Here is a 121,896-nt window from a genome sequence, read left to right as displayed (position 1 = left end):
AAACCGGTTTGGCTGGTTTAGCAGCCTCTTCTATTGGATTCTAAGCAGGTCTCAAAAGGACCTGGGTGTCATCTGGACTGACTCCCCAAACTCAGGAGATGGAGGGAGGATAGTAAAGCAAAGAAAGAGGTGGGTGAGGAGGGGAAGGAAGAGAAAGGAAAGAAAGATTCTCTCTGTGAAGAATAGCCCATGGAGTACAATGAGATATTCCCCACTTCCACAGCCATTATCTTAAGCATTATCTTAAGCTCCACCTCCTGCTCCGATTTGAATTCCAGACTTTTGTACTGTGTACATTTCCCCCTCCCTGTTGAATATCCCTTCCTTTAAAAGCTGCCGCTTTTAAGACAGGCTTCAGCCCCTGGACCTCTCTTTACATTAGCTGCTGCAGTTCAACAGGATTAGTCCCTTCTCTGGAAAGAGGACTCTATATGTTTCTTGGAGTGCTTCCAATCAAACTGTTTTCTCCTGTGTATACTCCATAGATGTAAAGCACACATACCCACCCCAAGAATCTTGGGAACTTTAGTTTATCTATCACAAGCCTACAATTCCTATCACCCTTAATATGACAGAATTTGTTCATTTTTAAAACAACAACAACAACAACAGCAACATGTGCTTTAAATGTATGCTGTGTATGCAGAATACTGACTATTTCATGAGTTTTAATTGCACTTGAATTTGCCAGTATGCGATTGAATCCCACCCAAAAAAGGGACTGTCTGGAAAGCAGTATCAGCAGTCTGTTGTTGTTGTTGTTGTTGTTGTTGTTGTTGTTGTTGTTGTTGTTGTTGTACCCCGTCCATCTGACTGGGTTGCCCCAGCCACTTTGGGCAACTTCCAACAGATATAAAAATACAAAATACCAAACATTAAAAACTTCCTGATACAGTGCTGTCTTCAGATGTCTTTTAAAAGTTGTGTATTTATCTTAGATTCACAAAATGTTTAGGGGTATGCATACCCCTGCGTCCTCCCAGGAAAAAGCACTGCCTAGGTACTGTATAATAATTTGTGCAGCTGTCAATAAATTTGTGAGCAAGTCCTTCATAGCCTGCGAACCTTCCACCCCATCGTAAATTGATAATAATGCTACCTCTGGACTTTCAGACAGCTTTAACCCAGTGATTTCTGTTACCTCCATCTCCTTTACATCTGATGGGAAGGTGTTCCATAATGCGGGTGCCACTACCGAAAGGCTGTCTGCCAAACCACCCATGCAACATCTGCATGTTGTGTGTGTGTGTGTGTGTGTGTGTGTTTAGCCAGAGGCCATGCAATATGCTACAGACAACTGAGGTGCTAGCTACCGGTAGGTCACACCACTCCTTTCTGGCCAACCATCTATAGACCATTATTCCTTCCTCGCTAAACAAGTACAGTGGTACCTCAAGTTACAGACACTTCAGGTTACAGACACTTCAGGTTACAGACTCCGCTAACCCAGAAATAGTACCTCGGGCTAAGAACTTTGCTTCAGGATGAGAACAGAAATTGTGCTTCGGTGGTGCGGCGGCAGCGGGAGGCCTCATTAGCTGAAGTTGTACCTCAGGTTAAGAACAGTTTCAGGTTAAGAACGGACCTCCAGAACGAAGTTCTTAACCTGAGGTACCACTGTAAGCGGATGAATTTTAGCCAATGGAAACTGAAGCTCATGGTTCAAAACAAAGGGGCTGATTTAAATCTCTCCCATCCCTATCTGGAGATACGAGAATTGAAGCTGAGACCTTTTGTGGACAAAGTAGGCACTCTGCCACTAAGCCTCAGCCCTTTCCCAAACCACAGCCCTAGAGAGACTCACCTGGCATCTGCTTCAGTAGCACCTTCATTATAGGTAGGGAGGGGAAAGAAATTTGATTCAGTTAACACTTAAAGCTAAATCTATTAAGCAAAACACAGTGATTCCTTGAAAGGGGCACTTATCAGAATTTGGTGGTGCGGTTTTCCTAACAAACAAGGTTTACAAAAATGTATGTATGGGTACCTTCCAATATATTGAGTCCCCAAACTGGAACTCGCATCTTCCTACTCGACCTGCACAAGATCACAGAGCCTCAAACACGTGCTTTTTTTTCCAGGCTGTGCTCACACGGTGCACAAAAATGCATGTTTTGGGGTGCCTCATGAGATCGCGGCCCCGAAAGAGTGCTTTTTCAATTCAAAATCTTGGGGTGAAATCACGTGAGATCGCAGCACTCAAAATGGAGATACAGTACAGGCATCCCACTCACCTCTAATACCGGGGTTACATTCCAGGCTCTAGTGTGCATAAGTGAAATCTTGAAAAGTGGAGAGCACCCTCTTAAAAGCCTCTGAATGCTTATTCTTCCCTGCTCTTCAGCTCTATCAACAATCCAGACCAGAATATCTAGTGTTGAAGCTCTGGGGCTGGTTGGAGGCTGGGGGACGTGCAGGACAGTGGCTGCTGCGCTACCCCAGGCGCCGGCTATTAGGCAGGGAGGCTGAGCAGCATAAACAAAGCCTGAGCCTATGGTCTCTTCGGGGCTTCGTCTACCCTCACTGACATCCTTTTCGGTCTCCAGGGAGGGTCTCTATGTGAGCCACAAGGACTCTCCAGCTCTCCCCCACCATTTCCTAGTATGATTCTATTTATTCATTACTTTCCCATTCTCACGTATATACACGATCACGCATGAATAGAACAGCTGTAGGGGGTGGGGGTGGGGAATGCCTGTTCTCTAATGCAGGGATGAAGGATCATGTGTCTGTCTAGACACTGTTGGAGTCTTACTCCCCAGCCAGCATAGCCAATGCTCAGGGATGATATGGGGTGGCCTCCCACCTGTGGGGCCGCAGGATGGCTGCTTTTCAGTTTGCTCCTTGTTCCAAAAAGTGCCGGTTAAACAGGCTTGCATTTAGGGGTGAACTGACATCAATTGCTGCCCCATTCCCTGCCCTTGACCCTGAGTGCTATATTTAGGCCACATTTCAAGGCTGCTTACAAAATACCCTCGCATCACTCCACCTGCAGGGTTCCCAAAAGGTGACAAGAGTTCCTTGATAGTTTCTGTTTCGTTGCTGAGCTCTGCAAGGTCGTGGCACACCTCCCCTTTTCTTGTAGATAGGAAAGTCCCGTCATGTGTTATGTTTCCCCTGACCCTCTGCCAGTGGCGTAGCGTGGGGTGCCAGCACCCGGGGAAAGGCAAGAAAGGGATGGGAGTGTCACCATGGGGAAGGGGGATAGCATGTTGCCATGGGTCCTCCTCCTCCATTTTTAGTGCAACCTACGAGATGCAGGTTTTCTCGGGAGGTGCAGGATTCTCAACCGTAGCCCCTCTGGTGCCGGCCTTCCCCTGCCCAGGCTCCCGAATGCACAACGGACACACACACCCAATCTTCAGTACACACCAAAGCTGTGACTTGGGTGGGAGAACAAGCAGCTGTGGGGATATTTTGGCACGGCCTTTGGGAGGAAGGCAATGGAAACTTTCTGACTGCCACGTCTCCCAGTGGCACACAACCAATGCAGACCTTTCCATGCCACTGATAGCATTATCAGCTGGACCTGCCACTGATAAACCTGCCCAGAATATAAGACCATTGGATGGAGAGCAAGACTCTTCTCAACAGAGATGTCCTCCGCCATGATTGGAGTCCTCTTCGCTGCTCTGGCATTGGCCTACGGGGGTATGGTTTGGACTCAGGATGAATAAGAGGGTGCCTTTCTTCAGGCAATGTGTAATTGCCCGGTTCATAGCCACAGGGCGTGGAGGTGGCCTCCACTCCTTTAGACGACTTTCAGAAAAAGAGTATCTAGATTATGAATGAAGGAGAGCTCAGCCAACCATTTACTGGCCAGGATAGCAAACATAATAACAGAACTTCCACATGCAGAGGCATTCTCTCTCAGAGGCTCTGATACCAGGGGCAAACCATGGGTTCGTCTCATTCATTCAGGCTCCTCAGGGGCATCTCTCTGTCTTCTTCTGGAGACGCATCACTGGGCAGATGGACCTCTAGTCTGAATCTGGGAAGCAAGTGGTGTGTTTGAATGGGAAGCCTGGAGAGCAGGTCAGACACTAGACCGTCCTTCGCAGGCTGGGGAGGTGCTCTCAAAATGCAGCGCAGAGAGGTGGCAACTCAAAATCCAGCAGGAGCGATTATGGTCTAGCAATGAAGAATGAGCACCATGGTGTTACATGGCTGCAAAGACCACGTAACTCCGGTCTTGAAAGACGTGGATTGGCTCCCAGTACGTTTCCGAGCACAATTCAAAGTGTTGGTGCTGACCTTTAAAGCCCTAAATGGCCTCGGTCCAGTATACCTGAAGGTGCATCTCCACCCCCATTGTTCTGCCCAGACACTGGGGTCCAGTGCCAAGGGCCTTCTGGCGGTTCCCTCGCTGTGAGAAGCCAAGTTACAGGGAACCACGCAGAGGGCCTTCTCGGTAGTGACACCCGCCCTGTGGAACGCCCTCCCACCAGATGTCAAAGAGAAAAACAACTACCAGACTTTTAGGAGACATCTGAAGGCAGCCCTGTTTAGGGAAGCTTTTAATGTTTAATAGATTATTGTATTTTAATGTTCTGTTGGAAGCCGCCCAGAGTGGCTGGGGAAACCCAGCCAGATGGGCAGGGTATAAATAATAAGTTGTTGTTGTTGTTGTTGTTGTTGTTGTTGTTGTTGTTAACAGCAGCAGAGTAGGATTTTTTTTTACAGGCTGCTTATATGTTGCTTGAAACTGCTCTGCACGTGTCAAGCAGATAAGCAGCGAAGTGGTTTTTTAAAAAAGACATCTGAAGGAAGCCCTGTTCAGGGAAGTTTTTAGTTTGTGAGGTTGTATTGTGCTATTATTACATTTTGTTGGGAGCTGCCCAGAGTGCCTGGGACAACCCAGTCCGATGGGCTGCATATAAATTATTACCGTGTTTCCCCTTTTTTAAGTCGTAGTCATAAAGTAAGCCAGGGCAGCAATTTTAAGCATTTGAGAAATATAAGACATACCCTGAAAATAAGACATACCTCCATGTCTGCCAGCTCGGGGCCTGAAACTGGCTGCTGCAGCATGGAGCGCTCAGAGCGCCCAGGCGCGGGCAAAGCAAGAACATGGAGGTGCTGATCAGCTGGAGCGCGGGAATTAGTTGTTCCTGGCTCAGCTGGAGCGCACGCGTAGGAGGAACGCAGCAAAGTCAGCCCTGAGGAGGGAAAATGGCGTTTAAAAATGCCGTTTGAAGCGCCCACCTCGCGAAGGAAAAGCGCCCCGCCGGCCACCGCCCTGCCCAAACCAGGGCTCTCTCCCCTCAGTCACCCCCAGATGCCCCGCCGCTGCTCTCCCCTCCCTCAACTGCCCCTTCTTCCCCAGCCGGCTGCCCGCGTTCCTCCAGCCGGGGCACGCAGCGGGGAAAGGGTGTGCGACGGCTGAGGCAAACAGAGGTGGCCGGTTGCCCAGGGGTGGGATGGTCAAAAAGGTGGGTGAGAAGGGAAGGAAGCTCCTTGCTCGCCGCCTCCTCTCTCCCTCTCCCTCTCTCCCGCTGGGCGCCTTGGCCCCGGGGAGGTGCAAGGAGCCGCAGCAAACGCGGAGGAACAGGCGGCCAGGGGTGGGTCGCTTTCTCCGCCTCCTTGGAGTTTGGGCTCCGTATACAGGAAGGAGCGAGCCCGGAACTGCCTCCCAGCCAGCAGCCCCTGAGGAGCCGCCTCCGCCGCCGCCCTCGAGCTTCTTTTCCCTCAGGCGGCTGCAGCGTGGAGCAGATCATGAAGTCGGGCAGATCATACCGTAATAAAAACCGTACCGGTAATAAAAAAAATACAGGTAATACACCCCACCGAAAATAAGACACCCTGTGGTTTTGGGGGGTGGAAAAGTTATAAGACGGTGTCTTAAAAAAGGGGAAACACGGTATTATTAAGCTCAGGCAAGCCTCGAAATAAGATGCACAATTGATTCTACTAGGATATGTGGAAAACCTCTCTGGATGCTTTTCTGATATGTTTCAGGCACTGAAAGCCATTTTGTGGGCTCTGTGTGTAGATATGGTGGGATGGGGAGGGGTCTGCATTTCCAACTCACCCAGGCTGCATACGCAAAATAGTTTTGAAGCACGTTCAGAGCTCATTTCTCTCCCTCAAAGAGTTACGGGCACTGTCATTTGTTAAGATTTGCTGGGAATTGTAATTCCTTGAGGAGTGAACTGCCATGCCTAGAATTCTTTGAGAGCTCTGAAGGTCTAGTATTATGTACACAGCCTGTACAGACTCAGCAAAAACTCATTTCTTTCACACACACTCCAATTTCCAGTTGCTCAGCCACCACCAACTCCTGAAAGGAGTGGTATTGCGTAGAGTGAAAGAGAGTTCTTACGACAATATAGGCATGCTAATTTGTAGCCTGAGCATTTTGCTCCCTTGACCATCCTCCATCTGTTGTGCTGAACCTTCCAAGAGCGTCTGCATTGTGTCCTTTTTGCAGCCTTCAGTTGTGGGGTCCCAACCTACAAGCCCAATGTAAGCAGAGTTGTCGGAGGGGAGGATGCCCGGCAGAACAGCTGGCCCTGGCAGGTAAGATTCAGCTTTGCAGTCTTTTTGTCCAACTAATTGTCTGTCTCTCAGCATTGAAAGCTGAGGCTCCAATACTTTGGCCACCTCATGAGAAGAGAAGAATCCTTGGAAAAGACCCTGATGTTGGGAAAGATTGAGGGCACTAGGAGAAGGGGACGACAGAGGACAAGATGGTTGGACAGTGTTCTCGAAGCTACGAACATGAGTTTGACCAAATTGCGGGAGGCGGTGCAAGACAGGAGTGCCTGGCGTGCTGTGGTCCATGGGGTCACGAAGAGTCGGACACGACTAAACGACTAAACAACAACAACAGCATTGAAAAATATTCCTTCCCTTGGCTTTCCATCATGGACTCTTTCCCTGAGGACTGGGGGTGGGGTGGGGGTTGACATGTCCCATCCATCCCAGCTGTGCCATGTTCCGCTGTGTGCTCAATTTCCAAGACTCAGAAAAACAGGACCATCTCTGTTTTTTGTGGTGCCTCCAGACAAGGGCTGGTTGTGGGGTGGGAGCTCCCATGCATGCCAGAGAAACAGGATTCCACCACAAATTTGAGACATTGACCCTGTAATGAGAGAGGAAACAGTTCCAGGAAGTTGCCCCATCTCCGGTTTGTCAGCTATGAAAATGTACCAGATATCAAAGTCAACCTGTCAAAGTCCTAGTAATGAAAGGAGGGGGGGAAATCAGATTCAAATGTCATTTATAACAAAATGCACACTTTGAGCATCTGGAAAAGGGATAATTTCAGGAGCAAACTTGTTTCGGCTCTGATTTAGGTAGCGTGAAGGGAGGTCCAGGATTGGGCATCCTTCAAGCTCATCCTGAGACTTGTCTATCATTCTCAGGCTTCCCTTCAATATTCGTCCAGTGGAAAGTGGCATCACACATGTGGCGGGTCCCTAATTGCCACCAACTGGGTCATGACAGCCGCTCACTGTATCAGGTACGTCAACACCCCTTTAAATAGCTGCTTCCATTTAAGACTCTGGGGTTCTTGGCATTCTGGAAAATTTGGCCACTCCTGGTGGTCTGTGACCAGTTATGAGCACCACAGTTGGAGAAGGCTATTGACAAGGTGGGGCGTGAGCAGAGGAGGGTGACCAAGATGTTCAAAGGTCTGGAAACCAAGCCTTATGAAGAACAGTTGAGGGAGTTGGGTATGTTTAGCGTGGATAAGAGGAGACTGAGAGGGAATATGACAGCCATCTTCCGATATCTGAAGAGCTGTCACATGGAAAATTTAGCAAGTTTGTATATGCTGCTGTTCCAGAGGGTGGGACCCGAACCAATGGATTCAAATGACAATGGACTAAACTTCAAGAAGGATTCTCTGATGTTAAGAGCTGTTCAACAGTGGAACAGACTATCATGCAGTGTGGTGGACTCCCCTTCATTGGGTTCTTTAAAGCAGATGTTCGATGTCCATCTGTCAGGGATTCTTTATTTGTGATTCCGAAACCACCATCCAGGGCCCTCTCCAAGGTGCTGATTCTTGCCTTCCAATCTGCCTGGAATGCTGAGACTCTGACCTCCCACTTGCTTGGACCATCACATATTGGTCACTGAGAGAAGATACTGGACTAGTTGGGTCTTTGGCCTGATGCAACGAGGCTCTTCTTGCAGTTGGCAAAATGAACGGTAGCCCATGAAAGTGTTTGACATGCAAAAAATACTGGATTGTATTCATAATAATAAGAGCTTCTGGCCCATCTAGTCCAGCACCCTGTTTTCACAGTCGCTAGCCTGTGAGAAGCCAGCAAGCAGGACCCTCAAGTGTTAGTCGTACTCAGAGAAAGACCCACTGAAATCAAGGCAGATGACTCGTTCAGGTCCACTAATTTCAATGCGTCTATTCTGAGTAGAATGTAGTTGGATACAACCCAACTCATTTGATTTTTCTTCTCCGTTATGCAAAGAAACACTCTCATCCCTCACGCTTTTTCTCCATTTCTTCAGTTCTGGTCGGACTTATCGTGTCTACCTTGGAAAGCACAGTCTCTCAGCCAGCGAGAGAGGATCAGTTGCCATTTCCCCATCAAAAATCATTGTTCACCCAAAGTGGGACGCAAGTAGACTTACCAATGGGTAATATAATAGCTTTTCATAAAGCAAGAAGAGAAGAAATTATTGTGGCCAACAGTGGTGGTGGTGGTGGAGGGGAGATAAAGTTAGTTTTCTATATTATTATTTTTCAAATCAATGCTAGTATTTGTCATGCCATCAAAGTCATGCATTTATTTTTTCTGAGTAAATCTTACATTTTTCATGTGACAGCCAGCAGCAGCATTGACAAACTGTGTGGCTGAATTACATTTTCTAACCAAGAAAAATGGAACCCCCTACTTGTCAGTGGATGCATGGTTTAATCCTGCTTTCTAGCTGCAGGATCATCCCATGTCTTTACATGTCCCAGGTCTGGCATCACATGCAATATCAGGTGTGAGGTAAGTGGGTGTGGTTTGAGGGGGGAACAGCCTCACCAGCAAAATTTGTGGTGTGGGTCACATTTAGCCTCGGGGCCAAAGGTGCTCCACCTGTTGGCCTAGGGGCTTGTCAGTTAATCCAGAGTCTTTGCATTCATTTGCCCCAACCCTAGGAAATGTGGAAAAAACCCTGGGCAATTTATCTGGAATCCCCTCGGTGCGGTTTTCTAGTTTCCATGCGCACTATAAGCCACATTCTCACCTTACATTTTAAACCATTATAAGACTTTACCAGTCATGGCTTCCCCCAAAGAATCCTGGGAACTATAGTTAGTAAACCCTTGTTCTCCTCACAGAGCTACAATTTACAGAGTGGTTTAACAACCAGTCCCTCTTCCCAGTAAACTCTGGGAACTGTAGCTCTGTGAGGGGAATAATGACACCCAGCACCCTTAGCAAATTACAGCTCCCAGAATGCTTAGGGGGGAAGCCATGACTGTCTAAAGAGGTGTAATAATGCTTTAAATAAACGGATGGATGTGGCCTGCTCTTCATGCCCATTTTTCCTCTTTCCCCATCAAAACCAGGAACGATATTGCACTCATCAAACTTTCTCAGCATGTTACCTTGAGCAACAGCATCCAGACAGCTTGCCTCCCAAAAGCCAACAGTATCTTAGCTGCCAACTATCCTTGTTACGTAACTGGATGGGGAAGGCTGAGAAGTAAGTGTTGTGATGGATTTTTTTTAATTAAAAAAATATTATTATACTTAATTGCAAGCAGTTTGCGACTCATTTCCCTTTTGAGGCGCATAAAGTGCAGCAGTGCAGTGATGCGCTCAGAAGTGCAGGGTCCCTTTATAAGAGTCACAGCCATGTCCCCATCTAAGATTGTACAGCAATCTTTATAAATATAGAACAATAATAGTTATGGATGCATTGCAATAACAAAAGTCTCCATGTGCTACATTTCAGCTAGATCTACTATTTTATGGGCACATTCTGGGCACACTTCTCCTTGATGTTTCTCCCATGTGATTTCTCCAGACTGACCCTAAGAGCCAATCTTCAGTGGCTGATTCACCACCTGGATAGCTCAGTTGGTTAGAGCATGGTGCTGATAACACCAAGGTTTCAGGTTCGATCCCCGTAAGGGACAGCTGCATATTCCTGCATTGCAGGGAGCTGGGATCTACAATTCTATGAGTCGATTCCTTTCACTCTGATTGGCTCCAATCAGCACCAAGAGTGAGAAGACTTCTTCTCAGGTGCTAAAATTCTCCCCTTTCTTGCCCATTGGGCATCTCTAGGTGAAATTCTCGTGCGCGAGGAGCAGGGTTTTTGTCACACTCACTTGACTTTTGAGGTAACTAGGTTTGAGATGTTTGTTCTGCAAATTATCTCCCTCTGCAGCTTTCCCCAGCTCCCCATGTTTCTATTAGAAGTCCACTGGGAACATCAGGAGGCAACACTTCTCATGGGGCTTTGCTCAGATCAGCAAGCATGGGCAGCTGGGGGCAGTGGGCAGGGGTGCCAACTTAAACAAAATATAGGGGAGGCCCAGGTAAGCCCCACCCCACATAATCAATCATGTGATGCATTGCATGCACATCATTTGAATGGCAATGCCTATCAACTGTGGGGGCTCCCGGCCCCCTCAAATATTTTATTGGGGGGGCTGACGGCCCCTCAGCCCCTAGACGTTGGCTCCTATGGCAGCGGGTGGGGCTGGAAAATCCTGCAGAAATGTTTCCTGGAAAGAAAAGCACTTCCAACACTCCCTGCCATCTCGCAACAACGAGGTTACAATAGAAGCTTCTTCCTATAGTGCTAGGGGGATGAAGACAGGGGAACTACCAAGCAGTTTATAAATCTTTTAAATAAATATGAAATAAATAAACACTGCACGCACCAGCTTTCTAAAGTTCCCTGAGAATGAGGCAGAAAACTGGAAGTCTCTTTCACAGGGGAAGAGCACATTCAAAGGATGGGTGAGCTTTTTTTAAAAAAAAAAAAGCGAAGTGCTAGGACGCCTATCGTGGGACACGGGTGGCACTGTGGTCTAAACCACTGGGCCTCTTGGGCTTGCCGATCAGAAGATCGGCGGTTTGCGATGGGGTGAGCTCCTCTTGCTCAGTCCCAGCTCCTGCCAACCTAGCAGTTCAAAAACATGCCAGTGCAAGTAGATAAATAGGTACCGCTGCGGCGGGAAGGTAAACGGCATTTCCATGTACTGCTCTGGTTTCGCCAGACGCGGCTTAGTCATGCTGGCCACATGACCTGGAAAAACTGTCTGTGGACAAACGCTGGCTCCCTCAGCCTGTAAAGAGAAATGAGCACCGCAACCCCAGAGTCGTCTTTGACGACTTAACTGTCAGGGGTCCTTTATATTCACCTTTTTAGGACGCCTATTACTTCCTTGCTTGACATTGCTCAATCTCATAAGTCTCTTGCTTTGGTCTCTTCTAGCAAACGGTCCGTTGCCAGATATCCTGCAGCAGGGACGCTTGCTTGTGGTGAATCATGCCACCTGCTCCCAGGCCAGCTGGTGGGGCAGCTCGGTGAAAACCAACATGGTCTGTGCAGGTGGTGACGGCGTGATCTCCAGCTGCAACGTGAGTGCGTGCATGCATGCAGGTGTCAGGGTAGGGGCAGCCCAATCCAGTGGCCAGAAACAACACGCCTTGCAATTGGAAAATGTACCAAGAAACCAGATTTGCAATGCACAACTCATTCTGGCATTCACAAGGGATGGAGGTGAAATTTAGCTGGGTTTGCATTTGAGTCACACTCCCCGAAACAATATATGAACCATCCTTCCAGCTCAAGATAGCCTGCACTGCCTGGCAGCAACTTCCCAAGCCAGAGGGGCAGGGCTGGATTTAGCTTTGATGAGGCCCTAAGCTACTGAAGGCAATGGGGCCCTTTATATGCCCAGCTGTCCTTTGGCAACAACAAATTGTCACTGTTTTTTTTTGTGTTGAATATATGCTATGTGGTAATTTATGGACCTAATAGGTATCTAAAGCCACTTGCACATAACAAAGTATGTATTTTATCAAATTGTTGAACTGAAATACAATTAAGAAAAAGTATATTAATAGTGAAATACAATTAAGAAGTATATTAATAGTGAAATAATTATTAAGCTCTAACTTAAAATGATTTTTATTCACAACAAACTTAATAATGCAAACACAATGGCATTTGGCAATAACAAAAGTTCCTATAGAAACAGTTTACAAAGACTCATAATCTAGTCTCTAGAAACTTGCTATAACATGAAATAATAACTGTAGGTTTTATTTTATTTCTTTTTTATCTTATATTTGGGAAATGTGCATCCAATGTTTCCCCCTTTAAATTTTTTTGGGGGCCCCCAAGAGAGTGGAGCCCTAAGCCATGCTTCCTCAATCTCGGCCCTCCAGATGTTTGGAGACTGCAATTCCCAGCATCCCTGACCACTGGTCCTGCTAGCTAGGGATCATGGGAGTTGTAGGCCAAAAACATCTGGAGGGCCGAGGTGGAGGAAGCCTGCCCTAAGCTATAGCTTGTTTAGCTTATACGTAAATCCGGCACGAAGAGAAGAAGAATGGGGTCACGAAGAGTCGGACATGACTAAACGACTAAACAACAACAACAAAATCCGGCACTGCAGAGGGGTCTTTCCCAGCCCTTCTGGAGCAGCCAGAGGTTGAACCTTCTGCATTCAAAGCAGGTGCTCTAAGCACTGAGCCCCAGCCCTTCCCCCAATCAGTTATGCCCCTGTACTTTCCCATTCCCTATTCCTCAACAGAGAGCATTTGTGGTGACCCAGGGCATCTCCATCAAATTCTGTTTGGCTTGTTTACAGGGGGACTCCGGTGGCCCACTCAACTGCCAAAACTCTAGTGGGAAATGGGAGGTGCACGGAGTGGTCAGTTTCGGTTCCGCTCTTGGGTGCAACTACTACCGCAAGCCATCTGTCTTCACACGGGTCTCTGCCTTCAACGACTGGATCGCGCAGGTGAGCAGCACACCTTGAGGCTGGCCTGCCATCCTTGCCGCTTAATATGGATGCTTTGCCAAGAGTGGGCTTCAATAGAGACAGAACACATTTGGGATGAAAGGCGGCAGGAAAAGGTCTGCCTTTCGACTGAGGCAACACCCACATTTTCCTCTGGATTTCTGAAGCGTCCAATTCCCCAGCTCTGTTTCCGATGTGAATTTGTTGCATTAGGAACACACACACACACACACACACACACACACACACACACACACACACACACCCCTTCCTCCCCCCTTCATTTCTGTATTTGATTTCTGCATAGTGCTGCCACAGGCATGCAATTCGAATTCATTCCCCCCGAAATCATTTACAGTACAAAATATTTTGCCCCTTTGAGCCCTCCCCAAAGTAAGCACCACATTCAGACTGGAAACGGCCCTCAAGATTCAGCTGCCAGTCTGGGCAGGTTTCGTACATGGAATTGGAAGTGTGTGGTTTCTGCAGAGGGAGGAGATCATCTTTGCCTCAGGTGACAAGATGTCTCTGGGCAACCTAGCAGGCATCTCTAATGCCTCTTATCTGCCCATCCTGCTTTTAGAACACAAAGCAAGGGTGGATATGGGCGAAAGACGGCTGCAGAGATTTTGGTTTCGAAAGGAGGGTCTTTGGCAGCCAATCCAGGTCCCCAGTCATAGCCATTATATGCATCTCGAGCCCCTATCCCACCATTGCCATCTGCAATAACCAGCTCATGTGAGACAAATGGGGTGAAGGGAGTGGGGGGGGGGGACATGCCACAAAAATGCAATTTACAAGTTTTATACAATGCTTGTTTTTTTAAAAACAACAAAAAACGCCCTCTAAGTGGCTTATGTAAGAGATGATAAAATATGCATACGAAAAGGCAGATGAAATCAGCAAACATCATAAAATGATAAAAATACAGATGAAACCTTTAAAAAAACGAATATATGCAAAGGCAAATGAGCCAATGCTTCTTGCTTTTTGAGACGAATGCTCACATTTCCTCTTTCTTTTGCATTGTCTGTAGGTAATGGCACAGTATTAAGGGAAGGAGTGTTGGAGCCCAGAGAGAATCGGCCAGGAACACCATCTTAAGAATAATAGGGTACCAGTTGCACAATAAAACAAAAGCAAACATTGCAATAATCCATGCAAGAGTGTCCAGTCCCAGATGCTGGGAGCACTTTTTTTTTTTGTATCTATGATCTCCTCTTTTCAATTCACCGCCACTTTGCCCAATGCAACATGCTAAATAGCATTTTCCAGTTCTTCCGATGAGGGGTTACAAAATTCAACATGTGCTGCTCAGGTACATGGTGGCATCTCCTCGCCGGCTGATTTAGGGTGCTTTATTCAGTTCTTATTAACACTGGTTTATTACTGGCCTTCTCAGCCACCGCCTCAAGGTGATTTAATGCACGAGAGAATTAAAAACAGTCAAAAACACAAAAGTAGCAAATACAAAAGTAAAACCTTTGGCGGAACCAAAGGTTGCTTTTCACTCTGCATGCATCCGATTCACCCACACACCAGCAGAAATTTCTCCAATACATGCAAAGGCAATGACCACATTGTCTCAATAGAGACAACCAAGGTAACTTGTCAGGAAGGGATGCATTTGCCAAAATGCAAGGACTCTCCAAGCAGCTGTTAAGTAAAAAACATCATGTTTTTTTATTTTTCATTTCATAAAATTAATATACAGTCTCATTGTAAAAATAAAAAATAAAAAAGCAACCCTCAATGCAATTTACAAAAGAAAAATGCCATAAAATCATCAGTAAAAACAGTTGAAAATTGAATTAAAAACAGATTAAAACACCTGTCCACATTCTACATATCTGGGTAGACTAGCCTAAACAAAGACGTTTTTTAGCAGGTGTCGAAAAGAGTACAGTGAACACACCAGCCCGATGTCAATAGGCAGGGAGTTCCAAAGTTTTTAATATATTTTATTGATTTTATAACAAATACAAAAGGTATAAAAAAGGGGGGGGAATACAAAAAACAAAAACAAAAACATAAAAAAGAGGAAACATAGAAAAGTACTTATTCACACTTGAGCAACCATATTGTCAAACTTTTATTTCCTTAACAATGTAGTGCTCCAATATAATTTCTTACTCTATCGACTTCCTCTATCCCCCCCTTCCACGTTTCTATTTATAACAAATATAGCACTCTCTAATTCTTAAATCCATTCTTCTTCTAAATTACTCATTGTAGATATTATTCTTGATCCATTTTAACCACAAATTTCCCATATTTCAAAATATCATTTGGATCTAGAAATCGTAATGATTATTTTACATTTAATCTTATTTCCTCCTTACTACAGTGGAACCTCGGTTTATGAACACCTCGGTTTATGAATTTTCGGTTTATGAACGCCGTGGACCCATCTGGAACGGATTAATTCACTTTCCATTACTTTTAATGGGAAAGTTCGCTTCAGTTTATGAACGCTTCAGTTTATGAACAGACTTCCGGAACCAATTACACCCATGTTTCAGTTTATGAACGCTTCAGTTTAAGTACTTTGCGGACCCGTCTGGAACGGATTAATCCACTTTCCATTACTTTCAATGGAAAAGTTCGCTTCAGTTTATGAACGGTTACTCCGCGGACCGTCTGGAACGGATTAATCCACTTTCCATTACTTTCAATGGGAAAGTTCGCTTCAGTTTATGAACGCTTCAGTTTATGAACAGACTTCCGGAACCAATTGTGTTCATAAACCGAGGTACCACTGTATATCTAATTGCTTCTTCAGCCTCTTTATACTTCCACTTCCCTTATTGTCCATTTTTAATCTTATATTTCTTCTCTAAATAAGTCTTAAATTTCTTCCAGTCTTCTTCCACCGTCTCCTCTCCCTGATCTCGGATTCTCCCAGTCAGTTGAGATAGTTCCATAAATTCTATCAGCTTCATCTGCCAGTCGTCCACAGTAGGTAGATCTTTGGATTTCCAATTCCTTGCTAATACAATCCTAGCTGCTGCTGTGGCATACAGAAAAAAGTAACATCTTTCTTTGGCAATTCTTTCCTTGTTATTCCGAGTAAAAAGGCAGCTCCAATCCCCCCCACTCTCAGGGGCTCCAAATTGCAGCCTTGCCGGGGGGGGGGGGAGAGCTCGCTCTTGAGGTCCGCCAAGCGATCTGCCTCCAAAACGCACTATTTGGAGTTCTTCACGGGGGTCCGTCTCGCTGGGACGGTGGCCCCCTCCTTTGAAGCGCCGAGATCCTCTCCGATGAGAGAATATCCGACTTCAATGGCGCTGTGACCAACCGGAAGTCGCTGGGAGTTCCAAAGTTGCAGGCGCAGCCACACTAAAAGATTTATTTCTTACAAATGCAGAATGAATATTATGTGGCACCTGTAACAGTACCACTTCCACAGAACTAAGCAGTTGAGTGGGCATATTTGGTAAATTTGTCAGACAAGCACCCTAAAGATGGCTCAAGTTTCAGGTAAAGCAGACTCTTAAAAGTTTCAGCAGACATTGCAAAGAAAAACTGAAACAGGCATGAACAGACGCCACAAGGGCATGGAACTGTCAAAATTATCAGGATGTGGGATGCTCTTCAGATCATGCTCTATCCTTGCTCCTGCCACTGAGCAGATTCATAGACATCCATACAGGCAACAGAGTTTAAATAAGGAACGAAGACGGACTGCGCAGAAATAAAGATTTAATCGTGCACACACACAACGTACGCATCCTCTTCCCCCAGCGAAGTGCTTTTTTAAATTATGGGGTTGTAGCTGACCAAGTCCTACTCAGAGTAGATATGCTGAAAACAATGGCTCTAAGTGAGTCATTTCCATTCCTTTCAATGGGTCCACTCTGAGTAGGGCTAACTTTGGGGACAACCCTCAATTATTCATCTGCGGCCTGTTTACACCTCCAACATTAGCTGGCTTAACAGCTGCGGCTTCTTCTCAAGCACTTTTGCAAAGGAGAACGAGCAACTGAAAGAAGCAATTTGGAATGCCCTCAATATAGACACAGAAAAAAGTAAGAGAGGGGGGATCTTAAATAGCTGGAGGACACGGTGAAATGAGGCAGGCTTTTGATGCAAACTGGTTTCCCTGGCCATTTTCTTCAAGGATCAATGGGCGATTCGGAAACCAGAAAAAGAAGAGAGGAGTCTTTGTAGAGTGATGAAATTTGCTGCTCTCAAGGCTTCAAGACAAAGGAAACAAATCCGTAAGATCTGGAGATACCGCAGCTCTCTAGATATTGTTGGGACTGCAATTCTAGTCATCCCAGACCATTGGCCACGCTAGCTGGGCATGATGGGAATTGTAGTCCAATAACATCTGGAGGGACACAGGCTCCCTTTCCCAGCCACAAGACAGCTGCTTCAGCAGCATCTGACTGCTTGACATCTTCTGCGAAGGGGCTGGTATCTTCCCTTGGGTTTGGTAAAGGCAAAGCTTTGCCGAGGCTTCATTTGGCCATGAAGAAGAATCGCTTCCGGAGGAAGTTGAAACAGCCAGGCATCTGCTTATATTCCCCTTTTGCAGAAACAGCATTTGCTACCTGGGTGAGAGAAGGGAGAAACCATTTGCTCCACCTGTTCTTACACACAAGCATCACATCAACAAAAGGGATGTTTCAAGCATCAGATGACAGATGGCTAGGTGGAGCAAGAGACTGGAAATTTGGTGGAAGGTCCACAGCTCAGCTTTGGTCCGACTTTGTCCAAATTTATTTAGAATCATAGCATTGTAGAGTAGGAAGAGACCCCAAGGGTCATCTAGTCCAACTCCCTGCAAGGCAGGAATCTCAGCTAAAGCATCCATGACAGATGACCAAACAACCTCTGCTTAAAAACCTCCAAGGAAGGAGATTCCACAAACTCCTAAGGGAGACAATTCCACTGCCGAACAGCTCTTCCTGTCAGAAAGTTACTCCTGATGTTTAGCTGCAATCTCCTTTCTTGTAACTCGAAGCCATTGCCTCAAGTCCTACCCTCCAGAGCAGGAAAAAACAAGCTCGCTCCCTCTTCCGTGTGACAGCCCTTGAGATATTTGAAGTTGGCTATTATACCTCCTCTCAGTCTCCTCTTTTCCAGACTGAAAGTACCCAGCTTCTTCAACCATTCCTCAAAAGGGTTGGCTTCTAGACCTTAAATTAATTCTGACATTAAGCCACAATATTTTGTTCTTTTTGCTTCACAGCACACATATAATTCCACAGCTTAGAAGACTTCTGAGCCCACACACAACCAAGTTCTTACTTTTTTCAACATAATTAGTAAACAAGCTTTGAATCCAATACATAGATAGTAAGAAGCCTCATTTCCATAGGGATAAAATTATCCAGTTATGAATCCCTGCTCTGACATTCTACTTCAGCCAACTGTGAGTAACGCTGAGGTTGCATCCTGCACTGCAGATCCTGTACTAAGAAGGAGGCTAGGGGAGATTGTAGAGTTCTTTCCAACTCCTAAGCCAGGCCTCCCAGCTCAAGCACGCAGAACTTACCCTCAGAAGCATGTTGAGCAGGTCTTCGGAATGGGCATACTGTTCCAACACGTGGTCCAGGGTTTCGACATACCAGGAGCCTGTGCGCTTATTCCTCCAGGACACAAAACCTGCAAGAAAGGAATCAGGGGAAAACCAGTGAGAAGTTGTGCGGATCCCACGATCTCACAGAAACACAGAAAAGGCTTGCAGAAAGCGGAACTGGGTGCAAAAAGCCAGCTTCCTAAGAATCTCAGCAATATTTTTTTTTTAAAAAAACAAGTGTCTAGTCCTTATGACTGACAATACATGCTTGAAAGTTGTCCGGGCAGCAGGGCTGATCCGTGGTGGTGAGGAACAGCAGAGCTGTTTGGCCTCGGGCCTCAACATTAGACACTTGTTAAATTTTTGCCATTTGGGAAGTATCACAGGCCAACACCCCTTTCACCCCTCATAGCATGCAAAGGTGCATCAAATGGATAGGGGGCTCCTTCTGTGAGGCCCATACCGTCCAAAAGTTCTGGGAAAGCACCTGCTTTTTTTGGGGGGGACAGCTTCAGCCTACCATGTGCTGATCAACTCTGAATCTATCAGTGAGGGGAGGGAGCAAGGCAGAATCCTTACCACTGCCACCCAAAAGCAAAATCTGAAAGAAGGAAACTCTGCAAGCACCTGCAGATTTTTGCCTCCCTTCACTGCTGCTGCTGCTCACCTGGAAAAGTAGAGTAAGACACCAGGATGTCACTAGGGGTGGGCAAACTTGCAACAGCATCTGTCTGATCAGTGTCTCTTGCAGGCACCTGGAAGGGAGATGCATCCGACTCTACAGCAGAAGGGTCAGAATCCACTTCAAACCCCCGGTCCTTCTTCTCTAGAAAACCCAAGCACATAGACCTCTCAAAAAACATCTACAATACATGAACCATACAACAGCGTGTTTAAATATTTTTTTAAAAAACATTAGTATGGAAAATAATGGCCGTGAGGAAATAGGATCGGAAGATACAGAACCGGATGTGAATTAACTATTCTACAATAAGCAAATAAATATGGAGTGTTGTTTTAATATATGGCTACAGGGTAGACAGTGTTAACAAAGACGAAAAGGATTTGTTGTTTCCCAATGTGAAGGAACGGTGGTTGATGTTATTGGAGGTAAAGTTGCTATGTCGGAGTGGAGGAAGAGGATTGCTGACATTTATCAATAATACTAATTGGAGAACCCCTTTTAGACTTTTTGTGTGGAAGGAGAAATGAATGAATTTGAGACATTTGGGTCTGAAGATTGGGAAAATATCACTTAGCAGGAGCAGTAATAGCTGGACGTCATCCTAGAGTGAATACTTTGAATAATCTTTTTACCTGTAAAGGACAGGTGGAGAATCAGAAGCCCTTTTTATTTATCACCTTTTTTTCATTCTTCTATTATTTTCGATGTCCTCTGGGTCACGCTGGGGATTTTACACACCTGATGGTGATGGGTAGTTGACAAAGGACCCTGGTGTGAGAGGCAGGGAAGGGAAGATCTCCCAGGTGGGAGGCTGGGAGAAGAAAGGGAACCTCTCAGGTGAGAGCTTAAGAGGGTCCACCCCTTTCTGTGGAGACAAGGGTTAAGATCTACCTTGGAGAGAGCACTTTATATTCCCCCCTTTCCTTTTTTTGGGGGGGGGGTCATTTAGATTAGTTTGTTTTTCATTGTATGGCATGATGAAAAAGTTTCACTAAAAGTTTTTTTTAGTGGGGGAGAGGGTTAGACAAATTCATAGAGGAGAGGGCTATCAGTGACCTCTAGACATGATGGCTATTACGCTGCCTCCACAGATGGAGTCGGTAAAGCTTCTAAATAGCATTTGCTGGAAACCACAGAAGGGGAGAGGGCTCTTGTGCTTGGGTCCTGCTTGAGTTTTCCCCTTTGGGGCATCTCGTTGGCCACTGTGAGAACAGGATGCTGGACTAGATGGGCCATTGGCCTAATCCTACCAGCTCCTCTTAAGCTATTAACTCACTCCTCATTCTGAAAACACCTTGAATCTTGAACGCTACCTAGTTTCGGTGACACACTAGCCCAGGCATCCCCAAACTGCAGCCCTCCAGATGTTTTGGCCTACAACTCCCATGATCCCTAGCTAACAGGACCAGTGGACAGGGATGATGGGAATTGTAGTCCAAAACATCTGGAGGGCCGGAGTTTGGGGAAGCCTGCACTAGCCCCTGGCCTCCTTTGGCCTGGTTCTGGTCCTCTCAGAACAATGGACAACTCCCTCCAGGTCCTGGACTCTGAGTTCCCAGAGCCCTGTCAACACACTCACCTCCTCCACAAGCTTGAATGAAGAAGAGCTTGGGTTTCCCTCTCAGGCTGGGGCAATGAGTTCCATTGAAGTAGCTGACCATCTTTTCCACAGCGATGGACCGCCCATCTGTGCCATAGATTCCACCGGGAAACTGAATGTGGCTTGCCTGCAAGGAGAGAACCGGTGGCTGGCAACGGTATCCAAATAAATTCCCATTTCCAGGTACCAAGCCATCTCTGATGTCTCTTTCCTTGTAGGTGGCCTTAAAAGCTGCCATATATTTAAAGGGCTAGCAATTCCTAGACCTTCCACCATGGCTACTGCCATGCACCCTACATGGGGGTGCCCTTGAAGATGGTCCAGAGCAGGGGTCAGCAAACTTTTTCAGCAGGGGGCCGGTCCACTGTCCCTCAGCCCCTGTGGGGGGCTGGACTATATTTTGAAAAAAATATATGAATGAATTCCTATGCCCCACAAATAACCCAGAGATGCATTTTAAATAAAAAGAACACATTCTACTCATGTAAAAACATGCTGATTCATGGACCGTCCGCGGGCCGGATTTAGAAGGCAATTGGGCCACATCTGGTCCCCAGGCCTTAGTTTGGGGATCCCTGGTCCAGAGGCTACAACTAGTGCAAAAAACATTGTGCTGTCACCAATGTTTCTCCTACTCAGAGTAGACCTATTGAAATTGATGGACGTGGCTACTTGGGTCTATAAATTTCAACAGGCCTATTCTAAGTAGCATTTAGGTGGATAAAACCATTTACTTAGCTAGAGAACTGCACTGCAAAATTTGGAGAAGTGTGAATTTCAAAGGATAGCATATTGTTTTGGAAAGTGCCTGTTATGTATTAAATTCCTTAGTGCTCCTGTTCAGGGTTGCAGCCAGCCGCACCCTTTTCCAAACTATGCCATTCCATCTTTTTTTCCTCCCTTCCTCAAACAATAAGCATTTAGGGGTCTCCCCTGAACCCTGCCAACAGTGCCCTCATGTGGGTGAATGTTGCCATCTTGGCTACGAGAAGGATCAATTTATGAATTGCTTTCCACGGAACATGCTAAAGCAACTTAATAGTAAAATTATAAAAGCATCGACCATAAAAACAAATTTAAAAATTTGGGGTGCAAACTAGCTTTTTCCTAATATGGAAATATATGCAGACTCATTCAATTATATAAAAATGGATCAACTAGCGATTTTAGATTTCTTTTCAAAAGAATTTTGAAGAGCACCATTATCCAAAGAGACAGCTCTCTGCCCCAAGGATCTTACAATCCTAGGATGTGAATGGAGCACCAGCCTCTCCTACCTGACAGCCGTGGGAAAGGAGGACAACCAGGCAACAATCAAGAGAGCTGTGATCTCGCGTGGCCAGGCCCTGCAGCTCCGCGACAATTTCCTGCAGATATTTCCAAAGGTCTCACATTAAGGACACCCACATCAACACAGCTTGCAACCTCAGCTTTACCCCCTCTAGAAACCCCACCCTGCTGTCAAAACTGCTGAAAGAAAGCATCAAGTCGAAGCCTACGGGAAGGAATGCACTCCTTAATCATGCAGGTTCCCACACTGTCGGCTGGAGATGATGGATGAGGGGGTAAGTGCCACCATCCCCTTTCCAGCTCCTGTTCCTTATTTGGGTTCCCCGTTTGGCTGTGGGGCTGGAATTCTCACTGCAAGGAAACATTCCTTGGGGGCTTGTGATAGTCAAGACTAGTGATCGCTAAGGAAATAAAGCAGAAAAAGAGACATACTAGATCAGGCCAAAGGGACCCTATCTAGTCCAGCATCCTGTCTTTCTAGGGGCCAATATTTTTTTAAAAAAATCTGAATCATGAAATCATTGTAACCTGCCCTGGGACATGCTGGTGAAGGGCAGGTAAATAATACTGTAATAATAATAATAATAATAATAATAATAATAATAATAATAATAATAATAATACAGTGGTACCTTGGAAGTCGAACAGAATCCGTTCCGGAAGTCCGTTCGACTTCCAAAACATTTGTAAACAAAAGCGTGGCTTCTGATTGGCTGCAGGAAGCCGCGGAAGTCCCGTTTCAGGTTCTAAAGAATGTTCGCAAACCGGAACAGTCACTTCCGGGTTTGCGGCGTTCGGGAGCCAAAACGTTCGACTCACAAGGCATTCGGGATCCAAGGTACGACTGTAATAATAATAATAACAGGAGTCCTGAATGTGAGAAACAGCAGCCCAATGCAGTACTGCTCAAGGCTGTGTTGTTTTCTGCGATGGTTCTGAAATTCTCACCTGAGCTTTAAGATCCCGTCGGGTCAAGACCTCAAAGCGTAAGGATCTGAAGCGGTTCTCCAGCTTCTCGCAGTCCACATCAGACCCAGCCCGGGAGGATAAGCCAGAGGAGCTGCTGAAGTTCACATTGTTGATGATAAGGCAGTAGCCGCAGGGGTCCGTTCTCAGGACGTAAACCTGTCACGCAACACAGGAGGTGGGAGCGAGAACCAGCTTGTTTGCCATCAAAAGCGTCCGGGAGAGAAAGGTGAGCATGAAAGTGCTGTCAATCGATGGGCCCGCCCACCAAAAAGGCTCCCCACCCCAGAGCCTAGGGAGAGAGCTGCAAGGGCCGGTGAGAGAGGCCAGGAGACACGTATTTGGGCCCTGCGACTGAGGTTGCCCACTGCTGGTTTAGCTGGAGGTGGGAGAAGACCAAGTTTCCATATATTAAACAACCCACAGGGGCAAGGCCCAAGGGTATGTCTCAAAGGGAGAGGACAACAGGTCAGGCTCTGTGAGCAGGAGGCCCCAGAAGGCAGAGGGCCTTCTTGGTAGTGGCACCCACGTCCTGTGGAACGCCCTCCCACCAGATGTCAAGGAAATAAACAATTATCTGACTTTTAGAAGACCTCTGAAGGCAGCCCTGTTTAATGAAGTTTTTAATGTTTGATGTTTTATTGTGTTTTTAATATGCCCAGAGTGGCTGGAGAGCCCCAGCTAGATGGGTGGGGTATAAGTTAATAATAATAATAATAATAATAATAATAATAATAATAATAATAATAATAGATCCCGAGCATCCCCATTAGAAAGGATTTCAAGAAGCAGTGCCAGGATTCGATTCCTGCATTGCAAGGGGTTGAATTAGATGAAACCCCCCCCCCCAAGGGCTGCTGTTTCTCACATTCAAGTCCCTTCCAACTCTACAATTCTTTGGTTTTAGGAAAGGGCCCTTCTTGAGGTATGTTAGGCAGTATTGTGCCATCATGGGATAAAGGCAACCTTGTTCATATGTTTGCAAAGGTTTTTATAAGTGTGTTCTAACAGACAAATGGAATACAATTTTAAAAAAAATTCACCCAGTTCACCACCACCACCATCATAATTTATTTCTACCCTGCCCATATGGCTGGGTTTCCCAGAAGGTTAAAAATACATTAAAACATCAGTCATTAAAAACTTCCCTAAACATGCTCACTGGTGATTCTGGCCAACATATCACACTAGTCTAAGCACTGTGTGTGGAACACTTCTGAGCTGCCACAGAAAAAATTAAGGTGGACAAAAATTAAGGGGGCTACCAATCCCCACCCACCCGCAAGCAAACCCTAAATATGTTGATTGCAGAAATGGTAATAAGCTAACCGTTTCAGAGGTCCTTCTGGTATTTTCTTCTACAGAGCCTAGAGAATGAGGCAAAGGTCAAAATATAAATATTTAGAAATATATTTAATGTATATAAGGCAGTGGAGCCCCCGTTTTTCAAAAGCCAACCCATGGACACCCTACTTTTGAAAATTTTGATATCTCCATGGTAGTTTTTGTTATGTGAATGTTGCCACAGACCCACCGGGTGAGTTGCACACCATCAACTGGGAAATCTGATTTGAAAGAAATCAAAATCTGACATAAGAAATCTGATTTCTCCTTACCCCGAGTAGCCGTGATGTCATGGGACAGTATCTGGCGTCTCTCATTTAGTTCTTGAACAGGAAGAGGCAAATTTCCAGAAGTCGTAATACCTGCAAGGATAGGGACTGCTGTGTTTCTGCACAAGTTTCATGTGGTGCCAAGATTCGGGATGTGCACGCATGCACTCCAAGTAACTGCTCTGTCATTATGGGCTTGATGCTTTTGGGATGCATTCACACTGCAACAACTGCAGGCCAACCACAGTACAATTAAACCTGACCCTTAATGATTAAACTGGTATAAAGTTTCATATGAGCAATGCAATACAAGAAGCCAACTTTCTTTCCTTGTAAACACTGCACAGATGCGGCATAGCAGCAAGAATCATCTAGGGCAGGGGGTGGGAAAGCTGGTGCCCTGCAAATGTTGATCAACTACAACTCCCATCTTCCATGACTGTTGGCTGTGTTAGCTGGAGCTGATGGGAGCTGGAGTCACAGGTGAGCCACTCTTGCTTTAGGACAACCCCCGGGTCCCAGTACCATAGTGTAACTGAGCAAAAATTTGCTCAATGGAAATAACAGGATTTTCTCCCCCTCTCTAGTCCCATCTTCATCCTCCTTTTGACATTTCCTTGCATCTGTTTTAAACTGCAACCCCCCTCACATAGGGAACATGTCAAGCCTGCTCTTCATAAAGCATAATGCACATAGATGGTTCTACAATAGCCTCCCTCTAATAGCTTCCCATCCTAGCCAAATAAGAGGGATGTATCAGCATGCTCAAAATAATCTCACGGTTTGCTGAAGTTAAAAAAAAAATCACTGTTTTGGGAAAAGGTACGGCTGGTTGTTAGCTTGAACAGGAACGCTCTACACCGCAACACTGGGTTGCAGTATTAACAACAAATGACCTCTGTTTGTTTTTCGCCCTGATTTCTATAGATATAGTTTCAGGACCATGGAGGCATGCTAAAATGAGGTTATAAAATTCCCCAACTGAAACAAGATCAGAGAAGAAATCATACGTGGATCCCTCAGTTCAGAATGTGGATGGATTTCAACTGGCTTTAGATCAGCTGGCTGCAACTGTGGCTGGTCACCTCCTGCACTCAGCAAAGCGGCCAGGTCATTCTGTCCAGTTTCTTGGAGACACCAGATGAAAGCAGGGAACGCTCGCTTCCCACGAGTCTGCAGGTCAATAACCAGCTGCCTGGCCTGGTCTCGGCGTGTACCTGCTTTCTGAAGACAAATGAAGGTTATTCCTGCTGGAATTTGTAAACAAAAAAATTCACAAACAGCGCATGCATACTGGAGAAGATGAAAACGGAGGGCAGAGGGCTAGGCAGCAATATTGAAATCTAGAGCAGCCTTGCAGACAGCAACCAGTCAGCAAGCCAGGCCTTTGTTGGGCGCGGTGTTGTTCAATAACTTTATACTGTATATTAATTGGATGAAGGAATTGAGGGGATGCTCATCAAATTTGAAGATGACACCAAACTGGGATGGGTAGATAGTCCCGCAGAAGGTAGAATCAGGATTCAGAATAACCTTAGCAGATTAGAGAACTGAGCCAAATCTAACACAACAAATTGCAATAGGGAGAAGTGTACGGTTCTACAAATTAGACAGGAATAAAATGCACAGATATAAGATGGGGGATACCTGACCTGACATATGAAATGGATTGAGATATCTTAGTAGACCACAAGCTTGACATGAATCAACAGTGTGATGCAGCAGTACCTTCACCCCACCCCCACCCTATCTTGCTGGACTACATATCCCATTATCCCTGGAGTCCGAGTCCAACAACACCTGGAGAGCCACAACTTCCACATCCCTGGCTTAAGTCACACTTTCAAAATGATGTCCATTTTCTGCGTCATAGTCTCAGTAATGTTCTCTCAGTTCTGTTGAAAACAGAGTTATGTTTTCAGAATTTTAAATTCTGGACTATTTGTATCTTCTGCTTTTTTTTTTTTAACTGAATGCCACTCTGGACAGGCACTGCCCCAGAAAAGCAGCCTAAAATATTTAAAGGCACCCCTGAAACTTCTCCCAGCTGCACATTCCTATCTGTGTTTACTAGAAAGTAAATACTATAACAATGGATGGCGCTCACCACCAGATAAATGAAAGCAATCCAAGAGCCAAAATAGACATAAGGCAGAGTTCAACGGGCTTACTCTCCTGTAAATGCACATACAGGATCACAGCCTCAAATACTCCCAAGCTGTGGGATCAGCCTTTTAAGAAGTGAAACTTGGGGAAGGCTGGAAGAGATCCCTTGAGAACAAAGGGGCCGCTTGTACGGGGGAAGAGAGCAAAAGGCACACCTGGATCTCCTCGATCATATCCGGGGTGAAGATCTCTTGGTGCAGCAACAGCTCCCAGAGGGGTTCCACTTGCAACTCCTTCACTAGGCGCAGCCGAGCCCGCCGCAGCAACTGCCTATGATCCTCCTCCATGGCACCTGCTGGGCCGCTTCTTCCGGGAAGGGAGATCCTCCCTTCGACGCGTCAGGCGGCTCCGCCCCCTCTGACGTCTCAATCCAAATAAGGACATCAGAGGGTGACTTGCTCTCGCTTGCTCGGCGTCCTGTGCGACGCCCCTTTAACCCTCCCACTCCCGGAGCCTTTCCACTCCTCGTTATGGGAACAGCCCCTTTTTGCATTTCGAACGCATGTCAACATTCTACCTAACTAGATAGGCTCGCCTAAGCAAAGATGCTTATCGCAGGCACCGGAAAGCGTATAGCGAAGGCAACTTGGATTTCGTGTTGGAGGAAAGGTTGGATATAAATGAAAGACTGAAATAAATAATAATGGCCCATAGTCGGGGGCAATGGCAGAGGTACCGGTAGTATGCCAGCAGCACAGACAGGTTAGCCAGGCCTGTTATATAGCTTTATTTACACTGGCACAGCTGCACAAGCAGGGCAATCCTATAAGTGTGTTTACTTCGGCCCAGATTTCAATGAGGCATCTTTCTCATTGGAGGCAAAGGCAGGGAGCCTTAATAAACTGCAGTTCATATTAATATTTAGACTGCTGTCCTATATCTACTTACTTGGGATTAAGCCTCATTGAATTCAATCGGGATTACATATGCACTGACTTGTACAGGATAGAATCATAGAATCATAGAGTTGGAAGAGGCCACAAGGACCATCTAGTCCAACCCCCTGCCAAGCAGGAAACACCATCAAAACATTCCTGACATATGGCTGTCAAGCCTCTGCTTAAAGACCTCCAAAGAAGGAGACTCTACCACACTCCTTGGCAGCAAATTCCACTGCCGAACAGCTCTTACTGTCAGGAAGTTCTTCCTAATGTTTAGGTGGAATCTTCTTTCTTGTAGTTCAGGAATCCCCAAACTTCGGCCCTCCAGATGTTTTGGACTACAATCTCCATCATCCCCGACCACTGGTCCTGTTAGCTAGGGATCATGGGAGTTGTAGGCCAAAACATCTGGAGGGCCGCAGTTTGTACATCATGCAACAAAACTATAATAAAATAAAATAAAAGAATTTAAAAGAACCAATATATTACATTTGAAGTTAGTAGTTTAAAAACTTTATGAAATGATTGACCTAAAGCCTGGATTTTTCTTTTCTTTTTAAGTTTTTATGTTTTCTGAATGCAGATAAAGAGGTAACTACCTGATTTTGCTAGGGAGTTCAAGTTGGGATGCTGCTACTTATTATATAATACACATAATTTTGTATTTATTTATAAAATATTTATATACCTTCAACTCAGTTGAACTACACACCCAAGGTGCAACTATACAATTAAAACATAAAACACAATTAAAACATAAAACACAATAAAACTAAATAATCATTAAAATGACTGGCTAATTAAGAAAATTTAAACCACTGCATTTACAGTATATGTTTGTAATATGTGGCAAATGTGATTCATTAATTTCCACCAAAGTAATTATTTTCATATTTTATTGACCTGCTAATATAATCTTGAGATAAAATAATTACTTAACTTCCATGAAAATCGCGTCCCTCTCCCCCATTAACGTTTTTATAGGAAGTGCACAGAAATCAAATTCTTAAGCAACAATATTCCAACAGTTATGAAATACAGTAATTATACAGTACACAGTATTAGGTTCCCATAACAAGGTTTAGGAGGGGAGGGAGCGGCGGCGGCGGCTTGCTGCGCATGCGCAAGTTCTCACGCCTGGTCCCGAGTGTTCAACCTTCTTTCCCACCATGCACCGCGGCGACACTACCAGCGCCCCACCTCTCGTCCTTTACCTCCTTCTCTTCCGCCCGTCTGTCAAGGGAGGCGGGCCTTCGCCACGCCGGAAGTGAGCGCTCGCTGCGCCATCTCTATGGTAACGGCGGCCAGAGGCGGGGCCACCGAGCCGGAAGTTGGGACCGGGGAGACAGGAGCCTAGGGTGGGTATTTGCGATCGCCCTTCCTGCCCACTCCGCCCCACAGAGGCGCCCCCTCCTCTCCGCCCACCCGGCGGCGGCGGCGGCGGCGGCTGCCCTAAGTAGCCACGTGACTTGGGGAGGTTGCGAGGGAGGGATGACTCTCTAGCCCTCCCAGGCCCTTCTCTCTGGTATGGAGCACTAAAGGTGTGGGGATAATTGGGGGGGGGCAGACGAGACCATGGGGAGGGTCCTATGTGGGGGGGGGCAGGGTCGAGTGTCGTGGCGGGTGACTGCGGGAAGCGCATAATGGGGGGCTTAGCGGCTTAGCCCTGGTGCAATATTGCGTGGTGACAGTTGCAGGGCGGGGGGGGAGGGTCCCCTCTTTGAGGGCAGAGGCCTATGGGGGGGGCATACCTGTCTTGCATATGTCCTTTTCGATACCGCCTCCTGCTGCATTCCCGTCCCAGCGTTTCTCGGAGGAGCTTAAGCTAAGGCGGCATTCGTGTTTCTTTCCCTCCCCGTTTTTTCCTTCACACAACAACCCTGCGAGGTAGGTTAGGCTAAGAGACAGTGGCAGGCCTAATATCACTCAGCGGGCTTCATGACTTGAGTGGGGATTTGGACCTGGGTTATCCCAGGTCTCCCCTCAACACTCTTTGACCATTGAAGTGTGATGGGGGTGCATCTGTCTTATGTGTGGGGTGGGGGTGGGTGCTTGTTGCGTTTAGATCCTTGGTGAGGACTGTCCCACCATGATCGTTAATGGAAACCTCCGCTCTCACCCTAATTTTATTATTTCTGTTGATGTACTTTGGGGAGGCTAACAGCCTAGTTGACAAAGCGCGCACACAGTTATAAAACCCAATACAAATGTTTTATGCAATTATTTCAGTTTTACAGAGCTATGAGTTATAGCCATAGAATACAAAATGCCATTATGAAGTGGGCAAAAATACAAATGGTCAAGAGTAGCAGGATTTCTGCAAGTCGGGATTCTCACCAAACGAAAGGGGATGGGATTCTCCCGTGTCCTGCTTGCGTGTGGGAAGCTGTCTTGTTCACAGTCTGCATTGGTTTATGTAACTCAGTCTTGCCTACGCCAGTGTTTTTCAACCTTAGGTTGCCAAATGTGACCATTGGCTAAGCTGGCCTAGGATAATGGGAGTTGTAGTCCAACCTAGCCTAGGCTGGTGAATAAACCTGAACCTTTCTCCACACAAAACATGTGCAACAGATGCTCCTAACACAGGCATAGGCAACCCTGGCTCTCCAGATGTTTTGGAACTACAACTCCCATGATCCCTAGCTAACAGGGCCAGTGGTCAGGGATCATGGGAATTGTAGTTCCAAAACATCTGGAGAGCCAAGGTTGCCTTTGCCTGTCCTAACACATGTAAGAAGTTCCCTTTCACTGTACCAGTTCACTGGGACATCTCACTCAGTGCTGGCTACATGCTGGTGGGGAGTTGCTTTGCAAAGTTTCAGGCAGGGGTCTTCCCCATGCCCCCATCACACAATCACACACACACCTCCCCATTGGTTGAACCTGGGATCTTTTGCATACAAAGGTTATTCTCTTGAGCTACAGCTCTTATGTATTTTGTGATTAACCATCAATTTTTGATTAATCAGGAGGGGAACCTCCACAGTCAGAGGCAGTGTTTCTCTGAGTATTGGATGCTGCTGGGGACAGCAACAAGGGAAGGGTCATGCCTTTGTGCTCTGCTTGTGAGCTTTCCAGAGGTAACTGGCTGGCCTGGAAATGGAAATCTGGATGAGTTTCTACCATGATAGTTTAATAAAACAGCAGGTATACTTCTTAGGACTGGGTGCTGAAGACTGTTTGTACAAGAAAACAGTTGCCTTCATGGGCTTTTTTGTGAGACTTCTAGAACCTGCTGGAAGTCAGAATGCTGGAATACATTTGTCTCTGCATGAAAAAAATATTCTACCAATACTCCTACTGTTTTCTGTTTCCAGTGTATTCTGTGGCATAAAGTACCAAAACTATATCCAGGCTTTTGAAACCTGTTTTGGTGGTATGGACATTCCGTAAAAATTTCCTATGCAGATTAGAGTATTTTCTAGCTCAGCATGTTTGTTTTTAGGGATTTTTTTGGGTAGAAAAATGAAGGCCAGTGTATTTTGCTGACATCTCAAAATGTGAAAACCCCCCACCTCAATTTGAAAAGATTATTTTCTCATACATCTATATATTTGAGTAGGAATAATAACTTAGATGCAATTTCCCGTATTTGAGGACTAGTCCATAAAATCTTATGCTGTATAAAATTTGTTAGTCTATATAAGATGCCAAAATATTATTTGTTATTTTTGCTGCAACATAGCTGCCACTCTATAAATCTCTTCTACGGTACGTTACACTAGCCAAACATTATTCTTCTTTGGGTTTGGGATGAATGTTTTGCCATTTCGTCTCCTGCTTGTAGTTCCTGGCCTTATGTATATTTGGAGAGTGAAATCTGTTTTAGGATCATTCTTAGAGGCAAGTCTCATTGAGTTCAATAGGAATCATTCTGGGTAAATGTGCATAGGATTGACACTTTAGCCTTCAGGTGAAATAAGTTATTTTTCAGTGTTGTCGTTTTCCTAGAAAGTTTTGAACTGAAACATTTTCCAGTGTCCTGAATTAATTAGGATAAGATCTGGCATATGTTACTTACATGTGGTAAACAAAAATAATACACATGCCATATTTATTTTTCACACCGTTTAAGTATTTCAAAAGTTTTTTCAGTGCCTCAGATTAGCTGACCTCAAATATTTGTGTTTTCTTGATGGGGAGGAGAAATCAGCAAAGGACTTTTTTAATGTGGTTTTATATGTTCAAACAAATTCAGAGCTTGGGTTGGATATTATTATTAGTGGATTGTTTGTCACCGTTTTAAGGCATGACAACTCCTAACTTCCTTTACATTGGTTACATTTTAAGGAGACATTGGAAATGGTTAATGTTCTCCTTTTAGCAAAAGAGGTGAGAGGCTATTTATACATGCTTCCTAGGGATAGTCACCTGAAAAATGTTAATTACAACTTTTGAAAGTGCCTGGTTTGATTGCTGTTGGCTGAGTTCACAAGCAGCCTTAAAATTATGGCTTACCAATCATGGATTTGTTCAACCTAAATCAGTCACAACTCTAGCTTTAGATATAATGCAAAGCTACTCCTTTCTTGGTTTGTTGATCTGCTCGTGCCAAGGGAGAAGCAAAGTGGAAGCAGTTGGGCTAAGTGTGCTGGCACATAGTATGAACGCATTATGGTTTATTCAGCTAAAAATCTTGGCTTACTGTTATGTGCAAATGCAGTCATCGTGTCCATTCATGTATCATTCATTATAACTGGTTTGATGAGGATGCATTTCCAGAAATGGAAGTTCATCCATAGTGAAATAAAATGGTGGAAAGTATTCTGATTTCTGATGCCACCAATTGCTCTCCTTAGTTACTGTTAGGTATTCACCCCTTCCCCCTCAGTTTCCTTGACTGAGGACCATTTAAGCTCCATCCAGGTGTCTGCTTGGCAGTCCAGTCTTGCAGCTCATGTGTAGCTTTGGGAAAGGGATGACCCCTGTGCTCAAAGTGAGAGAAGAAAGGGATTTGGGTGGTTAGACGACACTCAGGGATGCCCCCTTGAAAAGAAGCAGGATGGTACCCAGCCACACCCCACTTCAGTGGCTGGGATGGCCTCAGTCCCTCCAAATCTATTTGTGTGGAGGATGAAAATGAATTTTAAAAGAGGAGGTGGCAGTGTTGTCATCAGAGTTTTCTGAAAGGCTGTGGGAATTGTAGGAGACTAAAATGGAATCAAAATTTCAGGGCCGCAGTGGAAGGTGGTGGTCATTGCAGAAAGAAGCAGACAGGCCTAAGACTTGGGACCTTGAAACACCTATATTGCAACTTTCCAATGTCTCATCCTGGATTTTCTCCCTTTGAAATCTCTCCTGTGCAGGTTCCCTGCAGGGGGGAAAAATGGAAATGAAACGGCTAAGCATCTCCCTGGTTGTGGTTTTGTTCCTGGTCCTGGTCCTGCAGATCTTGTCTGCTGTCGATTTTGATCCATATCGGATCCTTGGAGTCAGCAGGACAGCTAGTCAGGCGGACATTAAAAAGGCCTATAAGAAGCTTGCCCGGGAATGGTGAGTGATTCATGAAATGGAGCTGGAATGTATCGTGCTTAGCTGCTGTGCTGAAAAACCGTCTGCCTCCTCCTTAAAGGCCTGCCAGTCTTTCTTATCATGTTGTACACAGCTGTAGACATCATGAGAAATGAGTGTTAGTTGGGGTAAAGAACCCAACGTGAGCCCAGCGGTCCATAGATGTTGACTTACTAGTGAGCCATTATTTTTTGTTGCTGCCAGTCCTCCACCTTCTGCCATGCACAGCAGGCTTGGGAGAACATCAGGGTTATCCCTCATTTGTACGGGGTATGGAGGAGTTAAGAAACAGTAGGAGTCCTGCTGTTTCTTCCCTGCTGAAGAGCTTTAGCTGAAATTAGACCTTCTGGGTGTCCTGCTTGCCAGATAGCTGGATGTATTTGCCCCTGTTGAGCTGCTAAAATTGTGGTTGCCTGCACAAGCCCAACAGACAGAAGGAGCTCTGTGCTGTTGGTAAAAAGGGAGCCAGCAAAACAAGGTGCCTCAAGGAAGAATACTAGGGAAAGTACTAGGGACACGGGTGGTGCTGTGGTCTAAACCACAGCCTCTTGGACTTGCTGATTGGAAGGTCCGCATGATGGGGTGAGCTCCCGTTGCTCTGTCCCAGCTTCTGTCAACCTAGCAGTTTAAAAACATATCAGTGCAAGTAGATAAATAGGTACCACTGCTGCAGGAAGGTAAACGGTGTTTCCGTGCACTCTGGCACGCGTCACGGTGTCCCGTTGCACTAGAAGTGGTTTAGTCATGCTGGCCACATGACCCAGAAAAGCTGTCTGTGGACAAACGCCAGCACCTCATAGTTGCCTTTGACTGGACTTAATTGCCCAGGGGTCCTTTAACTTTACCTACCTTACTATGGAAAGTAAGTGCTGGAGGGCAAAGACAGGGAGACCCAGGTAGCAGAGTCTTTTGACTCTGTCTTTGCATATGAAATGTTTGCGCCTTAATGAGTGCCAATTCTCTCTTCACATCAGGAATCAACCCCCTGTAGTAAACCTGTTCAAACATCAAACAGATTAAGCCTTAGTGACATATTATTTAATTAGTGTCAGTTCTGCCTGCACAGTGCCAGGATGGAACTAAACCCAACAGCCTTGTGATCAAACTGCTCATGGTCTTGTTTTCTTTCCATTCCAGGCACCCTGACAAAAATAAGGACCCAGGAGCAGAAGATAAGTTCATACAAATTAGCAAGGCTTATGAGGTATTGGGCTCACTTTCCTAACTTTGTGTTTTCATATTTGATTACTTAAGGTTTCTGTTTTAAATGCAGCCTTTACTGTAAGCCTCTTCCCTCCCCTGGTTCTGGTGTTCTAATTTAATACCTGCTACAGTTTCCCCTGGCATGCCACATTTGTAAATCCATAAATGTTACAGTGCCCAACGTGATCACACTTGAGAGTAAAGTCCTACTGAGTTTCAATCAATCACTTTATTTTTGTACATAATTACAAAAGATAGATAATTATAAAAAAGTAGTCACACACATTAAATAAAACACAAACAGTACACATTGAACAATTTCCACTTAAATCGTAAAAAGATAGAAAGTAAAAATACAAAACGGCCTCGGTCCTATATACCTGAAGGAGCGTCTCCACCCCCATTGTTCAGCCCGGACACTGAGATCCAGCACCGAGGGCCTTCTGGCGGTTCCCTCACTGCGAGAAGCAAAGCTACAGGGAACCAGGCAGAGGGCCTTTTCGGTAGTGGCGCCCACCCTGTGGAACGCCCTCCCATCGGAGGTCAAGGAGATAAACAACTACCTGACATTTAGAAAACAACTAAAGGCAGCCCTGTTTAGGGAAGTTTTTGATTTGTGATATTTTAATGTATTTTGGTATTTGTTGGAAGCCGCCCAGAGTGGCGGGGGAAACCCAGCCAGATGGGCGGGGTATAAATAATAAATAATTAATTAATAATAATAATAAAATTTAATATCAGTAACAGCAGCAACCCCCACTCCAACAAAACTTCCCAAATAATACCCCAGCCCAAGAGTCTGTTCAGCAGCCTCGGCTTTCGTAGCTGGAGTCAGTCAGCCCCCCCCCCCCCCAGGCCAGGTGGAAAAAAGCCTGCAGGGCAGGGAGCAGGTCTTCCAAGGAGTCACAGGTTTAACAGGACTTGCTTCTTAGTTAACTGGGTATAATAATAGTCTACGGGGCAATTTAGACAAGAGATAAGAACAACGAAAGATAGCTACCATGGCAATATCCATTGATAGTCCCATCTTCCTAGGGTTTGTCTTGCCTAGGGGTAGCCAACATGGTGCCCTCCATATGTTGGACTACACCTGCCATCATCCCTGGCTTGGGTTGATGGGAGTTGAACTTCCACAACTGAACATTGGCTAACTATAGTCTAACCCCTTTTTAAAGCCATCATCTCGTGGCAATGAGTTCCATGAGTAAGTTACATCTTGTGTGAAGAACTGCTTTCTCTTATCTGTCTTGAATCAGCTGGCAATCAACTTCTTGGTTGATACTTAAATTTTAGTATTATGAGGGGGTGGAAATCCTCTGTTGTTCTAGCCCAACCTTTTCCAACCTTGGTGCTTTTCAGATGTTTTGCACTACAACTTCCATAATCCTGACTAGCGGCCATTCTAGCTGGGGCTGATGGGAGTTGTAGTCCAAAATATCAGGAGACCACTATTTAGATAATGGGCCTGTTGTAATGGTGGTGAAATTTAGCCATCTAGATAAAGTTCACCACCACCACCAAAACAGATGTACTTTTGTAGATTGAAAAAAAGAAAAGAAAAAACCATGAAACTAGGATTAATCTGGAAATATGGTAACTAGGATTAATATGGAGATATGGAGATCCTGGTATGGAATTTTCATATTGTAATGTCTTTTGAAAGTGAAGGGGGAAAGTAGTGTTTAAAATGTTATTATCACAGCAATGATATTCCTCCAAGGAACTCAAGTTGGCGTACATGGTTTTCCTTCACCCCATGTTATCCTCACAACAACCCTGTGAGGTAGGTTAGGCTGAGAGTGAGTGACTGGCCTATGGTTACCCAGTAAGCTTCACGGCCAAGTGCGGATTTGAACCCTGATCTCTCTCAGGTCCTAGTCCAAACACTAACCACTAGAACACACTACCTACTCTATTTACATAAGGCCATCCAAGAACAGTGGGTTGGATCCAGGCTGATTTGGTTGAATTTAGACCCTGTCAATATAGGCAGGATGCAGTCATGATTTGTTGCAGAGCCCATCGCTCCTCAATGTTTCACAAAGCATAAAATGGTAACATACACTTAAGAGTGTTGGTGTTTGTCCCAAACAGATCCTGTCCAATGAGGAAAAGAGATTAAATTTTGACCGCTATGGCAATGTGGGGGAGAACCAGGGCTACCCCCACCAGCAACAGCCGCAGCACCGCCCGTTCCACCACTTCCACGAGAGCTTTTATTTTGATGAATCCTTTTTCCATTTCCCGTTCAATTCGGACCGCCGCGACTCCTCCGACGAGAAGTACTTGCTGCACTTCTCACACTACATCAACGAGATTGTGCCCGACAGTTTCAGAAAACCCTATCTCATCAAGATCACGTCGGACTGGTGCTTTAGCTGCATCCACATTGAGCCCGTGTGGAAGGAGGTGGTCCAGGAACTTGAAGGGCTGGGTAAGAAGAGAAACGTGTTTGAATTTGCATCACCTGCATCCAAAGGGTTCAGGGCAGAAAAAAAGCATTATTCTACCCTCTCCCTGGCCGGTTTGAAGCCAGTTTGCTGACTAGAAGGTGCACGGACGTAGCATTTAGCTGATCTCCAGAGGGCAACCTCCCTGCACCTTCTTGAGAAGCATAAACCACATTTACACCATACATTTAAAGCACTACGATGCTCATTTAAACAGCCACACACACCCCAAATAAATTCCCGGGAGCTCTAATTTGTTAACAATGCTGAGAGTTGTTAGGAGGCCCCTATTCTGCTCTTGAGAGATACCATTCCTAAAATGCCCTGAAATCAATGGACCTGATTTAGTCATGTCCATGAATTTCAGAGGGTCTTTCTATTGGATTCAACCCAGGGTTCTTGGTTTACTTTTAAGGTTGTGGTGGAGCATAGTGAACAGAGGTGGCCTCATAGAGTGCTGAGCCAGGCAATTGAGAGCTTTGCAGGACATCACCATCCATTTGTATTTGGCCTGAGTTTTTCTTTCAGAGTCCGGCTGCATCTTCCCAAGGCTGCAGCTGCAGTAATTCAAAAGCAGTGTGCTCTGAGAGGGCCACTCCAATGTGCCTTGTGAAATAAATGAATTGAGTTACAAAAGGCTATTGTGGAGCTAGTATGCTCACTCACAGAAGAGGTTTCCCGCTGCATGGCTGCATGACTCCCTGTTCTGGCCTTGCCTACTTCCAGGCATCCTGTACTGAGGATTGTTAGTTCCTCACTCTCTCTCACTCTCTCTCTCTCTCTCTCTCTGCATTGGTGGTGACTGGATCATTCCCAATTCAGTGACAAAGCAAAACAAATCTTGCCCAGAGAAGCGGATTTATGAAACATTGCTGCTCTGGGGCATGCATCTAACTTCCTTGCTTTACATATTCCATTAATATAAACAGTGTGGGTTGTATTTGGCTAAGTCCTACTCAGTTTAGACCTGCTGAAATTAATAAAACCTAACTTGGTCACGTCCATTTCATATCATCTGCACAACTGACTTTCTTCTTCACTTGTTTCTGAAATTCTCATTGTAAAAGCAAAACTTTTCAGGGGCAAAAGTGTGCCTTGGCTCATGGAGGATTGAGTAAATGCTGGCCTGGTTGCAGCATCGAGCCCCTGCATCAAGTCCCATTCTGTTGGAGCCTGAGGTTTGTCAAGGAAGGAGGGAGTGCCTAGTAGTCACTGGTCCTAGCCAAGCAGAGTATGCAGGACCTTGGACAGCTCCAGGGAGCCCTGTTTTGGTGCTATGGTGTTAGAGCAGTGTTTCCCAAAGTGGGTGACATCACACAATTTTTGTTCTTTTTGAAGAAGTTCTTTTGGAACCCATTTGGGCCATAAGCCACAATTTCTTCTCTTTGAGGTCTCTTCTTCATATTCTTACATTTGAACAGGAATCCTACCTGTTTCAGGCCTGTATAATGTGGGTACCGGGAGCCTCTTTGAAGGTGCTCTTCCAGCACCAGTCAGCAGGCTGGCACAGAAAGCACATCTTCAGAGGAAGTTGATGTGACTGCCAGCCACCATGCCTGCCAGACCTCCTTTGAACTTTGACACGTGTCAGTCGCCTGCTGTCATCAGGTGACTGATAGGTGGGTGGTCCTCCCCACCTGTCAAATGCCCCAAAGGGGGAGTTGGACCCGGTCCCCCACCTCTGCTTTCACACAGAGCTCAGCCTTATTCATAGGAAGCTGCCTTCCATTGAGATTGGCTATTGGTTCATCTAGTTTGGTACATTGACTGGCAGCAGTTCAGCAGAGTTGGAGATGTTAGGAATTGGACCTTTTTTATGCATTACTTATGCTCTACCACTGAGCTACAACCCTTCTGTTACTGCTTCTGCTGCTGCAGAAAATGCACTAGCAGTTAACCCCTGTCCCTTGGGGCTCCTAGATGCTACAGTAAACGTGATCACAGACTTTCCATGTTTTAGATTCCCTGAAGTTGTTAGAGACCATAGGAGAGGAGATTAATTCTTCTTCATGGTATCCTTCCATCCCTCATTCAGGAGTGGGGATCGGCGTTGTTCATGCTGGCTATGAGAGGCGCTTGGCACATCACCTCGGAGCACACAGTACACCATCCATCCTGGGACTTATCAATGGGAAAATTACCTTTTTCCACAATGCAGTTGTTCGGGAGAATCTGCGGCAGTTTGTGGAAAGCCTACTTCCGGGTAACCTTGTTGAGAAGGTGATTATTGCCTCCTGGTTTATTTTAAGCTCCTCTCTGCTATTTTCTGTTTTTGTTTTCATTAGCATTTTATTAGAGACTTTGTAATCCCCCCCCCGCAAGATATGTGCAACTTAACCTCTTTCCCTACGCTCTCAGATCTTCTGTGGATATTTGGGGGGGGTCTCTTGTGGATTTCGGAATTACTGTGTTCTCTATACAGTGGGGGGGGGCTACATAATAGCCAGAACAGAGAAATGGGTATTGATGATTCAGTCTCATGGGATCCTGGGTTTAAAGTGAGTTGTCACCAAGTCTAGAAATCCCATTCTTTGGTTAACAAAGCTCCTGTAGCAACTGATCACCCATTGGCCATGTTTGTACAGAATGCGAAAGCCAGGATCAGTTCAGAATCAACCTCGCAGATAAGCAGAATTACCGTGGTTTGTTTTTGCCTAAGGTTGGCTTTGTTTTTCTAGCCACTCTTGCTTGGCACCTCTGCTGGAGCAAACTAGTATAAAGTCAGAGTCATGGGTTTTGAGGTAACAAGGAACCATGGTTGATGCAAGCCAAGTTTCATAAGCCAGCTTCAATCCATGATTTTGTATTGTGGTTTGTTGACCACAGGCAAACCATAGTTAGCTGGCTGAAGAGGTTTGGATTTTAAAACAAACCACAGCTAAGCTCAATAAACCATGGTTTTACATTACTGTTGTGTCTTTCTGTGCTGCATTTAGTTGGCACTAACATCAGGAGGCCCATGTATCTCCTGCCGCAGTATTCCCCAAATGTTGCACTCCAGATATTTTGGACTACTCAGCCCCAACCAATACAGCCATTGTGAGCTGTAGTCCAAAACATGAGGAGGACACCATGTGGGGAGAGGCTGTCCTAGCATACCATGTCATTTGGCCCTTAGATGCAAGTTTGCAACTTACCCTTTTAAAAAACTCTGATTCTGAAGCAGCATTCAGTGTTTGATGACTGAGACTGATCCTTTCTGTTTTACATTGAAGATTACAGATAAAAACTACGTCAGATTCCTGTCAAACTGGAAGAAAGAGAACAAACCCCACGTGCTTCTCTTTGATCACATGCCCCTCGTCCCCCTGTTATATAAGGTAAAGGCTCTGTTACCTGGTTTTTGCTGCTTAGTAAGAAATGGGGCGGGGGAGATGAGGTCCTCTGGCTTCCTTTGTAGGTTAGCCATATTAAGATGTTGTACCAAAAAGAACAGTCTCATGGCACCATAGAGACAAAAAGCTTAATTTGGCATGAGCCGTCCTTTCCCAACTTGGTACCCTCCAGGTGTCTTGAATTGCAACTCCCATCAGCCCCAGCCAGAACAGCTAGTGAAGGCTGACAAAAGCTCTATGGACCATTTTATCAGATGCCTCCTTTCTGTGGACCTTGAAGTACCTGGATCCTCTGAAACAACCTTCCAGGGGCTCAGTATTCTACAGTGGTGTGCAGCAGTGGCATACCGTGGGTTGCTGGCGACCGGAGCGGGGCAAGTGTTGCACCCCCTGGTGGACTGGGCAGCTGGAGTGAAGGCGTGTTCCGGGGGGGCATGTGCGGAGCCCACAAGACACGTGGCTTCTGGAGCTGATGGTGGTTGCATGCCTTCTTGGCATGCTCCATCACCTTCTGACTTGGCCACCTTCATCAACAACAAGGAGAAGGAGGTGCAACCCCAGCCCTGAAGGCCTGGCCTGGGTGCGGCTTTGCTCCAAAAAGCGACAGGAGCTCAGCCACACAGCCTCGATGAGGGAGCCTGTCATGGAGGCTGCTGGTTGCACCACTCAGAATTACACCCAGGGCCACTGTCCCTCCCCACCACCACCTCCACGCTACACCACCGGAGTAAGGGACCACAGGTAGAGCACATTATATGGATTCCAGAGGCCACAGGGCTCAAACTCCAGCTGTCAAAGTAGACAGTACTGGACTAGACGGACAGAAGACAGCTGTATACGCTTGGTTATTGCCACTGTCAAAGAGACCCTGCCCTAGTGTCACTGGGGGCTAAGAAGTCCAGAGGAGGAAATTGTGAAGGCATTGGAATGAACATAAGACAAGGCTACTGAATGACTGGCCCATCCAGTCCAGCATCCTGTTCTCACCGTGGCCAACCAGATGCCCGTGGGAAACCCGCAAGCAGGACCTAATCACAAGAGCACTCTTAAATCCTCACCCCAACCCCACCCTGTGGTTTCCAGCAGGGCTTGGCAAATCCCTTCCTCTGCCATCAACCCCTGGTCTGTATTCTTTTCTGCGCAGAACTGCATTCACACAACTAGCAGGCACATCTCCTTGCAATTGAACGTGGGTATGGCTGTAGCTCAATGGTGAAGGCCCCAACTTCAATCCCTGGCATCTCCAGGTAGAACTGAGAAAAGGACACTGGAGAGGCACTGCCAGTCAGTGTAGACAGTACTGAGTTAGATAGACCAATGACCTTGACCCAGTAGGCAGCTTTCTATGTTCCTATGTAACAGTAGAGTGAAGACAGAGCAGGGTCCTGTCTATGCGTTGCACGTAATGTACCGTGTAGCCCAACTGCATCCAGCTCCCCTTTCTTTCCAGCTGACGGCGTTTGCTTACAGAGATTACCTGTCCTTTGGATATGTGTACGTTGGGCTCCGAGGTACAGAAGAGCTGTCCAGCCAGTATAACATCAATGTCTACACGCCCACCATGATGGTGTTCAAAGAGCACGTCGATAAGCCTGCTGATGTCATCCAGGTACGGTACGACAGCTGCCACGCAAGGCTGCTTATGCGAGAACTCTGGCCCTAACAGGCAGGTGGCCAACACTCAGCCTAACTTGTTTCTACAGTGTGGTTAAGGATGCTTCAGATAGCTCCATCCGTCTCCATGACAACTTACAACGTCCTGTAAGCAAAGCACAGATCCTTATCTTAAAGAAGTTGCAATCCAAATCTAGACTGTTGGGGACCTGCAACAAAAGTTTGCAGTGCAGATGGATCCAGTGTTAGTCCTACTCATAGTACACCCACTGAAATGAATGAACATGGCTTAGGTCCTTTAATTTCAGTGGGTATACTCTTGTGTAGGACTAAGACTAGATACAACCCACTCTGTTTAGGACTGCAGGCCTTACTTAACTAGGACTCCAATCCTTACCCAGGTACATGGGAGTAAGCAGCATTGAATTCAGTAGTACCTCTGAGCAGACATGATTTGGGTTACACTGTTTAGTCCTTAAACAATTTTGAAATAAAATTAATCAGAAAGTTCGTATTTAAGGGCATTCTGGCTCCCCCCACCCCCGGCCAGTTTGGCCAGTTTGGTTTGGCTGAGTTTTTGTATGACAAAGAATGATGGGGCCCAGCTTTTAAGTATTTGTGTAGTTTTTGTGTTATTAAATTGTGAGTTTATCTGGCAGTTCCTTCCACATCTCAAAAGGACATATACCTTGATGGTGGTATGTAATCTGCTGATGTATTTTGGTAACCTGCAAATGTATTTAAAAGGCACATGAATTATCAGCTGAAAATCCTGTGGTTGGTTGACAGCTTCTTGGGGGGGCGGGGTGTTGTTTTCCAGGCCCGAGGCATGAAGAAGCAGCTTATTGATGACTTCCTGTCTCAGAACAAGTTCCTCATGGCATCTAGGCTCACCAGCCAGAAGCTTTTTCAGGAGTTGTGTCCTGCGAAAAAGTCTCACAGGCAGCGCAAGTAAGGCTCGTGGTGGTGGTGATGTTCCTCCAAAGTGTGTTTGGTTTTGTAGGGGTTATTTGGGGACTTTCAAGTCCCTGCTCAGAATGGGACACCAAGAGCTGCTGGAGAATGTAGGCCTAAAAGAATTTGCAGCTGGAGAAGCAGAACTCTGCAGCTGTAGATGCATTTACTTAACCAGTTTCAAGTATTTGAAACTGGGCTAGGGTTGCACAGTAAAATTGTTGGGCAGGTTTTGTAAGGTAAGGAGAGTTCAGAGTGACTTGACTTCCCTGCCTGTTTTATGGAATCCTCCCCCCACCCTTTTGATCGTTTTGCAGAGAAAGTATTTGGGTTTTTTTGCCGGGGGGTGGGGTAGGAATTTAATAAGAGAGAGTGGCTTTCACTCTCTTTCTTCCATAAACAATTCTTTATATGAGCAGAGTCCAGATTGTCCCAGTTACGTGCAGGAACTAAGAACTGCAATTTGCAAATCTCTGTCCTCACGTGACCTCCGACGAGGCAAGCCTTGCTCATGCTGAATGCTGAAAGAGAGCAGAGTGCTGATGTTGTTTCAGCAACAGTCAAACTTGGACTGAGGCTTATATAGAAGCAGCAAGGTCTGTTCTGATTGCACCTTTTCAGTTAAAGGCTTCAGCCCATTCTAGCAGTCTTACTCAGGCAGCCCAGGGAAGAATCTGGTTGTACTGGGTCTTTTGTGATGGAGTTCTTGTGAGTCAGAGAATGGCAACGTGATATCCTTAGGCCAGAGGGGCACATGGGCTCACTTTGCAGACCTGATTCTGGGTGTGGCCCTGTGTGCAAATCCCCTTCTGACTTGGGAGTCCTCAACTGAAGCACCTGAAGAAAGACGATCTGACTCAAGGGTCATGATAATGTTGCCATTCCTCTACCAAACCAGTAAAGCCTGCAAAGGGTCCCCACCTCGTTTCCTTAGTGCATTCCTGTGCAGCTTTTCTGTAGCTCGGAGCAGCTCACAAAAATAAAAATACTCCAGTAGTTAGCAGCAAAGATGTGTGAAAACAGCATCTGTCGGACAACTACAAAAAGCACACAACCTGTCAAGTGAAAGAGGTGTGCTCTGTGCAGGCCTTTCAAGTGGCAAGAAGGGAGGTGGGACTTCAGAGGGATGATTGTTGCACACTCTTGGGGGCTAGCACTGTCCAGGCCCTGTTTTGCTTCTACCTGCAACAGTTGCCATTGCTTAATGTGCCAAGCAGTGCCTGTTCAGAAGAACACAGCTAGCGCAGGGGTTGATAAAAGGGGAGAGGTGATCTCAAAAGAGACAGGGGTCCCCAGGGCTTTAAAAGCCAGGTTGGACTCAGAAACATACTTGCATCCAGGGTGATGGAAGTCTGGGCTGAACATATGCAGGCCTCTTGAGATCCATAAGACAGCCAGGTTCTACACTAGCGCAGGCTTCTGAGTGGTCTTCGGCCAGCATCCTGCAGAGGGCAGTGCAGTCCTCAAGCCTCGAGGTTAGCATGGCTTAGCTGCGTGCAAAGTGTTTACAGAAAAAGAAGTCTCTCTGCAGAGTCCCATCACACGGAGTCCCCACAGGCAATCTACAAGATTCATTGCTCCCCAAGGCCATGGGTTGCCTGAATCCACCCGGTGCTCCCCCCCACATTGCCCCAAGGCCTTCTCTTCTCTTAAGAGTTCTCGGACTTCACTATAGTAGCTAGCCTTTGACAGAGGGGCTTGTCCTGGCCTCCTCCAGCATGGGCAAAGTAAAATTACCTTGCAGATTCTCTTTGCTGAAGCCAGGAGCTTGCTTTAAATCTCAGGGGGAGGGGAGCATATTTTCTGTTGAGGGCCACATTCCCTTGGTGGGTAATCTGACAGGGGCCACTGGCTGGCAGTAGCCAGAACCAGAACTAGAAGTAGGTGGGGCTTCTCCTATTTTCTCTCTCTCTGACCCTTTTCCTATCTCTGTGTTGCCTGGGAAAGGACAGGTTTCTCTTGCCAGAGGCCAGAACTGATTGTTTGCAAAGAACTTTCAAAATTAGGCTGAGGGCTGCAGACTGCCGGCCCCTAAAGCAGAAAGGGTTGGAGCCCAAGTTCCCTTGGCGGTGGCTGGATAGTGTTCTGGTCCCAGCCAAGTGACTTGGGAAGGTGTTTGAGCCTTCCCTGTGAACAGTTTATGTCTCTTTGGGTGTGTGGGTTTGTGGGTGTTTGCCTTCAGTACTGTCAACTAGTCCTATTACATTTCTGAGAGGGCAGTAATTATCTCTTCCGTCGTGATGTTCTAGGTACTGTGTGGTCTTGATTACCGGAGAGGGCGATAAATACACTGTGAGCTATGAAGCCTTTCTGGCTTTTGCTGTGCCCAACACAAAGGACACCCTGAGGTTTGTGCACATCTACAGCAACTACCAGCCGCAGTTTGGGCACACTTTGCTAACGGACGACGAAAGATTCCACGGGAAGTCAGCCGTGAGTGTCCTGCCTGTGTCCTCCAGCCCAGCTGTGTTTTGCTGGCTCTTTCTAATTCATTGCAAAACGTTACTTTAGTCCCATGTTTCTCAGGTCAGTTAGCAGCACTTCAGAGAAGCATTGTAAGAGAGCTTTATTTAAAAAAGTTATGATTTGAAATGTAAAAAAAAATGATCTGAAAACATAAAATATGGGTTGAGCTGAATCATAAAGCCCTAATTTCACTGCCTTGTCTGCAGGCTGGATCCACCCAATATGAAAGTTCTTTTTGGCCTTGCCAAAATGGCCTCACAAGCCAAACGGGGAGACTTGGCAGGCCTAGGTAGGCCAGTGGCCTAGAGATTCTCCCTCCTCCCCACTACCACCATTTTCTTGTGGAAGCATTTTCTTGTAGAAGGCCGGAACATGAAGGGGGGGGGGTTTACAGGGCTGTGAAAAATAGAGATTAAGTCCATGCCTCATTTTGCCACTGCCCGTTCAGGCAGAGGAACTGAGTGGGTGAGGCAATGAATCTCCAACTGCAGGTGATGGCAGAAGGCCAGGTAGCTCCCACCTGGTTGTAATGGGCCAAAGACAACACTTCTTTACCTGTGCTGTGGGGCAAAGATTTCCTGTTGCCTGGAGCTTCAGGCTTGGGGCTCGGGGCTCAAGTGAAGCCCCAGACCTGCTCCTTCTCTTCTGGCTAGGCACACCCTTGGAAGCCACGGCTGGTTTCTTTAAAGCTGTATTGAAAACTCCCCCACCCAAACTCGTGGTTTGACCCTCTGTCTTTTGCCCAGGTGGTCATCTTGGAGAGGCGCAACAATGCTGGGCGAGTAGTCTACAAGGCCCTCGACGAGCCCTGGAGCGGCAGTGAACAGGACAACTTCATTCTTCTGGACCTCCTGGATCAGCTGAGGACAGACCCAGGCATTCTCTCTTCTGATACCATCCTGCCAGACTTGAATGATGAACTTGCTCCTGTAAGCATTGTGCAAGGATACAAGTGTGTGTGTGTGTTTATTTACTTGAGGGTGGCAGGGAAAGTCTCCATGCAAACAGCCTTTGATTCTCTACGTCGGGATGAGTAAATAAACAGCTAATACATTTACTTGGACGTAGTTGTGCATGCTTTAGGCTGCTATCCTCTGTGCACTTACCTGGGAGTAACTCCCATTGGACGCAGTGGGGCTTACATCTAAGTAGACCTGCATAGGTTTGCCACATTCGTTTAAATGCCAGAATAATGAACTGAAGCTGTAGCTGATGTATCAGAATCACCCTTTCCCCTCTGCTCTTTCGGTGTGATCGCAGGTTTTCTTCCTCCGATGGATCTACTCTGCCATCGACTATATATCAGACAGCTGGGACAGCCTCTTTCACAGCAACTGGTATGGATTCTGTATTAATAGCAGTCTTCCCTTGATTCGCGTTTTTCGAGTGTCAAAACCAGGGGTGGCCTTTTAACATTCCCGTGAAGATGGCTCAGCGGCTACTAACCCAAATGGCTGTGTTCCGCCTCCACATTCAGAGACAATAATGCTTCAGAATACCAGTTTCTGAAAACCACAGGAGGGGAAGAATTGCTCTTGTGTTTGGGTCCTGCTTGCCAGTTTCCTTCCAGTATCTGGGTGGGAACAGGATGCTGGACTCGATAGGGCAGTGGCCTTATCTGGCAGGGCAGGTAGAGCAGGTACTTGTTTACAGAGGAAGGGGGCAGGTCTGAGAGCCAGTTGGGACCCTAGGCAACTGGGAGTGGGGAGGGGCAGCGGATATCAGGATCCAGTGGCTCTTCAGGGTCATTGGCTGTGAGGAGATCTGCAGGGCGAGGGGGCTTCCAGGTTGAACCCGGACAGGTTCTCTTCTGATTCCTTCCATTTGCACATTCTGGATCTTCATGCATTTAGCATGATCCCCCATGATAAAGTGTAAAATTTGCATGGAATTAGAAGTGCTCAAGGCAAAAGTTAAGACTGTCAAAGCGGTTTGGGACAGTTCTGGGTGGGCTGCTGGTCAGTGCTTTGGGTGGAAACATTCTGCTTCTTGACCGCCAGGAGTTGCTCCCCCTCTCCTGAGCCATTAGTAGACCACTGTGTTTGTATTGCTGCTCCTGCCACCTAGTATTAATAGTGATCCCCCCCCCCCCCGAAAATATATTCGATGCAGGCTATAAAGCATGCCTGAATGTGCAAAACAGTGTAATAACAATTCTAACCTTTGTAACAAAATTCCTCTCAGACCTTGGGCCGTTGAGGGAGCACAGTACTTCCTAAGGGGCACAAGGGTGAGGGAACTGGAGAGGACAGCAAAGATGGACAGAAGGGAGCCAATTCTCGTATTGGTTCATTTTCACCTCTCCCGAGAGGCAGCCCATTCTGAGGTGGGGGAAGAAGGCACAGGCTGTGGATTCGGTTTGACACCAGCCATCATTGGTGATCCTCTTTTGCAGGAGAGAAATGATGCCCCTCTTATCGCTGATCTTCTCAGCCCTCTTCATCCTTTTTGGGACCGTTATTGTTCAGGCTTTCAGGTAAGCAGCTGTATGTAGTAGGTAGGTAGGTATTTTTTGACCTTTGTATCCCATCTACTTAACCACATCCAGGGCTGGCTGGCTGGCCGGCCCACTCATGAGGCAGACTGAGGCACTGAGGCAGCCACCTCGGGCAGCAGAACCCCAAGAGGCGGCACCTCTGCCAATGGCAGAGAAGCGGCAGTGGCTTCTAGCGAGATCTTACCGGAATCTGTTGCCACCTTGCAACCCATGTAAGGGAGACTTTGGCAACAGGGGAACACCTTTCCATTTTGCCTCAGGTTGCAAACCGGGATGGGCTGTCCCTCACCACATCATCCAGGCATTTCACAAACTGAAGATGATAAAATGCAATCATTCGACCGATGGAGGCACCAGGCGAGCTTCTCTAGGGAGAGCATTTCAAAACCAGGGTGCCAACATCAGAAAGACCCCATTCTCTTCTCTGTTTTTCCCTTCGTTTCTAGTCTCACCATCCCCACCTCCCCCATTCCAACCTATATTGATTTTTAATGTTTATTAACTTCATTGAGTCTCCTCTTAGTAGTACCAGCATTAGATAAAACCCAAGCTCTGTAGGTGGTTTACATAAAATAATATGAAATCTACAATTAAAACAATTTTTTAAAAAAAATATACTATAAACAGAAGCCCTAATAAAATTATCAGGATATAGATAAAATCAAGGGGTTCTAAAGCAAATACTCACAGTAAATGAAAAATGGGAATTTATTTCTGAGTAGACACACAATAGAGTCACACTGAAGGTGAATTGATCTGACCCTGTCCGTGATCCCCCAAGCCTCTTCCCCACCTGAAAACACAACTTGCTGTTTTTCAGCGACTCGAGCGACGAGAGAGATTCGCCTCCTGCCAAGAAGGATGAAAACACTCCGAAGGGCGAGAAGAATGACACAAGTTTCACCAAAGATAACAGGTTCCTCCTGTGTCCATTGAGCCTTAGTTCAGCCTTTACCGGCCTGGAGTCCTCCAGGTGTAGAGGACAACAACTCCCATCAGCCCCAGCCAAGACAGCCAGTGGTCAGGGATGGTGGGATCTGTAGTCCAGATCTATCTGCAGGACACCAGGTTGGCAAGTGCTTCCGTAGCTTAGCAGTCTGCTTTCTTGGGGTTGGCCTTTGCTTCTCCTGGGCAAGAGGCAGTGGCCAGGGTCCAGAAGTGTAGCCTTCACTAGAGGTGATGGAGATGGGCCTTGTTTGCCCCTCACCTGCGGCCAATTTCTGACCTGGGCTGCCTGTTCAACTGGGGCAAGGACTCTGTCCCAGGCCCTGCTGAAACGCAAACCTCTGCATGCCTTCCACTGCACCGTGAATGTGCTTTGGCTTAGTGACGGAGCATCTGTTCTGCCTGCAGCAGCTCTTCAACTCAGTCCCCAGCAAACTCCTCTCTGAAACCCTGGAGAACCGCAGCCAGCCAGTGTGACGTGATCTGCAGCAGCTTCCTCGGGCTTCCGTTGTCCCAGAGGAGATATCTGAAGGGGGTTTGGGAGGCTTGTTGGGCTGAGAAGGTCGGGCAGATATGATGAGAGAGAATGAGGATGGAAGAAAGAGGACCTTTTACCTGGCTTGTCCAGGGGAAAGTGGCTGAAAGTGCATGTGCAGCTGAAACTGGGGAAAGGCTGCAAGCTCTCTGGGGTGGAGCATCTGCTTTGCATAGAATTGTAGAGTTGGAAGGGGGCCTGAGGCTCATCTAGTCCAACCCCCTGCAGTGCTGGAATCTTTTTGCCCAACGTGGGGCTCGAACTCACGGCCCCAAGAATGAGAGTCTCGTGCTCTACCAACTGAGCTATCCCAGCATGCAGAAGGTTCAATCAGAGGTGACAGTAGCAAACTACATGGACCCAAATGGTCCATAGAAGGCAGCTTCCTCCAAGAAAGCCTTTTTCACAGAGGCTTTTATTGAGGCCGTAGAGCTCTGTGGACATATAGAAGCTAAAGTTCTGCTGCTTCCCCTTGCACCCATGCAGGTGGCTCTCCTTGCTTACTGCTGAGCCTCTTCTCTCTCCCCTTCCCTCACAGGATCCCCAAGAAGGGCTTCGTTGAAGTGACCGAGCTGACAGATATCACCTACACAAGCAACCTGGTGCGCCTAAGGCCTGGACACATGAACGTGGTCCTGATCCTTTCCAACCCCACCAAGACGCCTCTCCTGCAGAAGTTTGCCCTGGAGGTCTACACTTTCACTGGGTGAGTGTGGGGCACCGTCACTGGCCAGAGTTATGTTAGAGGTGTGTCACGCCGTGGGAGGGGGGGAAAGGGCATTTACAGCCTTGCAGAGTCTAAACGGAAGAGCAGGGCACTTACTGCATCCATGATGATTAGCCCGTTTACAGTCTTGTGTCACTCTTGCAACAGCACAGTGAAGTTGGTCACCTTTTGTGCCCATTCTGTAGATGGGAAGCTAGAGGCTGCAAAACAGTAGTCGGGCTGTGCTGAAATGGGGCTTAAAATCACCTCCTCATCCTGGTCCTCCATTTTTATCCCTTGGGTCTTTCCTCCAGGCTTTGGAAGGCCGGGAGAGGCTATTTTTTGAAACCCTGGAGAGCTACTCTTGGTTAGTGTCAACAGTACTGAGCTAGATGAACCAGTGCCCTGACAGCTTTCCTATATATCTTCCTCGCTTCAGATGTGTGGGGAGGACTTGACCCTATGTCCATCTCTGATTTGGATAGAAATCCCTTGCAGTTGTGTGGTTGTGGCACCAATTTCAAATGGGACGAATGGGAGGATGTCTCATTCCCCTGTGCCAGACATGCTGCTGGCTTGCAGGTCATAAGTAGATCCAGGAAATGGGTATTTCTCAAGGCGCTACTGGATGATGGGCTAAATCCCATTGTGGCCTTGCTTGGGGTTCAGCAGGGTCTGAACCAATTTGGATTGGTTCAGGTGAAGTTGAAGGGGTGGGGTGGGGTGGGGGACAGATCAATTTCATCTGATTTGAGTCCTGAGACGCTCCCCCTTCTTTGGCTGGAGCATGCAGGAACCAGTGAACCTACTCTGGCAGGCAGGCTCACATAACCAGCTCTTGAGTCTCCAGCCCAGGCCCTTCCCTCCCCAACTTTGATAAAGGCAGTTGCTTTAGCTCAGGCACCCCCAAACTTCGGCCCTCCAGATGTTTTGGACTACAGTCCCCATCATCCCTGATCACTGGTCCCATTAGCTAGGGATCATGGGAGTTGTAGGCCAAAACATCTGGTGGGCCGCAGTTTGGGGATGCCTGCTTTAGCTCAATTCACCCCAGCCAGCCCCAAGCAGTGTGTGTGGCCACTCCACACTAGGGGCATCCCAACCTCTCCACTTTAATTTTTTTCTTTCTTCCACCACCAAAATTACGGGGTCTTAGAAGGCCAGAAAGCTTGGTTTGGAGGGCCAGAGCCAGGGGATTAGACACTCCTCCCCCAGCTAATCTGTGTTTTTCAGCTTCTAAGCTTACTGGGTTCTGATCGGGACACCTTTTGATCTGTCACAAATGCTTCAGCTGAGATTCCTGCATTGCAGTCAGTTGGGCTGGGGGGGGGGGGTTCCCTTCCAACTCTACAATTCTATAATCCCCTCCCGCATCCCTTTTCCAGGAGCAACTGCCTCCATTTCTCCTTCTTGAACCTGGACAAGCATCGGGAGTGGCTGGAGTACGTCCTGGAGTTTGCACAAGATGCTGCCCCCATCCCCAACCAGTACGACAAGCACTTCCTAGAGCGCGACTACACGGGCTACGTCCTGGCCCTGAACGGGCACAAGAAATACTTCTGCCTCTTCAAGCCTCGGAAGTCGGAGGAGGACGGGGATGCCCCGGGGATGCCCTGCGAGGAATCTGACCTGGGGGAGGCTCGTGGGAAACCGTCTTCCTCTTGCAGCCCGGGGGCAAGGTCGGTGAAAAACAAACTCAACAAGCTCTCCCTGTGGATGGAGCGTCTCTTGGAAGGGTCCCTGCAAAGGTTTTATATTCCCTTGTGGCCCGCGCTAGACTGAAAAAAACAACAGCAGCATAAAATTTTGAAAAAGGAAAAAATAGGTTTTTTGAAAGGGAATCTCTATCTCAGCAGAGACGTTGAAAGAGGACAACTGCAAGCATCTCTCTTTCAGGAGTGTCGTAATAGACGGTAGCTTTTTAGATGAATCCTCCTAGGCCCAGTGAGTTAGAAACATCTTTCCCGCGCCTTTGACCTAGGAGTGATCGTGGCGGCGAATGCACTGGCGCCTGCTCTTCGTACCAAATGGTTTGAATGCTCGGAAGCCGTACAATCAAAACTGGTTCACAGTCGGTGCCCCTGTCCAAGACCCCACCCCCCACTGTCCCAGCCTGCTCCAGTTCCGCCTCTGGGTTTTTCTCCAAAGTTGATGAAAGCCTTGCTGCTGTGGAAACTCTCTTCCTTGCCTATGGATGGTTTAAATGCTTTTGATTTTGTTTTGATGCCACTCTCCCCCCATGCAGTCTACAGAGAGCTGTAATAATCCCTACCTGTTGGTTTCCCACACATGCCCGCCCCGTTATCCTTTTTATGTACCAAATAGCTGACAGGGCAGGATGTGTATAAGGGCGGGGGGGGGAGGTACTATCAACCCACTTGCATGCCCCCCTCCAGCCCTGGGTGCAATATAATCCAACAGGTAGAGTTGACCAGCTCAGCCTTCAGCAGGGCGGGGAGTGGCCAGCTGAGCCGCAAACACTGTACGAGAAGCAATGAGCCATTTTAAAATGTATGTCCCTTTCGATGCCTTCCTGCTTGCTGTCTGGTTTGTCCTCTTCTCTGAAAGACTTGTAGTTTTACAGCCATACTCTCAGAACCACATCCATAGAGCTACGGACTGCTGCTAGCCAATAGCTGTGTGTGTATGTGTGTATGTTTGTGGAAGGCAGCAACTCCCGCTTGTGAGTCGTTCCCTGGACATACCTTCCCCTCCCGCCCTGAAACAGCAACAATACATCTGTAGGACAGTAACTGAACAACATTTCTCTGTATCAAGGAGCTGAAATTGCCTCTCTCACAATGGCCTCTCCAAGGATAAGGTTAGGATTGAAATGCCAAACTACTGAACTTCCCGGGTGTTCTGTTACATGGCAATGTGATTTCTTTCTTTCTTGCCTTCCTCACAGGGCAGGGCACTCTGCCACCTTTTTCTGAAACAGGTCTCCAGGGGGCTGTTTGTTTACAAAGGTGCCTAGCTGCTCCCCCTCCTGCCACCTCTCAGAATGTGCCACTCACCTTTATCTAGTTGATTTTTTCCTTGGAGCCATAGGAGTAGTCACATTTTTAAACTGTGGTTTGCTTTCTAATCAAAATTTAAGCCCAAGGGTTGCATCTAATTCCAGTCCTACTCAGGGGACGCAGGCGCATCAGAGTTGATGGACGTAATTATAACTTTGGTCCATTGACTCTAGGGGGTCTGCATAGGATGCAACCCTATGACCCGACACGCCGTGGGCCATGCGTCTTGGATGGGTGCGTGGGGCATATATTTGAAAGCTTCCCATGTGGAAACAAAAATAAATGAGCCGCTCCTCTGTGTAGCACATCCTAGAGAGAGAGAATGTAACAGAGCTCTCTCCCTGATGTACTTGCTCTCTACTTGCAGGGAGCTCTTTTTCATTCAAAAAATAGGACAGCCGAACCTCACAAGAGCGGCCCAGAACTTTGCGGTGTGTAGAACAGTTCTTGGAAATAGAATGCCTTGCTGACTCGCTAGTGGTGCCTTGCGACGGGGAATTGGGGAGGGGATGTGCTTGGTGTGTTCTTTCTTAAAAAGAAAAATGAAAAACAAAGCAAGCAGTCTGCCTCTTGCAAGAGCTCTCTGAAGTGCCGGTTTGTTTGTGCTGGGTCTTCCCTCGTCACAGGAGTGATTCTGGGTAGATCCTCCCCCCACCCCAATAAATAGTGGTGCATCTGCTACCTGCCTATCAAGGCGAGCGAGAAGCCTGTCCTTTAATAGAGGAGGGTGATGTAGTTCTTGTGCTGCAGCCATCTGTCTGTCGAATCCCCTTGCTGCCCGTTTTGGTAAAGCGCTTCAGGATGGCCTCTGCAAGAGAATCGGGTTTCCATGGAAGTAGGTCAGAGAGATCCTGCCGACAACCGTCAGGGGTTTCAGTGCAAGGTGCCTTTAAGCGGAGCTTCTGAGGGACATTTTGAACTGCCGTCAGCTCCTCCGTAAGGATCCCCTCCGGGAACATCCGGAAACGAATGAGAGAGAGGAGGATTAAGCAGCTGCCGCCGAGCAGATAATCGGAAGCTGCCTTGTCCCTTTGAGGGCAAATGAACTTGTGTGCCTCAGCGAGCGAATTAAGAAATATGTAGGGTGTGCTGGCAGAGAAATCGGCACCGTTTTAATGGTGTGCTCTTTGTAACAAATAGCACTGGGATAAGAATTAATATACTGCCAGGTTCCAATAACAGGGAAAGCTTTGCCCGTTCTCGGGTTTCACAGGAACACCTCTTCGCATGCAGTTGGTGGAGCTTTCTAGGTAGAAGAAGGTCCAGGGGAAAAAGTAGAGGGTGGAGCCCTCAAAATGGGCTCTGCATGCTCCGTGGGCTTACAGGATGCTGTGGGATTTAGAAGCTGGGGTGGGGAGGATGGCCTAGCTTTTTCCTGCCATCTACCGTTCTGCAGTCGGCCTTGGACAACAAGTGTCCCAGCAACTACAGCTGGTTCATCAGTGGTCAACGGTGGCTCTCGTAGCCCAGTTTTAAAACATGACTGGGTATACCACTCCTTCCTCTCCCACGCAGCTTGGCTCATGTATGTGGCCAATCCTCAACTCAGTGCAATTGCATGGGTGCCAAATTCATGCAACGACACCCCTCCCTTTGTTGATGCTGAATTTAGCATATGCGTGCGATTGTCATCAGCTTTGAGGACCACGCAGAGAACTTCACCACCCGTAATGCTAAGCCCAGGCCTCTCCTTTGCCAAAAGACCCAGGTACCTTCTGCTAACTAAATTTAACCCATTGATTCCATTAACAGAAATCGCTATAGAATTGACAGCCTTCTCTCAGAGCTTTCAGGAGAAGAATGCTTCCACTGCCTCAAACGTGACGGTGAGCCGCAAACCGTGTCTTGACGGCACACGAGCAAAACTGCGCCCATTTTGCCCCTCCCAACTTGTAGCAGGGGAAGGCAGATCACAATTCGCAGCCGAGGTCTGTTCTTGCCCTACTTGTGGTTTGATGGAGCCAAGCAAGCCACAATCCATGGCTTGGATGTAACGCTAAGTCAAGGGTCGCAGTTCCTCCAAGGCAGAAGTGGGAAGGGTATGATTTGCTGGTGCACCGTAAACCATGGTTTAGGACTCTCCACGATGCACAGACGCGACCATACAAGCCCTTTCTTATTCAAACTTCCTAGAACCTGGAGCTTAATGCCTTTAGCAGGGAAAAGATAGCATATTGTCCGATCCTCCTGTGCGTTGTCGACTTTTCCTTTGACGTTCAATGTGTTTGGTTCCCCCCACCCCAGTCTCCCTGTGGCAGCCATTATGTCTTCTGTGTTCTGTAGAAATGTTTGTCAGGAACTGATACGAATAATCCAGCCCAGGTGGAGGGATTGGTTTGAAAAGAAAGCTGAACATTTTGCACTTTTGATACTCTTGGGTTGGGTGGGTGGGGAATAAATAATTTATTGGGCAAATTGTCTTTTTCTTTTTGTATTTGTGAACAGGCCCTAATTTTATTTTGGTTTTGCTTTAAGACTCTTACAGAATCTGCAATTGAAATAAAACTATTTTAATGTGTGTTCAGAATACGGTTTGGTGCTTTCAAGTGACTCTTAACGATAAATTGATGGTGGCGGTGCAGTGCAATTCGGAGCCAAATCTCACACTGTTAAATTTCCATTTTGTTGGATTGAGCTCAGTGCCCCTGCCCTTCACACAATGTAGAACTGAATTTGTGGAACTCACAGACACAAGATGTGGTGGCCGCTCAGATGGCTTTAACAGGAGATTACGATGGAGAGGTCTAAATAGAGCCTCCAAGTTCAGAGGCAGTATACCTGCAAATACCAGTTAACTTTGGGACAAAGAACAGAGGAGGCAGTTGCCTTCACGCCCTGCTTGTGGACTCTGAAGGTGTGTGGACGGCCGCCAAAGGAGAGAGGACTATGTGGATTACATGGACCTCTGTTTTGATGTAGCAGAGCAGGAGAAGCATGGTGACCTTGCGATGTGGTTGGACTCCCATCTCCCATCAAGGATGTTGGGAGCTGCAGTGTAAAAACATACAGAGGGCACCCCATTGGCTATCCCATCTTGGCTCTGAGGCTCCCAGGGATATGTTCTCAACCAGCGCTCTTTATAATTTGTACATTCATTTATTTGCACGTGCCTTTTATGCAAACTACTACGCTCTTAATTAAAGGCTGGGACTTAGCTGACATTGCCATGTGCTCTTAGGTATTGGGTGGCTGTGTCCTGTGCTTCAGTTTTTTTGTTTTTCTTTCAGCAGCAATGAGGATTAGCAACTTAATTTCCCCACAAAACCAAAGATTCCCAGAACTTGCGTTTGCTGGTGAGCAGTCTCCCATTATGTCAACCCTGCACATTTTCAGCTGTCCTGGTTATTGCTGTAGATGTCAGGAAAGGGTTCTGGTAACTGGCAGAGAGTTGCACAGATCCAGCAAAGTTCAAAACGCCAAGTCCTGATTCTGTGCAGGTCCGTGGGGAGGTCCTTGTGCATTACGGGCATCTTTAGCGTGAATCGGAAGCTTCCCTGGAACGGTTTATGTCCTCTTGACTCGCGGGAGGGCGCACAGCATTTCAAAGAGCAGATTTGCTCCCAGGAGTGCTGTGTTACCTGTGTAAGCAAAAGGAGCAGATAGCCAAATTGAGGAATTTGTTCCCTCTCTCAACCCTTGGCTGATATGGAGAGAGCAATCAGCTGACTGACTACCCTTCAGGGTAGCCAGAGAAGCGAGCCACTGTGGTGTTTCCCCCATTTAAGCCTCAGTTCTCCAGTCCATAAAATGGGGCTTGTAGTGTCTTACTTTCTTGGATGTGCTGTGAGAGAGACTTCACAGAGTTCAGACATTGCTCTTGCGGCCAATATGAGGGGAATCAAGAGCCCCCATTAAGGTTGTTGCTAAAGCATCAGATGTCAAGATACACCACTTACCGGAAGCATCATACATCGGTGCCACTTCAACAAGGTCACCCCCAACGATATTCAGACCTTGGCAGCCACGAATAATCTCCAGAGCCTGTTTGAAAATCAAGAGAAGGCAAGTGGGTCAAGGACAGGGAGAAGCTCTAGAATTAAATGACTTAAATGAGTGGAGGGAAAATGCATTTTGTAGTCTGGCCCAGGAGCTGAATGCGGCCCTTCAAGCTCATCTCTCCGGCCCTCGGGAGTCTCTTCAGTCTATGCTACACCCCCTCTAGCCAAGCTTTGCCCCTCTGCCCCTGTTTTGCACACTCCAGGAATGTTTTACCAGGCTGCGGCATGCCCCTGAATCTTGATAATGCCTCTTGCTTGCCTACAAAGGTAAGATTTATATTTGTTGTTTGCTTCATCCCTTTCTGACTCTGGTGCCGTCTGCCACCAGCACATGGCCTCTAAAAGATTATCCAGGAGGGAATGTGGCCCTTTTTTCTGGAGAAGATTCCTCGCCCCTTTTACAGAAGGAGGTCTTTGCATACCAGGGATCCAACCAGATTGAAAAATAGGCACAAACTCCCGCAACTGAACAGACTGATGCAACTGGTGACCTCTGAGTCAAAAGAAGGCAAAGCAAAGTCTGCAGTTACTAAGGCCCTCCTGTGTTGCTGGACTAAGCTCCAAGCAGCATAGCCAATGATCAGGGATGATGGGAATTGTCAGCCCAGCAACATCTGGAGGGCCGCAGGGTCCCCACTTTTGTTTCAGACCCAGCTCAACCCTTATCAACCAAAGCAATGCAGCAAACGTCTTGCTTAGACCTGCACTGCTTGCATTTCTGAACATTTCTTTTACCTGTGAAGGAGTCAGGCCAGCAATCTCGGGTGTCCCAGTGCCAGGGGCATACGCAGGGTCTATTCCATCGATGTCAAAGCTGATATAAATGGGCTTGTCTCCCATCTGCTTTCTCACCTCTGCCATCAAAGGGACTAGTGACTTCATCCAACAGTCTTCTGCTAGCACCACCCGGAAACCCTGTTAAAACACAGACAATTGCTTTGAAATGGAGAATCCCAGGCCTAAAGAGTGCCATCATACCGACAAGGTATCTAGTTTTGCAGCTGTGCAGGTATAGATCTTCTCTCTGGCCCCACAGCCAACACCTGACAAGTGTTCTCCTATGAAAAGAAACAGAGGAAGGTGCCTCCCCTGATTTTCTTGTCCTTTCAAGACTGTAAACAAGGCTGTGTAGATGCAGAAAAGGGAGAGAACTGATACAGAATAAACCAGCTTCCTTAAAACACTAGAGCGATCAAGTTTCTAGTCCTCATCGAGATAGGCTTAAAAGTGTGTGAGCAATGCCTGGTAAACTTTAGAGAGCCAGAAGGGAGAATCCAAGTGAGATTCTCCGTGCCTGAAGGTGGGGTTGTATTGTCTAGTGACTAGTAATATCAGGGAAACAGGATAGTAAATGCGCATGTTCTCCCACAATTGATCCAAGTTGCAGAATCGGGCTTCCTGGGTACAGAATATGGGTAGCCTGGGTGCATATTTTTAAATATTTCAGCATGCACAGAGTATGCAGGCCTGGTTTTCTTTTTTACTGTATTTCATACAGTGAACCAATGTGTGGTAAGGGTTAGTGTGTTGGATTAAGACCTGGGAGACAAAAGGTTCAAACCACTACTCGGCCATGAAGCTCACTGGGTGACCTTGAGCCAGTCTCTCTCTCTCTCAGCTTTACCTACCTTGCAAGGTTGTTGTGAGGAGGGAGCTGAAAGACTGTGAGGACCTGAAGCTCTTTGGAGGAAAGGTGGGATATAAATAAGCAGTGTATATTTGTGATTTATTTTTAGGTGCATAATAACGAATGAGTGACACTACATATGAATAGTATTGGGCAGGCATAATATTAGAAGTTTGACATGGTCTGATGTGATGGATTGGTTGGACGAAGAGGAATGGTGGGAGGAACCAGCTGGGGGACCCCCAAGAGAAGAAGGTTCAGAGCCTGGGGACTGATTGTGGGACGACAATGAGTGGTCAGAGGGAGAAGAGGAAGATGACAGGGAAGAGGAGGTGTTGGAAGTTGAAGAGATAACAGGACTCAGTGAGCAGGAAGAGTCTATGGCAGAGAGAAGTCCAGAATCAGAGGCAGAAACTGAAGCAGGAGAGGAGGGACGCCAAGAAGCAGAGATGGGTCAGGCTTGTGAAGAGCCACAGGCATCTCTCTTACTGGCCACAGCAAGCTCCCCTCCTTGCTGGTCTCCCAGGACCAGAAGAGGCATGAAAAGGGCAGAGGAGAGCATGCAGGCACAGTCTCCAATTGCTTGAGGAAAACCCTGGAGAGGAGGAGACATAGACTGCTGGGGGGAGGCAGGGACCTTTAGTCTTGGCAACTGCTTCATGGGGGCCAGACCTACTGGAGATGAGCTTCAGTGCTCATTAGGCCTTTGCAGATCCTGTTTTGCTAATGAAGAGCTAATTCAAAACTTGTTCGCTGTGATCTACTGCTGGCTCGCTCCTGCCATCTTACCTGGTCTCGGCAATACTTGTAAGGGTCCTGAGTGTAGGAGGAGCCTCTGATTCCAATCTGAACGACCCGTTTGCAGTCCAGGAGCCCCTCGTCCACACAGCGCCGGAACGGTGTCCCATGGTAGATCTTCTCCCCCAACGCTTGGTCTCCGGTGTCCGTGTGGGCGTCTACATGTACCAGCCCCACAGGGCCGTGCCTGCAGAAGGAAGGAGAGATGCTAAGGGAGCAAGATGGCATGACTTGACCACTACAGAGATGGCAGGAAAGCTTTTTTCTACCCTGAGGGCCACATGCCCATCTGCCAAGGGCTGCATGCTGGTGATGGGCGGGGCCAGAGACAAAGGCAGGCGGAGCAACAGATGCAAATCACGCTTTTTGTACAGGAGGCTAGTTTGTACATGCACACCCTATGCCCCTCCCTACCCTCTGCCCACAGGGTTGGCAGAAGCTGCCTGACACTGTTGGTGCAGTTTCTCAATTTAGACTCACTTTTCTGCCACGGCTTGCAAGATGGGGTATGTGATCGTGTGGTCTCCACCTGCAAGGACAGATCATATGGTTGATGGTGAGATTGCGCCTCCTCCCTCTTCTCTCTATACATCCTCTAATGTTATTTTAACCACTGGCTAGCCAGTACATATATTAAGATTGCATGTGTTTGGGAAGCTCTGTCCTTGGTGTCGCCAGGATAAGATCTAGTTCTTTAGGCAGAATGAGACAGCTGGCTCAGGCGGCAGGTGCTACTTTTGGGGGGGGGGGTTCTGACCTCTTTTTTGCTTTGGGATCTTTGGAACTCCTTGCCACATCAACACATGGTGATTAGATTTCTGGAATACTACCGACCAGAAGATTGCCAAGGGGCACCACAGCACCCCCGATTTAGCCGCTTCTTTGCGATCAGCGCTATTGCAGCCCCAGGCTGCTTGGCAACATCCTTACCCAGTGTGAGGGGCACGCAGCTCCATGCCACTATCTTTTGAAAGGCCTCTCGGATTTGTCGGCAGCTGTCCTTCAGGTTATACAGGTTGACATTCACATCTCCAATGTCGGCTGCCACAAGAGAATGGTATGGATCTGCCCCAGTGCTTGGATTGAACAATCTCACCATTGAAGATTCGGCCCGGATGTGGCGAGGACCAAACCTGAGGTGGAAAAAAGCAATCTCTGTGTTTGTAGTGCTCAGCCTCCCTGAGTTCGAACATGCAACCTTGGCGTTTTCAGCACCACACGCTAACCAACTGAGCTAACCATTGTTTCTCTGTGTAAAATGTTCCTCATTTGTCACAGCTGCAGAGAAATGTTGAATATATGACTTCCCCATGGTCTGAGGCTGGCAGAAGGTCTACCAAAGGCCTTTGCAGCTGAAACAGCTCCACTTCAGGAGGTGGTCCTTGCCGTTGAGAGCCAATTCATGCAACTTGCCCCTTTGAACTTGCAGGATGTCAAACAGGATTTTCCAAACTAAGGAACTTCTTCCTGCTTGCAGTGAGAACTTAACTTGGCCCAGAAATGGAAGACACTACAGGATTAATTGTAGCACAAAAGCATGTGGACTGACTCTGGCAACTGCAGAGCTAATAGCTCACAAATTACACGTTTCCAAGGATAAGGAAGAACCGGACCATTTCTGTGCTGTTTGGTGAGATTTTATTTATGTGTCCAATCTATATAAACAAAATTCTCTTCCCCCACCAAACTGGATAATTTGGCTTTCACAATGTGTTTTGCTGCTTTTATTTTTCTACATTATCTGCTCTGTATTTATTTGGAAAATACAACCTCTGTACTGCTCCTATGTTATGCTTTATAACTTCGTTTTGTTGTTGATTTGTTGTAATTTTGATTTTACATTAGGAAAACACTAAGAAAATTAGAAGAAAGCCAATTTGATTCCATTTCAAGTTTCAAATAGGGTTGAGGATCAGAATTTGATATTGAAGGGTGGGGTTTGGTCTGCTCAAAATACCTCATCTTTTAACAGATGAGTCCCGATTTCACTTTTGAGGCCCATCACAAGCCACCTAACACAATACCAACACCTTCTTTTGCATGTGCACACACACATTGCTGTATGTGTAGTCTCTGTACAAACGTCTTCATGTTTTCAGAAAAACCCACACATAACAGTAGATTTCCCAATGCATCACATCACTTTTGTTTCCAAAGCACGGAGGCCAGGTTGTTCAAACTCCAAGGAGAATTTTGGAGAAACAGGCCCAGGGTTGTTTCATTTCAGTGCTAAGACTCTTAGTCAGGCCTGGACTTTTGAACTTTGATTGTTGACGCAGTTAGGTAATTTCTGGTTTTTAATGGGTCTTATGAAACCTCGCCCCTTTCGATGGTCATGCGCATGTGTCAAAATGTGTGAATGTTCTGCTACTTTGGGGGACCCTCCTGCTCATTCTGCAGATTTGGGGAACCCTGGGTGACTACCCTCCAAAGTCCTACCCTAACAGCACTGCTGTGTGGCCGCCCTCCACCCTAGTTTGTGACACAGTATTCAATCCCTTCCCTTCCCAAAGCAAACCCACTCACCTGGCCCCAGGACGGTTGGAGGTCCCCGTGTCAAGAGGGACCCCCACAAAAGCCACGTCCAGACCCTCTGCTGAATTCCGGATGGGCAGCTTGAACATGGAGCAGATCCCCACGGGTCTGGCCACGAACTCCGCACTGGGCGGCACATTGGAGCGGGCATCGGAGAGAAGGCGACGAGGGAGAAAACTCTCGGTGTAGAAACTTTCAAAGAAGGAACCGCGGGGAGTTCTGGGCAGGGAGCCAGGCCGGCCTGGGTTAGCCCTGCTGTTGCTGCTGAGCTGCTGAGAGCGACATGTGCCTGTCGGGAATGTTCTGCAGGACACCTGCTTGCCAACGGTGAGGCTGTTTTGACACGCCTTCCCCTGCAATAGGGCTTTGCGCCCCAAGGAACAGAAGATCTCCATGCTGAACCCACCAAGACAGGATACAGCTGGTAGCTTTAAAGGTTTCCAGGAGAGATACTCCCCCCCATAACATGCACAGCCAGTGGGCCTGCCTCTCTGCCTCCTCCCTTGATGGGTTCAAAGGGCACAAATGAGACACAGAAGCCTGAGAAGCCTCTGCAGCCAGTGAGACGTTTTTTCTCACTAGGTGGCACTGTCTCATTTCCAGCTGGGATTTCAAAAGTTTTTTTCCAGGGTGGAGAGGAGAGACGGTGGTTTTTACCATGCCCAGTATGTGTGTTTTAGAGTTGATGACTTATTTCCACCAGAAAGCCTTAGTTGCTTAAGAGCTGTTTAAGTTCAGCAACACAACCACCTTTCCTTAAAGTGGGGGCATTATGCCAGCTTCTACTGATCTTTTATTTCTTTCTAGCCAATTCCCTCCCACTCAAAAAAATAAATAAATTCCTTGTTCTTTAGAAAGAAGCTGTCTGGCCATAGATCAGAAACCTATTTTTAAGGGAGGCAAACAAAGTGGTCCACATAGGGCAATCACACCCATTGGTCCCCATCCTACCTGCAGCTTTCTAACCTTCACTTGATGCTGAAACGTCCCTTGTTAAGAGGGATTCACTCTTCAAACTGGCAGTGGACAACATGCAAAAGGGTCAGACAGCAGGTGATGGGAATGATGGGAGGCAGAAGACATTGGCACAGAACCCCCAATCTCCTGCTCCTGCCCTTTTAAGCATTCTGTTGCCAGGCACTGTTCTGGGTTTTGACCCTTAAAACCTTAACAGGTTTCAGTAGGGAAGGAGAGAGAGAGAAGAGAGGGCTCTCTTGCACCTTTTAATCAAGTAGACAAAGGAATGTCTGCGTGTCTAAGTAAGAAATGGCCTTAAGGACTTGACTTGTTTTAAAACAAAAGCTGAGATTCTTGGAAGGCTGAGTATTGCTACAAAGGATTAAAATATATGCTTATGCAGCTTTGTTGTGGAAAGTACACAGGTGTGCAATTAGTATCTGAAAGAATCCATCCAAACTTTTTGAGACCCTCATTCTTTCAGGACGGCTGTTCAGAATGGGGATGCCTGTCACATACTCCCTGGAATCTTCCCTCCTTTAGTGCTACAATGGTGCAGAACAAAAAACAGAATGTCCAAATACTCTTTTAGTGTTTAAGAAACACACACTTTATTTCACCAAAAGGTAACCTAATTCACTCTCCCAACTAGCAACAAACACCTCAACAGCTACCAAGTCCAACTAAAGTAATTAAGAATGCTCAACACAGGCTAACTGTTAACACCCCAAAGTCATTCAGTTGAACATCAACATTTATTCATTTTGCCAAATGAGAGGTGGCTCAGTTAGCCTACTGTGATGCCAAAGCTTAGGTAGACACTTCTCTCCCCCAACCCAGCCCTTTTACCTCTCCTCTTGTTCATCATATGAAGAGGGAATAATCCAGGGACTCTTGCACCCTCCAGTTGGGGTTTGCACAATTCATGGGAATTGTTTTATAGTTGCAGATGTCATGTGAACCAGCCCCCCAGTTTTTAAGTCTTAAAATAGTCTCCGAAAGTATATCTGGCAGATCACTGTGATAGTTGCTTTCTAGAAATCAACTGCATGGAGTGGTTTGGGATTCCATCAACTTCCTTTCTAGTATTGATATATAAATATATAGAAGTCCTGTGCCACTAAAGCATCCTTTAAACTGCTTGGCCTGGTCGCTATGAATGATCAGGAATTCCATGCAGGCAAACATGTGGAATCCTTGATAGGCAAGTGATTGGGATGGCAAAGCAAGGACTGAATTTTTTGTTGCCAGCCGGATCATCAAAGTAGTGTGATGCTTCTCTTTTTTAATATAAAGAAAAGAATCACACTCAGAATTTTTGGATGTCTTAAATGCAAATGACCCTTCACTGCTCCTACCCAAATTAGCAAAAAAAAATATGGAAGTACTCCAGTCCAAATGGAAGGTGCTTTCTCCTCCTGATTCAAAGCCCTCCTTTCACTTTGCTTCCCTAAAACATTCTTGTCCTTCACAGAGACTCCCCATCCCCACTTATCTATAACAAGGATTAAGCATCTCTGGGCCTCCAGCTGTTGCTGGACTGCAGCTCCCAACACCCCCTGACCACTGGCCAAATGTTGCAGCCTCCAACATCCTCGGGGGGGGGGGGGCACAGGTGAGCCGCCCATTATTTAGAAGATTACATCCTACCTTTCAATCTCAAGGTGATTTACAATAGAGTATAATATACACCAACATATATACTCAAACCCCAAATCTATGCCACCAGTGGCTCTTAGGCAGGGTGTGTGCTTCCCTTCAGCTCTACATTAACAAAATATACAGCTGTTCTTTTTTTGCTGGCCAAATGCAATGACCACATCAGGTTTGTTTAGGGTTTGTTTGTTTTTCAGCAGACTACCTTTGCAATGAGAACACTCCAATCCCTCAAAAGTGCTTCTTACCTACAGTATTTTTTTCCCTGCAAGGAAGCAGTAGCTTAGCCAGTTTAAATGCTTTTAGTGGAACATCAGAGGAAACGGCAACAACGGCTGTGAGCAGATCTGAGCCCATCACAACACTATGCTCCTCCAAGAGTGGAGCAAGGCAGCTGCCTCAAAGAGATCTTCATACTCCAGGTTTGCCAAAAAGCACCTCTTCAGTGTTGTTTCGACTTTGCTCCCATCTCCAAAGCGGTCTGTCAGTAAGGTGGCGAGTGATTGGTGAAGAAGCCAGCCAACCATCTTGGCGGGTCTCAGGTCCTCCAGGCTGAGAGTATCACCACCCCAGAGACTCAGGTGGAGGACGTTGGCTGCAACGCGTGCAGAGAGCCTCTGAAATAGGAAAGGAGGTTGGGAAAGTCAAAGGCACGGCAGAGTTTGCCTTACCAACCTGATTCAGGCAAGCACCTCTGGTGTGCCTTTCTCTGGTTTCTGTTTGCAAACTTCCCCATTGGAATGAGGTACATTCTCTGGGGAAGGGGGAGAATTGTAGAAAGCACTCAAACACAGGCAAGGTGCTAGTGCATGCCGTTTGCGCCCAATCAACCCTGGTAAACCAGCAAATCCTGGCTTATCCGGATGTGTGAACACAGGCCATGCTGGGCTAACTAAACAAACAGTCTGACCTGGCCTAAGGCAGCTTCCTAAGTTTCCAGTTGTTTAAAATAAAATTTAAAAGTGTGCAATCTTCTGATCTGGGAAAGGTTTGTATAGTCAGCTTTGCACTCATTTGATACCAATTCTAAATCAAGCCTTCGGTGTCCTGGGCCCAGTCTTGTACAATGTTCTTCCAAGAGACTCAGTGGGTGTTCTCAATGTTAACTTTTGGACATTTGCTGAAAACCCTTTATGCTGCCTTTTCTACATCTTTTCTACTCTTAGATGGTGATCTGTGATTCTGGTGTGTGTGTGAGAGAGGGGGGGTTATATATTTATTTATTCCCCCCCCCCCTTATTGTCATACACCACTTTGATATTTTTTCATGAAATTGGTGCATACTGTATATGTATTTACTTATTAAGAGCATGCCAGCTACCCCCATTCTTCCTGACAAAGATTCATGGGAGCGCCATATCCTCTATTATTGTATCAGCCACACCTGGCCCAATGACAGCCATTTGTCTAGACTGTACTCTCCTGCTCTCTTGTCTTGGTCAGAGGGTCTTTTGCAGGTTACTGGCTTCTGGGCTTGTATGGCCATTGCTAAGCAAGATGGGGGGAGGCATGGAAGCCATTGTGAAAAGAAGAGAGCAACTCTCACCTTGGCCGGATCCCTCCGAAGCAGCAATCCAACCAGCTTCCTCACTTCCAGGGGTACAGTTTCTGGCAAGGGTGGCAGGTCTTCATCTTGATAGCTCCTGCTTTCCAGAGCGGCTCCCCCTTTGCTGTAGAAGGGGTTATGGGCACCAAGGATCTCATATGCCATTGCCCCAACTGCCCATGTATCTGCTTTGCTGTAGTCTATCACAACCCCCGGGCCAGGGGTAGCAGTGACCACCTGTCAGGAAACAGATACAGAAAACAAGCCTTCAGACAAGGCCAGCCAAAACTTTGAATGCCTCCAAGCAGGTTTCTTTAAATGCAAATTGCTTGCTGTTGTTTGGAGGAGTGGCTGATAATTAATGGGATCAGGAGAGGCATGGAGGAGAGGTTTCCTCTCCCAGACTACAGTCCTGAAGAAAATCCCTCCTTTGAAGCTGGCATATACTTTTTGGTAAAATGCCACTTTTGGCACAGCAGGGGCAGAAGGGTATAACATTGCTTCTCAATGCCCGCTTTGATCGCATTAATTATCGGCCTAACCCAGAAGCTAACTGCATTTTTAAAATGTGCACATGTAGTGCAAAGTCACATCTAATTTGGAGTTCTTTTTAAAAAATACAAATTAATTTTAAAAAAAGAAAGGTTATACAAGATTCTTTAAAGGATAGGGTTATCAAATGGGATCGGGTGGCTATATATGTAGCCCATATACAATTATAGATCACTGTCAAACAAATACAGACGCAAAATAAAACCAAAATAAATAAACCGCAGGTGTGGAATGTGTGGAAGGTAGCGACTAAGACATAATGGGTAAAGTTACATAATACATTACATTAAAGTTACATTATAATAGGTAAACCCTATTATACCAAGGGGGGGGGGAGAGAGAGGGGGGGGGAGGGAGAGAGAGAGAGAGAGAGAGAGAGAGAGAATGAATTACCTCTGGTGCCATGAGGCAGCCGTTGCCCCCACGATCCACATACCAGCTGGTAAAAGGGAGTTTCAAGCCAATTGTTTTGTCGGCCAAACAGCAGCCAAAATCTGAGATGACCAGCCCTGGACACCCAGCTGCAAATGACGGCGAGGGAACAGAGTTACATTCTGAACAGACACACAGCAGCCCACCTTAGCACTCAGAATGGACAGCAGAAGCAAGTCGCTAGGGTTGTAACACCCCCTGGAAGGTCCCTTCAGGGGGTATATATGACACCACGTGTGAAGCAGGTTAAGACATGGCTTGTTTGATCAGCAGCACTACAAACACAGTGCTTTGCAAATGCTGGCAGCTGATTGGGGTTTCTGGGCACAACGCTATGCAAATATGAGCCACCTGACATCATTGTGACATCAGATTATTGACAGGTGGGCAACCCCATCAATCCGCCTGCCAAATGTGGCCCATGTGGGGTGGGGAGGATCTGGATCTGGAATTATTTCTCTGACCCAGGTGGGACAGGAAGTGGGGAGCCCGGGTGGAAGGCCAATCCCCCCGACTCCGGAATTGCGCAAAAAACGTCGGGGGAAGAGGCTGGGTCTCCCCAAGCTTCTTTGCTGGAAGAAAACGCGCCAAACTCCATTCGGAGGTACTGACACCTGACCGAAAGCATGTATATAGATCGCTCTGAGCACTGTAAATAATCAGCACTTAATAAAAGTCTAAAAGGACTATGCTGCGAGGAGTCGTTACTCTAGAGTAGCCGCATCAGCGCCTCTGACAATATGTATTTTCAGAAACTGAAAATAATGGAAAAGGTTGAGGTGCGGAGAGTTTACCCCCACCAAACAGTGCTATGCTCCCAATCTAATTCACCACCACCCTTCACCAAGTAAGCACACTCTCTGCATCAACCATTTTTAAAACTTCAGGAGATGCACAAGCACGGATTTCTGGTGCCACCTTTAGCTGCGTCCTTCGTTCAAGACCAAATCTTTCCCCTGCAGTTTCTGCCTCATCGTCGTGCTACAAAGTGTTTTTCAGAGGGAACAGAGCATGTGCTTCCACTGCGGACGTTAATTACTCTGCTCCGCTTGGCCTTACTTGTCTCCTGCCCACTTGAGTCTCAGTCAGGCTGAGAGTAATTAACATATCCAACGCCAGAAACTGACAGTGGGCCAAAAGCGCTCTGGGCTCTAGCAGAGCGTGAATTTGCCCTGGGATTACCTACTGCTTAATGGCACTGAGTTATTAGCCTATTTGTACTTTGGGACTTCAGAAATTGCTGCTGTGCAGCCAGGCGAACCACAGATGTCCAAAATCAGGGAGTTGGGAGAAAACCCATCGACCAATTTGCAACTGCGGGGCTGGAGGGCAGCCAATCTGGTCAGGCCATTTTGGGTGTTCCTGTTACCACTTTGCCTACATTTAGTTTTGAGACTGCAAGAATCCGTTCCTCTAGCCTAGTGCATTTCTGCCTGAGGCAGCTTAAGATCCTCAGTGGACAGAGAATGGGCTCTCCCCCACTCCATTTCCCCCATTTTTTACTGAAGTATTAGCTCAGTTGTAGAGCATCTGCTTTGCAAACATACATGAAAGTCCTAGGTTCAATCCCCAGCATCTCTGGGGAGAGACCCCAGTCGGAAATGCTGAAGAGCTGCTGGCAGCCAATGCAGCCATTATAGAGCTAGATGGAGCAAGGGAAAGACTCGTTCTAAGTCAGCTTCCTAGGCTCATTTGGAGCAGCCATCGCTGACTGGCAAAGCACTTGCTTCGCATGTCAAAGGTCTGTAGTTCAATCTTTGGCATCTCCATTTACAGACCTCTCTTGGCCTGAGACCCGACAGAGCCACTGCCAGTCAATACTGGCTCGACCCAATGGACCCAAAACATGGTCTGACTCAGCCAAAGGCAGCTTCCTGGGTTGCCTATAACCTAAGTGCAAGAAAGATACATCTTCTAAGCCGGGCAACACAGCAGCACGGAGACTAGTTGGAACATCCTGTGTGACATATAATGGGGAGTGTCCCTTCTAAGAGGGCACCTGCTATTATTGCTTATGACATTTATATACTGACATTCCAACCAAGTTCTCTGCATGATTTAATCATCACCCCAACCCTGTGAGGTAGCCTAGATGTGTGCCCCAGCAGCGATTCGAAGCTGGGTTTCCCCCATCCGAAGCGCTTTTTGTTAGTGATATGTGATGTTGAGCAGCTTGATGCCAGGCTTTACTACCACTGCTCTAGCATTTTGAAAATCTCTGTCTGTTTTCTCCATTCCAAGCACAATGATCCTGCTCATCACTTCTCCCTGACCAGATACACACACAGGTTTTGCAGCTGCACTACGTACCGGCATCAAACTCAACAAGGATGTTGTCAGACTTCAAATCCCTGTGAGCCACTCCGTGTCGAACAAGATGGTCCACCCCTTCCAGTAGCTGCAGGATCATCATGGTGCCCTGGTGGGCAGCTGGGCTCCTCTCGCAGAGATACTGGCGCAGCGTGCATGGGTAGCTGGATGGAGCAAGCAAGGAAGTGGCAGCTCATTAGTGGGGTCCCAGAAGCAACACCTAAATCTGGCTGAAAATGGGAACATTGCTTTCTCTTCATCCTTGGCGGTGCAGTGAAGTAAATATCATTTTCATGTGGGAATGAGCTTGTTTCTTGAAGTCCTAGATAGCACAGACATCTCCCATCCAACTCCTTGCTTGCTTGCTTTGGTGGTATAGGGCAACATGAGGAGCCCTGTTGGATCAGGCCAAAGACCCATCTAGTCCAGGCATCCATGGGAAGCCTGCAAGCAGGACCTGAGTAATTCCTGGGCCTACTTTCACTCACAATGTCACCATGGAATGGGAGATGGCCCTGGCATGATGGTGCTCATCAACAGCAGCAGAAAGCTTGAAAAAGCACGGGAAGGTGCCTTTGCTATGGAGTATTTGAAATAAATGCACCACATCACCAGAAAATTAAGTCAACTTTCACTAGCTAAAAGGTGTGGGCTGTTTTCTTCCCAAATATTCTCTCTCTCTCTCTCTCTCTCTCTCTCTCTCACACACACACAGAGGGAGGGAGGGAGGGAGGGAGGGAGAGAAACTGTTGAAATGACTCCTGAAAATTATGGCTTGGAGCACTTAGCACCCTGCACCACCACACTGTCTCTTTCCTAGGACCTGTTTCTGGCTATCCTTGCTTTCTGCTTCTTGACCCATCTCCCAGCTTCAGCTTCAGCTCACTGTCTGGCCAGCTTCCTCCAAACCGCACCATAGCCTCATCCTTGATGGACCTGGACATGATGCGGAGCTAATTCTAGCTTTCCTCATTTTTTTTTTAAATCAAGTTTCTAGTTCTTGTGGGTTAAAAATGATGAAGGCATTAACTGTAGAAAGCTCCAGTGTATTGGGGTGATAGTGAAAGCGGATTCTCTTCCTTACCTTTCATCTTCCAGTCTTGCATCTTAACTAATCTTTTAACTATACCAGCCTTCCCCATCCTGTGGCCCAACAGATGTTGTTGGACTCCAACTCACACTTGCCCCAGCTAGCATGGTCAATGCTCAGGGATGATGAGAGCTCAGAAACCACATTTGCCACTCAATCACTGTTGTTGGGAGCAGAAGATCAACTTTTGTCACAAACCATGAAGGTTAGAAGCCAGGTGCACTTTGCAGCCATACAATCCATGGACCACCTTGCTTTCTCCCAACTTACTTTTTCATCACTAGGAAGAGTGTGCGGCTGTGCCCTATTCCAGAGGGATTCAGTGTGGAGGGCAGAACATCTGGATAGTCCACCGTTGCACCGGGAAGCAGTGGGACATGTGATGTGAATGCTCGAAGCACCTGGACTATATTTGGATGAGGTTTCAGCCTCTTCTTCCCGAAGACAAGTTGCCTATTTCAAGACAGTTTGTTACCACTTACAACAACTTATCATTGCTATTGCAGATTTAATTAACAAAATGAATTTGCAGTCTCTTTGTGGTGTGTTTTCTCACAACCCAGCAAAGTAGGCCATTATGTTTTCTGGGCCAGGGTAGAGGCTGCATTCAGCCCAGCTCTTCCATGGCCAGGTATATTTTTTTGTCAGATTGCTCCATTCTCTATAAAAATGTAGCAATTGTCCTATAATAGCCAAAGCATGGCTGAGCTATTGGGGGCTGTGCCTTGATCTTGGTTTGACATCCTTGTGGCTTTGACTAGTTTCAACCATATACTGGAAAAACAACCCCATGGGCTGCCTGACCAGAGGTTTGGAACTTTGCTCCTGGGCAGCAAAAAGGTGCCATTTATAACTACAAACAATATGTTTTAACTGTTGCATAACAACTGCTATTATTTCCACAAGGATAGTCATGTTATTGTTTTTGCTGCAATGAAGATTAAGAGTCTGTGGCATCTTAAACACTAAAATTATGGCATATAAGCTTTTGTGGACTTGAATCTGCTTTTTTAGATCCATTAACAGTTGCAGGAACACAGAGGGAATTGTAAGCAATAAGCTCAGAGGAAAAAGAAATGCTGGAAGCAAGAGGGTGCCAACTCAGAGCTAGAATTATTCAAAATAAGCACAGTGACAGCTTTACAATATCAGTGAGAGGTGATAAAGAAATCAACTTGGTAATGTTGAGTTAATTATCAACTATACTGTGACAGGAAACTATTGTCTCAATTCAGACTCCAAGACTAAAGCTGTGCTTATTTTGCATGCATTCTGAGATCTAAATGAATTGTCACTGTCTGCTTTTTTTTGCACCTCAATTCCCTCTGAACTTACAATTCCATCCCCAACCACGTATTCATATACCTGCAACTAAGAATAACAAGTAGACTCTAGTTCACAAAAGCTTGTGCCATAATACATTTGTTAGTTTTAAGGTGTCACACAACTTTGTTGTTGCTATTTCTAAGGTACCATAACAATTTGTGCTGCCTTTCAAATTTTCCAAGGCAACCTAGACAGGTCCCTGGCCGCTAGGAGCTTACAAAATAAAACCGACAATGAGGAAAGCAACAGAAGGGCACAATGAGTCAAGGATAGGGATAGTAGAACTGTTATTGCTGTTCATTATTGCTGTGCATGTTAAAAGAATAGGTCTGCACCCTGAGCAGCTTACAATCTTAATTAAGTTGCATGTACTTAAAACAGCCTTCCCCAAACTGGTGCCCTTGAGATGTGTAGGATTACAACTCCCATCAGCCCCAGCTCCCTCTCCTACATCATCAAATGTAGGGATATTAACAAATTATACCTGGGAGGAGTGATTGCACCAAATTCTCCAGATAAGGCCGAGCCGCTGGCTGGAACAAGCTCCTGTGACATGGAATTGAGGATACCTTCGCTTGAAGAACCAGCCTGCAAGAGCCCAAACATGATTCCTTTTCCTTGTGTTCAAATGAAGGCTGCCTCATCTAAATACTGCCTTAAAACAGAAAGCTGAGACTCATTGTAGTGGCTAAGACTGCAACCTTATACCAACTTGCCCGAGAGTGAGTCTCACGGAATTCTGAGACTTGCGTCTGAGTAGATATGCATAGAATCACTCTGCTGGTTACTGAGCCACTGGCTGGAATCTGTTTTGCCAGAAATATGCATGTCTACCCATTGAAGTATATACTGCACTGCAGCCTAAGTAACCTTTACAAGTCTCTCCCCACCCCGCACCCCTCTCTGAAATACTGTATTCCCTCATATGAACCTGACCGGGCTCTGAGATCTTCAAAGGAGGATGTCTGTCAGTCCCACCACCCTCACAGGCATGCTTGGTAGGGACATGGAAGAAGGCCTTCTCAGTGGCTGCTCCAGTCTTTGGAACTCCCTTCCTAAGGAAGTTTGACTGGCTCCTTCCTTGTTGTCCTTCCACCAGCAGGCTTTTGGGAACTGACTGTTTCTAAGGAAAGTGCTGGTGCTGTGATGTTATTATGGTAATTATCTGTATGTTTAAATATATTTATCTAGTTTTAATTCTATTAATATTTTTTTAATAACAGGATTTCTTCTATGTTTTAGCTGTTTCTATTTTATCTGTAACTTAGCTTGTGTTCCTGTCACAGAAAAAGCAGAATATAAATATAGTAATATATAATAATTTATTGGTTTTAGGGGAGCGATGTGTTTATGCTGGTTTTATTTAGAAAGTTATCATCAGTCCAATCTTACCTTATTTTACAATATAAAATATTAATTTTCCATTCAGTGCTCCAGCTCTGACTTTGTAAATTTCTTCTGCTGTCCAGACTCCTGCTTTACTAATATATGAATTTTCACTATTCCCTCTGTTCTCAAGATTCTGACACTCATATGTGTTTATACAGATATAAATATTTGTTTGCATATTTGGCTTTTAAATAAAAAAATGCTGAATTCAATTTCTGCCCCACCCATCCCCATTTTGATGCAGTGTATCATAAAAAGAAGGGACAAGGGGAAATCTGGAGATAGGACTACAAAATACGCAAGGTCCCAAACACCCTCCTTTCTTTAAAAAAAAAAAAATCCCTTAGCAAGATATGGTAAATATTTTGAAGCATAAAACAGCTTTTTAAAAGGAAGGGGGTTCCAATAATGGCAACAATGGTATTTATCTTTGGCTTTGATTCACATGTATTATCTCTGCTCTCCTCAACACAGCCCTATGAGGAAACCCAGTAATAACAATAATGAAGAGAGGATAGAAAATAATGGCTGGAAAGGGAGCTGTTAGGAGGCTTATTTTCAAATTAATTGTAGGAGGGCTTTTAATGAGGCCCAGAACTCACACAAGTTCCAAACTCATCAGGAACACATTAGTGGTATAAGATGTGAACAGCACACAATTGTGCCGATTTTAATTCAGTACACCTGTATTTCCAGTTCCCATCACCTGCAAGAATTTCTCTCAAACATGGTTACTTTTTAAACTACATTGTGGGCAGGGAAAAGAAATGATAACCCAGGTGCCAATCTACTTGTGCCCTAGCTGTTGAGTTTTACCGAAGTTAGTTTCTGCATCATCTCTGATACTGCGTTTCTAATTTGTTTTTATTTTCTTTTAATCTGCCGACCCATCCCCATTCAGTGGGTTGGTCCAGGAGTAATGCCAAACTGTGGTTTCTGGTACAACATGAATGAGCCTCAGGTTCACACAAACACACAATCCCTTGTGCATGGGGAATACCTACTTATTTACTACAAGGGAGGACACAGGAAAGAGCCTTTCAGTCATTCTGGAACTGAAGAACGACGACTGAAATGACATCAGGTGGACTGGAACTAGAATGCTTATGCCCACTGCCCTTGCTCACGTATTTTAATTTAATTTTACTATTTATACCCTGCCCATCTGACTGGGTTTCCCCAGCCACTCTGGGCAGTTCCCAACAAAATATTAACACCACGATAAAACCTCAAACATTAAAAACTTCCCTGTACAGGGCTGCCTTCAGACGTCTTCTAACAGTCATATTTACTGAACCCTGATGTAGAAAGCTTTAAGACAGAAAATCCCCCGGTTCTCGTCAAACCGGGGTTTGCTGTGTTGTCTAGTTTGCATGGTTTGGGCAACACAGCAAAGTATGTTTTGCCAAGAATACGGAATGAAGGGAGGGAATCTGAACAAGTATGGTGAAGGGATGGAAGAAGGAGTGCACAGGCAGAGTAAGGATTGGCCACTGTGGTTTGGCATGATGTTCCTCAAAGGTTTTAAAAGATTTCTTTAAAAGCCAACACTGCAGGAAAACGAAGAAAGCACTCCATTTCCACCACTACCGCACACTGCATTTTCTGATGCTGCTGCTTGTGATCACAGTAAGAGCTGCATTACTCAGGCAGAACTGTTGCTTTGTTCCCAAACAAGCTGTTCATTATGCTTTTCTTCTCCCCAGAAACCTATCACACCTTTCAGAAGAAATAATTGACACCACAGTAGCAACTGCTGAATGTTGGGTTGACATTTGGCTCTTGCAGGACATGTTTTAGATTAACGTCAATTACTGCTCCACTGGACTGCGCAGGAACAATTCGAGGTTTCAATGCACTTTCCTTCAACACCTGAGGAGCAAACCAAACACAGGATCCTCACCGAAATGTTCCACATCATCTTGATTGCCAGCGGGAAGCCAGTTCTCCAACAACCAACTTCGCAGATCTTTCCCCCTCCAGTCTGGGCATCTGAACCATCACAATGATCAAAATCATCAGCTTTTGGCTCCGAGCTTGCTTTGTGAGCCATGGCAAAAGGGGTTGTTGCTTCATACACAGCTGCGCTGCAGCCTTTGCCAATAGATCGTCCAATGGAATATTCTTCCAGTTTGAAGCCTTGCTGGCGGAATAAGCCCAGGGGCTCTTTCTGAGGTTTGTTCCTGTGGATAAATATTGTCTGGATGGGGGAAAACAACAACAAAAGAGAAAATACAAATCGTAATATTATGCTTATAATAACGGTGCTTTTCAGCCAGCTCCAAGCAGCTCCCGCAGAAGGAAAGGTGAGACAATGCAGCTGCATTTGGAATACTGTGTACAGTTCTAGTTGCCTCACCTTAAGAAAGGTAAGAGTTGGAAGTGGTTCAGAAAAGGGCAACCAAAAGGATGGAGTCTCTCCCCTATGAGGAAATATTGCAGCTTTGGGGACTTTTTGACTTGGAGAAAAGGCGAGTAAGAGGAGACATATGATAGAAGTTTATAAAATTATGCACAGTGTGGAGAAAGCGACAGAGAAGCACTATAAATTGTGGACCCCCCCCAAAAAAAACCCTCTGAGATTAGTGTCCGACTGAGGATCTGGGAGGCATGGATTCAAATTCCTTTTCAAGCCGCAAACTCCAATGGAGGAGACTGCCTCTCAACCTAACCTACCCCACCCCCAAGGTGGTTCTTGGGATTAAAAGAAGAGACGCGAAGGACCATGTATGGCACCTTCAGCTCCTTGGAGAAAAAGAGGGGCGTATAAATGCAATCTACTGTGTTATTGTTGTTGTTGTTTACTAAATTTGTTAGTCGCTTTATCTTGCCCAAAGCGATTTCCAACCAACCAATCACCTTAAACTCTATGGAAGGAAGTGTGGGACGGGGTTGGTATGGGAATATAGTAACAAATAGAAACGTCCCAAATCTATGCTGAAGGCCGCCGCCCCCGTTGCCATGGTAACGAGGTCTAGCCCGCTTACCTGGATGCCCTTACAGGCCTCGCTCGCCTGCCTCTGCTCGGCCAGCGCCGGCTCCAGAAGCGCCAGCCCGAGGCCGAACGCCAGCCCGAGGCGGCGGGGCCCGAGGGGGACCCGCGGCGCCATTTGCCGGAACAACAGCAGACCCGGCGATGGAGGCCCGCCGGTCAGGCCCAGCCGGGCCGCGGCCTCGCGCAGGAAGCCCGGGCGGGCCGGCGGCGGCTGCTGCGGGCGGCGGGCGAGAAGGGCGGCCGGCTTCGGCGGAGCAGGAGGGGGAGGCGCTCCCCCGAGCCAGCGCCACAGCAGGCCCCGGCCAAGCCGCGCGCCCCTTCCCAGCGCCTGCCGAAGCGCCATCTTCGCCCCGCTGCCCAAGACGCCCGGCCCGGGGCTGCTCCTGCTGCCGCCGCTGCCCTTCGCCTCGTCCTCGCGGTGGTTGTTGTTGCTGCTGCTGCTGCCGGGACTGTGACGCCGCAGAGGCGGGGCTGCGGCGCGACCGGGAGGGCCTGTTTAATCTTAGGCCGTGGTGGAAGGGAAAGGGGGCAAGGCTGCCCTCGGGCATGTACAGAGTGCTGCCTGCGTTCCACATCGGTATATTTCGAGTATCTTTCCTATTGCTGTTATTATTGTGAAATCAAAACGTGCGGCTTTAATCTTCCTGCTATTATGTGGTTTGTTCTTATCTAATAATATTAATAAATAATAATAATTATTAATAAAATGATGATAATAATTTAAATAAATAAATAAAATAAGTAATTAACCAATTATTATATTTAAACTTATAAACTTATAAGTTTGGTTTTTTGTATAATTTGTATAATTTTGATTTGCATTTGTGTTATATTGATTCGTATTGATTTGTATTGATTTATGTTGAGTTATGTTGATTTTATAGTTAATATGTTTAATATTAAATAAAGTATTTTTTTTTAAAAAAAGAAGAAATTCGGTGCAAAGAAAAAATATTATATTATTTATTATTACTATTTAACCATTTTTATTTATGTAAATTAATAATAATATAATTAATAAACATTTATAATATACTTAATAATAATAATTTAGATAAATAAAAATAAATAAGTTTTTATAGTATATATTATTACTATTTAACTATATTTATTTATTTATAATAATAATAATAATAATATACATACAACCCACCCTATACCTGGAGGTCTCAGAGTGGTTCACAGAACAAAATCAAAATATAAAACCACAAAATATATAATCAAAATAAAAACAATAACCCCAACACACACACACACCCAAAAAACCCCACCACATTTTCAAGGGATGTCAATCAAGGGATGTCAATCAAAGTGCCTGGTTAAAAGGAACTTTTTTGCCTGGCGCCTAAAGGTAAATGAAGATTATATAACCCCTGAAATGTGTGAAAAAGGTGAAATGTGTGAAAAATTATGAGAAGCTATGGAATGAAATTAAAAGAGATTTGGAGATATGGTCAAGGTTGAAACTGTCCTTAATGGGCAGAATAGCAACTGTTAAAATGAATGTATTGCCAAGAATGCTGTTTTTATTTCAGGCCCTTCCGATAGTGGATAAGATGAAATGTTTTCAAGAGTGGCAAAAGACATTGTCTAAATTTGTCTGGCAAGGGAAGAAACCCAGAATCAAATACAAACTTTTGACAGATGTAAAAGAAAGGGGAGGATTCTCATTGCCAGACTTAAAGATTTACTTTGAAGCTGCAGCTTTCTGCTGGCTGAAGGAATGGTTTCTGTTAGACAATGACGATGTGCTAGATTTGGAAGGTCACGATAATGCATTTGGGTGGCATGCGTATTTATGGTATGATAAGGTAAAGTTACATAAAGGTTTCAAAAACCATATAATCAGGAAATCATTGTTCAACGTATGGATTAGATACAAAGATTTGTTGGAAAGGAAAACTCCTAGGTGGATTTCGCCGCTTGAGGCGAAGAAACCTAAAAGGACAAATATGGATGAGAATAGGCTGAAATACAAAGATATTTTGATGGAGGTGGAAAACCAATTTAAGTTAAGGCCATATGAACAATTGAAGGATAGGTTAAGTGACTGGTTTCAGTATGTGCAGATAAATGAAGCATTCAAGTTAGATAAAAAAATAGGATTCCAATCAGACAAATCGAAATTAGAAACAGAGTTAATAGAGACAGATAGCAAGAACTTGTCCAGAATGTATAATTTATTGTTAGAATGGCATTTGAAAGATGAGCAAACAAAATCGGTTATGATTGATTGGGCCAAGGATTTGGGTCACAATGTAATGATGTCGGATTGGGAAAAATTGTGGAAGAAGGGCATGAAGTTTACGGCGTGTACTGTGTTGAAGGAGAATCTAATGAAAATGATGTACAGATGGTACCTGACGCCGGTTAAGTTAGCGAAAATGTACCACAAAAGTGATAACAAATGCTGGAAATGTAAAGAGGATGTTGGCTCATTCTATCATATGTGGTGGACATGCCCTAAGGTAAAAGGCTTCTGGGAAATGATCTATAATGAAATGAAAAAGATATACAAAAATACATTTTTGAAAAAACCGGAAGCCTTTTTACTTGGAATAGTGGGGGAAGAAATCCCCAAAAACGATGTTATTTTGTTTATGTATGCCACCACAGCTGCGAGGATTTTAATTGCAAAATATTGGAAAAAAGAGGAATTGCCCTCTTTACAGGAATGGCAAATGAAAATGCTGGAGTTTATGGAATTGGCAGAACTGACAGGAAGACTCCGAGATCAAACAAGTGATAGAGTTGAAAAAGATTGGAGGAAGTTTAAAATATATGTAGGGAATTATTTTTGAAAGTAGAAAGTTTGAATATCTAGGGAAATACAGAAGTTAAGGCAATAGGGAGAAAAGAGGAGTTTAAAACGTAGAAAAATTGGTATATAGTAGAAAGATGAGTACAAGAAGAATCAAAGGGATTATATGATGAAAGTAAAAAAGATGAAATAGAAACTGCTACAGATGTATCTAAAAAGGAAAATCAGATAGTGGGGAATTGGGGAAGCCAAAAAGACAATGAGTTTAAAAAAGTGATTGAAGATGATATGTTTTTGTTTTGTTTTGTTTGTATTGATGTATTTTTGTATTTTTGTGTTTTTTGATATTTTGTGCTTTTTATGTTATAAAATGCTTAATAAAAAATATTTTTTTTTAAAAAAAGATTATATAACCCCGCCCCCAATCCAAGGATCACGGGGCAGTCTACAGTATAAAAACACAAAATGTATAACATAATAACACACGAAACCATTTAATGTGCTTGTATTGCTCCTTGTGCCGTTGAGCATGTGCTGAGTGCAGCCTATATTACATACAGTATTGGTATGTTTTGAATGTTTTAAGGGTGTTCTTGGTTTCTTTGTTTTTTAACCTGTTGACTGTTCCTAACTTAATCGGCCCGTTGTTATTTGATTTATTGAACATTATGTGATACTGTGTATTGCTGCCACCTGCTCGTGCCAAATCATTCCTAGGCTGTGGTAGACAAGAGTACTGTACTGTTGAGCTAGTGCAGAATGCACCTACACACAGAGAGAGAAAGATTTTGAGTATTTTAACCTTTTTATTTTGCTGATCTTAATCTGTGGTGGGGAAAAGTCAATAGTACTCTGTGTAGAGTACCATACAGATTTCAAGAGAGAGATTTGGTGTGTGAAGCAAGCCGGTGGCTGGCCAGCTCTATCCAGGAAGCCCACAAGTAGGGTGGGAAGGCCATAACGAAAGGGAGCAAGCAGGTTCCTCATAGCAGGGAGTTGCAAACAACAACAACAAAATGCAGAACAAGACCACTGCAATATATCTCAGTGCATTTGGGCAGTACATTCGGGAGACAGGAGTCCCTTAGGTATGAAATAAAAAAATAAAGGTCTTCTATGTATAATAAATGTTCATCAACGTACCAAGCAGACACGTACACAAATGTATAAACCACATGTGTGATGCAGCACAGGAAGACACCCCTGAAACTATTTTTGACTCCCAAACTGACAAAATGTTTCTCTGCAAGGAAGGAGGGGGTGAGGGAACCTTCCCATTGTCTCAGGAATTATTTTGATTACCATCACAACGGAATGGGCAGACTACCAGGAAGGGCAATCAGAGATGGCATTATCAGATAGCCTGGCAGACAGGGGATAAACAACATACTCAGATTTCTGTTGTAGACCGCCCTTTTCTGTGATGTAGGTATGATGTATCTGGGGGGTGGTCTTGGGCTACACCCCTTCTGTGATGTATGTATGATGTTTCTGGGGGTGGTCTTGGACTCCAGGGTGGGCAATTTAAATGTCTATATAAGGGCAGGCACGCCTTGGTTCTGGGTCCTCCTCTTTTCTCCTGTGTGAGAGGGAGCACCCTGTTGCAACAGTTCAATAAAGATCAGGCTTACTAGTTGCTTTGCTTCTCAACATTCTCTGGTTGGCCTCTTTTATTTTCTCCTACCGATGGAGAACCTACAAAGGACTCTACAAGGGCTCTTGTGTACCCCATAAGGGAATAAGGGCAGGTTTTGTTTATTGCAGGTATGAGGAGTCTGACCTATTTCTGCACGCAGGGATTCGTGATGGGAATGCCTTAAGGGCTGTGCGCCTTTAATTATGTTGCCCTCCTCTGTTACATAACTGTAGCAAAAACACAGCAATTTTGTTCCATTTTGATTGGAGCGGAGCTATGGAATTAATGCTGGCTGAAGGTTCTTTTGTTCTCTTGCTACATTTAGAGCAGCCTGTAACTAACAGTCTTTAATTATTGTAGAATTAAGCTCATTGTGTTGCCCTTGATAGAATTTTGTGGAGTTGAAAACAGCAAACCCATAAAGGAAAATATTGCTCTTGGGACGGATAGTGCTACACTCCTTTCTTCCCATGTGCTAGAATTTAAAACGGAGCAAATTAAAAACAAGAGTTAAGAAAAGCAGAGCCCAAATGAAGAAGAGGTGGTGGGGGACCGGGGAATAAATTCTTGATTTCCGCACTACTAGAAAGGCAGGGACAAAAGGATTCCCTTGGCTTCTGTTCTTTCAACACTCCTGGTTCTGTGGGTTTGTACATGTGGTGGCTTTTCCATGCCTCCCGAATTCCAATTTATGTAGGAATATTACTGACATTTATTCTGCAGCTCACTTCCTTCAGTTGTTCCGCATTGTCCCATCCTGCCTCCTTCCATCAGTGATTGCACGTTACGGCAGCCTTCCCCAACCTGGTGCCCTCTGGATGTTTCAGAACTCTGTCCTGTGCTGATTTCCCAAATATTATAAAGGCTATATACGTGCAAGATTTTTTTAAAATATATTTATTGAAAGGTTTTTTTCATACAGAATAAAAGAAAAACAATTTTATATAGCCAATATAGAAGAAAAAACAGAAAAACAAAAAGAGAGAAGGGAAAAAACACACACACAAAAGAAAACACTTCAAAAAAAGAAAAAAAGAAAAATAAACAATCTAATTTATATCCCATAATTATAACCAATTCCGACTTCCCCGTCCCCTCCTTTCCAAGCCCATTTTTATCCCAAAATATACAGCTTCCAATTTATTATAAAAGTACAACTTTTTGAATTCATTATTCACTCTAAAACAATTCAATTTTTCCCCTTATAAAAACATACAAATCTTATTTATCTATTAGATTCCCCATTGCCCTCTAATTTCCTCTCAAAAATGATTCACATAATCATATACGTGCAAGAATGACTCTTTACAAACCGTCCTTGAATAAAGCCAGGCATGGAGTTATTTGTCAAGTTTCACTCTTTTAATATTGCAACAAAAACATTTCCCTCCCTGTACGTGAGTAAAACACACAAAATTATCTTGACAAAAGCAAATATACAGGTTAAGAACGGCAAGCGGGAAACCACTTAAACAAAATATGGGTTCAGAGTCCAGACGCACACCTTTTAAAACTGCGGCTTTGAGAGCTGGTGTTCGGGCACTTCATTTCTTCCTCCCCATCCCTTTTTCCTTGTGTTCCATAGCTTTGAGATTGTAAGTCTGTTGACCGTGACTGTTTTCTGATTCATGTAAGAAAGAGTGGGGTGTCACAGAAAAAAGAAAAGACCCTTTTTTGGAAAATGATTGTCTAGAATTCTAGACATAAGGGTTGAGACCACAGCCCTGGAAGTCGTCCTCCTCCCCAGCCTTTTCAACATATTCTGGGGAAGAGCTGCACCCCAGCTGAGAAGCATCTGCTTTGCTTGCAGAAGATCCCAGGTTTAATTCCTGGCATCTCCAGGTAGGGCCATCTGAAATCTTGTGACAGAGCTTGAAACAAAACTAAGCTAGATGTTCCTATTTAAATCAACCCTTTATTAAGAACCGTGAGGACTGGGATCTTTTTTATTTATTTGGAGAAGGACCATAGTTTCTCCTAAAGAAGCTATGGTAGAGCATCTGCTTGGCATGCAGTTTCAATCCCCAGCATCTCCAAGTAGGGCTGAAAAAGTCTGAAGCCTCGGCAAGCCGCTGCCAGTCAGTGTAGAGTCTAGACGGTTCTGAGCTAGATAGACCAATGGCCTGATTTGGTCTAAGGCAGGCATCCCCAAACTATGGCCCTCCAGATGTTTTGGCCTACAACTCCCATGATCCCTAGCTAACAGGACCAGTGGCCGGGGAAGATGGGAATTGTAGTCCAAAACATCTGGAGGGCCGAAGTTTGGGGATGCCTGGTCTAATGCATCTTTCCATCTTCCACCTGGACCAGTGCATACTAGCAATGCAGATATTGAGATTAAGCCTTTTTTAGCGGAGAGTTCATGGGGGAAGCCACTTCTGCAAAGCAGGGCATTAAGCTGCAAAAAGATTTCATAGAATTGGAAGTTGGAAGGGACACCGAGGGTCATCTAGTCCAACCCCTGCAATGCAGGAATCTTTCACCCAAGGTGTGGCTCAAACCCATGGCCCTGCGATTAAGAGTCTCATGCTCTACCATTCCTTGCTCTCATAACTATTGCTCTTAGCTGAGTGACTTCCAAAGCAGCTCCCTCCCTGAAAGGAATAACATTTGAACTGAATATCTGAATCTGCAATAGTTTTGATATATATAAAAGGACTCTGTCCTCATGCAGGGAGCATAAAGGTCACCAAAGCCTCTGTGGGTTGATTCTTGTTTCTTGTGTCTTCAGACCATCTTCAGGTCTTCTGGTCCAAAGGGGAAAGGCAGCAGGTCCTCCAAAGTCTTCTGAATGTGTGTCCCATCTGCCTTGGCCAAGAAGATTTCCCAATGTTTGCCGAACTAGATAAGGGTTTTTAAAAAGAAGAAGAAAGAAATCCCACGAGATGGTTGTCTTATAGCACAATCTGATACATTTCTACCCCAAAGTGTGTCTTCTCACTGAGTTAGTACAGAGTTTTCCAAACTTGGCCCTCCAGCTGCTTTTAGAACTACAACTCCCATCATCCCTAGCTAGCAGGACCAGTGGTCAAGGATGATGGGTATTGTAGTCCAAAAACAGTTGGGGATGCAAGTTTGGGAAACAAGTGACTTAGAGCATAAGAAGAGCGCCCGAAGCTGGAGAATAAACATCATGGAGCATCTGTAGCAGCAAAATTGGATGCCTTTATCTGCCCAACTTGCATAAAAACATTTCTCTCCCATATTGGTCTCTAAAGCCACAGCGCTATAACTCTTCAGTGGCTAGACTTTACCCCTCGAAGGGGCCCTCTTCCATTGTCTCCCAAGACAGACGGGTGCTAGCTTGAAACTAGATCAGCTCAAAGGCCCGTTTAGGCCAGTATCCTGCTCTCCCAGTGGCCAACCAGATGCCCCAGTGGGAAGACCACAGCAGCCCTCAACAACTGGTACGCAGAGTCATAGCACCTCTGATACAGGAGGCATTCAGGTAATCGGCCTAGAACAGCCTAGATCCCTTTTTAAAAACTGGTGTGACATTAGCCACTTCCCAGTCCTTAAGTATGGACTCATCTTGGGGACAATTTATATTAGAAGGCCCGCCCCCTCTCCCCAATTTAAGATCTCTCTCTCTCTCTCTCTCTCTTTAATGCAGTGATGGCCAAACTTGGCCCTCCAGCTGTTTTGGGACTACAACTCCCATCATCCCTAGCTAACAGGACCAGTGGTCATGGATGATGGGAATTGTAGTCCAACAACAGCTGGAGGGCCAAGTTTGGCCACCACTACTTTAATGCCTCTCTAGCCTAAAGGAAGCAAGCCATTTCCACAGGAGGGATCTCTTATCCTTTGGTTCTGGTGTGTTCGTGTGACAAAGGCAAAGAAGGGTATGGGGTTTAAAGGGGAGGTATGTTTACCTCTCTGAGCACTTGTCTGCAAGCCCCGCAGGGCACCGCGAACGTTTCTTGGCTGTTGCTGTTGGAGCAGAATAAAAGCAGAGTTCAGAAGTCTCGCTCATAGCAGAGGAGGCTGTCTACAAAATATGCTAATATGGTGAAAGATTCAAGTTGAAAAAATAACAGAGTCAGAACAAGACACACGTCTCAGATCATTGGGTGGGTGGCTTCTGGACAGGTGTCAACTGACCACAAGGTTGGTCATCAATTGCCAGCCCAAATCTCTCTCCCCCCTTCACACGCAAACCTGGTTTAATCCAGATTAAAAGAGGGATAAAATCTGATAGGTACAAAAAGGAGCCTATTGCTCATAACCCAGTTGCAATGCCCCAGCAACCCATTTGCAAATATGAAGGCACCCAGAGTTGGAGGGGGCATTGAAAGCCATCTAGTCCACCCCCTGAACAATGCTTGGGCATCTCCAACAGGTGGTCCCAGCAAGGGGAGCTCACCACCTCTCTAGAGAATTGGTTCTATTGTCAAACTGCTCTTACAGCCAGATCTAGGTGTAGGACTCAGCTACATTAGTCAACAAACAGTGTTTTGAATGTATTATAAACCTGCAGCACCAGATGGCACCAGAGAGCAAAAAAAAAATCTTAAGTGATTTTTCCATAGCATTTTTTTCCTTCTGTTATAACAATTTAATTTCTGACTCATTTATATTGGTTTTTCCCCTTTGTGTAGATCCATCCCTAGACCTCTTAGAAAAAAAGCTATAAAAACCCATGTATTCCTTCATTCTGCTTGTTATGGAAAAAGCTTTTCATTCCAATGTTATTTTATTGCATTGCGCCTTCTTGGTGTCTTTACCTGTCATGCAAAAGCACTTGAGAAGGGTACAGAGCAGGTGAGAGGGGTGTGGGGGCCAAACAGACACACATTTGGCCCTTGGGCTTGAGTTTCTCCAGCCCTGGTCTCTTATCTCACCAGATCTCTCACCACAGGCCAGGGGAAAGGAAAGAAGGTCAAGAAATCCATAGCATTTAAGACTCAGTGTATGTAGTGAACTGACTGTCTGGCCCCTTCTGCATTCCTTATTTAAAGCAGCATCAAACCACCTTAAATGGTCATGACTTCCCCCCTGCCCCCCGCCCAAGAATCTGAGAACTGTAGTTTGTTGCTTGGTGCTGAGAGTACTTAGGAAGCTATTCCGTTCCCAGAGGAACAATCCCCAGAGTAGTTCAACCATCAATCCCTCTTCCTAGTGAATTCTGGGAACTGCAGCTCTTTGAGGGGGAATAGGGGTCACCTAATAACTCTCAGCCAACCTAGCAGTTCGAAAGCACATCAAAAGTGCAAGTAGATAAATAGGAACCGCTACAGTGGGAAGGTAAACGGTGTTTCCATGTACTGCTCTGGTTTGCCAGAAGCGGCTTTGTCATGCTGGCCACATGACCTGGAAGCTATACACCGGCTCCCTTGGCCAATAATGCGAGATGAGCGCGCAACCTCAGAGTCGGTCACGACTGGACCTAATGGTCAGGGGTCCCTTTACCTTTACCTAATAACTCTCAGCACTCTTAATAAGCAACAGTTTCCAGCATTCTTTGGGGAAAGCCATAGCTGTTTGAAGTGGTGCGAGCCTGCTTTAAATGTATAGTGCAGATAAAGCCACTGGCTGATAGCAATTATTTATAGCCCACCTTCCAGGATGCAAATCCTCCCCAAGGCTGCTTGTTCACCAAGGAAGCAGGATAGGAATAATACCTACCAAATAATAGCTATAGCTCGAAATTTTGTATGCCCTTCTGAGACTGCCTTCTGGATTGCCGTACGCTCAGCACACACGCCCAGCGGGTAACATGCATTTTCAATGTTGCAACCTGAAGAAAGCACAAGATGGGTTAAAATCTCTCGTGACAAAGCCTTAGAATCCATATCTATAGTATATTGTCCTCATGGCAGCAATGCCTCCAGCATGGATTGGCTGAGCTGTTGTGGCATCACATAACATTCCATTGCTTATGGAATTGGAGAGCTTGCAGGTCAGCTTTTGTGAGGGAAAAGAACATTGTCAGTTTGACAGGAATTAAAAATTAAAAAAGGGTCAAGGGCTGGGGAATGGTTCTGGGGAACTAAGGAGCCAGTTCCTGATCATATATATATATATATATATATATATATATATATATATATATATTGATTGGATTTTTAAAAATCCAACCATTTCTGCCAATCTATCTTTGATACAAAAGCCACAGTTAGAACTTGAACTGGTTAATTAAGATAAAAAAATTCCTTCAGTAGCACCTTAAAGACCAACTAAAACTTAGTTGGTCTTTAAGGTGCTACTGAAGGAATTTTTTTTATTTTACTTCGACCCAGACCAACACGGCTACCTACCTGTAACCAGAACTATGGTTAATTAAGTATTGTCAATTTCATTCACTTTTTACTCTGAGTGATATCAGTTCTGGTTCATTGATTATACAGTACACTAGCTACCCCCTGCAAAAGAAAAGTTCTGGTTCAAAACACATGATGATAAACATCAGCACTGTAGGTTTATTTCCCATTTCAAACCTCACGGCTCCCAAGAACTCACAGTGAGGCATTCGGCCCAACATGTTCAGATGTAGCTGGACAATTAGCCATGCTTGCTGGGGTTGATGGGAGTTGGGAGTCCGATAGCATCCATCAGGCGGCATGATGGCTATCATGTGAGCATCGATGCAAATGTAGAAATAACAGCATGGATTTAAGCAGAAAATGCAGTGCACCTTGGCACAATGGGGAAGACCAGGTGACCTGCATGCTACCCCACCCAGTTCTGAGGGTTCTTGATCTTTCAACCAGACTTGAACCTGCAAATCCATTACTACCAGGCCCAAAGGGTAGGGCAGGGAAAGGTTCCTTGTCTGAAGCTCTGGAGTTCCACTGCCACCCAGAGTGGACAGTACTGAGCCAGATGGACTTCTGTAGAAAGATGCATGGCATGGCTGCCACATGGAGGAGGGTCTTCCGTCACTTACCAGAGAAGATCTTCCCATCGGAGGTCAGGAGGGCAGCTCCCACCGGGTAGTTGCTGTAGGGGCAGTAGGCAAACCGCTTGGCTTCTTTGCTTGCGGCCAAAAGGAGTTTAACCTGTTCGGGTCCCAGTGCAGAACTGGGCACAGCGGGATTTGGAGCGTCGCCGTGCTGTTGCGCCATTGCAACGTGGAGGCAGTATCTGGCAGGGCGTTCCTTGGCAAAAGCCACACTCCCAAGGACAGCAGCGTGTGTGCAGGCACAACCCCTGAGATTCACCTTTCCTTTAATTCACATTAGAGGAGAATTGGGGTCTTTCTCTGACAGGTGCCACAGGCAATGCACACCTATCTGTTGCTGCAAAAGTGCCTGGCCAGGCTCTCGTCCTCTCTTGCAATGCAAAACAACTTTCTCTGAGCGAAGTGCTTCGATCTTTGCTCTTTAGATAGCTACACTGTTTGTGTGCAGTTTTTTTTTGGGGGGGGGGGACTTGCCTGCCCTTTCTCAGCAAATGTTCTCTCCGGGAATCATGTTTTCCAAATTTTTGCTGCTGCCAAAGGCCAACGAGGTTGGATGGGTCAGGTCAACGTCCCCACATGCTCCTTAGCTCTCTTGACAGGCCCCTTTGTCCTCCTCTGCTCTGGCTCTGTGGCGACTTAAAGGTCCCTGCAACAGAATCAGAATGATGGTGAGATGCAACAGTCGCTCGGGAGTGACAGATGCCCATTAGATCTGGGGCTCATGCTCGAACGATGTGCTATGTGCTAGGCTTCCAGTGCCTCTGTTGAACCAAGTGGCTGTTGTGGGCATTTGGAAAGGTTTAGCTGCCGCCTTGGTTCAGGGAAGCAGCAGCCTCCGTCTCCTGTTTCACCTCTGTGGGTGCCCAAAGTGAGTTTGTTTGCAGATACGTTGAGCCTGGCTCCGGGAACTTGGGTGTGGATTAATGAGAACGCAGGTCACGTGTCAAGCCACAGAACACCATAGCAACAAAGGAGATGGGTGTGGAATGCTGTTAGGAAGAAACCACCAGGGAAGAAGGTGGGAGGGAGGGAGGGAGACAGTGCGTGCACATAATACAGGAACCATTGGAAGCTGCCTTATATGTACATTGTAAGGCCATTGCCCTTATCTAGTTCAGCATTGTTTACACTGAGTGGCACCAGCTCTGCAGACAGGATATGTTCCCTGGGACCTTCTGCATTCAAATCAGGTGCTCTACTACTGAGCTACAGCCCTTCCCAAATAGGAAGCTGCCTTATTACAGACTCCATCTAACTCAATATTCTCCACACTGACTGGTAGCATCTCTTCACGACTGGAGATTTTTTTTGTTTTTTTTAAAATCAGCCCTACCTACCTGGAGATGACAAGGGCTGAACCTGGGTCTCTCAGCTCAGCCACCGAGCCACAGACCTTCCCCTGAACATTGGTGGACTCTCCTTCCTTGGAAGTTTTTTAAGCAGAGGTTGAATGGCCATCTGCCATGGATGCGTTCGTTGAGATTCTTGCATTGCAAGGGGTTGGACTAGATGACTCTCAGGGTCCCTTCCAACTCTGCAGCTCTACAATTCTATGATGGACGACAATCCCAAATACCTTTCCACATGTATTACTACCAAGCAAGGAGCACCCCTTTCCTAAACTTGTGCATTTGATTTATTATCATCCCCCTCCTTTTCCCCCGCCTAAATCAGGCACCCCCAAACTCAGTCCTTCAGCTGTTTTGGGACTACAACTCCCATCATCCCTAGCTAACAGGACCAGTGGTCAGGGATGATGGGAATTGTAGTCCCAAAACAGCTGGAGGGCCGAGTTTGGGGGGATGCCTGGCCTAAATGGTGGGGAGCTCAGTGACAGAGCATCCACTTCAATCCTGAAGCGTCCTGAATCCAATCCCCAACTGCAGGACTTTGTTGAACACCTTACTGAAATCAAGATAAATGAATCTGTCATATGCAACAACCATTCCATCAGACCAGTGGTTTTCAGCCAGTGTGCCGTGGCACCCTGGGGTGCCTTGAATGATAGTCAGGGGTGCTGCGGGCAACACTGGCCTCTGTCCCTCTTTCCTTCCTTCCCTCCCTCCTCTGATGCCCTCTCACATCTCTGCCTCCCAAAGGCTTGCACAGCTGTTTGTTGCACCCTGGAGATTCCCAAGGAGAGGGGAATGGAGAGGAGGCTGAAGGAACACTCCACAATGGAGCATGTTTGGAAAAAAGGGTGAGAGGCTGCCAGCTCTGCAGGGAAGAGATGACTGGGCTCCACAAGCTCTGCTAAAAGAGCATCAGCTTTGGCTCCTCCCCAAATTGTTCACAAGAATTTTTAAACTAACTGTGAGTGCTTTCTGGCCATTTTCTCCTCCCTTCCAATCCCTTTTCATTCCATAATGTGCCTCTGTGATTGCCCCTGCATGAGACTCTCTTCTTACTGATATTCATAAGCCACTCTGGGAATCTGTTTTGTTGGTTTGTTTGGTCGAAGAGCTAGATTAAAAAGGCCAGTCACCATAATTATCAATGCATTATTATAAAGATGATTCAAAAGTGTCTCCTTGAATTCTGGGGCTCTTAGGGGTGAGCCCTGCCTGGGTATGGACCAGAAGCCCCCTGCCAAGCCCCCAAACACCCACCAGTGTATATAAATTAACATATGCAAATATGAATTTCTGCTATGGCCCTGTGCTGCCCCCCCCCCAGTCCTTTAAGCAACAATCCTCATCTCCAGTATTCATCAGGAGAAACTGATCTCCCTTTCCCACCTTTTTGAGGACAGGGGACCATGCTTTCCCTGCTCTATATAGGAAGCGTACAGACCAATAGAATCCCGAACCAATGAATCAATGGCAAGAATTATAAACCCGTGTCTTCATTATGCTTTATTGAGGGATCTCCTCCCGCATTGGAAACTTCTGTAAATGCCTACTGGTCCACCTAGTTCAGTACTGTCTATATTAGCTGGCAGCATCTCTCCAGGGCTTTAAGCAAGATGGGAAATCCAATCTCTAGCTGGAAATGCTGAGGCTTGAACCTGGGACCTTGTGTGTGGAAAGCAGACCCTCTGCCACTGAGCTACGTCCCTTCCGCAATCCTCTGTCCCCTCACCTGTTTATGGGCTTTCTCAGAGACGAGACAGGCAGAGGTTCAGAGGGAACGTGGGGAGGTTCCTTGGATGTCCCTAGGATGCAATTCACCCAACTCCAAATTCTTGAAGGCGTTTCTTGTCCTTATCAGTCTTGGACTGCAATCCTGACTCCTCACTGGCTCTATTGCTTATGCAAGATTACACACACAGTTCCCCTTTCTGGGCAAGATGGGGGCAAAACAGAAGTTGGTTTTTAAGTCCCACCTTCTCTTTGTCACCCGTTAACATTTCACCACCCTTCCTGGGCATTTCACCACCACCCTGGACATTTCACCACTCTTCCTGGGCAGTGGCATAACTGTTTCTGTCCTTTACCTGTCCCTATAGGTCTAAACTACTCATTTGTATTTGTCCATGCTGATCCGCCACTCTTCCTACTATTTTTTTTAAAAAATATATAAAACATCAGCTCCTTGTTTAGCTTTTTTTTTGCATTGGATTGTATACCAGTGTTTCTCAACCTTTTTGGGGCCAAGGCACACTTGTTCCATGAAAAAAATCACGAGGCACACCACCATTAAAAAAGTTAAAAAATTTAAATCTGTGCCGCCCTATATTGACTATATAATTATGACTGTAAGAAACACTTGCCAATTGCTGTGTTGGTTGCAATCTCCTGTAATAAGGCTTCACAAGCCGCTGATTTCTCTGCCAGCACAATCCTTTGCTCAGCAAGTTTCAGGTTGAGCTCATCCAGCCAGCTTCTTTAAGTTTGTCTAAAACCACCCTCCCGTGGTGGTGGCTGTTGAGAGCTGCGCTCGCCCCGCGTCGTGACCAGGCCGGCTTCCTTTCTGGCGGGTTGGTGTTGTTTATTGGCGGCCGCCAGGCACGTGACAATGCAAATCGCCCTTCTCGTCGCCACACGTCGCGGCACACCAGCCAGCGTCTCGCGGCACACTAGTGTGCCGCGGAACAGCGGTTGAGAAACGCTGTTGTATACAATGCTAGTCCTACCCAAAGTAGGACCATCGTAAGCTAACGGACATGAGAAGATTGTTGTTGTTTGTTGTTTAGTTGTGTCTGACTCTTCGTGACCCCATGGACCAGAGCACGCCAGGCACTCCTGTCTTCCAGTGCCTCCCGCAGTTTGGTCAGATACATGTTGGTAGCTTCTAGAACACTTTTTGGCCGATTGCGAGGCAATGGCAGGCGCTGTTCTCATCAGCTGGGGAGGACGTGGTGCCTTCGAGGCAAGGGGGCACCGCTACAAGGCAGCGACCCCCATAAAAACCCCTAATCGAGCGTTTAGGGGGCATGGATCCAGCAGATGCCAGGAGCATGCTCCCCCCTCCCTCCACCGGTTGCTTAGTTTTTGGGGGGCCAAGAGAGCAGAGGGTAGCAGTAAAACGTGGCGCATTGGAACAAAGCTATCTCGGAGGCACGAAGCTGCGACCCTGCCAGGCAACAGCAGTTGAGGTTTAATCCTGACAAGACAGAAGTACTGTTTTGGGGGGTCAGGAGGTGGGCAAGTGTGGAGGACTCCCTGGTCTTGAATGGGGTAACTGTGCCCCTGAAGGACCAGGTGCGCAGCCTGGGAGTCATTTGGGACTCACAGCTGTCCATGGAGGCACAGGTTAATTCTGTGTCCAGGGCAGCTGTCTACCAGCTCCATCTGGTACGCAGGCTGAGACCTTACCTGCCCGCAGACTGTATTGTCAGAGTGGTGCATGCTCTGGTTATCTCCCGCTTGGACTACTGCAATGCGCTCTACGTGGGGTTACCTTTGAAGGTGACCCGAAAACTGCAATTAATCCAGAATGCGGCAGCTAGACTAGTGACTGGGAGTGGCCGCCGGGACCACATAACACCGGTCCTGAGAGATCTACACTGGCTCCCAGTACGTTTCTGAGCACAATTCAAAGTGTTGGTACTGACCTTTGAAGCCCTAAACGGCCTCGGTCCTGTATACCTGAAGGAGCGCCTCCACCCCCACCATTCAGCCCGGACACTGAGATCCAGCACCGAGGTTCTTCTGGCGGTTCCCTCATTGCGAGAAGTGAGGTTATAGGGAACCAGCAGGTGTCAAGGCAACAAGTAACTATTTTACTTTTAGAAGACAATAATATTGTCCTGAGCCCAAAGTTGCATTTGAATTTAAGAAGCTAAGAACTGCCTAAAAGGGAAAAATTAGTTGCTACTTACTTTGGAAGAGAGTCCTCTAAGTGGTCAGCGAGAGACTATTGTTATTCATTCTAAAGGAATGTACCGTACTTTCAATTTTGAATTTATGAACTGCCAAGAGCTCCACTGAATATAAGGACTGGATATATAAGGGAATTGGATTGGATCTTGGTGAAGAAAATAGAGAAAAAAGGATATATTGTTTGAAAATGGATTGTTACTTTTGACTTTCGATTCCAGATGAGTTGTGGACACCATTTCCTGTTTTGCGAACACTGACTGTCCTTGGAGAAGGAAAGTAGATAGCCAAAACATGTCTGCCTTTGAGCTGTTTGTGCTGGCACAGCTATTGGAACTTAAAAATGACTTGGTACAGTGAAATCTGGAGATTAGAAAATTCAATGGTTGCGATGATCAGAAAGAACTGAACAGCAGGAGTGAGAGTCCAACTGTCCAGTCGGAAGTGGGGGAGAAAACCCAACAAGAAGGACTGGGGAAGGGTGAGAGCACCCCAGTCCATATAGAAGAAATTGAGTGGTACTGAAGGAGTGAGAGTCCATCTGTGCATGAAAAACTAGTTGAGAAAAATTAGTATGAAATCTCCTCTCGACAGATGAAGACTGTTATGTATTAGTGTATATAATTTTCCCTCAGGTCCTTGACAGTTGTTTTAGGAGGGAGCTTTGAATTATGTTTGATACATTGTTTGAGCCAGCCTCTATAAAAGCAGGCCAGCTCAGCAATGCAGTTCAGTTCTGTTCTGGCTTCCGAATAAAGAGCTTCTTGAAGAATCGCTGTGTCATCTACCTACTATTTAATACGGGCGACGAGGATGGGATGGATGGACATCAGAGCACAGCCAGATTCGAACGTTCACCGAGCGGAATCACTGAGCGGAATCACTGAGCGGAACCAATTCAGAGCCAGACCGTTCTGGCTAGAGCACTGTGTTCCATCTATCGCCCTCCACGTTGGCATCGGAATCATGGTTTCATTTGTGCCTCTACCGCCGTTTGCACCAGCCTCTGAATCATGGGACGCTTACCTCACTCGGTTTGCCTGCTATCTCCAAGCAAATGAGCTGACAGCGGTGTCTGCAGAACGGAAGCGGGGCCTTTTCCTCTGTCTTTGTGGCTCCGAGGTCTTCGAGACAGCCTGGGCCTTGGTCGCGCCTCTAGCTGTTGAGGCAACACCAGGGGACACGCTCAAAGAGAAGCTCTGTAACCACTATGTGCCCAAGCCGTCCAAAATTGCTGCCCGTCATGCATTAATAGTTTTCATCCCCCCAGGGCCACATTCCCTTCTGGCCAACCTCCCAGGGGCCGCATTCTAATAGTAGGCAGGGGCAGCGGCAAAAGTGGGTGGGGTGATGTATGTAAATTTTACCTTGCTCGGTTTGCCTGCTATCTCCAAGCGAATGAGCTGACAGTGGTGTCTGCAGAACGGAAGCAGGGCCTTTTCCTCTGTCTTTGTGGCTCCGAGGTCTTCGAGACAGCCTGGGCCTTGGCCGCGCCTCTAGCTGTTGAGGCAACACTGTGGGACACGCTCAAAGAGAAGCTCCGTAACCACTATGCGGCCAAGCCGTCCAAAATTGCTTCCCGTCATGCGTTCTACCACCAAGATCAGGCAGAGGGTAAGTCGATCAACAACTACATCGCCGCGCTTCGAAAGGCCGCCCTGCACTGCCAGTTCCGAGACTTAGAAGACACCCTGATGGATCGAATTGTCTGTGGAGTTTGGGACAACCGTCTACAACGGTGCCTCCTCGCCATGCCAGACCTCATGCTGCAGAAGGCCATTGAGCAGGCAGCAGCTGAACTCTATGCTCAGGAGATCCGCAAGGCCAGCAGCCCGCATCCTGCTAAGAACACAATTCCCGTGCACCACGAGGAAGCCAGCAGTGACGAGGCACCCTCCAGTGAAGACAATGACGTGCATCAGACAATAAAGACATCGAACCAGGGAGTCAAGATGATCACAGAAATTAGAAAAGGGGTGTTTAGAATTAGATTGAAGAAAGATGCAGGGCAGCAGGGGAAGGTTAAAGGAATGAGGGTAGAAAGAAAGGCGAGGAAGGGTGTGGGATAAATAGTTTATAAGTGGTTATGTAATAGGGTAACCCGGATCGAAATAGGACTGTTTTTATAGACTTGCCGACCGTAAAAGGGGCCTTGTGATTAGAAGAGTTAATAATAGAAATATGGTTTTGACTGAGATGGGGAGTTCTTAGAAGAGAGGCGTGGGTATAAGGAAGAGAATTTTTAGTTTAGTATTGTGTAAAAGTAGATTAAGAATTTTATAATATGAATTAAATGAATAAGTATGTTTAAGGTAGAAATATAATATGTAAGGAAAGAGGAGTATGATGTTGTTATAGATGATAAATATGTAAACTATAATGAAAAGGATAATTATAGAATTTTTGTTTAAAATTTAAAGTGTATAAACATGTTCAAGATAGAAAGAAACAATGTTAAGATGATGATTATGAAATTGCCAAAGAGAGTATAAGATGAACCACAGGAAGGGGGGCTGAGGAAGTCAACTTACAATGTCAGAAAAGAGGAATGGTTTTTGAATTATCGTATATGTATGTTTTTGTTTTTTGTTTTATTATGTTTATGTTAATGTTTTTATTTGTGTTTCTTGTTTTATGTGTATTTTGTTTTCTCTTTTAGGTATTCTGGGGGTTGGTGTGCTGGTGATGTTTTGTTGTTATATGTTAAAAAACCAATAAAATTATTTTAAAAAATATATAGGGCACTGTCCAAACATCTCATCCTCTGTCGTCTCCTTCTCCTTGTGCCCTCAATATTTCCCAACATCAGGGTCTTTTCCAGGGAGTCTTCTCTTCTCATGAGGTGGCCAAAGTATTGGAGCCTCAGCTTCACGATCTGTCCTTCCAGGGAGCACTCAGGGCTGATTTCCTTAAGAATGGATAGGTTTGATCTTCTTGCAGTCCATGGGACTCTCAAGAGTCTCCTCCAGCACCATAATTCAAAAGCATCAATTCTTCGGCGATCAACCTTCTTTATGGTCCAGCTCTCACTTCCGTACATCACTACTGGGAAAACCATAGCTTTAACTATAAAGGTCTCTTCCAATTAACCAGAGCACCCCCTTGCTGCCCCAGCTGGAAAATTCACATTTGGTGAATTTGGTGAATTCACAGCTGGAAAATTCACATTCCATGGGTGCCACAGGCAAGGAGTGGCTGTTTATAAATTCACTGTGGGAGAAGTGCAGTGATGCGGCAACGTCTTTGGCAGGTGACATTTGGAGCCTTTAATCTGTTTAAAGTGTCCAGATAAAGGGATGCAATAGCACTACAGTCATCGCTTCTGCCTTGGTCAAACCTCACCTGGAGTCCTGTGTCCAGTTTAAGAAGGATATTGACAAGCTGGAAGGTGAGGAGAAGAGGGTGACCAAGATGACCGAGGGTCTGTAAGCCAAGCCTTATGGCTTATGAGGGACAGTTGAAGGAACTGGGAATGTTTAGCCTGGAGAAGAGGAGACTGAGAATTGGCAGAATACCCAATGGAAGATGGAGCGTGCTTGTTTTCTGTTGTGCCAGAGGGGAGGATCCAAACCAATGGATTAAAATTGCAAGAAAGATTCCAACTAAACATTTGGAAGAACTTTTTGATGATAAGAGCTGTTTGACTGTGGAACGGACTGCTTTGGAAGGTGGGATACTCTTATGCCTTGGTAGGTTTTTAAGTGGAGTTTGGATGGCCATCTGTCAGGTATTCTTTAGTTGTGATCCCTGCATTGGCAGGGTTGGACTAGATGACCCTTGGGGTTCCCTTTGAGCTCTATAATTCTATGAGTCTGTTATTCTAAGCTTCTACGTCATATCCTTTGTGTGTTCTTTGGTACCTTAAGCCTGTGTGCTCTCCCAAACTTTGTTTAAACTGTTTCCATCTTACTGAGCAAATCACTACTATGATAGGGAGGGGAAAGTGTCAACAAAGGGCCTCTGTTCAGTCTGATAGCTTGATCAGAATGATCCAGCATGTACCAGCTTAATTTAAGTTCACCTCCAAGTGCCAGGGTTTCAAAGGAGCCATCAAGGTTATGTGACATTATACCAAGGAGATCCTAGTATGGTTGTTTTAAATTCTGTTGCTCTCCAGGGCTGCCCAGAGATAGGGAAAGACAAAGACCTCGTCCTCACTAGGAAGACATACCCATGCATAGTAAAGCAGTGGACTTCCCTACCGCAGGCCATGTCGTGAGCCACTAGTTTAGATGGCTTTAAAATGAGGTTGGACAGATTCAGGGAGGAGTATTATCTATGTCAGTGATGGGCAACCATTTGAGCTTGGTGTGTCAAAATTCGCCAAAAAAAAACACGCGAGCATAACTCGGGTGGTGTGTCACTTTGAGAAAAAAAAACCCATAATTTTGCGATATTTATAGTTTAAATAACAAAAATTGTATAATTGTAATACATAACTGTATTTAATAAACAAAAAACTAATTATTTAACCTACCTAGTTAGTGACTTCTTTGTTCATCTCATTATTCGGTCTTCTATGATATTTCTACTGAGTGGTAACTCAGATATTCTCTTAAGAATTGCATCTTTATTCTGCATGTCGTGAAATAGAACTGGTGCACATCTTACGAGAGTTTCTTTAATAAATTCTCCCTCACTGAGTGCTTTTCCATGCTGAGCTATGGAGTGAGCAATGCTTTTTGGGGGGAGCTGCTGACCAAAGTTTTGGAGCTTTTGGGGGGGCGCGCAAAAGTTGCTTTGCTTTTTTTGGGGGGGGGGAGAGAACAGAAATAAATGACAAATAATACCTTCGCTGGAACTAACACGCAGCACCGTCATCATCGTCTGTCAAAGCACCCCAAAAAAGCACAGAAAGGGTTAAAAAACGAACGCTGTTACACCCAACAGCCACTAAGGTAGCAAATTGAAAAACAGACCAATCGCTGAACACAATCTCTGGCTACAGGCAACAATAAAAAAAAAAGGATCCGGGTTTTAACAGCGGAGACAAATGGAAAACAGCAACAACAACAGCATGAATGGGCCAATGGGGCAATGGTGCGCGTGCCAGCAGTGAGGGCTCTGCGTGTCACGTCTGACACGCGTGTCACAGGTTCGCCATCACTGAACTATACGGACCTTTGTCGGCAAGGTGATGTCTCTGCTTCTTAAGATGCTGTCTAGGTTTGTCATTGCTTTTCTCCCAAGAAGCAGGCATCTTCTAATTTCGTGACTGCTGTCACCATCTGCAGTGATCAAGGAGCCCAAGAAAGTAAAATCTCTCACTGCCTCCATTTCTTCCCCTTCTATTTGCCAGGAGGTGATGGGACCAGTGGCCATGATCTTGGTTTTTTTGATGTTGAGCTTCAGACCATATTTTGCGCTCTCCTCTTTCACCCTCATTAAAAGGTTCTTTAATTCCTCCTCACTTTCTGCCATCAAGGTTGTGTCATCAGCATATCTGAGGTTGTTGATATTTCTTCCGGCAATCTTAATTCTGGCTTGGGATTCATCCAGTCCAGCCTTTTGCATGATGAATTCTGCATATAAGTTAAATAAGCAAGGAGACAATATACAGCCTTGTCATACTCCTTTCCCAATTTTGAACCAATCAGTTGTTCCATATCCAGTTCTAACTGTAGCTTCTTGTCCCACATAGAGACATAGCTGCCAAGTTTTCCCTTTTCTCACGAGGAAGCCTATTCAGCATAAGGGAATTTCCCTTAAAAAAAAGGGATAACTTGGCAGCTATGCATAGAGATTTCTCAGGAGACAGATGAGGTGCATAGCTGCCAAGTTTTCCATTTTCTCACGAGGAAGCCTATTCAGCAAAAGGGAATTTCCCTTAAAAAAAGGGAGAACTTGGCAGCTATGATCAGGCACTCCCATTTCTTTAAGAACTTGCCATAGTTTGCTGTGGTCGACACAGTCAAATGCTTTTGCGTAGTCTATGAAGCAGAAGTAGATGTTTTTCTGGAACTATCTAGCTTTCTCCATAACCCAGCGCATGTTTGCAATTTGGTCTCTGGTTCCTCTGCCCGTTCGAAATCCAGCTTGCACTTCTGGGAGTTCTCGGTCCACATACTGCTTAAACCTGCCTTGTAGAATTTTAAGCACAACCTTGCTAGCGTGTGAAATGAGCGCAATTGTGTGGTTAGATTAGATTACGTCCATTAATTTCACGTCCATTAATTTCAATGATTAGATTAGGTCCATTAATTTCAGTGGGCCTACTCTGCACTGTATCTGAGTTGGATACACCCCATAGGCTCTTTAAAAAATTAAATATCTTCCCCATTTTTCTTTTTCATGGGAATTGGTGTCGCTGCTGCTGCTGCTGCTGCTCCTGCTGTTACAAGTGATTTCCCACCCTTCACCCCAAGGTCTCTGGGTGGCTTACAGAATTAAAACACAGTATTAAAACAGTTTAAAACAACTCCCCATTGGGGTGAAATGTTTTAATCAGCCGGTGCAAGGTGGGTGTGGGGAAAGGGAGGGATTCAACCCTTCTCCTCCAGCACTGCAGGACTGATTCAGTTGCCATTGATCTTCATTTTTTTCAGTGTGGCAGATCTTAAACAAGCGTTACATACGGCTGCAGCCTAATTTTAAAGAACCATAGAAGGAACAGAAAATACAGTAAGTGGAACACGAACAAGCCACCAGATGGCACTATTGAGCAAGTTCGAAATTAAGGGTTCCTGTGGGACCAAGAGGAGGTGAATCAGAGGCTGATCATTTCCCATCAGCCAAGGTCAAAACATTGAACCTGGGTAGCACGGCTGCTGGGGCTCATTCACATGTTCAGTCAGTGTAATGTTGCCATTACAGATCCAGTGTTAAGGTTTCCCCCCTGGCTCCATTCCCATTATCACACAGATAAATGGCTGAGCATCCAAAAAGGCTGCTGGATCAGGCCAAGGATCCTGTTCTCACAGTGGCCAACCAGATGCCAAAGCCCAGAAGCAGGAGCCGAGGGCAGCAGCCCTCTCTCTGCATGTGATTCCCAGCAACTGTTCTTCAGAGGCACTTACTGTGGAGGTAGAATGTAGCCGTGGATGGGCTTAGCCTCCATGAATTGGTCTAATTCGCTCTTAAAGGCATCCAAGGGGAATATGATGAATTAGAGCATACAATGAGCCCTGCTGGATCAGGCTGGTGGTCCATTCTGGTTCAGCATCCAGTACTTACAGAGACCAAAGGGATACCCATGGGAAGTCCGCAAGCAGGATCCAAATGCGACCGCACTCTCCCCTCCTATGATTTTCAGCAACTGGTATTCAGAAACCAACCACTTCTAATTGTGGAGGCAGAACATGTCCACCAGGGTTGAAAAAAGTATCAGAGCATTTATATAACACAGAGCTCAATGCATGAGCATAGCCAGGATTTATGTTGGGGGCCGCAGCAAAGTGATTGGTCAATGAAGTTTGTTTGTTTGTTTGTTTATATTTTTTATTAGTTTTCAATTACAGTTCAATAATAGCCTCATTATAACAATGCCAAATTATAATACAATTTCTAATACTAATCATTCAGATAACAAATTATATATGGTAATTTAGGTGTCCCCACCCCGTGTGCTAGAATTGATGGATTGGTGATTTTCTTTATTTCTGCATTCCAAAATCTTATTAATTTCAATTACATTCCAGTCGAGATAGTAATCCCTTATACAACAATTGCAATATTAACAACTTCCATTCGTATTGACACATTAAATGGTTTATGAAACTACCAGTGAAGCACTCAAACGATATCCTTAATCTTCCTGTGTGTGGCAATTATTCTGCCCGTGATCTATCTTTCTTTCTTTCTTTCTTTCTTTCTTTCTTTCTTTCTTTCTTTCTTTCTTTCTTTCTTTCTTTCTCTATCTTCATAAACACCTTGGGAAGGTGGGCTACATTTATATCGGTTTACATGTTTCTCAAACTTGGGTCCCCAGCTGTTGTTGGGCTACAGCTCCTATCATCCCTGACCACTGGTCCTGCTAGCTAGGGATGATGGGAGTTGTAGCCCAACAACAGCCGGGGACCCAAGTTTGAGGAACGAGGTTTGCACATGTCTTCATCCAATCAGCAGCAAAGTAAAGAGGAAAGGGTTCCTTTCCATCGATTTAATGCAGCTTGACTTCATCTCAAAAAGGACCATGCATTCTTTGTGTTAGCAAAGAAACTCAGGCTGTGTGAATCTCCTAGGAGTTTAGCAGCATTTAATTTCTGTTGAGCTGGAAGCTATGCATGGCTGCTGGCTTCCTCCAGGAAGGCAGAGAGAGGGAGAGAGTAGAGGAGGGTGGAAAAGGCCAAGGCTGCTGGGAGCCTGCTGTGTCGCTCCCATGGTAACTTGAGCTCATTTTTGGCTCAGGTTAAGCCTTTCATGAACATAAGTGAAAGTCAGTAACTACTGCATAGTAGTACCACAGAGGATGGCCCGAGGCTCAATACATGCCGTCTTCAGGTACGGCTGGGAAAGAGCTGCTGCTAATCAGTGTCGATCACAGGAGGGCGCTGGTCAGTAATCACACAGTTCAAAGCTGAAGTTACATTTTATTACCAAAAACACGACCTCCACAGCAGAGCAGCTCATTCCAGTGGTCTTCCTCCATGAAAATCAGTTGCTGAGACGGAAAGTCCCTGCCTCCTCACCAGGGCTTTCCCCAAGCAATCAGAGACTGTGCCTGTGTGCAGCCAACCTCTCCTCCGCCCTTTCCACGCCGCTTCTGGTTGCGGAGAAGAGCGAAGAGGGAAGCTTGTTGTAGCAGAAGGGAGAGAAACCTGTGACACTTCACCAGCTGGACTCTTGGCCTCCCTTCTCCCTCCTCTCCTGGTTCAGATTCTGCCTCGAGTCTGGATTTCTCCCTGCCACAGACTCTCCCGGCTCACTAACTCTATTACCTCTTCCGCTTCCGACACCTCCTCTTCCCTATCTTCCCCCTTTGACCACTCAATGTTGTCTCACCACCACCACCCCTCTAAAACCTTCTTCCCTTGGTGGTACCCCAGCTGGTTCCTCTCACCATTCCCCTGCTACCAACCAACCCCTGACTGTAGTAGAACATGCTGAGCTAGACAGTCCAATGGCCTGAGTTTGCATCAGGCGGTTTCCTGTTTAAAGCAACACTTTTCCAGAAGCATGAGGACTAGAATCTTGCTTTATTGTTAAGGGGAGCACTATAGGCACAGGAGCAGAGCACCTGCTTTGCATGCGCAATCTCCAGCAGCTCCAGGTACGGCTGGGAAAGGCTTCCTACCTGCTACCAGTCAGTGTCAAAAATACGGAGCTTAGCGGAGAAACAGTCTGACCTGGTACAAAGCAGTTTCCTCTGCAAAGGAGGCTGGGCAATGTCTTCCATGGAAGTAGGACTCAGTTGGCCACCAAGCTGCAACCCTGGGGGTCTATTTTTATCTTTAATGATACCATTGCTGCAGGCAGAGCTGCCAGAGCTCTGCTTCCTTCTCCCAAGTTTCATTTCCCACCTTCCCTCATTTGCAGAAGCAAGACAAAAAACACCGCTGTTTAAAGAGAAGGGTCATAGCTCAGTGGTGGAGGTCCCAGGTTCAATCCCCAATGGCTTCTCCAGGTACGGTAGGACGGGGAATGTCACCTGCCTACAACACCAGACAGCTACTGCCAGTCTCTATAGACAATACTAAGCTAGATATACCCATGGTCCGACTTTGTATAAGGCAGCTCCATGTCTCCCTATCTGGAGGGCCACAGGTGTTCAGAGGGCTTCTACCAGGAGTCAGGCATTTGCTGTGCATTTCCAGCAAACATTTGGCAGGCACCCTCACTTAATTTTATTATTTATTATATTTATTACATTTGTATACTGCCCTATACCTGCAGGCCTCACTTTTTATTTTCAGGCACCTCTTGAAGACCTTTTGATCTAAAGAGGCCTATGCAACTACTGGATTTTTCAAAATCAACTAGTCATTTTAATGATCATTTTGAAACTGTTTTCTACGGTGTTTTATATTTTATTGTATATATTGTGCCACACTGCCATGTTATATTGTATTTATTTGCATTATATAAACACACACAGAGTGAGACATAATAAACAAGACATTCTATGCTCCACTCATGTTTTTCTTTCCTATTCTATAGCTATCAAGAATAGTCACTTTCTGAAATGCTTTTTGGCTCCCTTCATTGTAGCATTATGCATAGCTCAGTTGGTTAGAGCGTGGTGCTGACAATGCCAAGGTTGCAGGTTTGATCCCCATATGGGACAGCTGTAGGGCTGCCATATTTCAAGAAAAGAAAAAATTCTGGACACACCCAAAGCTTGTTGAGATTTTTTTGGGGGGGGGATTGCTGAAAGACAGTTTTGAGAAAAATCTGGACATTTTGCCAATTTCTCAATATTTTTCCAAAATTCCCCTGACGCTAATTCTGTTAGTGAAATCTCGGAAAATGTCTGGGAAAATCCGGACATGTGGCAACCCTAGACAGCTGCATATTCCTGCATTGCAGGGGGTTGGAGTAGATGATCCTAAGGGTCCCTTCAAACTCTAAAAAAATGCTATGATTCTTTAAAAAAAAATCCATAGTATTGTAGAGTTGGAGAGACCCCAATAGCCAGCTAGTCAACACCCCTGCAGGAATCTCAGCCGAAGGATCCCTGGCTGATGGCCATCCAACCTGTGGTAGAAACCTCCAAGAATCAAGAGTTCAAGGACACATTGCAGTCAGGCAAAAACACTCAAGGAGGTTGTGAAACAAGGCCAGGGAGAGGCATGGCCAGGGAAAGAGGGAGTGCCTGGTTAAGGGGAGTTGCCTGGGTGAGAACCGTAAAGGTAGACCTGAAATAGACTGTCTTCTGGCAGACTTTCAAACATTTCCAAATAGAGGACAGTCCATACAGCAGGAGACATGGCTGCCCTCCCCTCCCCTCGCCCCCCCCAAGACCATTAAGCCCAGAGTCTAAAATTACCTCACTGCCCTGCTGCCTGTCCTAGGAGGGGTTCGTACACAGAGGGCAAAACAGGACTGTGCTGGCTTTTTGGCCTCTCCGAGGCCTCCTGGTGGATTAAGTGCTGCTTCCTTTGGCCTTGGAGGCTGAGAACAAAAGCCGTCTTCATTATCCAGCCAGGTTGGACAGCTGCCACGGCACCACTCAGCAAGCAGCATCCTCTCCTTGTGGCGGTGATACAGGATGCTCCCTGCGTACGGGTGGCTGTCTGGGCATGGCAGAGGAGCTGACGCAGCACGGGAAAGGCGAGATGCTGCAGGTGTGCCCAGGTGGCTGAGCGGTCCCCTCCCAAGTGACGAAGTTTGGGGATGTCAAGGAACCCAGCTCTCCCAATCAAAGCAAAGCAGATCCCCAGTTCTAGACAGCCCTCTTTGCACTGTTCAAGGACAGTCTAACCAAGTATCAACACCCAAGGAGGGCTGGTGAGAAGGGAAGGCCTCCGAGGGCAGAGATCATGAACCCCAGAGGGTCTTCTAGACCAGTGTTTCTCAACCAGTGTGCCTCCAGATGTTTTGGGACTACAACTCCCATCATTCCTGACCACTGGTCTTGCTAGCTAGGGATGATGGGAGTTGTAGTCTCAAAACATCTGGAGGCACACTGGTTGAGAAACACTGTTCTAGACCCCTGCACTCCAGGTTCTCGCCTCTGTACCAGATATTATAATTTCAGGCATCCTCACGGTCATATAAATTTCTAGCCCCCCTGCTATCTCAGCCCTCCCGGATCTGCCTTCACATCTTCAGGGTCCTCTTCCCAAAAAGAGGTGGAGTTGCCAAAAGACCCCATCTTTCTTTTCTTTTTTTTAAAGACAATTTATTAAGTTTTCCAATTAGAGAAATTTAAACAAAAACAAACCATACAACTTCAAACACAACACAACACATAAACCGAATGAACACAAAATTTTTCATCCTAACATCTAATCAATTATTACAATTTTCTTTGCTCTGCCGAGCTTTGACTTCCCTCCTTCCCCCCAATCGGTTTTCTTATCCATTCCTATCTCACAGTTTCTTTATTCCTTCTACTTAAAGTCAATTCGTAGGATTTATTTCAGTCCTGCAAGTGTCTTTAAACCTCTACAGTTTTTCTCCATATAGTCCACAAATTTACTCAAGACCCCATCTTTCTTACAGCCAATCAGCACACCAAATAAGAAAGGGCTGCCCAGTTGTGTGATCTCTGTTTCTCCCCCTCTCTTTTTCTCCTCCACTGAGCTGAAACCAGCAGAATATGAAGAACTGAGCACTTCCCTGTTAGCTGTGCCTCGGTTTGCTTATCTGCGGAGAGGATTTATTGATCAAGCAACCAAGAACCAATATTTTACTTAGGGCCATAAAGAGCGTCTTCCTAAATTAAATGGAAACTGGAAACATCCGCAGCTCGGAGGGACTTGTAGAGAGATGTCGGGGCTTCTTAGTGTTTAATGGCTGTGTTGCAGTAAGGGAAATTCCAAACAAATCCTTTCCGAGGGTGCCAAGCCAGTTTCGCTTCCAGATTGTGATTCTTGCCACGTCAGTTGCACTCCATGCTCTGGCAACTTCCAGATAGGATTATTGCAACACCCTCTAACTGTTTACAGTAACTGTTTTACAGTTACAACTGTTTATAATTTTAAGATAAATTATAAATTTTCCCCATTCCTTACTAAAATTTTGGTCTTCCTGATTTCTGATTCTTCCAGTCATTTTAGCCATTTCAGCATAACCCATCAACTTGATCTGCCATTCTTCTCTGGTAGGGACTTTATCTTCTTTCCATCTCTGGGCCAATAACATCCACACAGCCGTGGTCACATACATAAATAGTATTTTCTGCTCCCTTGGAATTTTGGCACCTAGAATTCCTAAAAGGAAGACCTTGGGTTTTTTTTTATAGAAAAGGTTATTTTCAACACACACCCCCTCCCCAGTTCATTATATATCGTGGTCTACTCTGATGCATAGCGTCTCCCCAGGATCTTCTCAGGCAACGACTCCTTCCCATCACCTGATACCTCATGCTTCTAACTGGAGAAGCCAGAGATTGAACCTGGGACCTCCTTGCATGTTAAGGACATAAGGAGAGGCTGCTGGACCAGGACAAAGGCCCACCTATTCCAGATCCTATTCTCTCAGTGGAAAGCCAGGTGCCAGTGCGAAACACACAAGCAGGACCTCAGGACAGCTGGCCACATGCACATTCCAGCAAGTGGCACTGAGTCATTCTTCACCCAACAGCAAAGACAGAACATAGCTGTTGTGTCTAGTAGCCATGGATTGACTTGTCCTCCATGAATTTGTCTAACCCTCTTTTAAAGCCATCCAAGTTGGTGTTCACCATGGTGTGTGTGTTAACCGTGAACTCATCAATGCACATGGCACTGCTTTTATAAGGAGCAAAAGCAATCTTCCATCTAATCCAGGATTAAACACCAGGAAGAGAATGCCACCTGATATCTTTTCCGAGCACAATTCAAAGTGTTGGTGCTGACTTTTAAAGCCCTAAACGGCCTCGGTCCAGTATACCTGAAGGAGCGTCTCCACCCCCATCGTTCTGCCCAGACACTGAGGTCCAGCACCGAGGGCCTTCTGGCGGGTCCCTCGTTGCGAGGAGCCAAGTTGCAGGGAACCAGGCAGAGGGCCTTCTTGGTAGTGGCGCAAGCCCTGTGGAATGCCCTCCCACTAGAGGTCAAAGAGAAAAACAACTACCAGACTTTTAGAAGACATCTGAAGGCAGCCCTGTTTAGAGAGGCTTTTAAGGTTTAATAGATTACTGTATTTTATTTTTCTGTTGGAAGCCGCCCAGAGTGGCTGGGGAAACCCAGCCAGATAGGTGGGGTATAAATAAGATATTATTATTATTATTATTATTATTATTATTATTATTATTATTATATTAATCAGAGATGCTGAGCTTGGTTCTGCTTGTGTCCTAGGCACAGATGCTCTGCCCCTCAAGAGGGGTCGAGGTTCATCTTCACCCCAAGGATTTCCATAGAGCATCTGCACTGAGAAGCTGGATCTTCGCTGTCAGCGATCTGTCCTGGCAGGATCCGCAATGCCGTGTGCCAGGCGGTGAGAGATGGAAGCCCCCTTTAGGAAGCGGCTCTCGTGCTGCTGGCCTGGGGAGCTGGCCAAGGAAGAGGAACACAGCCCAAACTGGCAAAAGGCAGTATCTGGGTGCCCTTCACCTCATCCCAACGCGAAGGGGCTGGGTAGGCTGGGAGAGGAAGCTGAGAAGAACGTAAGGTGAAGGGAAGTCAACCAGGTGCTGGCGTCCCTGAAGGACCTCTTAGGTGAATGACCCACTGTTCTCATGGGGATGGGGGTTGTCATGGCAACTGAAAGAAGAACCGGGATGCCCAGGCACGAGAGGAAGAGGTGATTCACTGAGTGCCTGTCCTGCAGGCAGCTCCCTTTCAGCGGGCGGTTTGGTGGGAACAGGCAGCTAGCGCAAGGGATGAAGCTCCTGCTTTTCCTCTTCCCATTGATTGGTGAGTAACGTGCCACAAACGGGATTGTTGCTTACTTAGCGTGCGCTGCACCCAATCTGCTTCAAAACCAGGGGCGCTGGTGCTGGAATGGTCTCCTCAATATGGGGGATTCGCTAAACCCAGGTGGCATTTAATTGTTTCGTCGACTTGCAAACATTCCAGCTGGACATATTTGTCAGCAAGGATGGACCTATCTTTCCATTTCTAGCTTCACATTTTTCCATCCTTAGTTCAGCTTATCCACATTTCTACGTCAGCCTTTAAAAAAAAAAAGACCTAATAGGAATTTATCAGCCTTTTAGTGCAAGTTTCTTGTAACATACAATTTTTTGGTAGGCGTTATTTTGTTGGAGAACCGCATTGCAAAATTCAGACACGTAAAGCTTTCAAAGGACGGCTGTGTTTCGATTTACATACTGGTTTGAAAAGTGCAAGTTAAGGCCACCTTCACATCATACCTTTCAAGTGCTATGATGCCACTTTAAACAGTCATAGCCTCTCCCAAAGAATTCCGGAAGCTGCAGTTTGTTAAGCTGCACATTGTTTTCCTAAATCCAGGAGGAAAGCATTCAACCAATCAGTGCAGCTGGCTGCTTTGGGAATAAGGAGGAAAGGATCAGTCCATTTTGGTCCTCTTGAACCCTCTGATTTTTCCATCTTAAATTCAGTTTCTCTCTCTCTCTCTCTCTCTCTCTCTCTCTCTCTCTCTCTCTCTCTCTCTCTCTCCTCTCATGAAAATTCTTCAGCATTCTAGTGTAAATTTCTCCTAAGCAGCACAATTTTGTACTCAATTTTGACCCATGTACACATTTTTGCAAGCAATTTCTCCTGACCAAATGCATTTTGTACATTGCTTTCATATTTATTTTTATGCACACCTCTATTTTTTATTTTTGTAAAGCATGTATTTTGGTAAACATTATTTGACTGGAGAACTTGCATTGCAAAAAAAATCAGTTACAGTATGTGCAACCTTTGACGGATCACTGTGTTTTGGTTCTCATATTATTTTGGAAAGTGTGAATTTCATGGATTCAGCTTTAAATGAGAAGTGCACTGGATTTCTTCCTCTAATCTCTAGCTGGACACCCCCACTATGATGAGAGCACTGCAACGCCTTGTGCTTCTTTTTAAATTATAGCCATTCTTCCTAAACCTGGATATATCCACATAAAAATGAGTATCTGCAAATTTTATGCAAAACCGCTCCTTCCCCACCCATTGATAATCTGTAAGAAATCGAGACGGCAACTCAGGGGGGCCAGTAACAGCTGCACATCACGCTCTTGTTCCAGGGACGACTCCACAGATCAGTTCAAAAGCTGGCGACCCTGAGCATGTCTCCAGGAGTGATGAGGCAGCCGGAGGCTCCTTTGGCAGTGATGAGAATCTACAGGTGTGGCAAGGTATGGGAGTACCAGCATCATATGCCTTTTGTAGTGGGATGAGAGGACCAGCATCCATTATAGGCCCGGAAATCTTTCCAGGTTCTGCTTTCAGAATGTTGTCCAAGAAAGAATAGATAGGGAGATGAACCGCAGGCCTGGAGGCCAGCTACTGCCTTCCTGGCTTTCATATCTGATCCCATGGCTTTTCCCAGGTCACACCCATCCACAACCTTAGTTCACATCCTCCTTGACTGTGTTAGCCTGTCTGCAGTATCTCTGGCACACCTTGTTGCTTGCCTGAATGCAGGATACGTTGGATGGATTTTGTAGGTGTATATTTACTATTCATCCTCACTGTTACTCGTGTGTGATCAGAACGTTTAAAGGAATCAGTTCAGCATTTAAAACAATTACAGTAGTTAGCAGTTCAAAACATCATCCCTTGCAGCTAGGGTTGCCAGACTCAACAGAGGACAGGACTTCTGTGCCTTTAATTGCCCTGCTCTCCTTTGAGTCTGGAAACCTTAAAGAGAAACCAGCAGACCCTTTGTTTAATTTCCAAGCAAAGGGTCTGCTGGTTTCTCTTTAAGGTTTCCAGACTCAAAAGAGAGCAGGGCAATTAAAGGCACAGAAGTCCTGTCCTCTATTGAGTCTGGCAACCCTACTTGCAGCATTAAAGCGGAAACTTTGGAAGCAGGCTGTGTAACCTTATTTTTATTTATCCAGGCTGTGGAAACAGACTGGATTTTTCTTGTGTCACACTCTTAAGAAAAGAACCATGCAACAGACTGTAAATCAAGCATAAAAATAGTGTTTTGCTCACATAAAAGTCTTGCCCTCGATTCCAGCAGTAAAAGTAATTCAAGGAAGGCCGGCAAACTCTACTTCTAGATTACAAAATACATAGTTGAGTTAAAAAATGGAGTCTCCACCAAAGACCAGACAGACGTCTATCTGCCTTGGAAGCACAGCGGAAAAGAGAGAATGAGTTCTATGGCAGGGAGAACTAGAAAATATTAGACCCTTTTGACTCCCCCCCCCCATCAGAGAACTCAAGGGAAGTGACATCACACAGTGCCTTCTCTAGTAATCAGGAACTCAGTGAGTCTTAACCCCTTCATATCCTTATTTAGCAAACATGCATTGTTGGATTTGACTGTAAATTCCCACAGCATAGGGGTGTGTAATGAAACTATCTTAGTGCACAAAGATGAAATGCACATTCATTGCTCTGCTCACTTTTTCCTCTGGCCCCATCCGCTCTTGGCATGTGGCCCCTGGAAAGCTGCCTTGAAGGGAATGCGGCTCTCCGGCTGATAACAGTCTCCCACTGCTGTTCTATGGCCTCAGGATGCGAATAATAATTTAAAAAAACCTGTGAAAAACAATCAGGGCTTCTGCTGCTCGTTCCTCGACTTCCCCTTCGAGAAAACGAACATGAATAATATATGGCCTTTGTTTCGCTCTTGTCGGGAAGAAGAGGAGAGCAAAGTAGCTGATCCATCGGAGGGTGTCCTTGGAGGGATATCCACCTCCGCTCTGACGCTCCTTGCCAGAGAAGGAAGCGGAGAGCAGAGAGAACTAACTCTCTACTGTTTGTGTCTTAAAGCAAGGGAGATTGGATGAAACCACCAGTTGCAGGAAGAGGATGAGGTGGAGCAAGAGGGTTGGCCATCAGCTCAAGCTAGTAGCTAGGCTCTGGGTTCTATTGATTTGGCCTTTCACCCAGTACAGGTTGGTCTATTAGGGCAGATGGGGCACTGCCCCACCAACTCCTGTCTGCTCTCAGCCACCCCACCCTGCACTGGACAAAAATATACTGACATGCCTCCACCTGTCATTGGCTCTGATTCCACCTACTGTTTGGCTTCCCTGGCTTCCACCCTACCAGTCCCAATGGTCACCAGCCCTCACAGTATACACCAATGTATACACCATGTAACCTAAGTACTGCCTGCTCTGACTGGCAGCAGGCCTTTGAGGAACCAAGCGGAGGGGCTGCCAATCAACCTGCTAGCTAGCTGATCCTTTAAATAATTTTTTTTAAGGGATGAAGGAGACTTTTTGCAAGCAAAGCATCTGCTGCGCTGCAGAGCTGTAGGGCATTTCGCACCAAGGCGATGCAGATTCTCTGCCAAGGAAATTGGGATTTTGCAGATTGTGTAAATTAAACAAATAACCTCAGGCAAATCAACTTCATTTATAGGCACTGCAATGGTGAGCATGCTTTCCCTGAACAAAGCCCCGCTGAGTTCAGTGGGATTCACCTCCAGCAAAAAAAAAAAAGGGGGGGGGGAGCTAATGCAATTCTAGGCTGTATTCACAGAGGTCTAGTCATGTCCAGATCAGGGGAAATCATAGTACCATTTTTTTTCTGCCTTGGTCAGACCACACCTGGAGTACTGTGTCCACTTCTGGGCACCACAGTTTAAGAAGGATATTGACAAGCTGGAACATGTACAGAGCATAGCTGCCAAGTATCCCGTATCCGCCGGGAAAACCCCTTTTTTCTTACCGTTTCCCGGCGGTCTCCCGTTTAGCGGAAAATCCCGGTATTGTCCCTTAAATCGGGACACTTGGCAGCTATGAATGGAGGAGAATTACCTGGCCATTTTTCTGGTGCCGCTTGCCCTTCTATGGGCACCAGAAAATGGCGGCGCCGGCGCCGGAAGTCGCTTCCACGCATGACCGGAAGTTGCGTGACGCGACTTCCGGTGGCGCTTTGCCCTTCTATGGGCATCAGAAAATGGCGGCGCCGGCGCTGGAAGTCGCTTTTACGTGTTTTACGTGTTTCCGGTCATGCGCGGAAGCGACTTCCGGCGCCGGCGCCGCCATTTTCTGATGCCCATGTGCGCGCTGCCGATCCCGGATCTTTACGATCCGGACTTGGCAGCTATGGTACAGAGGAGGGCAACCAAGATGATCAAGGGGTCTGGAAACCAAGCCTGATGAGGAACGGTTGAGGGAGTTGGGGGTGTTTTTGCCTGGAGAAGAGGAGACTGAGAGGAGATATGATAGCCATCTTCAAATATCTCAAGGGCTGTCACATGGAAGATGGAGCAAGCTTGTTTTCTCCTTCTTTGGAGGGTAGGATCAAAATCAATGGATTAAACTTACAGTACAAGAAAGGAGATTCAGGCTAAACATCAGCAAGAACTTTCTGACAGTAAGAGCTGTTCGATAGTGGAACGGTCTCCCTCAGGAGGCTGTGGGCTCTCCTTCCTTGGAGGCTTTTAAGCAGAGGTTGGATGGCCATCTGCCATGTATGATCTAGTTGAGATTCCTGCATTGCAGGGGGCTGGACTACATGATCCTTGGGGTCCCTTCCAACTCTGCAGTTCTGTGATTCTAAGCATGTGTAAGAACATGCAGATTAAGGATTGAAATTAGTCACATTGCCTATTTTTTTTAAAAAAAAGCACTTTAACCCCCCCCCCCAAACTAAAGTGACACTGCATAACAGAGCAGTTATCTCCACTCCAGAGAACATAAATTTGGATGTTCTTGCTTCCTGACAAGTCTCCTCTTCCAATTTCCAGCCGTTTTTCTTTTGAAAACAGTACACTAATATTTCAAAAAGGCAAACCTTAAATGTGCATTTAAAAGAGCTGTCCCTGGTTGCCTCCACAGGAAGACTGCGTTGCTCAGGTGTTGCCTTTTCGCAATCAGCTGGAAGGAAAATTAAAACAGTGGTTCCACATGACCATGGGTAGGCAAACCAAGGCCCAGGGGCCGGATCCGGCACAATCGCCTTCTTAATCCGGCCTGCGGACGGTCCGGGAACCAGCATGTTTCTACATGAGTAGAATGTGTGCTTTTATTTAAAATGCATCTCTGGATTATTTGTGGGGCATAGGAATTAATTTAGCCCCCCCCCCAATATAGTCCACCCCCCCACAAGGTCTGAGGCACAGTGGACTGGCCCCCTGCTGAAAAAGTTTGCAGACCCCTGCACATGTCCTTTGAGATCTAAGCAGAAGTAAATTCCATGGGAGGGAGGTTTCCTCTGAACTCAAGAAGGGCATCAGGCCAGTGGCCCATCTAGACTTCAGAGTGGCCAGCCAGATGCCTGGGGGAAGCGTGTGAGCAGAGCTTGAGCCCTGCTGTACTCTCCCTTCCTGGAATTTCCAGCAACTGACATCCAATGGCATTACTGCCTCTGACCCTGGAGGCATAGTGTAGTCATGGATGGCCTTCTCTTCCATGACTTTGTCAAATCCTCTTTCAAAGCCATCCATGCCCATCGCTGCCTCTGTCGGAGTGATTCTCATCATTTCCCCCTCTGAATAATGAGAGGAAACGAGCAAAGTTTCCCCTTCCAGGATGCAGAACATACGGCTATGGTTGAATTCCAGTTTTCAAAACAGTCATCCTTAATCCACTTTCATTTTTACCCAATATATTGGTACCATTATCAAGCATATCTAAATTTTTGTTTTGTCTTTTTAACTGGGGTTATATTTGACTCCAGGGACCCAGGTGGCGCTGGAGCCTAGGACTTGCTGATCAGAAGGTCGGCAGTTCGAATCCCTGTGACGGGGTGAGCTCCCGTTGCTTGGTCCCAGCTCCTGCCAACCTAGCAGTTCGAAAGCACGTCAAAATGCAAGTAGATAAATAGGAACCGCTACAGCGGGAAGGTAAACGGTGTTTCCATGTGCTGCTCTGGTTTGCCAGAAGCGGCTTTGTCATGCTGGCCACATGACCTGGAAGCTACATGCCGGCTCCCTCGGCCAATAATGCGAGATGAGCGCGCAACCCCAGAGTCGGCTAGACTCCAGAGTCACAACTAGACCTAATGTTCAGGGGTCCCCTTTACCCTTTATATTTGACTCCAGAACCAGATTAGGGAAGTGGTTCCCGCCCCCCTTTTTTAAAAAACAAAAAAACAAAAAACAAAAAGAGTAGGAAGAGCAAAACAGTTAGAATAACAGATGATTATTTTTTTAAAACAAAGAAGAAAATAAAACCTCTTAAATTTTTAGCCCAATAAAATTGAGCATAAAGTAAGTAGCAGTAAACTTGGCAATAAAGAATTTAGTAATAAAATGTTCACAGCAGTAAAAACTTGCTGGAACAATCAGATCTTCTATTGCCTGCAGAAAGCCAATTGATTTTTAAAAGAAAGAACATTATCTTTAAATGGCAAGGCATTCGTGGAAAAGAGAGATTGGGAACTGGTAGTAGCCTTTCAGTATTTTCTTTTCTTTTTAAAGCGGGCACATACAGAGAACAGGAAATGACTAATTAAAGGGCCAGTAGGAGGGAGAAACCTCACCAGCACATTCACGCTGAACAGTCTGCTGCTGAAATTGTATTTTAATGGTGGGGTGCAGTGCAGTGAATCATCACGAATCAAGTCTGAGGAAAGACTGGAGAACAACACAGAAAATACTGGAATAAGAATAAAATGGATTCGCCAGCACCGCTGCCTGAATTCTCTCTGAAAACTGAGCGAATGAATGAGGCAACGGCCGGCATGCAAATCAGTGATGGTCTGAGGAGGTGTCTCTAAGGCTATCTATTAATAGCTTCCTGTCCTATATGCTAATAATAATAATAATAATAATAATAATTTATTTATACCCCGCCCATCTGGCTGAGTCTCCCCAGCCACTCTGAGCGGCTCCCAATTGAATATTAAAACAATACAGCATTAAATATTAAAAGCTTCCCTAAACAGGGCTGCCTTCAGATGCCTTTTAAAATTAGGATAACTGCTTATTTCCTTGACATCTGATGGAAGGGCATTCCACAAGGCGGGTGCTGCTACCGAGAAGGCCCTCTGTCTGGTTCCCTGTAACCTCACATGTGGTTCTATCTGACCCTTATAAAAACCTCCTTTAATAATGCACTAGTAGCAGATTTATACTGGAGTGCCCACACATCATTTTGCTTTACACTGGTTGGCCAGTGATGTTTGCACAGTCTTTTGCCCAGTCAGGAGAGGCCATCTTGCAAAAGTGCAACAAATATAGGACAAGGCAAAGAAAAACCCTAAAATGGAACGATAGTGGTTTTAAAAAGTAGCAAGATCAGAGCAGGAAATTATTGGGTGTGCGCTAATTGGAAACGAAGCAGAATGGGTCCCACTCAGAGTTAACCCAGTGAAGTCACCAGCCCTAAGTGGGTCATGCCCATTATTTTCATTGGGTCTACTCCAGTGCTTTTTCCCCCCTTAAAAAATGTTTAGGGGTACTCTCATTTTGACTCACGAAAACCCCCCTTTTATGGTTCAAATCGGGAAAAATAAATGCAGTAAATGGACAAAAGTACAAAGATTCACAAATGTTTAGGGGCATGCGTACCCCTGTGCCCCCCCTTGAGAAAAAGCACTGGTCTACTCTGAGTAGGACTGGCGTTGTGCGCAGCAACCCTACACCTGCTTTTGTGAGGCCCAAGCTGTGTTGAAATGATCACACATAAAGGTCCAGAAACTGTAATAAATGTACAATTTAAAAAGTACATTTGGGGGAGCCTTCAGACGGACCTGAGTCCTGTGTATAGATTTTTGCCCCCTCAGAGATTCCGATTATTGTATGACAGTTCTTCCCCTCCGCTCTGCAGATAGCGCGAGTGACTCCCAACGCATCATTGGGGGCTACATAGTTTCACCCCACTCTTCCAAGTACCTGGTCTCCCTGAAGAGGAATACAGGCTACCATTTCTGTGGTGGAGCCCTCATCAGTCGGAACTGGGTCCTGACCGCTGCCCACTGCAAAACAGGGTAAGGAGCCAAGGCACACTGCAGAACATCTGAACGCTCTCCAGGTCCATCCATCGGGCATCCTGCATCAAACAGGTTGGCAGGAGCCGGTCAGAAATAGGCAGCACTGATTTGGAAACATTGCACAAACTCAAAAGCAGGGCAAAGGTTTGAAATCCAAAGCAGAAAGAGATGTTTCTTCTTGGTTCTGGGTCTCTCTTACCTCCTTGATAGGAGGGGAGGGAACTCTGTTGCAACAGAAAAATAAATATCTGCTTTGCTTTCACTGCATCCTGCCTCCATCTATTCATCTCTGACCGAACATGGACTTAGGGGGCTCATGAGTCCCATGGGGAGTTGGGCAGCAAAACCCAACCACCCCAATTTTTTCTGTATCAGTGGCTAAAGGAAAAGTTTTTAGAGTAGTAATTTAATGGGAAAGGAGCATGAAGGAGGAGGTAGATAGAGGAGGAAAACTGAGAAAAGGGGCAGTGGACAGCTTTTAGGCAGGACCCCCCCCCTGCCAGTTTTACAGCAAAGCTCTTCCTGCAAATTAAGTACTGTCTAATATAGTTCTGGAGAGGTTACTACACTACCCATCTGCGGTAAGCCCAAAGACATATCAAGATCTGACAATCCTGCATAATAGACCCCTGCCTAACTCAAATCTGACATGTTTGGGATAAATCCACCCTCATCCCGTTAGAATCATAGAGTTGGAAGAGACCACAAGGGCCATGCAGTCCAACTCCCTGCCAAGAAGGAAACACCATCAAAGCATTCCTGACATATGGCTGTCACCAGGGACCCTTGTACCTACGGGACCGCCTCTCCTGGTATGCCCCGCGGAGGACCTTAAGGTCCACAAACAACAATACTCTGGAGATCCCGAGCCATAAGGTGGCTAGATTGGCCTCTACTAGGGCCGGGGCCTTTTCAGTATTGGCCCCAACTTGGTGGAATGCTCTTTCACAGGAGACCAGGGCCCTGCGGGATTTGTCATCTTTCCGCAGGGCGCCTGGCCTTTGGACTGGACTTAGTCTGACCCCTGTGTTTTCCTCCCTGGGCTTGGATTTATGGACTACTTAAAATGAGGCTGCATTTTAAATTTTAATATTGTATTTTAATCTATATTTTAATTAATTGCTTTTTATATTTTATTGTAATTTTATTGGTGTTAGCCGCCCTGAGTCCGGTTTTGACTGGGGAGGGTGGGGTATAAATAAAATATTATTATTATTATTATTATTATCATTATTATTATTATCATCATTATTATTATCATTATCATCATGCCTCTGCTTAAAGACCTCCAAAGAAGGAGACTCCACCACACTCCTTGGCAGAAAGTTCCACTGTCGAAAAGCTCTTACTGCCAGGAAGTTCTTCCTAATGTTTAGGTGGAATCTTCTTTCTTGTAGTTTCTCGTTTTCTTGCTCTTCTTTCAGAATCCACCAGATGCTGATCGTAGCCGGGGAATATTCGCTCTCCACGTTTGAAGGCACGGAACAGATCTTCCGACCTGCCCGCATGGTGGTCCATCCAGAATACAGCGCCACTTCCAAAAATGCAGACATCATGCTTATCAAGGTGATATAAGAAAAGAAAACTTCTCTTTTCTCTTATGGGGTACCCAAGAGCCCATATAGAGTCCTTTTGTAGGTTCTCTATCGGTAGGTTCTCTATAGGTAGGAGAAAATAACAGAGACCAACCAGAGAATATTGAGAAGCAAAGCAGCTAGTAAGCCTGATCTTTATTAAAGCTGTTGCAACAGGGTGCTCCCCTCACATGCAGGAGAGAGGAGGAGGACCCAGAACAAAGGTGTGCCCGCCCTTACGTATATAGACATTTTAAATTGCCTGCCCTGGAGTCCGAGACCACCCCCAGAAACATCATACATACATCACAGATGGGGTGTAGCCCAAGACGAAGGAAGGAAGGCCAAGACACACAAAGTCTGGTAGTTGTTGCTATAATAATAATAATAATAATAATAATAATAATAATAATAATAATAATGTTGTTTAGTCGTGTCCGACTCTTCGTCATCCCATGGACCATAGCACACCAGGCACTCCTGTCTTGCACTGCCTCCCGCAGTTTGGTCAAACTCATGTTCGTAGCTTCAAGAACACTGTCCAACCATCTCGTCCTCTGTCATCCCCTTCTCCTAGTGCCCTCAGTCTTTCCCAACATCAGGGTCTTTTCCAGGGAGTCTTCTCTTCTCATGAGGTGGCCAAAGTATTGGAGCCTCAGCTTCACAATCTGTCCTTCCAGTGAGCACTCAGGGCTGATTTCCTTCAGAATGGATAGGTTTGATCTTCTTGCAGTCCATAGGACTCTCAAGAGCAGGCATCCCCAAACTGCGGCCCTCCAGATGTTTTGGCCTACAACTCCCATGAGCCCTAGCTAACAGGACCAGTGGTCAGAGATGATGGGAATTGTAGTCCAAAACATCTGGAGGGCCGAAGTTTGGGGATGCCTGCTCAAGAGTCTCCTCCAGCACCATAATTCAAAAGCATCAATTCTTCGGCGATCAGCCTTCTTTATGGTCCAGCTCTCACTTCCATACATCACTACTGGGAAAACCATAGCTTTAACTATACAGACCTTTGTCGGCAAGGTGATGTCTTAATAATAATAATAATAATAATAATAATAACAACAACAACAACAACTTATTTATACCCCACCCATCTGACTGGATTTCCCCAGCCACTCTGGGCGGCTTCCAACAGAATATCACAATACAATAATCTATTAAACATTAAAAGCTTCCCTAAACAGGGCTGCCTTCAGATGTCTCCTAAAAGTCTGGTAGTTGTTTTTCTCTTTGACATCTGGTGGGAGGGTGTTCCACAACCAAGAAGGCCCTCTGCCTGGTCCCTGTAACTTGGCTTTTGTAGTGAGAGAAACACCAGAAGGCACTCGGTGCTGGACCTCAGTGTCCGGGCAAATCCTAGCATTTATCCATTTCTCCGGTTTGGGGGGGGGGTCCCTTCTAAATCTATAGTACCGTCGTTATGACAACTGTTCCTCTTCTTCTGCCTCCACATTGTTTTTGCCAGCTTGCTTGCTGGTAACGACACACATGACGTAACAGGCTGTATGCTTGTAGTATAACTTCTATTTCAAAAAACAATTCAACCTATCAGTGCTGGGCAAAGAGTCAATGAGCAAGCATTAAATTTACAGCCTGCAGTGCATTGAAAGAAAATATTGTTAAAATGGTGTCTAGGTGGTAGTAAAGGTAAAGGGACCCCTGACCATTAGGTCCAGTCGTGACCGACTCTGGGGTTGCGGCGCTCATCTCGCGTTATTGGCCAAGGGAGCCGGCGTACAGCTTCCAGGTCATGTGGCCAACATGACAAAGTTGCTTCTGTCGAACCAGAGCAGCACACAGAAACACCATTTACCTTCCCGCTGTAGTGGTACCTATTTATCTGTTTGCACTTTGACGTGCTTTCAAACTGCTAGGTTGGCAGGAGCTGGGACTGAGCAACAGGAGCTCACCCTGTCATGGGGATTCAAACTGCCGACCTTCTGATCAGCAAGCCCTAGGCTCTGTGGTTTAACCCACAGTAGTTAACACCAACTAAAATCCCCTTCTGGGATTTGATATATAATGGGATATATACACACACACACACACACACACACACACACACACACACACACACACGTACATTTCTAAAAAACCAGAAGCGTTTTTACTGGGTATAGTAGGGGAAGAAATTCCTTAAAAAGATCAAAAATTATTTATGTATGCAACCACTGCAGCAAGAATTTTAATAGCCCCAAAATGGAAACAACAGGAGTTACCAACAATTGAAGAGTGGCAGATGAAGATGATGGAATATGGTGAAGCTGACCAGGAAAATCCAAAACCAGCGAGATCAAGCTTTCCAAAAAGATTGGGGGAAATGTATACAATACGCATTTGAAGGACAATTGTAAACAGTTAACAACATTGGCAGGAATGATTTGAAAAGGCTTAAAAGGTTGAAAATTCTACCTTTTTACAGATAAATTAAATAGGACAATGGGAATAATGTAAGGTAAAAAGGGGGGAATTAGAAATGTGATGATATAGCAAAGAAATAAAGTAACCATGAGGTGGGAAGGGGGGAAGTCGATGAGCTCAAAAGAGGTTGAGTTTATGTGAAAAAACAAAGATTGTATTTATATGTTATAAAATGGAAACTCAGTAAATATCATTTAAAAATAATAATAAAATAAAAAGTCAATGACCCAGCAGGCAATCCTCCTTTGTCTGATGTTGCAGCAATGTCTGGGCTTGAACAAATGGGAACTGAGTGAGAAGGTTGCAATGATGGAGGTGGTCAGTGGAGCTGCTGCTCAGGTGTGGGCTCTTGGCATACACCTGAGCATGCCAACGGTTGGCACCGGCCCAAACTGGAGGGTCTGCATCCAGGTGAGATGTAATTGATGGAATAAGTGAGCTTTCCCCACCCCCACCCCTTGATGTCTCGAAACAGCTGAACCGGCCAGTGGCCTACAGCCCCTTTGTCTCCATCGTGCCCCTTCCCCAGCAAGGAGCCACGGTCCGGGACGGACGTTTCTGCCAAGTCTCCGGTTGGGGTTACACCACTCCCATCGGGGGCAGGACATCGGACACTCTGCGCAGCGTCCACCTCCCCATCATCTCCGTGTGGAAGTGCAACAGCTCCTCTTCGTACGCCGGATACATCACCAGGAACATGATCTGCGCCGGGTTCAACACTGGGGGGAAAGATGCCTGCCAGGTAAACGCCGTTTAGCAGAGGAAGTTCGGAAGACTAAATGCCTCTTTGGGAAACTGATCAGATTAGCGCAGTTGGTATCTCAGTCACAGGCAGTAACACTTCCTGAATAGCAGTTGCTGGAAACCACAGGAGGGGAGAGGGGTCTTGTGTTCGAATCCTGATTACGGGTTTCCCACAGGCATCTGGGTGGCTTCTGTGAGAACAGGAGGCTAGACTAGCTGGTCCATTGGCCTGATCTTGCAGGCTCTCCTTACGTCAGGCATCCCCAAACTTCGGCCCTCCAGATGTTTTGGACTACAATTACCATCATCCCTGACCACCCGTTTCTTCTCTGGCACAGAGCCACTTCCTTTGTTACCTTAATGGCCCATACTTAGGGGCCACCACCAAGAAACTTGTCTGGCTATTCCAGCAACTGGATCCTAAAATGTACTTTTACCGTACTTTTTTAAAAATGTAGTTTGCTTTTTAATATAAACAACCAATGGATATTAGCAGCTGCTTTGACAAAGCTTTAATGCTAATTCTCTCCACTGTGTTTCCATCCCCCCTTTCTTTCTCCCACCAGGGTGATTCTGGGGGGCCCTTAGTGTGTGAAGGGCGTGTTTTTGGGATCGTTTCCTGGGGCCACAGCTGCGCCAGCCCCAGATACCCAGGTGTCTACACGGCAGTCTCCAACTTCCAGAAATGGATTTACAAGACCATCTTCAGGAAATAAACCTGCCATTCGGTCCCTGATCTATATATATATATATATATATATATATATATATATATATATATATATGAGAGAGAGAGAGAGAGAGAGAGAGAGTATATATAGAGAGAGAGGGGGGGGAAGGGAGGCACAACACAAAGGACTTGTTTTGTTGAGTTACATATTTAAGTAACTTCAGACCCTGGGATTATTCATCTTCTCTCTCTGACCCTTAACCTGTATGCATTACTTCAGTTGTGAAACACACCATTAACTTACCGTAGGTCCTGAATATCTGAAAGAGGACCTCCTTCTCTACAGACCCTCTCAGGAGTTGAGTGTGGGAATGTTGTGGATAGTAGGAGAGGATATATTGATTTAAATACAGTGGTACCTCTGGATACAAATGGGATCTGTTCCGGAGCCCCATATGCATCCAGAGTAGTACTTACCCTGAAGCGCCAAATCAGCGTATGCTCCCCACGTGATTTGGCGCTTCTGCGCATGCGCGTGACATCATTCGTTGCATCTGCGCATGTGTGAATCGCCAAACCTGGAAGTAACCCATTCCTTTACTTCTGGGTTCGGCGAATGTATGTATCCCTTGTCGTACGCAACCTGAAGCATACGTAACTAGAGCTATGACTGTACTATCCTTCCTCACTCACGCTAGTGAGCTGGTAGCAGAGTACATTCCCCTGTATATTGCAGGAAGCTAGTTAGTCGATTTGTCTGAATCTCTTGAGTTAAGCAGTCCAATCTGGCTTGTCCATATTGGGTTTGTTCCTGGTAAATCCCCTTTATTCCCTCTTAAAAAGAATAAAGATACAACAGACTTCTTTAAAAGTAATGATAAAAATTTACTTACATACAGTTCACAGTAGTTCCCTGAAGGCAAGCTTTAGCTTGTACCGGTAGTTACAGAAGAGAGTTCATCCCATATGGGGACTGAGCCCATGTGCAAGAGTATCAAGAGCATCAAGAAGTTGAAGAGAGTAAGTGGTCAAGAGGAAGATGGCTGCGTGACCAGCCCTTTTATGGGGTCTGCCAGAGTCACGCCCATCTACCTGGTCACACGCAGGGGGAGGACACACAGGAAGTCCTCCTGGCTGGGGTAACATCCCCCTGTGTGTCCACTCTGGGCAAACAGGAAGTGTTGTACTTGACTGCTTATGTTACATCCCACATTGAAACATTTTTTTTTAAAATTC

The 121,896-nt window shown here is 46.0% G+C and overlaps 7 protein-coding genes and 1 non-coding gene across 11 annotated transcripts; 3 read left to right on the top strand and 5 right to left on the bottom strand.

Annotated features, from left to right (window-relative positions):
- The first annotated feature begins 3,546 nt into the window (after positions 1-3,546).
- On the top strand, positions 3,547-14,107 carry LOC118087164 (chymotrypsin-like elastase family member 2A). Its single transcript, XM_035119551.2, has 8 exons — positions 3,547-3,651; positions 6,431-6,519; positions 7,368-7,465; positions 8,479-8,607; positions 9,533-9,669; positions 11,416-11,561; positions 12,800-12,952; positions 13,989-14,107. Exons 1-8 carry the CDS (start codon positions 3,597-3,599, stop codon positions 14,004-14,006), a joined length of 825 nt encoding a protein of 274 aa, XP_034975442.1. The 5' UTR covers positions 3,547-3,596; the 3' UTR covers positions 14,007-14,107.
- Positions 14,108-16,443: 2,336 nt separating this feature from the next.
- On the bottom strand, positions 16,444-27,117 carry CASP9 (caspase 9). Its single transcript, XM_035117445.2, has 10 exons — positions 26,955-27,117; positions 25,644-25,857; positions 24,637-24,726; positions 24,350-24,387; positions 23,003-23,179; positions 22,042-22,131; positions 20,744-20,891; positions 19,147-19,305; positions 18,456-18,565; positions 16,444-17,508 (listed from the first exon to the last, which is right to left on the bottom strand). The coding sequence occupies exons 1-10, from the start codon at positions 27,084-27,086 to the stop codon at positions 17,416-17,418; spliced, it is 1,251 nt and encodes a 416-aa protein (XP_034973336.2). The 5' UTR covers positions 27,087-27,117; the 3' UTR covers positions 16,444-17,415.
- Positions 27,118-28,973: 1,856 nt separating this feature from the next.
- On the top strand, positions 28,974-53,573 carry DNAJC16 (DnaJ heat shock protein family (Hsp40) member C16). 2 transcript variants are annotated; one of them, XM_035117443.2, is made up of 15 exons: positions 28,974-29,038; positions 32,987-33,173; positions 34,329-34,395; positions 36,489-36,828; positions 38,880-39,064; positions 40,060-40,164; positions 41,630-41,788; positions 42,614-42,744; positions 44,997-45,180; positions 45,960-46,142; positions 46,474-46,550; positions 47,609-47,689; positions 48,531-48,626; positions 49,729-49,896; positions 51,282-53,573. In XM_035117443.2, exons 2-15 carry the CDS (start codon positions 33,007-33,009, stop codon positions 51,676-51,678), a joined length of 2,340 nt encoding a protein of 779 aa, XP_034973334.2. In that variant the 5' UTR covers positions 28,974-29,038; positions 32,987-33,006; the 3' UTR covers positions 51,679-53,573. The 2 variants fall into 2 exon arrangements, with proteins under 2 accessions (XP_034973334.2, XP_034973335.2); XM_035117444.2 differs by lacking the exon at positions 28,974-29,038 and adding an exon at positions 29,054-29,205.
- Positions 49,433-49,505, bottom strand: TRNAE-CUC (transfer RNA glutamic acid (anticodon CUC)). Its single transcript has one exon. It is a non-coding gene; the product is annotated as a tRNA-Glu (tRNA).
- Positions 53,574-55,992: 2,419 nt separating the features above from the next.
- AGMAT (agmatinase) lies at positions 55,993-63,309 on the bottom strand. The gene is made up of 7 exons (XM_035117442.2): positions 61,866-63,309; positions 60,270-60,472; positions 59,820-59,868; positions 59,331-59,526; positions 57,650-57,829; positions 56,813-56,897; positions 55,993-56,494 (listed from the first exon to the last, which is right to left on the bottom strand). Exons 1-7 carry the CDS (start codon positions 62,267-62,269, stop codon positions 56,421-56,423), a joined length of 1,191 nt encoding a protein of 396 aa, XP_034973333.2. The 5' UTR covers positions 62,270-63,309; the 3' UTR covers positions 55,993-56,420.
- Positions 63,310-63,417: 108 nt separating this feature from the next.
- PINK1 (PTEN induced kinase 1) lies at positions 63,418-76,589 on the bottom strand. Its single transcript, XM_035117441.2, has 8 exons — positions 76,120-76,589; positions 75,036-75,332; positions 72,228-72,331; positions 70,688-70,870; positions 69,328-69,491; positions 66,979-67,106; positions 66,034-66,270; positions 63,418-65,104 (listed from the first exon to the last, which is right to left on the bottom strand). Exons 1-8 carry the CDS (start codon positions 76,468-76,470, stop codon positions 64,844-64,846), a joined length of 1,725 nt encoding a protein of 574 aa, XP_034973332.2. The 5' UTR covers positions 76,471-76,589; the 3' UTR covers positions 63,418-64,843.
- A 4,707-nt stretch (positions 76,590-81,296) lies between these two features.
- CDA (cytidine deaminase) lies at positions 81,297-92,734 on the bottom strand. Of its 3 annotated transcripts, none has more exons than XM_035120944.2 (5): positions 92,692-92,734; positions 87,414-88,074; positions 86,153-86,264; positions 84,400-84,457; positions 81,303-83,365 (listed from the first exon to the last, which is right to left on the bottom strand). In XM_035120944.2, exons 2-5 carry the CDS (start codon positions 87,589-87,591, stop codon positions 83,252-83,254), a joined length of 462 nt encoding a protein of 153 aa, XP_034976835.2. In that variant the 5' UTR covers positions 87,592-88,074; positions 92,692-92,734; the 3' UTR covers positions 81,303-83,251. The 3 variants fall into 3 exon arrangements, with proteins under 3 accessions (XP_060132122.1, XP_034976835.2, XP_060132123.1); XM_060276140.1 differs by lacking the exon at positions 92,692-92,734 and adding an exon at positions 90,510-90,835; XM_060276139.1 differs by lacking the exons at positions 87,414-88,074; positions 92,692-92,734 and adding an exon at positions 86,987-87,405 and having other exon boundaries at positions 81,297-83,365.
- A 19,489-nt stretch (positions 92,735-112,223) lies between these two features.
- LOC132592366 (trypsin-3-like) lies at positions 112,224-120,706 on the top strand. Its single transcript, XM_060276470.1, has 5 exons — positions 112,224-112,227; positions 115,083-115,242; positions 116,670-116,811; positions 119,722-119,988; positions 120,557-120,706. The coding sequence occupies exons 1-5, from the start codon at positions 112,224-112,226 to the stop codon at positions 120,704-120,706; spliced, it is 723 nt and encodes a 240-aa protein (XP_060132453.1).
- Positions 120,707-121,896: the final 1,190 nt, after the last annotated feature.

This window comes from Zootoca vivipara, chromosome 6, assembly GCF_963506605.1.
Source record: "Zootoca vivipara chromosome 6, rZooViv1.1, whole genome shotgun sequence".
NCBI classification, from domain to species: domain Eukaryota; kingdom Metazoa; phylum Chordata; class Lepidosauria; order Squamata; family Lacertidae; genus Zootoca; species Zootoca vivipara.
This window is presented reverse-complemented; position numbering and strand designations above follow the sequence as displayed.

Bases quoted from the DNA above. Each gene is read 5' to 3' on its own strand.
- LOC118087164 (XM_035119551.2), top strand. From the start codon at position 3,597: ATGTCCTCCGCCATGATTGGAGTCCTCTTCGCTGCTCTGGCATTGGCC. The intron at 8,608-9,532 runs GTAATATAATAG...CATCAAAACCAG, and splicing joins GCAAGTAGACTTACCAATGG to GAACGATATTGCACTCATCA. The intron at 11,562-12,799 runs GTGAGTGCGTGC...GCTTGTTTACAG, and splicing joins GCGTGATCTCCAGCTGCAAC to GGGGACTCCGGTGGCCCACT.
- CASP9 (XM_035117445.2), bottom strand. From the start codon at position 27,086: ATGGAGGAGGATCATAGGCAGTTGCTGCGGCGGGCTCGGCTGCGCCTA. The intron at 24,727-25,643 runs GTATGATTTCTT...CTATCCTTGCAG, and splicing joins TTCTGAACTGAGGGATCCAC to GTATTACGACTTCTGGAAAT. The intron at 23,180-24,349 runs GTTAGCTTATTA...GTTGCGTGACAG, and splicing joins CCAGAAGGACCTCTGAAACG to GTTTACGTCCTGAGAACGGA.
- DNAJC16 (XM_035117443.2), top strand. From the start codon at position 33,007: ATGGAAATGAAACGGCTAAGCATCTCCCTGGTTGTGGTTTTGTTCCTG. The intron at 41,789-42,613 runs GTACGGTACGAC...GTTGTTTTCCAG, and splicing joins AGCCTGCTGATGTCATCCAG to GCCCGAGGCATGAAGAAGCA. The intron at 46,551-47,608 runs GTATGGATTCTG...CCTCTTTTGCAG, and splicing joins AGCCTCTTTCACAGCAACTG to GAGAGAAATGATGCCCCTCT.
- AGMAT (XM_035117442.2), bottom strand. From the start codon at position 62,269: ATGGAGATCTTCTGTTCCTTGGGGCGCAAAGCCCTATTGCAGGGGAAG. The intron at 56,898-57,649 runs GTAAAAGAAATG...ATTTTCAAACAG, and splicing joins CTGGCCTGACTCCTTCACAG to GCTCTGGAGATTATTCGTGG. The intron at 56,495-56,812 runs GTAAGTGGTGTA...TTGCTTACACAG, and splicing joins ACCGATGTATGATGCTTCCG to GTAACACAGCACTCCTGGGA.
- PINK1 (XM_035117441.2), bottom strand. From the start codon at position 76,470: ATGGCGCTTCGGCAGGCGCTGGGAAGGGGCGCGCGGCTTGGCCGGGGC. The intron at 75,333-76,119 runs GTAAGCGGGCTA...TCCCCCATCCAG, and splicing joins AGGCCTGTAAGGGCATCCAG to ACAATATTTATCCACAGGAA. The intron at 65,105-66,033 runs GTGAGAGTTGCT...TTCCTATTTCAG, and splicing joins TTCGGAGGGATCCGGCCAAG to AGGCTCTCTGCACGCGTTGC.
- CDA (XM_060276139.1), bottom strand. From the start codon at position 87,389: ATGTGGCAGCCATGCCATGCATCTTTCTACAGAAGTCCATCTGGCTCA. The intron at 86,265-86,986 runs GTGAGTTCTTGG...TGCTTTCTTCAG, and splicing joins GTTGGGCCGAATGCCTCACT to GTTGCAACATTGAAAATGCA. The intron at 84,458-86,152 runs GTAGGTATTATT...CTGCTCCAACAG, and splicing joins CGAGCTATAGCTATTATTTG to CAACAGCCAAGAAACGTTCG.
- LOC132592366 (XM_060276470.1), top strand. The intron at 115,243-116,669 runs GTAAGGAGCCAA...CTCTTCTTTCAG, and splicing joins GCTGCCCACTGCAAAACAGG to AATCCACCAGATGCTGATCG. The intron at 119,989-120,556 runs GTAAACGCCGTT...TTCTCCCACCAG, and splicing joins GGGGGAAAGATGCCTGCCAG to GGTGATTCTGGGGGGCCCTT.